This window comes from Pistacia vera, unplaced genomic scaffold (assembly GCF_008641045.1).
Source record: "Pistacia vera cultivar Batoury unplaced genomic scaffold, PisVer_v2 Contig587, whole genome shotgun sequence".
Taxonomy (NCBI): Eukaryota; Viridiplantae; Streptophyta; class Magnoliopsida; order Sapindales; family Anacardiaceae; genus Pistacia; species Pistacia vera.
In genome coordinates, this window is record NW_022196431.1 from 5038 (window position 1) to 149216 (window position 144179).

The following is a 144179-nucleotide window of genomic DNA, read 5'->3' on the forward strand; positions in this document are numbered from 1 at the left end:
CTTGTTAAAAGCTGGTCAATGCGATGTCGATTGCGCAACACTCCAAAATTAAGGTCCTTTTAACAATGATTTGGCATTCAAAATTCATTTAAAGCTCAGATTTATCTTAATGTATTTGTATTAAAAAGCATAAGTTTTTGTTGGGAGAATTTAATTGAATACTAGCAAATTTTAAATCCCAAAAAGTGAAAAATAATGCGAATAAATGACAAACAAATAACCAAACACACAAACACAAGATTTATAATAGTTCACTCTCCGTATAAGAGCTACGTCCACTTTGTCACTGCGGAATTTCACTATGAAGAAGAAGAAAAAAAAATTACAAGAATCTCTTACAAACCTCACAAATTAACTCACTCACTCACTAGACCTTGTTTGGTGGCTTTCACTCTCTAGTTGTGGTTTTGTCTTTAATTTTTTTGTGAAATCTAACTCTAGCACTTAACCCCTTTTTATAGGTAATACATGAGACACTATTCCTAATAAGATTCAAATCTCATATCCTAATAGGAATTATGTTTTAATTCCTAATACAATTATGATTCTATTCCCAATTGTATTCCTAAAATAAAACAGTTCTATTTAAACACAAATTAGGAAAACCCATATCCTAATCCAACTCTAATTTGGATTGAATTTGGCTCCACAATCTCCCACTTTGAGACTAATTCAACATGTCTTAAATTCTTCACTTCCATCAGCAGTGGCATCAACTTTTCTTTCTTCAAACGAGAAGTCCAACTAAAATTGTACACAACTTCAGTTTCTCAATGGTAACTATCTTTGTAAATATATCAAATGGATTTTCTATAACTCCTTCCAAAACTGAGCGTATGAAATGGTAATGAACTTTTATGTGTTTTGTCCTAGCATGGTAGACTGGGTTCTTTGTCAGGTGAATTGCACTTTGGCTATCACAATACAAAGTGTTCCTCTCATAATTCTGATCCAATTCTTCTAGAAACCATTGTAACCATATTAGTTCCTTACTAGCTTCTCTCATAGCAACATACTCTGCTTTTATAATGGAAAGAGCAACAATCTTCTATAACTTTGAAACCCAACTAACTGTTGTACCACCTAACGTAAGGACATAACCTATGGTACTCTTGCGGTTATCAATATCACCAACCATATCAGCATCCACATAACCTTGTAGCTCTAAGTCTGACTTCCTAAAGCATAATGTTGAATCTTTAGTACCTTTCAAATATCTGATAATCTACTTTACTGCTTCTCAATGTTGCTTTCCTGGATTACTCATGTACCTACTCACAACTCCCACTGCATGTGCTATGTCTGGCCTTGTACACACCATGACATACATCAGACTACCAATCGCTGGTGCATAAGGTAACTTGGCCATGTAGTCTCGTTGATGCTCTGTTGTAGGTGACTGATCTTTGGATAGTTTAAAGTGACTAGACAAATGAGTACTTATTGGTTTTGCTCTATCCATGTTGAACCTATTGAGTACTTTCTTCACATACTCTTCTTGTGACAGCTTCAAGAAACCTTTAGCTCTATTTGGTAACCCTCATACCAAGGATTTATTTTGTAGCTCCCAAATCCTTCATAGCAAACTCCTTTGACAATTGCCTTTTCAGCTTGTCTATTTTATATTTACAAGCCCCTGCAATCAACATGTCATCTACATATAGTATTAGGATAATATAGGAATTACCAAGTTTCTTGAAATAACAACAATGGTTTGCTTGGCATCTGAGGAAACCGTTACTACACATAAACCCATCAAACTTCTTGTACCACTGTCTAGGCACTTGTTTTAGCCCGTATAGGCTCTTTTGAAGTTTGCACACCATTCTCTCCTTTCCTTGTACTTTAAAACCTTGTGGCTGTTGCATATAAATTTCTTCATCCAGTTTTCCATGAAGAAACGTTGTTTTTATATCTAACTACTCAAGATGAAGGTCTTCTTTTGCCACTAACCCAAAAAATGTTCTTATTGTAGTCAACTTGACAACTGGAGAGAAAATTTTAGTGTAGTTAATGCCTTCTTTCTGCTGAAATCCTTTCACGGCCAGTCTTGTTTTACATCGTTTGCTGCCATCATGTTCATCTTTCAGTTGATAAACCTATTTGTTTTGCAATGCCTTCTTCCCTTATGGTAGGTTTGTCAACTATCAGGTTTGATTTGTTAATAATGAGTCTATCTCATCCTTCATAGCTAACTCCCACTTGATTGAGTCGTCAACTTGCATTACTTCCTTGTAACACCCTGGTTCACCACCATGAGTTAGTAAAATATAATACAACGAAGGGGAGTACCTATGTAGTGGTCTTATAGTCCTTGAAGATCTTCTAGGTCCAAACACGGGTGTTTGTGGTTCAACTTCTGGAGCTATATTATCTTGATCTTTCTGGTCATTGTCTTGCATGTTATTCCTTGGGAAGTCTTTCAAAGGAACTACCTCTTGCTTCTTCACTTCCATGTTTAGATTTTTTAACTTCATATTGTGTCTATCCTTGTACATCACTTCTTCATTGAATATGACATCTCTGCTCCTTATAATCTTGCGATTTTGGTCATCCCAGAAACGATAACCAAACTCAGCATCATCATAACCAGTGAAAAAATATTTGTTAAATTTAGCATTAAACTTACTTCTAAGAGTAGAGTCAATGTGAACATATGCTAAACAACCAAACACTCTTCAATTTAGCTCTTTGCCGCTCCAAACTTCTTATGGAATCTTGCAATTTAGCGGAAACAGAGGTTCCTCTGTTGAGCAAGTAGCTGTAGTATTAATTGCATCAGCCCAAAATGTCTGTGGTAGTCTAGCATGCAATCTCATGTTTCTTGAGGAGTTGCAGGAATGATCTTCTCCATCTTGATCCTATTATTGTCACAATATTCTTTGAACCCTTAATCAATGTACTCTCTCCCATTATCGGATTGCAAGCACTTCACCCTTAGGTTTGTTTCATTTTCAACCATGGCTCTCCACTTTTTTAAAGTATCAAAAACATCATATTTATTTTTCAAAAAATAAACCTATACCTTTCTGCTCGTGTCATTAATAAACGACACATAATACTTTAAGCCTCCAAGGGATGACACAGGAGCAGGTCCCCACACGTCTGTATGAACCAACTCCAACTTATTAACCTTTGGTTCTCTTGCTCTTTTGAAAGAACTTACTCTTCTCTATTTGCCAAAGCTACAACTTTCACACAAACTATGATGAATTGACTTTAACTCTGGTAGTTTCCCCTTTGATTAAAGCTCCTCCATTCCTTTCATGCTCATATGTCCAAGTCTACAATGTCACAAACTCGAGGTAACACTATCATCTGCGACTGCAATTGAATCTCTGCAACTAGAAGTCATGTAAAGAGTTCCAGTTTTATTTCTATGAGTAACCACCATGGCTCCTATAGTAACTTTCCATACACCACCTAGAAAAGACACATTGTGCCCTTCATCGCCAAGTTGCCCAACTGATATTAGATTGTGCATCAATTTTGGTACATGCCTTACCTTTCGAATTTTCATCTTCAACCTAACATCACCCATACCTATGATATCCAAGGTTCTCCATCTACTAGGTATACCTTTCCATGATTTCCAGCCATATAATTTTCTAGAATTACACGGTGTGTAGTGGTATGGAATGAAGCTCCTAAATCTAAAACCCAAGAGTTAATAAAACTATCAACAAATAAAAGTAAAGCATATGGTACTTCCTCAGTTACAACATTGGTGGCGTTGTTATTGTTGTTCTCCTCTTTCTTTGGTGTTTTGCAATTCCTCTGTATGTGACATTTATTGCCACAATTCTAGCACTCTATTTTTTCCCAAACCTGGACTTGCTTCTTCCGTTCCTTGATTTTGATCTTCCTCTGCCTTGGTTTGAATTTCTATTGTAGCCCCTGCCTCTTGTTTCAACATTCAAAGCATTTAATGTTATCTCACCCGAATCTTTCCTACGAACCTCCTCAGCAAGAATTTTGTCTCTGACATCAGTGAGTTTTAATTTCGCACTACCTATTGAATTACTAATTGTTGCGTTCATAGGCTCCTAACTATTTGGTAGGGAGGCCATAAGAATTAGGGCATGAACTTCTTCATCAAAATCAATTTTTACAGACGACGGTTGATTAATAATTGTATTAAAATCATTCATATGCTCTGTCATGGAAGCACCTTCTCTCATCTTAAGATTAAATAATCTTTTCATAAGATGTACCTTGTTATTAGCAAGAGGCTTCTCATACATATCAGACAAGATCTTCATCAACCCTATTATGGTTGTCTCCTTCGGCACGTTACTTGTCTCATTCTTGGTCAATATCAACCGAATGACTCCTAAAACTTTCTATTTTTTAATTATCTTTATAATTACTTCTCCTTACTTTCTATCTTTTGTACTTCTCCTTGTATAGAATTCCACAACTCATTACAGCAACTATAAACTTATAAATGATTTGAATCTTTAGTTGACTGTAAAAAAAATATATATATTCTTATTAGTGCTTATATGTTGCATATATCTCCAGCACATTTGAAATTGTGAGGTGGAGATGTCACTTAAAATATAATTAGTTATTAAAGTTAAATTATTTAAAAAAAAAAAAAACTTTTAAAACTTTGATTACAATTTACTTCTTAATCTTCTGTCATTCTCAGTTAGTTTGTTTTCTTCCCATTACTTCATATACTCTATACAATTTTTAAAATTTCCAAATTTGTTTTGCATCAAATATTAAAATAGAGTTGATGCTTGAAAAGAAAATTAATGTTTATAATATGATTTTTTTTTTTTTTCTCAAAGTAACTAAACATGGTTTTATGTAATTTTAGTTAAGGATAAAATTATAATTTATGAAACATTTTATAATTGAGGTTTTATTGGATAAAAAGGGGGAAAACAGCATTACTCTTAAAAATAATAAAGATTGTCCTAAAATATAAAATAATATATGTTATGCCTAAATAATATGCTAACATCATCTCCATCAATCAAGACTCAGCAGACTTCTCCACCAATCAGATCTCAGCATGCATATTCACCAATCAGAATTCACCAAGCATTTGAAGACCAAAACATAATAGTTGTTTGATCCTTAAACCGACTCAGAAAGATATTTTGTGCAGACAACTACCGCAATTTCATTAAATTTAAGGATATGCATGAAAGCTCACAACGAATCAGAATGGAGGAAGATCTTCATCAATTCAAGGCAACTTGCAAAAATACTCATCACATTGAGCTGAAAATAGTATAAATAGGCAGCTTTACTCCTCAAAACCACTTATTCTACAGAAAAAATAGCAAAATCACTCTACTAGAAAGAGACTGGCTTGTCATTCTCTTCGAACAATTCAATCTTGTAACCTTGAGAGATCGCTTTCTTTGTATTCTTCAGTAACGATCATAGAGGAAATCATAAATACAATCATAATAGACGTAAGACTTGCGTATATCATCTGAACCACTCTAAAAATCTCTCTTATCAAGTTGTTATTTACATGTTAACAAACAAACATCATCACTACACCATAAACACTCCTTATAATCACCTCACGTGTAACTTCATAGCACTTTTTCTATAAAATACTTACCTTTTCAAAAAAACTTCATAGCATTTTGCACGTGCGTAGTCGTGAGTGTCAAAATCATGTATCAATAATATACAATTTCAAAAGACATGAATTATAGTATTTTAAATTTATTAATAAATATACATAAAATTAACTTTAAATAGGAAGAGTATCAATCAATTGGTGTATGCCATATATGTTTATAATATTATTTCTTGGTTCTTTGAGGCTCAGGCTTAGGCCGCAAGCATGAAATGTAGAATAATAATAATAATAATAGGGGTTTTTAATAAATAACCAAAATTCCAAACCTTATACCTATTTAACCACTTGGTCATTTTCTTGAAATTACTCTCATATATAAATAAATTTTCCTCAACTATTCTCCCCTTAAAGAAAAAAAGGGGTTTGGAGCCGATTTTTATTTTCGAATTTTCACTTCCTTATTGCATTAATCACGGTATAAATTGATTAAAGTGGGTATTTTGGTTACACTTTGATTGATTTTTGGGCGATATTGGTGGTGAGAGCGAAGTCAACCACTGCACTTTGAAGGAAGTTGTTAGATTTTGAGTTTATCTAAGATTTGTATGTTTAAGTTAAGGTTTTTGGATTTTAAATTTCTACGGTTTTTAGGTTAATGAGATTATTGTTGTGAAAGTTTGTATTTTTATGGAGGTTGTGAGTGTTCGTGGTGTGAATGTTGTTGTGTTTGATGCGAATAAAAGTGTGTTGGTTCTGTTTGTGTCGAATTTAAGGAATTGTAGTTGGTTCGACACTTGGTGTTATTTTTCTAATTAGCGATGGAAAATACGCCAAGTGGGGAATCTCTTGTAAAGTTTACTAGTTGGCGTAAAAAATTACTCCAATTGTTTTAAAAATATGTCAATTGGTGTTTTTAAAGTACAAATTTTGTCTTTCTCTGTTGGCTTAATTTTCTACGCTATTATCATAAAACATTTTGTTCATTGACATATTTTTTAGCCAATTGGTTTATTAAGTTACACCAATCGTGAAAGAGTGAATAACAAGACACAATCATTTTAAGTTAACATCAAAAATGAAAATTTGAAAGGGTATAACGATTTTAAGTTAAAGATTAATCTTGTTACTTGGATTTAGTGATTTTACTTGCTTGATATTATGTTTTTGGTGTGAGAGATTGTAGATGAAAGTTTGACAATCATAGGGTTTTGCTTAAGTGTTGGGAGGTTGGGGATGAAGGTATAATAGTATTTAAATAAAGAAGTTTGTTATATTGGTATAGGGTTTGAAATTTTGGTTAATTACTATAAACCCTGGAAATTTTGGTTATTTTATTAAAACTCACAATAATACTAAGAGTGTGCAAAAAACCTGATATCCGATTCGGATCTGCTATCTGATCTGATCCAAAAAAACCAGATATCTGAAAATCCGAATCGGATATCGTATTGCAATATTGGGGTATCCGAATTTTCGAATCATAAACCAATTTAGGGTTTTAGGGTTTGGAAAAAATCGAATATTTGATCCGATCCGGTGTTTTAGCACCCCAACCCAAATATTATTTCCCAAAATACTATTACACCCTAAAACACAAATCCCTAATACTTTTTCCCCCAAATTAATAACAGAGAACAACTCTAAAACAAACAACAATTGTGAAGTTTTGATTTTGGCTTTGCCTTTATCGTCTTCCCCTTTATAGTAGTCATCACCCCAGCCCAAAAGGGAGGCACTAGAGTAATCGCAAGAGGATTGCCAGAAGATGGCGTCGGTCCAACTCTCCCAAGCACCTTCGGTCAATTGTTGGAGGGTTTCTTGATTGAAGGGTTGTGAAGACAAAGGAAGGTGAGTTTTGGAAGGGTTAGGTGTGGATGTAGAGGATTGAGAAGGAGCCCAAAGTAGACAATTTCTACTTGGTTGAGTTCAAGGTATGACAGACCACACGACCCCTTTAGCCGCCACGATTTTGGCCAAGATAACCATGTCCATTCTACCTCAACCACATCAATTTTTTAAATTTATTTTTCTTTGACTTCATTTTTTTCAATTTTTGGTTAAATATTGTGCATCATGAGTTTTGGGTTCATAATTCGTAGAGTTTGACTGGATAATTAGTCTTTATTTAGTGTTGTACGAGAATGTGTGAACAGCTCAGAGCGGGCAATAGCTCGGAGCGAGTTGTAGCTTGGATCGAGTTGTAGCTCGGAGTAACTTGTGAGACGACGATTAGACAGAAGCGGGCTATAATAAGAAGTAAAGCAAGTTGCTAGGTAATTATGTTCCAAACCATTGATGAGTCTTATCTCTTTGGACAAGCATTATCCCCTAAAATCAAGGTGAAGATCACAAGATTAACCCTCTACAATCTTGATAGGATCATTACACCAAATATCATGGGATTAACTTCCCAAAACGCAAGCCATTATCCCCAAAAACACTCTGGTAACAGTTATTAACCTAGCAATATTTAAACCCCCTCAATATCATTGTAAGGGGGTTAGCAATTTTAGAGTTGGAAATTATTCTTGTAATCACAATTATATTAATAAGATAACAGAAGACATAGACTTGAGAGTTAACTTGTCGAAAAAATCATTTTGCATATTTATTCTCAATTTACTTGCTGATTATTTATAATCACGCGGTCATCTTATCCGATTCTGTCAAGATCAATTGGATATCTTTGGTCATTGCGAGATTTCGTAACAACATTTTAGCGTTAGAAGGAGGGGCTTCCCTTGACAATCTCAATCATTGCAACCGCCACATAGAGATGGCAACAGGTCCGGGTGGGATCGAGGACCACTATCCTCATGCTTGTCCCCATCCCTAAAAAAAAGAGGGAATCCTCGACCCGTATGGGGCGGGTCCTCGAAAACCCAGGTCCATTTGTCATCTCTACCACCACGCCATCACTTGACAACAATGGTACGCAACATTCTACATAATAACAAGAGCAAACGACATGTTCCCACCCAAGGTTTAGCCAATTCCCAAGTTCATACCCCTGGTTCTATTTATTTCATATTCCCACCCTTAAACTAACACTGTAAGTTAATTTTAAATTTTGATTTTTGCAATTACCATTCTGCCCTTGGTTCTTATTTCACCCCACCCAACCACCATCACCCTCACCATCCAGCCACCACCACCACCACCCACCAAACCCGATCGCCGTTTAGGCCCAATTTGGTCTGATTCCGACACCGATTGACCAACCCAACACCACCATCAGGATCCTCTCATCTCCCTCTCGAAAACCCCTCTCATCTCTAGCTGTTTGCTGCCACCGTTCGTCGACCACCGCGCCCAATTTGTTCGCGTGCTGCAAGCAAAATTCTGGTCTCTCCCGGTGCTGGAAATCAACCCTGTTACCACCAATAGCTTCACCAACATCCCACCTCAAAAAGCCCCAAACAGATCCAACATGGTTGCTCGTCATTCGCCGTTCGTCACTCCCCTTACGGTTTTGCGATTTTGGTGAAAATTAGATTTAATTAGAGGTTGATTCAGGATTTTACACGGAGTTTGTGGGTGTGTGATCGATTTAGAGGTTGATTATGTTTGTTTTCGAAGTTTTTTTGTTGTTTTTTGGGTTGGATTGATTTTGGGTTGGCTTGTTGGTTTAGTCATGAATTGCAACGGGTGGTGGCCGGTGATTGGGAAGCAACGGTGGTCAATGTTGGTAGGGGTTTTATTCAGGAGGAAGTGAAGAGGCTAATGGTGGTGAGTGGTGGGATTTTGGAGTCGAAAAACCACCGGAATTTTGCTTGCAGCACACGAACAAATTAAGCGCGGTGGTCGACGAACGGTGGCAGCAAACAGTTAGAGATGAGAGGGGTTTTCGAGAGGGAGATGAGAGGATCCTGATGGTGGTGTTGGGTTGGTCAATCGGTGTCGGAATCAGGCCAAATTGGGCCTGAACGACGATCGGGTTTGGTGCGTGGTGGTGGTGGTGGTGGCTGGATGGTGAGGGTGATGGTGATGGTGATGGTGGTTGGGTGGGGTGAAATAAGAACCAACGGTAGAATGGTAATTGCACAAATCAAAATTTAAAATTAACTTACAGTGTTAGTTTAAAGGTGGAAATATAGAATAAATAGAACCAGGGGTATGAACTTGGGAATTGGCTAAAGCTTGGGTGGGAACATGTCGTTTGCTCTAACAACAATTTAGTACTTAACATATTTTTATTAATAGATTTTAATGGTAGAAGGGTTAAAGTTTTACTTTTAATACTGTAGGAAATACAACTAAAAGTACATAAAACATCGAGCATTTCTGTAGCATAAATAAATTATTTAACAAAAAAGAATTATTTTTTATTTTACATTCTACATAATAACAATTTCCTAAGGACTAATTTAAGGTAGTTCTTCTTAAATCCCTAATATGTTGTTTGAATTTAGAGTGACACACAGTTTCTTTATTTTTTTTCAAATGATTTTTTGTTAAGAAATAATAATTTCTTGAAATACTAAAAAGGAAAAACTCTAACAATTTTAACGAAAATTCTTTAGAATAAGAAAGTTTAGAAGTAATTTTGAAATGTTTGGAGATATTTTTACCTAAATAGAAACAAATAAATTTGAATAAAATAATACTTGGATTACAAAGATTCTATACAAAGTTTTTTCTACAAAGTGACATGTCAGATTATGATAGGATGAATTAATATAAAAATATTAATATAATAAATTCATATAAAATGATAATGAATATAAGAATAACGTCACATCAATTTATATGAATAATTTTATATAAGTCTTTATAAGTGTAATATATTAATAAGAAAATGAATGATTATATATAAGTTTTTATAAGTGTAATATATTAATAAGAATGAATAAATACGAGAAAAATAATAAATAATATTATACTCACAAACATTTCTTATTAATTTTTTCTTATAAACATGATGTATTAACTCACAATTGATGTATTAACTCAATTCAATTCATATAGGTTTTATTTGTTCAACGATATATCTCGTCTGATTAAATCAATTATAAACTGTCGTGTGCATTAAAGAGTTCAATAAAAAGTGTTTGTTTTAAAATAAAATAAAAATTAAAAAAAATCACCTAGTCCCAAGTCGTGAGTCGAAAATTGACAGATGGCAGAAGAAGAGATCTTAAGAGTAGCCTTAGTACATCTCCCATCCGTGTGATCCAATAGCAACCTTACATCAATATTCCACTTCACAACTCCTTATCTTAAACAGCGGACGGACGTAGTCCGAGTGTGGTTTTCCTTAGCCAAAGAGACACGTGTAAGCAATCCGATGAATGTAAAAATAGATTAAATAAATAAAGAGAAAGAAATAAAGAAAATAAGAGAGAGAAAGAAGCTTCTGGAAAGGACCTTAGACCTCGCACTTCTGGCGCCTTCCTATCCTGAGTTGGGACCATCTTTTTTGCCCTTTTCTTCCTTTTTCTTTTTTTCTATTCCGCTTTTTATTTCCCTTTCCTTCTCGAACCCACGATTTCTCTCTCTTCCCCCGCCTTATCATTTACTCCACCCCGAACTTTCTAGAAACAACACAACCTAACACACACGCTCATCTCTCTCCCCTCTTTCTCCGAGATCAATCAACGTCTTTCTTTCCATCACGCTGTTTCGGTGTAAGGTCTTTGATTTCAACTGTTTATGATTCAGGTGAACGTACTTCTTTATAGATTAATGGAAGTTCTGCCTATACCAGGTAAAAAAACAAAAAAGCTCATCATTTGTTTATTTTTTTCTAATTAGGAAAACTGTTACAGTTGAATTTCCTTCACTTAAATTGTATCTGATGAAAGTTTGTGATAATCAGATTAAGTTAAGAGCAAAGTAGAGGGCAATAGATAGAGTTGGGTAATTTAGTTTGAAGGGTTGGGATCTGAGACCTAACCCGATGGCACCGGGTGAGCAAACGAGCGAATCTCCAACTGCCACAGCTGCAGACTCGCAGAGATCTCTTCCGACGCCGTTTTTAACTAAAACTTATCAACTAGTTGATGATCCATCTGTGGATGAACTCATATCATGGAACGACGACGGATCGACCTTCATAGTTTGGCGACCAGCTGAATTTGCCAGAGATTTGTTGCCTAAATATTTTAAGCACAACAACTTCTCTAGCTTCGTCCGCCAGCTCAACACTTACGTAAATCACTAACTAATTATTATTAATCAGTTTTGTAATTAGTTATAAATAAAAACAAACTTAACATTCAATTAATGCAGGGATTCAGGAAAGTAGTTCCAGATCGATGGGAATTTGCGAATGATTGTTTCCGACGAGGCGAGAAAAGTCTTCTACGAGACATTCAGCGACGTAAAATCTCAGCGACAGTCGCTGCATCCACTGTTACCGTGGCTGCGGTGGCACGTGCCGTTTCGCCGGCGAACTCGGGTGAGGAGCAGGTAATATCAGCGAATTCATCACCCGCGGCGGCGCCTGAGACCACTGTGATCCGTACAACGAGTTGCACGACGATGCCAGAGCTTCTGGAGGAGAACGAAAGGTTAAGAAAAGAGAATATGCTGCTGAATCACGAGTTGACTCAGTTGAGAGGATTGTGTGATAGTATACTTTCTTTAATGACGAACTACGCCGCTGGTCAGTTAGACACTGTGAATTTACCGGAAGGGAAGGCTGTGGAGTTTTTACCGGCGAGGAAGGCGGAGGACAGTGGTGCGAAGGCGGAGGAAGTGGACGTGACGCCGAGGTTGTTTGGCGTCTCAATCGGAGCAAAGCGTGCAAGGAGAGAAGAAGAAGAGGAGAATAATCAGGTGCAGCAACAGGAGGGTGAAGGTGGATCGGATGTGAAATCAGAGCCGTTGGATGGTAAATCTCATAATCATCAGGATCCTCCGTGGCTGGAACTAGGTAGTAAATGAAGAAAAATGACGGGAGGAGACTAGAGATTGGATTAATATGAAGTGACACGTGTCGGATGGAGGGATGGAAATTTGCTAAATATGGAGTATCAGATGTGTGACACGTGATGGTTATGGTTAATGTCTGGGAAAGTAGAGTCCTTGACTTGACTAGTTGTGTGCTGCTAGAAAAAGCAGCACTTTGGATCCAAGGAAGGAGTACAAAAAATGGTGCAAAAGTGAAAAGAAACTGGAACAAAAAAGGCAACTTCTTCGAGATTAATTTTATGGGTAGTGAGCAAATAGTTAATTAATTGGTAGGTTTAAGCTTGATAATTGGAGCTGAAACCTGTAATTTATGTTACAATTACAAATGTATCCCAAGCTAAGCTTTGAGTTTTCAATTTCCGAATTTAATTTATCCTTTAATGGTGGCATAAATGGAATGCTGTTGATAATGATGAATACCAACATTCCTTTTCCTTCTATTTCAGTTGTGTCTGACTACACAATCCAAAGATGTGGGAGTGTAGATAGGCTTTGGGTTTGGCAAAGTCAACTCTAAAAATATGGACTTTTGTGAAGTACAATTTGGCTTTGGTCTTCATCGCTGTATTGCATATATTCTTTCTGGCCAAAAGCTACAAAATTTGGTAATAAAATTCAAGATGCGATTGTTCTCTGCTGACTGAATGTTTTGACGTGCACATTTTACATCCATTTTCTTACATAATTTGTAAATAAATTTTGTCAACCCTAATAATATACCTAATATTATCCCAATGTTAACTAGTGAAAAGCAATACTCCAAGCTTATGTCCTGCTAAGTAGAAGTGAAACCAGATGTCAGGAGTGGATTCTTTGACGCTAAAGTCAGCCAAGGAGTGACAATGATACTCGTAGGTAAGGTTTTAAAACCCGATTCGGGGAGTGACCCGGTCAAGTTACTGGGTCATCGAGTTGGCCAGTCGAATCGTGATATCATCATGCTGATATCAATGTAATGACGTTATTTTGACATTAACATGACATATAAAAAAATAATAAAAAAGCGATTCAACTGTTGGGTCGAACTGGTTGGACCGACGGTTCGTAATAAAAAATTCGGTCCAATCGCGGTTCAAACTGGGTTATTTGAAAATTTTGATTTTTTAGTTGAACCGATCGGACCGGGCTAAGTTTTAAAAGCACGCTCGTAGGTGAGCTTTGAGGGCCAAGGAAACATTTCAGTGGGTATTTTTGGAGTGAGTAGTCCCATTTGCTTCATATACTACTAGGGTTCTTCCACATGTCCCTTGTAACCGTTTTATAAGGCATGTGGACCTTTTTTTTGCCTGGGTTATATGGATCCCTTTCTTAACCTCGCAAATGTAGCGAGAGGGATAGGATCGCCTAAAGGCGAGCGAGGACTGTCTCCCTAATGAATTGGAGGAGGCAAAGTTATACCAAGTAAAACTAAAATTAATTAACCTAACCCAACTCACATATAATGGGATGAACTTAGATCTCAACTAAAACACCTCCACCATTAACCGAAAATCAAAAGGAAACATTCAGTGCAACAATGGCCAAGTAATTGGAGTTTATATTATATTTATTCCCAAAGAAGAATTCTTCACGTTCACTGAAGAGGATTAAGTATGTCTGTATTAATTGAACAGAAAAAGGAAAATAAATCAAACAAGATCTTGTCATATAACACAACAAAGTAGTTATTAAAAAATTAATTACGTGAAACACGCTGTGGAAAAATAATTGGCATTTTGGACTTTTTCCCACAACAACCAGACACCTGCAAAATGAGATTGCCATAATATTAACATTAATCAACTCTTCCACTTCCTAGAATCTCCTCAAGTCAACAAGAGAATGAATAGAGGAAAGATGATTATTCAAGTGGATGATCATGTTTGGTTTATTTCCCATTTTTTTCTCAGAAAGCGATAATGTTGTATTTTAATATGACTTCTTCCTTGTTTTGTTTTATTTGACTTTTCTTCTTTTCATTACTAATTACAATAATAAATACGATTTCTTTCCTACTTATTCATCTCATTAACTATCAATTAAATTATGTATTTAATTCATATCACATCTCCCCGTTTCTTAAGATATATTTTAAACATTTTAAACATTTTAAAACCATGTTTAAATAATACAAATTATCTGTTTATTTATTTGTATGGTTAAAATTAATGTATTTCCTCATTTTCTATTTGAAATATATTCTGCCTTTTCGAAAGAAGTATTAAATATGGATTTTTTCCCTTAAAAAAATGATTAGTTTGATTTATATTCTCTATCACAAATTATTCTAATGATTCTCAAAGATGAATAGTTTAATTCATACTTCATAATTAGAAAAGAAAATTAACTCTTTTTTTTTTTTGGTGGTTGTTTGATTTTTTCAACTATGTAAATCTTGGGAAGGTCACAAATGTTTTAAGTGACAATAGTAATGATAATGGTAGGAAAAAAAATAATAATGGACCATAAAATATGTGGTACATAAAGCAATAGCAGAAGGCAAAACTAAGGTGTGACAAAGAATAGTACAAAAAAACGACTTCAACGTCAGCCTTATATTGACTGCCTAACCTAATTTTAATTTAAATTATATCATCACAAGCAAAATCCAAGAAACGACAGGCCACGCCAGTTGCCCACATGCCCACCGCATTTCTTCTTCAAATTCAGACTAAACAACTTTTCCCACTAAGGTATGTTAATCATTTTCAAATACCACTTTCCCACCCGACATTTATATTTTATTAATATTCAAAATATACTTTACTTTCTCAACTTACGTTCAATGAGTTACAAGAGTCAAGATAAGAGATTTTTTTCCAGTGGAGGCCGATGTATGAATATTGGTGACCGATTAAATATTCACCACTGAAATCATTCATAAATCAACTAAGAATAAGAAACTCTAACTTTGCAATGGTCAGTAATCGACGAGAAATCAAGTTCCTAAGTGAGAAGGACTTTGTAAAAAGGAGGCTAGAGATTCAAATGGTATGATAGAGAGAATTTTATAATCGAAATCAGTTTTGAGTAGTAACAGAATATTAACTTTTGATGAAAAAGATTATTTAAAACTTTTTGGACGGAAAAGCGTTAAGGCTAACCTTGGGTGGGAAAATTTGTTACTCAAATTTCACACTGTTATGTACGTCACATATTTACTCCTTTCATTAATTAACTCTTCATCAAACAAAAGTTACCTTACCTGATATTGTACAACAATCAAGCTCAATACAAACTACAAACCATCATCACGTATTTCATTTTTCCCGTCGTTTAGGATAATTTCTTCAAAAAGATTTAAAATGTTTTTTTAATTATATAAAAAAGAAACTCCTTAAAAATTAATAAAACCTTGATATTAAATAATTTTAATACTTTCTAAACCTACATATAAGTTAATGCTTAACCAAACTTATAGCAAACAAAAATTGAAATGAGCTCATATTTCAGTTACAATATATAAATTAATAGATTCACAGATTAGAGTATTTCTAATAGTATTCTTATTTTAAATAGCATATTTCACAAAAATAAAGAACATCTTAGATAATTTTAAATATAAGAACAAAATTTGTATTCAAATCCAAAAGACTCTTTAAATGACTTAATAAATATGAGAGAGACTTAATAGAAGAAAAATTAATAATAAAAGCATAAAAACTTGTAATTTATTAAATAAAATTGTGATAAAGAGATATTGACTATTTAGATATAGAGAGTCAAACTCATTCTTTAATTTATTTTAAAGAATAAAGAGCTATTGAGCTCTTGTTTTTATAGTGAGTCATATAAATTTTTTAGAGATGCTGTTAGTTGATTAAAAATTTATTTCATTAAGAGTATTTCCAATGATGCTCTTTATTTGGAAAACATCTTTGCATAAATAAAGAGTATTTTATTAATTTTTAAATATAAAAAATATAACTTATATAAAAAATACTCTTCAAAATAGAGAGTATCTTCATTAATTTTAATTAATTAAAAAATTAATTTTTTTTTTATATTAAAAATTAATAAAAACTCTAAAAATAAAACAAATTGGAGATGAGTAAAAAAAACATAACTTTTCAAAGTATCAAATATAAAGAAATGGTCAACATGAATAGCGACTCAATTCTATAGCAATGGATTTCTTCAACGGGGAAACTGCAACGAGTAAACCGTGAAACCCCAAGAACGCTCTTCCCTCTTCATTTAGTCTAAACTAATTTTCTACACGTCCGTGTTTTTACTTCAATATATATATATATATATATATATATATATCTTAACCCAATCTATCGTTCTCAACTCCATTTTTTCTTCTCAATCCGTTTCATGAATAACTTATTCTTAAACATACTCATCATCCACCACTTAATACAATGGAGATTACAGTTTTATCAGCTCAAGGCTTGAAGAATACTTCTTCTACTCTCTTCTCAAACCGTATCAGACCCTTCATCACCATCACCACTTACTCTCCAAACACCGCCACCTCCGGCGATAAACAGTGCCACGTGTACAAAACAAGAGTTGATGATGAAGGAGTAAACCCAACATGGGGTGACAAGTTTCATTTACCTACAGACAACGCCTTCTTTGCCAACAGATATTCTTGCATATATCTACAACTATACACCAAAAGGCTCATTGTGGGTCAAACTCTACTGGGTTGGTGTCAGATTCCGGTTAACGATATCGGGTTTCCTCCGGTTGGCTCCGTCCGCTATCTCAGTTACAGGTTACGGGATAAAGATGGCTCCAGAGGTCAAGGAGTTGTCAACCTCGCTATAAAGTTGGAAAATATAGTGCCGGTAGCCGGTGAGAACTTCAGCCAGCCGCTAGAGATAGACACATGTCCTGTAATTGGTATACCAGTGACCGTATGTCCACGTGTCAAGGATAGCATGAGTTGAAATCTCGGAGGAGATATGAACAGTGCGACACAAGAGAAGTCAGCCTCAGTCATCATGTGCTTAAGCCAAAGCAAATGGTTCTAGATCCCCTTATGTTAAATGTGTCGTGTGTCACTAAAGTCTTTTCAATTTAGTTAACTCTGTATGAATGGAATCATGGACAGATAGTGTGTTCCTTCTAAATGTATTATATGAAAATTTTTGACAAATAAAGGCCGGATTTTAATACTATAAATTGGGTTTCCTAGTAATCGTTAATCAAAAAAGGAATAATCTGCATCACACAATTTGATATGCACCCAATAAACACTACCCGATTATTCAGGATTATTACCACGTCTACTCAAAACCCATTATATGCAGAGTCAAGAGAGCAATGATTTTTGAAGCTTTTTAGCTCACAATAGTGCTATGTAAATGTAATGACTATTATTAGCTTGCAAATTGCGCATCTAATCACGGATTAATACAACACAGCGAAGATGCGATTGGAAAACATTAGCTCAGTGACCCAATTCTATCATAAAAAATTTCTTACATGTCCCACTCCTTTACAATAATTGCTATAAGTCCTGATGTGAGAGGCCTGCACTTGCAGTTTTCCAAAAAATAATTTTAAGTAGGGACAGAATTTTGGTGATGTACATCCATAAAAAAACTGCGGCTGATAAGCTTCAGACTTGAGGATCATAATATACTATTTCCATGTCTAATTGTCAATACAACTAGTCTTTTGCCTTCTGCTTTTGGCGAACGTAAATTCCAATCATCTTAGAGTACAAACAAACATCTTTTTTTTTTCTTTTTTTTTTTTTTTGGGTTAGACGACAGCCTTTCATGAACTATAAGGCCAAAACGTGATAAGAATGTTCCTCAATAACTCAATTGACCCGTCATGATTATGAATTCGATCTGAAAAAAAGACAGACAAAAAAGGGCCGTTTGGATGCAGTGGGAAAAAATCAAGATATCTTCACAAACAATTGCTGTTACCAGGCTACATTCCTGATATCAGATGTTGCTTTTTGAAGTCTACTCTTAATTGATCTGAAACTACTTGAGCCGTTATTGGTCCACTGCAATGAGCTGCTTCGCTTAAGAAGATCAAATACCATGGGGGATATCAAAGTCGGATTGTCTGATGGAATATCATCATACTCTGCAGAAATAAATCAACATCAAATTCACTATAAGGATGCAAGCTTCATATGGTTTTGTGTTATATAAGTAAAAATATCTTAAGACTTCTAGAATATATATGGAGCAAAAATCTAGAAGATTTATAGCGCTCTTTAAGTATTTCAGTAATTTAGAAATAAAATTAGCCTTCAATGGTTATGGCTACATTTAGCAACATCTGAGAGAACCACTAGATGAGGATAACTAGAGCTTAGGGAATGTTATGGTAGTCATATACTAGGGTGGCTCCCCACATTCCTTGTTGTCCAACTTGTGGAAATAATGCATGTAGTACCAAATTCTTTTTAACAGTAACAAGTTTGCAATAGTCAACTATGTACCCAACCCGAAGGGGTTTACACAGTCAATTCCTATCCTAAAAGCACAAATATGGACAGGGCTGACCATCTGGGTCAAATTGCCATCCCTAGATCCAATAAATCTGGTGAATTTTCAAATTGTTACTTTTGTCTCTCTCAGTAGTGAGAAAATGCATTTGAAAAAGCCGTTCTATCCACAGATGTGGAAAACAGTAGCAAGAAGCATTAGGTTAAAGTAGACAGGTCACTTGTAAGAAGCATAACCACAAAATTTGGCCTTATAAAATTCTTTTACAGGTACTTGCAAGAATGTCGTCTTTGTTCACAGGTATACTGCATTTGCCAAATTTTGTAGTTTATATGTTAGTAGCAAACATTAAGTTCATTAGAATGGAATATCACCTGAAGATTTGGGAAGCTGATATTGCCTTTTCAAGAACTTGGAGGCCACTCTATCTTTCTTGTGGCATAAGACTCGCACTAAAGTATTGGCATCTTCCAAGTTCCTATGACCATGTTTTGGCGGATCTAACTCCAGCGAAATGTGCTCACTTGCATTCATCAACATCCGGATGAGAGTTTCACTCTGCAAGAGAGATTAATCATCAAGCTAACTGTTCCACCATTTATTTATAGCAATAATGGTTCAGTATGAGCAACCAAACCTGAACGGAAAATAAGCTAAGTATTTCTTCAGCAAATTTTGCTTCTTGCTCAACTACTGAACGGGGTAGGCCTTCTCCACTAGCTACAAAGAAGTCCTAAAAAGTAGAGTTGCATAGATATTAAATAAGCATTTGATAACACATAGCAAGTACATTCATATCTAGCAAGTTATTTCTTTCCATGCATTTTGTAAAAATGCAAACAACATGGTTAAGATTTCCACTTAGTTTTATGAGTGGCATCAATCATTGACACCTTATGTGCTGAATTCATACAGTACAGAGCCAATACCACATTTCACTTGAAGAAAAATGTCTTTCCAACCACAAAAGGCCAATGATTGCAGCTTATGTTCAGTCCATTTATTGATCACGTATGTCAAAAACTAGTCTCAAGACAACTGTAATATAAAATTGCTTTATTCACAATATGGATCATTCTAAAGAAATTAAATTACTAGTATGCAAGTCCCCTACCCCTTTGTCTCTACTACAACAGTAACATCAACTCTTTCTTGGTCAAAAATAAAATTATTGAATTTATAAAAATAAAGAAGCCCTAGCTCAACCTGGCAGGGAAGAGAATCGACATTGAGCAAAGTATTTTTTCAGCAAGAAACTTCCTAACTTGACATAATTGTAGCTCAGATCAGAGAGAATTTAGCATTAGGGTATATAAAAATATAGATGCTCTGGAATTAATAGGTTTGACAAAGAATACAAATACATGTTAAGATAGTAAAAATGGAGTACATAAGAGTATTTAAGACAGATATATTATTTTTATTTGAGTCATTTATGAATTGTAACCTTAGGTTCTCTACTCTAATTGCTTATCTCTTTGATCTGAAGAAATATTTACCATCAGCTTCTGTAATACAGATATTAAGCAAATACGCATCAAAATATTTCTTTGTGTGATGTTCATGCATTCAAGCACATGATATGAAAAGACAAGAACATCTAGCCTTCTGAAGGGAGGAAGTCTGATCTTAGTAAGAAGACATCATGCATATATTCCCATGTTTATGTTCTTGCAAGATACCTTCAATACATTAAAGTCCTCTTCCATCATCATGATATCTGAATCTGAAAATGCACGAGAAGGACCTCCATCCAACAATATCCAAACATAGCCTTCCTGAACAATAGAAGCATACACAACATGAGCCACGCCGAAGAGCACCTTAACATATTACACAATGGGTGAGAGAAACACACCAATGATGCTCGGCAGATGCTCAAAACGACAAGGTCCCTTAGAGAGTCGTCAATCAAACCACAAATTTGGTCAAGGACCTACATGATTCCTTTAGGTTAAGAGAATATTCTTGATAGAAAAAAGATACTCTACAATTTAAAAAGAAAGTTTAGCAGAAAAGTACATGATGTACACACACAGACACAGAAGGAGAGAGAGACTGTATGCTTAAGTATCTTACAGTATCAACATGGGGGAGAATACTGTCCAATCGAGCATTTTCCACATTACTCCGATATAAAGGAAACAGAAACGAGTCTCTCAGATCCCAAAAAACAACTCTTGCTCCTGCAAATTATAATTTAGGAATAAAATTAAGGTTAAGTCATAAAATTAAACAATAATATTTATGTGCTTATGCCGTCCTTTACAAACAAGGCTAGACTCAGGGTGCATACTGTCTTGTGGATCACACATCCACAAATGTATAAATAAAAAACTTGTTATAGTTTGATTAATAAAATATTACAGAAGCTTCAAACAGTTTTTACCCTTTTGTTAAACTTACGATGATATCCATGTTGAGTTACTATCCCAAAAGCTTCAGGCAATAGAGAACCATAATATTTAACTTCTAACAGATTAAACCATCTTTTGTCCTATCATTTTAGGTCTAACTCTGCCAGTCACAATTTTTTGGTAGATAGACAGGAACTCTGTTACAAATGACAAATCTTGATGCATACAACTTTATTTTGTGACAGGCTAATGCTGAGTTATATTAATGCGAGCTTGACAATGGATAAACTCCTATCAGCTGTTTTTTTCAACACATTCACAAGCTATAAATAAATAGGCCATCAAATCAACATGTGACTAACAAAACCACACGGCTAAGATGATTACAGAAAAAAAAAAACATAAAATTAAATTAATCAAAGTGGATGTCTTTCTATTTGCAGTGAGAGGAAACCAATAATCACAGATAGATAGTACAAATACAAATTAAGTTTTATTAACTCACCAATAAAATCACAAATCATGCTGATAGCGACCTTTGCAGTATCTCTGATGCAGTTTAAGGTGGTTGAAAACAGTTCATCCACTGCTTCACTGCATGCTAGAAAATCTCTCTCCGAAGTTTCAGGAAGCTCTTCTTTGGCTGGATGAAAATAAAAATACTGCTAAGACTGTAGCATATCAAGCACTGTAGCCAATGGATTTTCATCTCAGAGAAGAAAAAGAATCTGAAAAAACCTAAAAGGTTTCATATAACATCTTTCAAAGTCTACAGTACCACTAGCAGAAATACTGTAGTTCCTTGCTCCTTCCAAAAAGGAAACGGTATTTTGCTTTACTTCTCATTGTTCTTGTTAATGCTATTCATAGAAATCTCATGTCTCCACATGATAGTCCATTTCAAACATATGCAGAGTTCTGATTGGTGGCCAGTGCAAGCATGCACACACAATTATAGATTGCAATCCCAACCAGAGTCAGCCTATTGGTCGGTCTTAACACTCATGTTCTTGAATAAAGTATTGATTGAGGTAAGGTAAGTGTCATGAATGAAACGCCCAATCAAATTTCAGAATAACTAGCAAGTAAATTGGCGTCCTCAAGGAGATCTTCAATTATATACTATTGCACCTGTTTAGCTGTTATCCAGAGGAAAGCTCATCCTCCAAACCCTAATTGTACACTCAATGAAACATCATTAAGAGTTAGAGATCTAATAACCTAAACAGTGACAATGCAGCATTTGTGCAATTAAGGAAATTATTAAAGGTCAGTTTCTTGTTGAGAATTACATACAAACACTTACCCCATAATTGATCAATAGGTGGTCTGACAAGCCCCCAAGATTTTCTAATGCCATCTTCTAATATGCCGATTTGTTTTTGAATATACTGCACAAAGAAACAGAAGATGACAAAAAGAAATAAATTCTAGAGACGAAAAAGAGAGAGATATACTAAATTGCTATTGCCGTTAAAGGGTTAGTTCAAAAAAAGGAACCTTTAAGTGGTCTCTTCAGATATCATTTTAGGTTACATTTTAGACAAAATTAGAAATAATATTCTTTTTTTTCTTCCCCTTTCTGAACACGATAGTATGCGACTTAGGGGTGTAATCAAGTCGAATCAAGTCGAGTATTTGCCAAATCGAACTTGACTTGATCGCTACAGTACCGAGTTGAGTTCGAGCTTAATCAAGCCTAAGAAATCAAGTTTGAACTCGAACTTGGTACTTGAAATCGGAAATCGCGTTCCAATTCGAGTTCGTATAATCAAGTTTTAATCAAGTTCGAACTCGAACTCAATTTTGAGCTCATCTAAAAAAATTGAAAAAAACAGTAGTGTTTGATGACAAATTTCCCCACTACAATTTGCTGTGTATTTGCAAACTAACTATCTCCACTCATGCAAACACCATTTCCAATACACACATGACAAATCACCACCAATATTTTTCAATTTACCTCAGCCGAATTGTAAATATAACAGCTTCTCAATGTACCCAACACTTCTCAATGCATCATGCTTAAATCGGAAATTCTAGCAACTAATCACACCAAACACTTCTCAATGCATTCAGCCGAAACAATCATTTAGCTGAAACAATCATTTACACATAAACCCCAGTACCCCATTGATGCATCAGTTTACACATAACCTCGAAACCCATAAACCACACTGATTAAAATTCCAAAACCCAGAAACCCCACTAATAACATTCCAAGACCAACAAAATTTGACTGAAAGTGGACTCTAGTTTCACTTAAGGATTTCAGTTTCACAGTACCTAAGAGTCTGAGAGGAGATGAAGCAAGATGGCGACCGGAGACAGCGAAGAAGAGGGAAGAAAACAGCGACGGTGACGGCAATGGCTATTTGTGAAGGAGAGAGAGATAAAATGATTTATGGATTTTTGTATACAATCGTGTTTTACATTATTTCAACAGGAGTGGATTTGCAACTTTTAAATTACTTATAAATTATATATGACCCCTAATACTTTAAAAACTATCAATTTAACCCTCGAGCTTGGAAATACTCGCAAACATATCGAGTTGAGTTCCGTTGTGATCAAACTTGACTCGATTAACTAATCGAACTACTCGAACTCAAACTCGCCTAGTGTCGAGTCGAGTTCGAGCCTATACCGAGTCGAGTTTGAGTAGCTCGCGAGCTACTTGACTCGATTTTCACACCTAATGCGATCAGGACCAGATAAATACCTAATAGTCTGCAACAACAAATAAAATTTAAAACAGTTGAAAAACAAATAAAAACATTATTGACAGCAACTTGGGGAGATTACCCAGATATCAAGCCTACACTGATCACTATGCAAATTTGTGTTTGGATTTCCAATCTAGGTTGGGAGAGGTTCAGAATTCTTTACTAGTCTGAACTTAACTTGGCAGGGGCTAAGTTTTAGGTCTCTATAACCTCAGGGAACCTGAGCTAAACATATCAATTTATAAATTTTTATTTTGTAGTACATGTGAAAAATTTTAAATACATTTCAAAATAAATTCATTTAAGAAATTTTTGCATGGGGTTAGATATCTAATCACATTAAGCCGTGAAACTTAAAGAAAACTTTGATTATTCTATTAATATGATACAACACAGCCAATCCAATGCTATCTTAACCAAGCCACATAATCCTAAATCAAGTTCAAAAGACAAGCACATGATGGGATTAGAATAAGCAGCCTCATGTTTAATCTTGCAGTGGTTTGAGTTAAACTGCTAAAGTCAAGTATTGAGCACCTGGAATGGAGCCTCGATAGTACTCCAACCTAACCCAGCATGCTGCATTAACAATCCTGATCCTCGAACTAAATTTCATTTCAGCATAACTTGAAGATATAACATCTCAAGTTGTGCCTGGTTTGACCTCTATTCTAGCCTAGCCTACCCTGGCTACATTAAATACTGTATTTTGAACTGATATTTTAATTCAGCACAAAGCAAGAAAATAGACCGTGCAACAAAGCATACAGTCATCCATAACATAATCTGTTTAATTACATGTTAAAATTTTGAATGTGTTCACATAATATTATAAAAATAAATATCTTAATTTATGGTGATCTCATTGCCAGTGGTACAATTAATTTATGGTGATCTCACTGCCAGTAGTACAATTGTTGCTTTCTCATTCAATCTCAATTTGTAGTATTAAATGGACAATGTCATTATAAAATATTTTTTTGCTTGTGGAAATTATATTCTGAATTGCAATCTATTGGCCCATTACCCTGACAGCAACAATAATTACTACAGAGATAACATCCTTAAAATTATGTTAAAACCACTGGCATGATCATTTGGTTCCATCTTAAATAGAGAAAAAGTCAGCAAAAAATTTGTATGATTTACTAGGATCAATAGATATATACACAGACTTACTTGAAGAGTGTTCAACCTGATACAGAGTTTCGGTGTTGTCAATCCTTTTAACTTCATACTCACACTTTCATCCAGAAATGTAAACTCCAGCAGCTTTTTCTTAACTATAGGAAGAACTGCATCCTTGTAACGAGTCAAAGGAGGAGCTGATGGATACAGATGACTTTTTTCAACTGCAAGATTAAAGTATTATGATCAACTATATTGAATTCCAACGGCATCTGAAATACTAGTTATTAAGTCTCTTAATCAATTGCATGGGAAACAAGTCTGGTCATCAATTGTAAGGGAAATAAAAACAGTAGAAGAAAACAAACAAAATATTAAAGAAATAAACAAAACTATACAGGAATTTCCTAAAAGAATATATCATATCCCCAAGATAGTACCAAAATGGGATATATGGCGAGAAAATTGAATAAACCTTATAAGAAATGTCAAGGATGTCAAAGTAAACGTGAGAATACTCAAGGACCATAAGAATTTCTCTTCTGCTACCTAATAACACTTAAGACATCACAATCCATAATGATCTTGGATTTTGCCACTCTATACATCATGATTACCTTCTGTCCTAAAAAGGCAGGAATCCCTGAAACTCCATGATGGATGAAGCCTAAAGAACTAATTATTGATAGAAATTCAACCTAATTATCCCCTTGGTTCTTCTGATGAGTCAAATACACCATAATCCAAGAAATATATATTTCATCTGATTACAAGCACCAGCATTCAGAGTGAAAAATAAAAAGATTCCAGTCACATATCCAACAAGCAATAACAAAAAAGATGATGATTTAACAAGTTGTCCAGCTTTGTGATGGGCAACAGATGCTTATTGACATACTTTGTAAATAAAAGACGGGAAACCAAATATATATACATTAATTTATCCATCATCAGTGATCTAAGAGATTCTATAAGAACTTGGCCTTATATCTTACTATAGAGCAGAACAATTATTATACCTTGTAAATCCACATATATACCAAGGGAACTACCAGCAAGAAATCATGACAAATGTTATCTTGTAACAGTCACTGTCCTCCAACAAACCAAAGAAACATGAAAATCATTATCCTAACTTCTTTTTTTTTGGGGGGGGGGTGGGGTGGTAAAGATACATGAACTGATCATAATAATAACAAGAACAGATAAATAAGGCGAACCAGTGATCCACCTCAAAATAGCCAACCAATAGTGGACAAAACATTCAGAAACAAACACAACAATTAAACCAAAACAGCAATTCAATCTCTATGAATTAGAAAAACAATATATCCATAAACTGCTTAGGAACTGAAGCCTACAAAGAGGCTAAAAAGCCGAATTTGGTCCCACAATAAACCAGCCCCCTCAATGAAAACCCCTTCAAAACTTATTCTCTCTCTAACCATACACCTAAAACATTCAATTCGAAATAGGGACAGGGACCCTAGCAGAAACAATTTTTCCTCCAGGTACACACTAAACTGTCACCTAGCTGGCCAACCCCATAAACCAAAAGCTAAAGGCATGCATGGTGAAGCCTCTTTAGACTTTCATTAAGCTGTACATTGAATTTTTTCAAGCAAAACATAAAACTTCAAATACAATTAGAAAAATGTCCCATCATAAATATGCTAGTAGATAACATGTATGATACCTAACTGGCTCAGCAATCTCTGCAAATAGGCATCCAAGCTGTGGAAAATTATGGATAGCAGAGCTTGTAAATGTGTAACATCCAAAGGGAGGTTCAAGCCAAAGAATTGATCCACAGTCTGCAGGTTAAATAAAATATAGCAGGAGTGCAACAAAACAAGACTACAAGTTACTCAAAATAATTATTTAAATAAATAATAAAAAATGCTGAAGAAAATATAAAAGATAGAATTGCAACAGCGTAAATTCTGCAATATCCACAACTATAATTGTGGAGCAATGACTATTTTTATATTAGCATGCTGTTTACAGTTCCCATAATCAGAACAAAAAAAAAAAAAAATAGATATCTTGAGCAAGAACAGAGAAATTTCCAGTAGAAAAGACACACAGAGCAAAGAGCAACTTCTTTGCAAGGCAGTATCTTGATAATCTTTCTTACTAAATGAATAGAATATATATTGTATAACCAGTCTGAAACCACAAATGCCAAATAACTGTTTTAGAGATATTACATACCTCCTCTATAATCCTAAATACTTCAATTACTGATGCTGATTGTCTTTGCTGAAAGGACAAAGGTTCCCAATCCTACACATACCCATAATCATTTAATTTCAATCAATTCAGAAGACCAAATGCATACTATAAAATTAAGCAAATCTATCCCTCCAGGCACGCTTACACACGTCGTATTTGTCATTATGCTGCATTGATGCTTTAGTTTGATAGATCATGGCTAGACAAATACAATATTACACACCATCCCAGCAGAAAATAGAGATTGAATTTTGTATGTCCCACCTCCCATACAAATATTGATCGGAAAGGATGGTGGGTATGCCAATAAATACCCAATTTATAACACCATCGTTCACACAGTTTTATGTTAAACGTTCTCGTCCTCACCTCTCTTCTCATCTACTTTCTAGTTTCATGTATATGACTAGATGGTAAGAGATATTTAACCAAAGGAACAACATCCCACTTGGTATGGAACCAACCTCAAGATCAAATGCACGTCCAGTCCATTCCAGTACATGAGCATGCTGAGTAATCACCCAATCAAGAATGATTGGTTTGCAAACTTCCCCAATCTGCATAAAAGGAACTTGTCATCCTCCAGATCATACCAAAGCACAGATAGCATCTCATTACAACCCAAACATATATAATTATACTTATCCGAAACACAAGTATGTTGGACAAAAGTTGGAACAGCCCATGCTGTTTGTTATATAGGCATTGGGACCAAATATAATCCACGATAAAATTCCTGTTCAATTATATCAATTAAAGCTGATGCTTATTTTTCATCTATCAGAATGTTGTCATCACTAATAACCAATAACAAGTGAGCTCCAACATTTGCACGTAAAACATGCCTTGAGCACCAGCATCTATGTAAATGACAAGTGTAAGATTCTAAGAAAGAACCAGGACAATGCTAAATGCAACAAGAAAACTATGTTGTCTGATAGAAATTCCTGAGATTTAATTTAATTGAATGATCACTCATCATCTGTGTAAAACAAAACAAATGCAAGCAAGCAACATATCATGACAAGATGGACAAAGCAAACAAAACAGCAAAAAGAACTGAAATTTGATTGTACAAATGTGTCGAAACATGGTAAATACCGAACAAGGCTTGTAGACTCATTTTCATACACCATCAAGAAATGCAACACCAAAACCATTAATACAATATTGTTTCTATGACTTCAGAAATTGTACAGATCTTAACCTGATAATGGTCCAATTCTTTCCTGATAGGGTGATGGGACCTATTTTCTTCAAAAGCAGAAGTATATAGCTGAGTTAGGTAATGATCCAACACATCAGCTGCAGGCAGCACCAATTTAACATCTTCGGACAGAGATGACACTCCATTGAGGAACGGTTTCTACATAGTTGGGAAAAACAAACGATTACCAAAAATATCTACAGTATATTGGTATATATATACCAACTGCAAATATACCCTTCAATTAAGAAGTTACGGAAACAAACCAGTCTTTCCCCATAAAACTGGTGCAATAGCATGGCTGAGATCATCAATGCTTCAGAGCATAAATGGCATAATACCGGCCAAAACACTATGAACTGTCTCTCCGCAATTAATTTAAGTTCATTTGCAAGCAAAGCTAAAGGATGAGTCTTTTCTACTTTCGATTCAAGATCTATGGTATTTGCAACCTGAGAAGAAACAAATCAACCTCATATGAATTATGAATAAGGCAGAAAAGTAATATAGAAGTGGATTCAATTCTGTCCAACACTATGGTATTTGCCAGTTAACAATAATATGACATCAACCCATCAACTTAAGCGAAATCAATTTTTGAAGATAAAATACTCACCTGCGTGCAAGCGGCTTCAATAGACTTCTTGACATATCTTTTAAGTTTTCTAGCAGCCTTATCATTTGAAGCATTCAATTTTGCCAACTGCATGCATAAAATAATGTTTTTGCATGAGACAATAGCAAATATTAGCTCCAATGGTAGTCTCCGCATATTATAATAATACTTTAAAGAAGGCCTTCCATCAGAATGCAACGGGAACAATTCCTTAATAAAAACTATAGAACATGTTTTTAAACACCACATATAATTTCAATAATGTATTGTTGGTTTTAAAATTCAGCACAACCTTCTTGGTCCACGAATCAACGCTATTTGCTTTTTCCAAAAAATATTCATTCAAGATCAACGAAAGCCTAGTAATAAAAATAAACTACTATTTTTGAAGTTGCAATTAGCATAAATAGTAACTTAATGAAATTAATATAAAAAATAAACAGTGCAAGAAAATAAATTTTTGCAATAAATTTCTTGTACAAATAAGCTATTTTTAAACAAAGCAATTTAAGAACATATCTAACCATGGTAACTCATGTCAACCACCAAATATATATTTAATCAGCTTACTGCACCAAACCTAACCTTAGCTCCAGAACAATTGCCAGAAGTAAGTAATCCAACTGCTGATGCCAAGGAAATCACCCTCTTGAAGTTAGCAGGTTGCTGAAGAAAAATGATTTCAGTCAATAAGAAAATGCCAGGAAATAGAGGTTCATTTTACAAGGTATGAAAAGAACTTTATAACATATAACAAAAGTCATTTAAGTTCAATTAATAACCCAAATTTATGCAGTAGTCAAATAAAATAAAAATCCTAGAAAGATTTAAAAGATCTTGGTCACTCATATTGGAACAATTAAAATATATTTAATAGGAGAAATAAAGAGTAGCAATTGACCTGATTAAAATGCAGGTGGTAGTCCTGCAGTTTATTGTCACACCAAATACTTATCGAGAGAAAAATAGCCTGCACCAGACTTAATTTAACTTCTCTGTCATTGCATTGCCTTGAACATACAAGACTATTCATATATTGTCCTTCCTTATCATATTCTTCTGCAGTTGAAACTTTCTGCAACTGAATAACAGCATGTTCCACTAGCATCCCCTCACCAGTAGCTACAAACTTCAATCGGGAAAATTAAGTTTAAAATCATATTAAAGCACGCTCCTAAAATTTGGCATGTCATATATGTCAAGTGAACTTTACATGGAGGAGACACTAAAGACTAGGGATGACATTTCCCCAATTTGAAGTGAGGACTGTTAAGCCCGCACTTCTGAAAGGGAAGTTTCAGGGTATTGTTTTTGGAGGTCGGGTGGAGTAGTGGTGACAGAGACTGACATTAAACACTTCCCCACGCAGGTTAGACTAATGATTAACCAAATGGACCTTGCACATAGACCCAAAACCAAACTAACAAGGGTTAACCAAACACAGATTGAGTTATATGACTGCATAAGCAAATTCTGAAGAAAATATAAAAGATAGAATTGCAACAGTGTAAATTCTGCAATATCCACAACTATAATTGTGGAGCAATGACTATTTTTATATTAGCATGCTGTTTACAGTTCCCATAATCAGAACAAAAAAAAAAAAAAATAGATATCTTGAGCAAGAACAGAGAAATTTCCAGTAGAAAAGACACACAGAGTGTTAGACCACCTGTACACAAGGTCTACAAAGCCAAGGGCAGGAAGAGGAATAGAAATTAGTGTGATGAGGTGTGAGTTGTTAGGAGAGTTGCGAGTTGGTTAGGAGAATGGTGAGGTGTGCAATGGGTGTGAGTTTGTTAGAACAAGAGAGAGATTTGTTGTTATGAGGTGGACACGCAGCTGGCAATTAGTTACAGAATAAGAACTGAATCAGTATATAAAGGAGATAGTTGAATGGGGGAGGATAGAGAAATATTTCCATAGGCTATTTGGGAGGTCCCCCAGCTCCTCGAACTGCTGGGAAACTGTCCATTGTTCCTTTATTCCTATCAGATATTACTTAGCACCACCTACTGTTATTTGTTGATTGTGCACTCTATTGGTTGTTGTGTTGTGTGTGTTGCTGTGATTTGTCTGTTTTGCAGGGGAGTTCCATCACAGAGCAAAGAGCAACTTCTTTGCAAGGCAGTATCTTGATAATCTTTCTTACTAAATAAATAGAATATATATTATATAACCAGTCTGAAACCACAAATGCCAAATAACTGTTTTAGAGATATTACATACCTCCTCTATAATCCTAAATACTTCAATTACTGATGCTGCTTGTCTTTGCTGAAAGGACAAAGGTTCCCAATCCTACACATACCCATAATCATTTAATTTCAATCAATTCAGAAGACCAAATGCATACTATAAAATTAAGCAAATCTATCCCTCCAGGCACGCTCACACTTCGTATTTGTCATTATGCTGCATTGATGCTTTAGTTTGATAGATCATGGCTAGACAAATACAATATTACACACCATCCCAGCAGAAAATAGAGATTGAATTTTGTATGTCCCACCTCCCATACAAATATTGATCGGAAAGGATGGTGGGTATGCCAATAAATACCCAATTTATAACACCATCGTTCACACAGTTTTATGTTAAACGTTCTCGTCCTCACCTCTCTTCTCATCTACTTTCTAGTTTCATGTATATGACTAGATGGTAAGAGATATTTAACCAAAGGAACAACATCCCACTTGGTATGGAACCAACCTCAAGATCAAATGCACGTCCAGTCCATTCCAGTACATGAGCATGCTGAGTAATCACCCAATCAAGAATGATTGGTTTGCAAACTTCCCCAATCTGCATAAAAGGAACTTGTCATCCTCCAGATCATACCAAAGCACAGATAGCATCTCATTACAACCCAAACATATATAATTATACTTATCCGAAACACAAGTATGTTGGACAAAAGTTGGAACAGCCCATGCTGTTTGTTATATAGGCATTGGGACCAAATATAATCCACGATAAAATTCCTGTTCAATTATATCAATTAAAGCTGATGCTTATTTTTCATCGATCAGAATGTTGTCATCACTAATAACCAATAACAAGTGAGCTCCAACATTTGCACGTAAAACATGCCTTGAGCACCAGCATCTATGTAAATGACAAGTGTAAGATTCTAAGAAAGAACCAGGACAATGCAAAATGCAACAAGAAAACTATGTTGTCTGATAGAAATTCCTGAGATTTAATTTAATTGAATGATCACTCATCATCTGTGTAAAACAAAACAAATGCAAGCAAGCAACATATCATGACAAGATGGACAAAGCAAACAAAACAGCAAAAAGAACTGAAATTTGATTGTACAAATGTGTCGAAACATGGTAAATACCGAACAAGGCTTGTAGACTCATTTTCATACACCATCAAGAAATGCAACACCAAAACCATTAATACAATATTGTTTCTATGACTTCAGAAATTGTACAGATCTTAACCTGATAATGGTCCAATTCTTTCCTGATAGGGTGATGGGACCTATTTTCTTCAAAAGCAAAAGTATATAGCTGAGTTAGGTAATGATCCAACACATCAGCTGCAGGCAGCACCAATTTAACATCTTCGGACAGAGATGACACTCCATTGAGGAATGGTTTCTACATATTTGGGAAAAACAAACGATTACCAAAAATATCTACAGTATATTGGTATATATATACCAACTGCAAATATACCCTTCAATTAAGAAGTTACGGAAACAAACCAGTCTTTCCCCATAAAACTGGTGCAATAGCATGGCTGAGATCATCAATGCTTCAGAGCATAAATGGCATAATACCGGCCAAAACACTATGAACTGTCTCTCCGCAATTAATTTAAGTTCATTTGCAAGCAAAGCTAAAGGATGAGTCTTTTCTACTTTCGATTCAAGATCTATGGTATTTGCAACCTGAGAAGAAACAAATCAACCTCATATGAATTATGAATAAGGCAGAAAAGTAATATAGAAGTGGATTCAATTCTGTCCAACACTATGGTATTTGCCAGTTAACAATAATATGACATCAACCCATCAACTTAAGCGAAATCAATTTTTGAAGATAAAATACTCACCTGCGTGCAAGCGGCTTCAATAGACTTCTTGACATATCTTTTAAGTTTTCTAGCAGCCTTATCATTTGAAGCATTCAATTTTGCCAACTGCATGCATAAAATAATGTTTTTGCATGAGACAATAGCAAATATTAGCTCCAATGGTAGTCTCCGCATATTATAATAATACTTTAAAGAAGGCCTTCCATCAGAATGCAACGGGAACAATTCCTTAATAAAAACTATAGAACATGTTTTTAAACACCACATATAATTTCAATAATGTATTGTTGGTTTTAAAATTCAGCACAACCTTCTTGGTCCACGAATCAACGCTATTTGCTTTTTCCAAAAAATATTCATTCAAGATCAACGAAAGCCTAGTAATAAAAATAAACTACTATTTTTGAAGTTGCAATTAGCATAAATAGTAACTTAATGAAATTAATATAAAAAATAAACAGTGCAAGAAAATAAATTTTTGCAATAAATTTCTTGTACAAATAAGCTATTTTTAAACAAAGCAATTTAAGAACATATCTAACCATGGTAACTCATGTCAACCACCAAATATATATTTAATCAGCTTACTGCACCAAACCTAACCTTAGCTCCAGAACAATTGCCAGAAGTAAGTAATCCAACTGCTGATGCCAAGGAAATCACCCTCTTGAAGTTAGCAGGTTGCTGAAGAAAAATGATTTCAGTCAATAAGAAAATGCCAGGAAATAGAGGTTCATTTTACAAGGTATGAAAAGAACTTTATAACATATAACAAAAGTCATTTAAGTTCAATTAATAACCCAAATTTATGCAGTAGTCAAATAAAATAAAAATCCTAGAAAGATTTAAAAGATCTTGGTCACTCATATTGGAACAATTAAAATATATTTAATAGGAGAAATAAAGAGTAGCAATTGACCTGATTAAAATGCAGGTGGTAGTCCTGCAGTTTATTGTCACACCAAATACTTATCGAGAGAAAAATAGCCTGCACCAGACTTAATTTAACTTCTCTGTCATTGCATTGCCTTGAACATACAAGACTATTCATATATTGTCCTTCCTTATCATATTCTTCTGCAGTTGAAACTTTCTGCAACTGAATAACAGCATGTTCCACTAGCATCCCCTCACCAGTAGCTACAAACTTCAATCGGGAAAATTAAGTTTAAAATCATATTAAAGCACGCTCCTAAAATTTGGCATGTCATATATGTCAAGTGAACTTTACATGGAGGAGACACTAAAGACTAGGGATGACATTTCCCCAATTTGAAGTGAGGACTGTTAAGCCCGCACTTCTGAAAGGGAAGTTTCAGGGTATTGTTTTTGGAGGTCGGGTGGAGTAGTGGTGACAGAGACTGACATTAAACACTTCCCCACGCAGGTTAGACTAATGATTAACCAAATGGACCTTGCACATAGACCCAAAACCAAACTAACAAGGGTTAACCAAACACAGATTGAGTTATATGACTGCATAAGCAAACACCATATAAATGTAATGATTTTGGGATGAAAAATGTACCTGCTGAAAAAGAACCCACCCAAATAAAGCATAGTGCATTTTCTGAGTGATCCCCAAAGTTGACCAGGTCATATTGATAAGTGACTGCAAAGTGTCAAATTCCTAATACAAATCCGAAGCAGCAAAAATGAGAATAATTCAAAGTAAAACCAAAAGCAAAAACAAGATACGAAAGCTTCTACCTCTATGAACTGGCATTCATCAAGAATGTCAAACATGCCAAAAAGTAATTTTTCATAAAGTCTAATGTTCAAATGATAGTCAGCAGTCCAATAGTAGGTTTCACTCTGGAGACCAAATTTTCCAGGTAGAGATGATATCTTTAACGCCAACTGTCGAACAGATGATAGAACCTCAACACGTTCAGAAGCAGACATTTTTAAGTCCCATTCCTACAACAAAGAATAAACATAGTAGTAGTAATTCGGAAAGAAGTCAATCAAACCATTTCATGATCATGCAAGCATCAAAAATCCACATAGAGGGCATACCTTTGTATCTCTTATCTTTTCAAGGCAACTTCTAATGGTTAGATGTTCAGTTTTTGCAACATTAGCAGAAAAATAAAGAAGCTCTTCTAAAATATTAGCCTACAAAAATAGTTACGCAGCGTATGATAAGTTCAGTGCTTTAATAAAGGATTTCCAATAAACATATTTGAAAATCAAAAATTAATCTTCACCTGTCTACTTTTCCATTGCATATAGGACTTTTCATTAAGAAAATCAGACTTGAAAGTGCCAAGCAAAAGCCCCAATGAGATTTGGGGAAGATCAACTTGTCCACATGATCTCCTTGCAGCCAACTGAATCAAATTTCTCTTAGTGCACGCACCCATTGCTTCTGAAATCTAGTAAGCAAACAATATTTACAACAGAGATCAACCAAATAATAATAATAATAATAATAATAATAATAAATAAATAAATAAAAACCAAGATGAGAAAAGGGAGACTCGTACTCCTAAAATGACAGAGATCAACTGAAACAAATTTCTCTTAAGGACAAATATTAAGCTAAACCCCTCTTTCTCCTCCATCCTGCCACCCCCTCTCTTCCCTCCCCACCACCCATTCCACCCCACCCCACACCCAAACAAGCAAAAAGGATTTTTCATGAGACAGAAAATGAAAACTATTAGCCCCACACAAAGTTTGTAAGTAGTGATTGTCTCCCCGCCCACCAAAATAATAATTCTAGTTTACTAGCCCAAAATTAGCGTGGAGCAAAACCATTTGAGTCATCTAGTATTCACCATTAATGCAGAAATTTTAGTTAAGCAAGTTATCTGAATACCAGTGATCCATTTAACCATCCACAAGGTTACATATCTTTGCCTAAGAAGATGTCATCCAAGGTTCACACATCTGAAGTACAATAAATAATTTACCATATCAAGCTCTATAGCTGCTAGTGAGAAGTTTGGCACATTTAACAGACATATTAAATGCAAACGACATCTATGTTACATGCACCAAAGCCAATCAAATGATCAGACTTTAAAAAACCTTTCTTTGTAATTAATCAAAGTCCCATGTTCTTTATCAAACACACAAGAATTACAGCTGAAATTAAATTCCAAAAAAAAGGAATATAGCTTACCTGCATCTGCACCCGTACAATATCGAAGAGCTTTGAATGTTTCTCTGAAGATTGAGATTGTAAATGTAATTTATCCTTTTTACTCTTCAACCCTGACAAAAATTTGGAACTCTTTTCCTTCTTCCTATCCTCAACTGGATTAACTTCAACCCTAGTCATGGGAAAGAAAGTGTAAGAAATGAAAAGGCAAGGAAGAAAAACTTAGATCTAGAGGTGTAGAAATTATTGTATATACACTAAAGAGGACATGGTACAATATGAAAACCCAGGCTGGCTCCATGGTACATGATAGATGTGAAAACACTCACGTGTACAAGAATATAGAGATAGAAAGAGTGATTACCAGGAAAATAACATAGATGCAACCAATAATTCATAAGCTGACTCCCGCAAATCGTCATCCGACAATCCTTCAATAGTCCTGAAGTTATGTATCAGTTTACTCAAGATGAAAGAACACAACTTCATTATACAAATATAAATAAACATGTAAAACAAAGAACCAGATTATGGAAAAACAGAGAACATAAAGATATGCATAATCTTTCCATCAAATTTTAATATGCATAGTCTTTCCATCAAATCTTAATATGCATAGTCTTTCCATCAAATCTTAATATGCATAATCTTTCATCACATTTTGTTAAACTATATTAATGCATCAGATTTTTCAAGTCCAGAAGAAACATAAGTAAACCAATCAATACCTGTCTTCAGACTGGGCAAACCTAATGGAGGAATTCCAGAAACAACTGTAGGCATCATAGGAGCAGCCGGAGTTGCTTTATTAAGACCATAGTCATTCCTAGGTGTTGCAACATTCTCAGCAATTGTTGGATCCTTCAGACTAGATAAGCGCGACACAGAGTTTCCACCTCGTTTGACACTAATTGGAGGCGGCACACGTCGAGGAGGAGATCCAGCCGAATCTGGATCAGAAATAAGAAAATACGAATCCCCTAGTTGGGAATTAATCTGCATTAGAAAATAAATAATACATAAGAANTCTCTTCCCTCCCCACCACCCATTCCACCCCACCCCACACCCAAACAAGCAAAAAGGATTTTTCATGAGACAGAAAATGAAAACTATTAGCCCCACACAAAGTTTGTAAGTAGTGATTGTCTCCCCGCCCACCAAAATAATAATTCTAGTTTACTAGCCCAAAATTAGCGTGGAGCAAAACCATTTGAGTCATCTAGTATTCACCATTAATGCAGAAATTTTAGTTAAGCAAGTTATCTGAATACCAGTGATCCATTTAACCATCCACAAGGTTACATATCTTTGCCTAAGAAGATGTCATCCAAGGTTCACACATCTGAAGTACAATAAATAATTTACCATATCAAGCTCTATAGCTGCTAGTGAGAAGTTTGGCACATTTAACAGACATATTAAATGCAAACGACATCTATGTTACATGCACCAAAGCCAATCAAATGATCAGACTTTAAAAAACCTTTCTTTGTAATTAATCAAAGTCCCATGTTCTTTATCAAACACACAAGAATTACAGCTGAAATTAAATTCCAAAAAAAAGGAATATAGCTTACCTGCATCTGCACCCGTACAATATCGAAGAGCTTTGAATGTTTCTCTGAAGATTGAGATTGTAAATGTAATTTATCCTTTTTACTCTTCAACCCTGACAAAAATTTGGAACTCTTTTCCTTCTTCCTATCCTCAACTGGATTAACTTCAACCCTAGTCATGGGAAAGAAAGTGTAAGAAATGAAAAGGCAAGGAAGAAAAACTTAGATCTAGAGGTGTAGAAATTATTGTATATACACTAAAGAGGACATGGTACAATATGAAAACCCAGGCTGGCTCCATGGTACATGATAGATGTGAAAACACTCACGTGTACAAGAATATAGAGATAGAAAGAGTGATTACCAGGAAAATAACATAGATGCAACCAATAATTCATAAGCTGACTCCCGCAAATCGTCATCCGACAATCCTTCAATAGTCCTGAAGTTATGTATCAGTTTACTCAAGATGAAAGAACACAACTTCATTATACAAATATAAATAAACATGTAAAACAAAGAACCAGATTATGGAAAAACAGAGAACATAAAGATATGCATAATCTTTCCATCAAATTTTAATATGCATAGTCTTTCCATCAAATCTTAATATGCATAGTCTTTCCATCAAATCTTAATATGCATAATCTTTCATCACATTTTGTTAAACTATATTAATGCATCAGATTTTTCAAGTCCAGAAGAAACATAAGTAAACCAATCAATACCTGTCTTCAGACTGGGCAAACCTAATGGAGAAATTCCAGAAACAACTGTAGGCATCATAGGAGCAGTCGGAGTTGCTTTATTAAGACCATAGTCATTCCTAGGTGTTGCAACATTCTCAGCAATTGTCGGATCGTTCAGACTAGATAAGAGCGACACAGAGTTTCCACCTCGTTTGACACTAATTGGAGGCGGCACACGTCGAGGAGGAGATCCAGCCGAATCTGGATCAGAAATAAGAAAATACGAATCCCCTAGTTGGGAATTAATCTGCATTAGAAAATAAATAATACATAAGAAAGAACTTATTGATGTTGACATGGAGACATACATTCGAAAACTTAAGCACTGTCCAGACATCACATTTTTTTTCTTTGTTTGATGGGAAACCAGACATCGCATAACACCTTATGAACTTTCTTCAACAAATCCACTAAAAATGATGCATGTCACTCTTATATGTTTACTTGCATCTACATTACAATAAACCTGTAGGCCAGAACCAAAAACAACACTCCAAACCTTGCTAATGATAATGCTTAATATGTTAATTAACTAATAAACCTCCCCCAAGAAAACTTATCAGAATTCAAAAGTGGCAATATTTTCCAAAGCAGAAGGGTCTACCTACACTTAAAGCCACCTCTAGTAAGGTGAAGGAAACTAACCGAAAATAAATATCATATATCTCAATATGATAAAATAAAACCTTTAAATGCTCTTCCACTACATGAAAAGATAATATAAATAAATGCATAAATTCGCAGTTTATATTCACATACGAAGCAAGGTAAAAAGACTCAACACTCAAAATCTAGAACAGGTAAGGTGTTAATTACCAAAACTGGATAAGCCGATTCGTCGACGTACTTCTTAGTCGCTTCAGAAACATTAACCACTCCACCTGATGACAACAAAAACTTACAACTCACGCAACCAGGACCAAATTCCCTTACAAAAAACAAAAAAAAACAAGTACACAACGCAAAATTCTAAGCTCAGCTAGGCTTCTGAGAAACCTAGGGTGAGTTTTCTTAAAGTCTTAAAACGAAGCGATTAAGACTTTTTTCGGCCAAAAATTAAAGCGAAAACCAAACAGAGCACAAGAAACGAAAATAGAGTAACCTGATTTAACGCAGTGGAGGATGTAATCGGCACTAAGAGAGTCGAAATCGATGTTGGAGAGAGAAGTGGCGGAACCGGAAGACGTACGGAGCTCCTTGATCAAACCTGATGAGAGTAGGAACTCTATGAGCTGCCGACGATCTCGACGGTACCGTTCTAGCAGAGAAAGCTGCCGTTCCATCTGAATAATTTAGATATCTGAAGCATACAACAGCTGAAGAGAAAGAGAGAGTCGCGTGTTGGGTTCATACATACAGTGAAAGGGAAAAGGTCCACTTCGGGGAGCGCGAAAAGCCGAGACCAAAAGGACAAGGTTGATGGTTTATGAGATGCTTCTTCGCTAGCGTTGCCCCGTTGGCTCCCATTCGTTTGATTGTTTCTTTTGTCCTCGAGGCTCGTATAATTACATTTTTTTTTTTTATTTACCTCACCATTTGTTCTTACTATTGTTGTTCAAATTTTACTTAAAAAAAAAAAAACTTAATTAATTAATTATTAAGTGACGACAACTGAATGCAAATTTTTATATTTTTCTTCTTTTAAATAAGAAAATCATAATATAAAATAAAAAGTTATGTCCCATTTATAATGTATTTTTTCCTATATTCAATTTAATTCCTCTAGTTATCCTCGGTAAAAACATCATAAATATATTCTCTTGGTAGTGTCATTGTCATGTTTTGCTTCAAAAAAGTTTAAAATTGTACTGAAACTAAAAGCATAATATGTTCCCAACCTTTGCGCGGTTTCAGCAAGAGAGATTTATTAACATTATATACGTAGTGAAAAAATAAAACTCCTACATCCCGTTTTAAGGAGGGTTATGAAAAGGGTCATCAAACACATTTTACAAGTGAAACTAGGACACACACAAGTAATTAAATAACAGCAAAACATCAGTCAATAACCGTTACCTAACTAAGAACAAAACAAATAAAAACTGAAAAAAAAGGCAAATCAGAACTTTGAATAGTGCTGAGAGGCCCTGGCTGATGTTAATATACACAAGACTCAGGAAAGCCAGCGCAAAAACAAGCACAACACTACTACCACAACAACAATAATAAAGCTTGTATTGAGAATACTGCGACGCTGCACATTAAAATGCTCACAAGCTAGACAGGTATGCCGTCTAGGTACATGATCATGCACAATTATTTGAATTTCTTTTATATCTCCTCTGTATCTTGGTTACTACTCTTCAAAATATTGTACTTGCAGAGAGGACAGGTAGCATTTATATATAACCACTTATCCACGCAGGCACAGTGAAAATGGTGACCACAAGGGAGTTCCCGCAGCTCAACTCCATCTTCATATGCTGAAAGGCAGATGCAACACTCCTACCCATTACCATAAGCACAATATTAGTTGCATAACTATCTGAAATGCAGCCCTTTTCTAACCTATTGAATTATAATAATAAGTCACAATGTCACATTAAAAAGTGGAAATAGAATGCAAGTTTATGATGCCATGTATATTCAAGCAAATATAAAATTAAATCCCTGGATATAAACCATATTAAAAGATGAAACTTACTGCATCCTCCTGTGAAAGAACATGCTCACTGGGTGTATCAGAACCACATTCAGTCATTATTCCTCCATGAGAACCTTGTGCATCACTAGTAAGTTTCTCATTATCAACAACTCTACGGAATTTGTATTTTGACAGCCGCTCAATATCTTCTCTGGTAGCTCCTTCCTGATTTAACAGATCAATGAGGTCAAATTAAGAAAACAAAGCAACATATTCACGCATAAGATAATTGAGGTAACCCCAGTAAATCCTATACAACAACCTAAGAGTAAACTGCAGAAGACAAAATATCAATAAAGACAAAAGTACCTGGAGTAGTCACAAAACATATTACATGGACACTTTAATTTTCCAATGTAAATACCTTTTTCCAGTCAAAAGCATTTGCTGTTAACTCAAATCTTAACTCTTACAACAAATGAAATTTTATTTGAAAGAAATCTAAAAGCAGCATATGATGATTACCAAAAGAAAAGATGACTCATAACTCCAAGAAACTGAAAAAGTTTAGCAACAAGCAAAGCGAATGGATAAAACATGCCTATCATTTCTTTCTAAGTGATAATGTAATTAAATAACACCAAAAGGACAGATTTATTCATCTAATAGCGTTCAACAAGGTGATCTGCACTCTCCTTTTCCAGTACAATCTTAAGCAGGGAAAAACCAAAAGAGCACCCAATATAAATAGGTTCCAAATAAGTATTGCACTAATCTAGTTAAGACACAAAGATAAGTCTTCAACACATCAATCCCTCCAGCCTAAAAGCAACCCACTATATATCTTATTCATTTTCAGAATCCATTCCACACACATCCCCTTAAAACAAACAGGGGGAATGAAGGTCACCCCACCTCCATCCCCTTCCCCCAACAAAAAGAGAGAGATGCTGAAGAATATAATGCTAAGTGGATACAAATGCCATAAAAACAAATGGTAGTATACGAAAGCTACCTGGTCTGCAACTGCATATAAGATAGCAATAATACATGGAAGACAACAGCAAACAGCAATGCCAATGATACACGCCAGAGCAACACAGAAAACGACAAAGAACACATCAAAACCCAGGAAAATTATACAAAGCCTGCAAACAAAATCACATTACAGACGTTAGAATACAGTACATTAAATCTAATTTTAAACTGCATTGGAGAAAAAAAGGAGGACAAACCAGTAAAGCTGAGAAGAGTCATGAGCCAATGCTTGACCACCTGCAGATACCCAATAGAATCCGATGATCCACCAGATGAATGAAAACATTGTATTTGCAGATTCCAGATGCTTTGCAACACTGCTGAAATAATAAAAGTAAAATAGATGACCATGTTATTAGTGTTTGATTGTCTCAAATAACTATCACCTGAATATTTTCTGCTCAAGATGATATCAATTAACAAGTTGAATTTTGTCAGACTAGTAGTTAAATAAGTACAACTATGTCAACTTGCCAAAAAATACTGAGAAAATAAACTAAAATAAACCAGAAGTTCAATTTATGTTACATATCACTTTATAATAAAGAAACAAAACCCAATGCCAGAGACTATTTCTCTAAATTTCTGGGAATTTTTATCTCTGTAACATAACCAACATTTAAAAAATTATCAAGCATTCAACCATAGATATGCAAACAAAGCAAACTTTTATCAAAGTGTTCAAACTCGCTTAATAAGAAGCTCATTACTCATTTGTTCAGAAACGAACCAACTCAGGCTTAATTTGATAAACTGGTGTTTGATCTGAAAGACCGCAGTAGCAATATAAATTTACATACAACTTCATGTATTATTATCACGAGATTAATTTGGCACATCAAACAATCATTTCCGTAACAAAACCAAATTATTATATAATCGATCAACATAAGAATAAAACCTCAATCAAAACAACCAATTAACTAATAAACAAAAGAATTCGAAGGCATCAATGCGATAAAAACATAAAATACCTGGTCCCTTCCTCCTCAATTTGGGTTGATAAGCTAACATACTCCCCTGACTCTCCTCCTCTAGCTGAACCTGGACTCAAATTCCCTTCCTCGATCGCACTAAAAGACGAACTTCTCCGTCTTCTCCTCCTTTTATACTCAACGCATACACAAACCATATGCAAAATGCACTGTAACGCGTAGCCGACGATCCACAGCCTCAGCGGCATGTTCGGATTCTCGTCTCTGCTCAAGACTAAAACCGTTACGGCAACGGCGACAAAAGCAAGGTTCCAGATTATGTCCAGGACCACCACCGGCTTCGAATAGGCCCAGTCGCTCTGGCGCTCCTCCAACTGCTCCGCCGCCGTCTCCCGCACCACCATTGAGGGCTCCCGCATCATCCGGCGGCTGCTCGCCCTCCGCAAGAATCGCGCGGCCTCGCGTAAGCTCTGCCTCCTGACGGATCGACGGCTCTGATTGTGGCTGTTGTCATCATTAGAGGCGTTGGGGGAGAGAAACGGCGTCGTGTCGACGATGTCGTCGGCGGATCGGGTAGAAGTTGTGTTCGTGGCGGACATGTTTAAAATATTCGAAATTTGTGGGGACTAAATTAAGCGTTTGACGGAATGGAATTAGTCCATAGAAAGGTGGAGAAGAAATGGATTAATTTGATTAGGGTTTTTTATTTTATTTATTTACTCGTTTGTGTGTCTCTCCGTGTGTGTAAGCTTACAGATATGATGATGACGATGAAAACTTGGGGGCTTTCTTTGTCTTTTGTCGGGTGTAAATGTAACAGTGCGTGCGGTTAGTAAGGTCGTTTTTACTTGAGTCGTTAATAAATGTGATTAACTGGTAAAAGATTAATTAATTAATTACTTTATAGTGATGGGTAATTATTTCATAGAGATGTGACCATTTTAATTAATTATTGACATCACATAACAGATCCCTGAGAAATCGTGGACTGATGAAGTAGAAACGCGTGTCGTTGAAAATGCGGGTTGAAGGTGGGGTGGATGGTAATGATTATGATGAATGTGAACGGAGGAGAAAAGTTACCTTCGTAAATGGTTGGTTTGATCTGAGAGTGGGAGTGGGAGTTTTCCCAAGTGTCCATTTAACATTCCACTCTGCCGCAGCCGCACTCATTTGACACTTGACACTTGTTGTGCAGTTAATATAAACTCACAAAAACAGTATTAATATATATTTCGATGCAAAATAAAAATAATTTTACAACTAAGTTTTTAATCAAAATGATTTTTTTTCAAAATCTACAATGAATAGTACTTTTCTTTTATCCTAGCGTAATTTGTTTTTACTAAAATTATGTGTTTTAAAACAAAAACCGAATTTGCCGAGTCCTATGTTTAAAATTGTTGAATGTGTGTCTCAAGATGTTGCAAAAGAATTGCTAACTTTGTGACTAGATTGATGAGATGGAAGCTAGAGGATAGATACTAGTTGTTGCTAGAAATTAGACATTAAATTTGTTAGCTTCTGTTCATGTAAACGTGCAGCACTTGTTTAGGCTTTTTTTCATGTTTTTTCTGTTGCATATACTTGTATAAATTGCACTTTTCATTCAATGAAAAAATAAGACAATTAGAAGTCTAAATTCATTTTTCTTTCTTATTTTTTGCTGTCATTCTGTTGTTGTTCTTGTGCAAAACAACAACAAATTTGTATCAAAGCTGATTTCTTTTGAGATCTGTAAGAGTTTGTCTTGTGAGTTGACCTTAAACACAAATCAAACAACTCATCATGGCCGCAAAAGCTTATCTTCAACAGCACCACCTTTTGTTTTCTAGAGAGAATTATGAGACTTGGGCTGCCAAGATGATAACTCATCTGTAAGCTCATGATCTATGGGAGGTCGTGGAAGAAGACTACGATATTGCACCATTGCCAAACAATCCTACAGTGGCTCAGTTGAGGGATCACAAGAAGAAGAAGACAAGGAAGTACAAGGCAAAGGCTTGCTTACATGCTGCTCTGTCAGATACATTATTCACCCAAATTATCAAGTTAGTCAGCAAAGATATTGGGACTCTTAAAGAAGAATATAAAGGAAATGAAAGGACCAAAAAATGCAGGTGTGAATCTGAGGAGGAATTAGATGCAGAGAATGAAAGAATCAGAAAATCAAGGAGTACTCGGACAGCTTCTCAGCATGTCAACAAAGTAAGAATCTTGGGGAAGAAATTCGGATGGAGAATCTAGAAAAGATTTGGGTGACTCTTCCTAAGATGAACCAAAATATCTCTCTAAAAGTCTAAGATCTGTCAAGTATTTCCTTGGCAAACTCTTGAATGCATTGCAGCACAAGAGCAAAGAGTGTATCAGAGAAGGGTCTGTGGAAGGTGCTTTACAAGCTATTGCAATTCAGATGATGGCAAAGGAAAGAAAAAGAAGGGAAAATACAATGCCAAACAAGAAATGTTGGAACAAATAGCAATGGAGGAAAACACTCCATGTCAGCATTGGGAGAACTAATCATCCTAATATAAGTGTTGAGGAGGTGATGTGAGGTGGAAAGTGCTCAATTGCCATATGGAAGAGATTTGCAAGAACAAAGGCAACAACAAGAATGAGGCTCAGGTTGCAGACCACAGTGGGGAGAAGTTGTTTGTTGCACCTTTTTCAAGCAGAGCTCGAGTGATTGTTGGTTGATAGATAGTGGTTGACAAACCACATGACAAATGATGAGGAGCTCTTTAGAGAGTTGATAATCTGCAATTTCAAAATGAGATGGAAATGGTACACATTGGTGTAAGGGAGAGGATGGCCATTGAAGCTTGTCAGGTACTAACTCATTACCATGTTTTCTTATGTGCCTGATATTGACCAAAATTTGTTAAGTGTTGGTTAGTTGTGGAAAAGGGTTTCAGAGTGTCTTTTAGGATAAAAATGCAGATAGAAGCAAATGGCCAGGAGGTGTTCACAATCAAAATGAGAGAGAAAAGCTTCTCTTTGATCTAATGAAGAGGAGTTAGCTTTTCCAAGTTTTATGAGCAATGCAGATATGGCACAAAAGCTAGGTCATTTTCATCATGAGCACTTTTGTTCATGCAAGAATGAGTGGCACAAGCTTACCAACTTTGGAGGAGGACTTACGTGATTGCAAGGCCTGCCAATATGGCAAGCAAGTCAGTTGCCATTAAGACTCTTGGAAGCATCACAAAAGCTTCACTCATTCACACTGATCTGGAGGGACCTGAGAAACACCATCATTGAAGGGAAGTAAATATTATAGACATTTATTGATGATTTAACTAGAAGGTGTGGATTTTTTTCCAAGGTTCAAATTGAGGTTGTTTGTGTTCTAGAATTCAAGCATGGATTGAAAATCAAAGTGGTGTAGAATGCAAGTGTTAAGATCAGACAATGGCAAAGAATACACTTCAGATAGTTCAACAGTTTTGTGAGGAACAATAGAGCATCATTTTCAGTTCCACACTCCACAACAGAATGGAGTGATTGAAAGAAAAACAAACAATTATGGAAATGACCAGATGCATCTACATAGAAGGGCTTGCCTAAAGATTTGGGCAGAGGCTGCAAATACTGTTTTTTCTGACTGAATGCTTCCACAAGAACTTTGCAACAAAAACACCTTTCGAAGCCTGCAGGGGTATAAACCACTTTGGAATTTTAAAATATTTGGTAGTTTATGTTTCTCACATGTACGTCAGGTGAGAAGAGACAGCTAGACAAGAAGGCAGAACCTGGGATTTTTATTGCTACAGCACCTCAAAGGCCTACAAATTTCCAACCTCAAACAGAAGATTTGGTAAGCAGAGATGTCACATTCATGGAAGATAGCATGGAGTTGGGAAAGGCAAGGAGACTCAAACTTTGAGTTTTTGAAGTATTTTGAAGATATGTTGATGATGTGCCATCGAGGAACAAGGTTGTGTGAGTTTACCAAAAGGTTGTATTGCTGTCCTTGAGCCGTAGGATTTAAAGAAGCTGAGAAAGAGCAAAGTGGTGAAGCTATGGAGGAAACTAAGAATGAATAGGAAGAATAACACTTGGGAGCTAGTGGAGGCCTCAAAACAGAAAGACTATTGGCGTTAAATGGGTGAACAAAACCAATGAATGCAGATGGTTTGTCAACAAGCACAAGGCAAGGCTTGTGGTAAAGCTATGCTCAGATATTTGGGTGGATTTTCTGAAACCTTTTCACTGTTGCAAGGTTAGATACAATCAAATGTTACTAGCAATTGCAGCTAAAATTGCAAGTGTACCATTGGAGTTAAATCAGCCTTCCTAATGGATTTTAGGAGGAGATATATGTGGACAGCCAAAAGGATTTGCTGTAAAGGAACATGAAGACAAGTGTACTTGCTGAAAAAGGCTCTATACGGTCTTAAACAGCACCAAGGGCTGATACAGTAGGAGAGATGATCTGCGAGTCTAGAATTTGTGAAAAGTCCTAATGAAGCTACCTTGTATGTAAAAAAATTGTGTGACTTGATTATAGTATCGTGTTATTTGATGATTTCTTGTGACAGAAGCAATGAAGAACTTATTAAGGAGTTTAAGGCATATGATAGAGTTTTTTGAGATGACTGACCTTGGCATGATTTCTTACTTTCTTGGAAGGGAAGTGAAGCAAAGTCGAAGAATTTTTTATCTTCAACACAAATATGCAAAGGAGATCCTCAAAAATTTCATATGGAGGACTGCAAAGCCACAATTACTCCTATGAATCAAAAAGAGATTCAGCAAAGAAGATGGAGCTGACAAGGTTGATGAAGGCTTTATAGAAGTCTGTTTGGTGCCTAATGTATCTCAAGCAACTAGGCCTGAATAATCATGTTGTGAGCTTATTGTCTAGTTTATGCATGTGCCATGAGACACACTTTCAGGCTGCAAAAAGGATTGTTAGATATATCAACAGCAAGTCAACTATGGTATTAGATTCTCTCACTATCAAAATTTTAAATTATGGATTTTCTGACAGTGATTGGGCAGGTTCAGTTGATGATATAGAAGTACATTGGATTCTTTTCAGCTTTGGTTCGTGATGTTTTCTTGGTGCTCAAAGAAGCAGATTAGTGGCACAAAGTACTGCAGAAGCGATATGTAGCTGAAATCAGCTTTATGGTTCAGGAAGGTGTCGATAGATTTGCATATGGAGCAGAAGAAGCACCGAAAATTGTAGTATAACCACGCTGCTATAACTATATCTAACAATCCAATGTTTCATGGTAGGACCAAGCATTCAAAAATTAATTATTATTTCTGAGGGATGTCAGAAAGAGGAGAAGTACAATTTTTATTGCAAGTCAGAAGATCAGTTGCTATGTTTTGACTAGGCACTGCCGAAAGCCAGATTTGAGTTTCTAGAGGAAAGTGGGAATTTGCAGCATCTGATACAAGGAGGAGTGTAAAAGTGTGTCTCAAGATCTCAGAGAGTTGCTAACTGGTGACTAGATTGATGAGTGGAAGTGGAGGATAGGTGTTTTAGTTGCTGTTGAGAATAAGTCAAGTTTTGAAGCTATCAATGCTGTTGCTAGAATTAGCATTAAGTTCGTTAGCTGCTCTCATGTAAACGTGCAGCATTTGTTTAGGCTTTTTCATGTTTTTCGGTTGCATTACTTGTATAAATTGCACTTTTCATTCAATGATAAATACAAAAGAAATAGCAGTCTTTTTTCTTCCATTTTTGCTATCATTCTGCATTGCTCTTGTGTAAATCAACACTTCAACATTATTTTGCTGCTAATAGATAAAAACAAACATAAGTCCAGAGGCTGTGTGCATTGCTACACCTATCAGCAGAAACTTTCTGGTGAAGATTTAACATAGTAGGAATCAATATTTTTGTTGGCGAAATTTGATTCTCCATGGCAAATCAGAACCTGATTTAAATAGGCTAATTGACACAGAATTTTGTTAGGCAGATTCTAGCATCATGGCCCGAACATGTTGGTGTTTGTCACGTACGATTGCAGTCCAAAGTGATTACTTCTAGGAAATTTCATCTTCTTGTGTCCTGATCAATTAATCAAACATATTCAAGTGGTCGAAACTGTTTCTGGTGATTTTGAGCTGTCACAAAGTATAGACCTACTTCAAAGAAAGAAAGCAATATGTGCCTGCAGTGGTCCACCTTGTTTTAACCATAATCTATCTTGCCAACCACCTAAATTTCATTCTCCATATATCACATGGTTTTGTATCACATAAGTCCCTGCACTGGGGTAGCAATATTAATGGGACTGTCTATAGCCTTGCAACTATATAACAATCCATTTCATAGACCTTTCATCCAGCAATCACAGAATTTCGTGTTTCAATATCCAACACTCCTTCTCACATTCATTTGAAAAATTTTTATCTAAACAAGACAACATGATCAGTCCAAAGAAGCTAATCAAAATGGCAAAGATCAGAAGTTGCTGCAATTAAGCCGAGAAACTCATTACCAAAAGCACAGGGGTGGTTGATTCAGAAAGTTGCAGCACATCATCATTGGTTGAGAAGGGTCATTTTGTTGTGCACCGCTGATCAAGGCGCTTCGTGATTCCCTTAAAATATCTTAAAACGACATTATTAGAGGCTCTTTACAATGGCAGAAGATGATTTGGACTGCCAAGTGGCGGACCTACACATTGCCTTGTGATGCAATTTCATGGAGTATCAGTCTCTTGATCCAAAGGCATGCAACAAAGAGTTGAGAAGGCGTTGCTCATGTCTTTAGCTACTGGTCGCTGTTTACCATCTCACATCCTCCATCAAACAAAGTAACCAGCCATCACTAATTTGCAGTCTAAAGCCACCATAGTTGGTATTTGTAAACAGTTAACAACACTGGACAAGATAGTGATACATTAATATAACTTGATTAAAATTCCTCCAGTTTGAGATACACCTGAGATTTACTGACTTTCAATTTTTTATTTTTTATGAGCAATATTTCCAATGGAACCTGCCTTGCCCTATACAAATCCCTATTGTGTTTTCGGAGGGTTAATCAATTGAATTCATGGAAAAATATAGAAAATATAGTTTGAACTGCATTTTCTACTTGTTAAGCAGATCGTGGACATCTTTATAATGCTCAAAAACTAAACTATGTTCTCCTAATTTACGTCAGAAAACAACTCTAATTTAACAATGGCATTAACTGCAATGGATATTCAATGATACTATTCTCAATCCTGTGGTTCAAAATGCTTCTCATATATGAACGCATCAGTTTCAGATGTAGCCTACTATAAGTTGCTGAACCACTTGGCAGTGAAAAGAAAAGGTATTTATTCTTGCTCTAGCTTGGTAAAAGCCAAGCATATAGCTAAACTTGTACATGCCAACCACCGCAATAGCTATTTCCATCCTACAATCACATGGGTTTTTTCTTCTGAGCCCCTGCAAACTAGAAGCTGCATTTAAGTACCTTGTCTTTTGCTTTGTGAATCATATATGACTAACCCTCTTCCATTGCCTTCAATCCATCATAATTTTCAATTTTAACATATTATAGTTTAATGTCAAGTATGAATTTAAATTTGTAATTTTTATTAACAAAAAGAAGTCCAAACATCATGCCTTTAACGCCCAGAAAGTTGAGAGTTATTTAAGAGATATTCAAAGAGTTTCGTTCATAGTAAATTACTCATTTAAGAGAAAAGGACGAGTTAATTTATCATTAAGGAATTAATTAAAGATTTGTGATGAATTATAGTTAGTGGAAGAGTTTTAAAATTAGGTTGACACTTTAATATTGTCTTTGAATTTTCAACTTCTCTAAGAGTCCAATTGAGAGTTTTTTTTCCATTGGTTTTAAGAGGTTTTTAATTAGACTGGTTTTGAAGTGTTTTAAAACTATTATTTGCCAAATTTTTTATGCACTGGTTTTAATTGGCTCAAAAACTCTTCAGAACCAATGTAGTGTATTTTTTAAGGGTTTATAAAAAACCCCAAATTTGGGTATTTTTGTTGGTTTTAAAATTTTATTCTACAAATACCATATCCACTATAAAACTATACCAATTATATCCAAAAAAAAAAAAAAAATTTAACTATATTATGCGCATCTCCAACCATATTAAATATAAAATAATTTTAAGTAATCATAAAAGAAAAATTTATTAAAATCTCATTTCTAGATGCTTTCTTAGAGAAGTAGAGCTACAATATTTTTAATCATTCCAGATGCTAGATGCTGTAAAGAATGGCAAAGAAGGATAAAGAGACTTTATAACATTTGAAATTATAAAATACTAAATAAGTAAAAAACAAATAAAGATCTCTTACCTTATAATTGAAGAAAAAAACTCCCAAGTACTAGTTGAAGTTGGGGTATTTTTATGGACATATATATAAATTTATCATTTTAAAAAACTGTCAGAACCGCTGAAAAATAAACTCCCAAGCACATGTTGGGTGTTTTAAAAACCAGTACATAAAACCGCTATAGAAGTTTACTCTCAAAACCGCTATGGTGGTTTACCCTCATAGCCACTAGCACGAAACTTCTAAGCTGACCCTAAAGTGCAAGACTCGATTACACCTTTTCAATTTTATTCCTTATGTTTAAAAAGACTGGAAGGTAACCATTGAATTTTACCCCAATCTTCTACAGAGTATTCCTTGGCATTTGATAAAAGTTGTGCTAGTCTTGGTGTGCCTGACTTAAGAAGAGCAGGTACTGAGCCATTGCTGATAGCGAACTGGTATGATTTGGATCCAAAAAGAAAGGTGGCAAGTAACAGATGTTCAGTATAAATAGGAACGAGGAGGTAAAAAGATTCTGTATACATTCCAGAAGCTATGTAGTCTTGTTCTGAAAAGTTTTCTCAGATTCCATGTGTCTAAATTTGTTCCTGAAGTGATGTACAAAGATAGGGATGATGCATATCATCTGAGAAACAAGGAAAATGCAACTGAAATAGATTGGAAGATAATAAAAAATTAGGCAGTCTGAGCTACACGATTCTTCTGTTTAGGCAGCTCACACATGGTTTGTTCCCCTGCCTCTTGCAACTATATCACCAGGGTAAATTTGGTTGCATGCTGTAACAATGTTATTGTTGGAAACAAGTCACGTGCATTTTCTTGTTACCAGATTGACCATTATATCTGCACTCTCTGGTTGATAATGACTCTGATTTTGAGCCACTAACACCAGCAGATTTGGATCAACATGCCATCAAACCGCGCAGTAGGAAGAACATGAAATTGTTGGGCGTAAGGCTCCACCTGATGTGTCAAATTATTAAAACAACTAGCTGAATTGACCAACTATCTAAATTGCTATGCTTATCTTCATATCAGATGGCTTTGTCTCCCTTAAGTCCCTACATAAGGGTAGCAACATTAAATGGACTATTTCCAGCCATGTGACTATATAAAAAACCCATTTCAGTAGCCTTCAATCCATAGCAAACACAGTATTTCAGTGTTGTTTAGATCCAATACAATTTTCTCACACAACATAAGATCTTTCTCTCTAGTTAACCAGAAACAACATGATTAGTCCAAAGAAGCTAATCAGATTAGCAAAGAAGTGGCAGAAACTGGCGGCAAGCAAGCGAAAAAGAATCTCATTGCCGAGAACCACTGGGGTTGTTGAAGCAGAGAGTTGCAGCACATCTTCAATGGCTGAGAAGGGTCATTTTGTTGTATACACTGCTGATCAAAGGCGCTTTGTGATTCCCTTAAAATACCTTAAAGACAACATCATCAGAGAGCTCTTTACAATGGCAGAAAATGAGTTTGGACTTCCAAGAGGCGGGCCTATCACATTGCCTTGCGATGCAGTTTTCATGGAGTATGTAATCTCTTTGATCCAAAGGCATGCGGCAAAAGATTTAGAGAAGGCACTGCTCATGTCTTTGGCTACTGGTCGCTGTTTGCCAACTTCAAATCTCCACGAAGAGCAAAGTAACCAACAATCACTACTCTGCGGCTTCTAAAGCCAACCATATATAGTTGGATATTTGTAAATAGTTCACAACATCGTTGAAAGATAACTGATATATTGATATAAATTAAGTTACTAAAATTTCTTCAATTTTTAGTTGTTTTTGAGATGAATTGACTTCCATTCTTTCTTCTGAGCCAATATTTCATTCAGATGCATAGAAATCGGAGGAGTAAAAAATAAAATATAGACTTGAAAAATGAACACTTATGAACCGAAGAAAGAAAACTTTTATTTCAACATAAACTTCATACAATCTCCAAACTAAAATACAACTCTAATTCCGCTTTTATAGACTTGTAAAGGGATAACACTGAAACAACATATATAACTAAACAAGATAAAATAAAATAACTTGAATCGTCAGTTTTGACAGTTGTAATTTAAACTAAAAACAAACTGCTGTCTCAAATCTAGACATAACTAAATTTCTTAAAACGTGCCTAGGCATTGAGCATTCTGGAATTTTTAAGTTCAGCTTCTTTTCTACCAAAACGTGTTCAACATTTAACAAAATGTGTTCTCTGTCCACACAAGAATATTCTTGTGGGAAAAGCAAGGAAAAATAAACTACGATTTAATTTCACACTTCAATTCCCACTTTAAAACTTTCAGTTGAAGGATAAGATAGTCCCTCAGGAGCAACATCTTCATTTTTTTTTTACCTCTGTGCAAAATTTCTCCATAGTAAAGTGCCATTTTGTTGTTTTCTTTCTACGTTACTATGGAAAAAAATAGTAACTATTTTTTTCCATAGTAACGTAGAAAGAAAACAACAAAATGGCACTTTACTATGGACTATTTTTTTCCATAGTAACGTAGAAAGAAAACAACAAAATGGCACTTTACTATGGAGAAATTTTGCACAGAGGTAAAAAAAAATGAAGATGTTGCTCCCACAAGATTAAAAGAAGACAAGCTAGAAAGCTAGAAAATCGTCCTCTAATAATCATCTCTATATGGTCAAATGGTTCGATAGGAACTCTTGAATGTATTATTCAAGAGATTCTGAGTTCGAGTTTCTCCTTAATTGCTATTACAGGGGTGGTTACAAAAGCTCTTACTTGGTTGATAGTTCTAGGGTCAAGATTTTTTATATCTAGACACCCGATCATTTAAAAAAAAAAAAAAAAAGAATTGTCCTCCAATGAATTTGGCAATACTCTAGTCTTAGTCTTAGGCTTAATAGACTGTTACACAGACTTTATAGGCTTAATCGTTTTTAGTGTATGTTTTTATTATTCATTCCGGTTAGGGATATGCTAAACTTGTGAATACCCTGGTGCCTAAATAAGTCTATAAATAAAAGTCAAATGGATAAGGATATTTAGGTAATTATGCATACTTGAAGTACAAAGTCAAATAAGTGAAGGGTGTTTAAGTAATAACACCAACTGAATTAAAATTTTCTTTTTTGGTTATTTTATTTTTCTCCCCTACTTCTTCTTCCCCGTCTTCCTTTTCTTTTTTATTAGGAATTATTTGTTTTTTCAACTTAAGTCTGAATATGACTTAATTTACATTTTCCAGATATTTCATNGACATGTTTATTTACAGTATTTGTGATTTGTTTGTTGTTTTTTAGGTCGCCAAGACCCTTCAATGCCGACGACAATTGCCGACAATGGAAGAGGTTAAAAAGAGTAGAAAAAAGAAGGGTTTTTTTTTTTCTTCATAAATCATTGTATTTCCCACCCAAACCAGAGGAAACATAATATTTTGATAGTGAAATGATATTTTAAATGTGGGCAAGTATGAATTTGTCACAAGACTACTTTTTGGGTGGGAACATGTTGTTAACTCTTTCTAAGTCTTTATTAATCGATTGGAGAAATGAGCAGAACTGGATGATATTTGGCCATGGTGCCAAACATTTAGGCTCCGTTTGGTTCATTATTGGGTAGTTTTTAGAGTAATATTTCGAAAAAAAGTTAAATTGGGTAGGTATTACAATGTAGAATTTTAAAAATTAACAAAAATACCCCCTATGTTTATTTATTTACTAAAAACCCCCATAATAAAATATCAAAGTTAACAAAAACACCCCCAACCCACTCATTAAATACGGACAACCGGCCACCACCATCGGAGGGTGGCTGGAGTAGCCGTATCGATGCATGACCAGCTGGATCTTGCCGGTCGTGCGCCGATATGGCCTTTTCCGATCAGATCCACCATGGATCTGGCTGGAAAATGCCAGATCTACGGCTAGATCTAGCCATTGACAGCTAGATTTGGCCGCATTTGGTCATCAATGACGATCAAAGATACGACCGTCGTTGATGACTGTCAATGGCCAAAGAACGGCCAGATCTTTGGTCGTAAATCTGGCATTTTCTGGCCAGATCCATGCTAGATCGGCGCACTACCGGCCAGATTCAGTCGGTAGTGCGCCATTACACCAGATTCCAGCCAGCTTCCGACAGTAGTGGCCGAAATCTGGTAATTTTGGGTTGCTGGGGTGTTTTTGTCAGTTTTTTAAAAAAATTGGGGGTTGTTTAGTTAAATTAATAAATTTAGGGGATTTAAAAGAAATTGAATAATTTGAAATTGTATTTTTAAAACAGGTGAACTAAACACAAATTTTGTGTTAACTTTATTGGGAAAACATGTGTACCAAACGGAGCCTTAGCTTTTGAACCACTCTTTTTTCTTCTTAAAACTTTATTTGAAATTTCTTTAGTTTTTCTTCTTGGCATGAAATTGAGTTTTGTTTTTAATTTTACTGCACTCTCCTTTCTACTTTATTTATTTATTAAGTTTGAAACTATTCATAACTTCGATTTTTTTTTTTTTTAATGGATTGATTTTATCTTCTTTTTTTTTTCCATTGTTTGTAATGCAATTGTTAATTCTAAGTTGCTTAATTTTAAAGGGACGGCGCACGTTAGTAGTGTCAAAGCTGACAGTTTTGCCCTTTTTTGGCCGATCCCGAAGTTAAAAATCACTCTAGACCAGCCACAAAATCATCATCACCTCCTTTACAAAGCTCAAGCCTCCTTTGCCGTCATCACTCACCATTTCCCACCACCGCCTCCATTCACACGGCTGACTCTTCAAGCTAGATTTTCAGTTGATTTTTTTTTGCCAAATTTTTTCCAAACCACCACCTTACACTCCTTACAACCCACTCTAAAAAACCCTTACCTCCATCACCATCCCTGGCTCGCCAATTGTTGGCCGTGGACCATGCGACCTTTCACTGCCAAGCCGATTTGTGGTTGTTTACGGTATCGAAAATCATCCCTACCACCACCAATCAACTCCTGGATCTTCCTCTCCAAAAGCCCTAACATTCTCGATCCTGTTTGCTCACCAATCGCCAATGATTGAAACTTCCCCACCATGGTTTTTGGAGTTTTGATCGATTAATTGGGTTTGATTCGTTCAGTCTTTGGTTCGTTGGTTGAAGACGATTGCGACATTCTTTGGTTCTGGGATGTTTTCTTGGTGCTCAAAGAAGCAAGAATTAGTGGCACAAAGTACTACAAAAGCCAAGTATGTAGCTACTACAATAGTTGTTAATCAGGCTTTATGGGAAGGTGTTGATAGATTTGCATATGGAGCAGAAAGAAGAATAATGCTAGCCTTACTCACTCTCCCTACTCACTTCTCTTACTCACCTTTGTTAAAAAAGTGAAAAAGTGGATAAGGCTAACATTTTAACAAAGTTGAGTAAGAGAAGTGAGTAGGGAGAGTGAGTAAGGCTAGCATTACTCGCAGAAAGAAAGCTCATAAATATTTGTAGATAACCAAGCTGTTATATCTATATCCAACAATCCAATGTTTCATGGTAGGACCAAGCATTTCAAAATTAAATTTTATTTTCTGAGGGATGTGTAGAAAAAAAGAGAAGTACAATTGTTTATTGCAAGTCAGAAGATCAGGTTGCTGATGTTTTGACTAAGGCACTACCTAAAGCCAGATTTGAGTTTCTAAGAGGAAAGTTGGGAATTTGCAGCATCTATTACAAGGAGGAGTGTTGAATGTGTGTCTCAAGATGCTACAAAAGAGTTGCTGACTTGGTGACTAGATTGATGAGGTGGAAGTTGGAGGATAGGTGTTTTAGTTGCCATTGAATAAGTCAAGTTGAAGTTGTCAAATTAGCTGTTGCTAGAAATTAGGCATTAAGTTCGTTAGCTTCTGTTCTTGTAAACATGAAGCACTTGTTTAGGCTTTTTTCATGTTTTTTCTGTTGCATTTACTTGTATAAATTGCACTTTTCATTCAATGAAAAAATAAGACAATTAGAAGTCTGAATTCAATTTTTCTTTCTTATTTTTTGTTGTCATTATGCTGTTGTTCTTGTGTAAAACAACAACAAAAATTTTCTTTTGAGTACATTGATACAAACTAAAACTAAAATGTAGAAAAAAACAAATGCGTAACCATTAACCAAAAGAAAAACTAAAGATTTTAAGCCATTATCAACCGTAGACTAGTCTTCCAGCCACCTAACATCTTCATTTTCCACCGTTAATGATGGGGTATTTGTCCAACAATTCGGCTTCCGATAGGTGGTTAAGTATTTTTTATTTCTAAATGAGTTAACTACATGTTCCCACCCAAAAAAATTGCCCTTTGACAAATTCGTACCCCCCCACTTTTAAAATACTTTTTTACTACCCAAAGCATAATTTTGTTAGTAATTTTCATTGTGAGAAAGGGCAAAATGGTCAAAAGTCTGTTATTAGTGCAGGAAAAATTTTCAACAAACATTTGGCCGCTAGAGAAGAAGAAAAGAAAAAGGGCGCGCACGTTAGTATTGTCAAAGCGACAGTTTTTGCCCTTTTTTTTGGCCGATCCCGAAGTTAAAAATCACTTCTAAGACCGCCACAAAATCATCATCACCTCCTTTCAAAGCTCAAGCCTCCATTGCCGTCATCACTCACCATTTCCACCACCGCCTCCATTCACACGCTACTCTTCAGCTAGATTTTCAGTTGATTTTTTTTTTGCCAAATTTTTTTCCAAACACCACCATTACACTCCTTACAACCCACTCTACAAAACCCTTACCCCATCACCATCCCTGGCTCGCCAATTGTTGGCCGTGGACCATGCGACCTTTCAACTGCCAACCGATTTGTGGTTGTTTACGGTATCGAAAATCATCCCTACCACCACCAATCAACTCCTGGATCTTCCTCTCCAAAAGCCCTAAATTCTCGATCCTGTTTGCTCACCAATCGCCAATGATTGAAACTTCCCCACCATTGGGTTTTTGGAGTTTTGATCGATTAATTGGGTTTGATTCGTTCAGTCTTTGGTTCGTTGGGTTGAAACGATTGAGACATGTTTATTTACATATTTGTGATTTGTTTGTTGTTTTTTAGGTCGCCAAGACCCTTCAATGCCGACGACAATGCCGACAATGGAAGAGGTTAAAAAGAGTAGAAAAAAGAAGGGTTTTTTTTTTTCTTCATATCATTGTATTTCCCACCCAAACCAGAGGAACTAATATTTTGATAGTGAAATGATATTTTAAATGTGGGCAGTATGAATTTGTCACAAGACCCCTTTTTGGGTGGGAACATGTTTGTAACTCTTTCTAAGTCTTTATAATCGATTGGAGAAATGAGCAGAACTGGATGATATTTGGCCATGGTGCCAAACATTTAGGCTCCGTTTGGTTCATTATTGGTAGTTTTTAGAGTAATATTTCGAAAAAAGTTAAATTGGGTAGGTATTCAATGTAGAATTTTAAAAATTACAAAATACCCCTGTTTATTTATTTACTAAAACCCCATAATAAAATATCAAGTTAACAAAAACACCCCAACCCACTCATTAAATACGGACAACCGGCCACCACCACATCGGAGGGTGGCTGGAGTAGCCGTATCGATGCATGACCAGCTGGATCTTGCCGGTCGTGCGCCGATATGGCCTTTTCCGATCAGATCCACCATGGATCTGGCTGAAAATGCCAGATCTACGGCTAGATCTAGCCATTGACGCTAGATTTGGCCGCATTTGGTCATCAATGACGATCAAGATACGACCGTCGTTGATGACTGTCAATGGCCAAAGAACGGCCAGATCTTTGGTCGTAAATCTGGCATTTTCTGGCCAGATCCATGCTAGATCGGCGCACTACCGCCAGATTCAGTCGGTATGCGCCATTACACCAGATTCCAGCCATTCCGACAGTATTGGCCAAATCTGGTAATTTGGGGTTGCTGGGGTGTTTTTGTCAGTTTTTTAAAAAAATTGGGGGTTGTTTAGTTAAATTAATAAATTTAGGGGATTTAAAAGAAATTGAATAATTTGAAATTGTATTTTTAAAACAGGTGAACTAAACACATTTGTGGTTAACTTTTTGGAAAACATGTGTACCAAACGGAGCCTTAGCTTTTGAACCACTCTTTTTTCTTCTTAAAACTTTATTTGAAATTTCTTTAGTTTTCTTCTTGGCATGAAATTGAGTTTTGTTTTTAATTTTACTGCACTCGCCTTTTACTTTATTTATTTATTAAGTTTGAAACTATTCATAACTTCGATTTTTTTTTTTTAATGGATTGATTTTATCTTCTTCTTTTTTTCCATTGTTTGTAATGCAATTGTTAATTCTAAGTTGCTTAATTTCAATTATCGAATCCTCAAAACCAACCCGAACTGATTCTATTTTAGTGTTTGATCAGTTTATTTGGGTTTAAAAATAACAAACCGAATTAAAATTGGTTTGGTTTGGTTCAAGACCCGACTTAAAATGTATTTTCATTTTGGAAAAAGTAAAACATTGGGAGTAGTGCATGAATCTGTGTATGAATGATGTGATAATCTTGACCGTTAATTAATTATAACTTAATATTAATTAACGATCAGGATTTTTCATGTTTTCGATGTATAAATTCGTGCACCAGCACTGCTGATTAAAGATTTTATGCCTTTTCATTTAAAATACTAGGGCTCCGTTTGGTTCACAATTTGTGTTTTTGGGAAAAGTTTTTTGAAAAGTTAAAAAAAAATTGAATTGGGCGGTATTACATGTAGGATTTACAAATTAAAATACCCCCTATGTTTTTTTTTTACAAAACACCCCTTATAATAAAACATTAAAAGTTAACAAAAATACCCCACTCCACCCTCAATACGGACAGCCGGCCACCACCGCCGAGGGTGGCCGGAGTCGCCGAAACAAAAACATTAAAATATTTAGGGGTATTTAATTGAATTAACAAATTTAGGGGGTTTAAAAAATGTTGAATAAAGTTGAATAATATTGTGAGTTTTTGGATATTTTACTGTTTAACTTTTTGGGAATACTAAAAGTAGTATTCCCAAAATCCAACCAAACAAGCCTAGGTATGTGGAAATTCCCTCTTTTACTCACTACTTTCCTCTAAATTGAAAAGGGTTTGGATTGCGAGGATCTCCAATCTCCATCTATTTTTCTCTGATAAGGCGCGTCGTCTTCTTCGTCATCGAGTAGCAACCTCTACGACATCCCATGGGTAGAGAAGTATCGGCCAAACAAAGTCTCTGACATCGTCGGCAATGAAGACGCTGTGTCTAGGCTCCAAGTCATCGCTCGCGATGGCAACATGCCCAATCTAATCTTATCCGTACATTTCCTCTTCTTTTCTTCTTTTTTGTTTTGTACTTCCAATTCTATTGACTTCAATCAATTCCTTGTAGCTGTAATGTGGAATTTCGAATTGTTGAAGTGATATAATTTAGTGTAGTATTTGGGTGAAATGGTGACTAAAAAATTTTCAAACGCTATTATAGTTTAGACTGTTAAATGAAGTATGGTGAAGCAGAAAACTCTCCGTGTAGTGATTGTTGTGTTTCTCTTTATTTACAAGTATCTGAAACAGAAGGAAGTTCAGCTGTAAGTTTGTAACTGACTGAGCTTAATAGATTCATACGAGTATTTTATTCCTTCAGTGCACATTTCTCTTTGATACCCAACCACCGAAAACATGTTTTCCCATTTTTGGTATGCTTAAGTTTTTATTTTTTATTCCTCGGTTAACAACTTAGAAATCGGCAAATGGCTAGTGATTTTTTTATCATTTTCATTCTTGGATAAATGTTCAGGGTCCTCCTGGAACTGGTAAAACTACAAGTATTTTGGCTCTTGCACATGAACTGCTGGGGCCAAACTATAAGGAGGCTGTTTTGGAGCTTAATGCATCAGATGATAGGTTAGTAAAATAGAGGGTTTTTTTTTTTTTTTTTTTTAATGGAATTTAAGCTTTCTCTTTTATTTGTTGTTGCCTCTATGCGTATATATAATTAATTTCATTTTCTTGTGCAGGGGTATAGATGTTGTGAGAAACAAAATTAAAATGTTTGCCCAAAAGAAAGTGACGTTGCCTCCAGGGAAGCACAAAATAGTGATTCTCGATGAAGCCGATAGGTAAGAGCTGATGATTATATCATATGGTGTGGACGAGCTAACTTGTTTTTCCAAATTTTGTTTGCTCTAGCTTGTTGGCCAGGTTTCATTATCTGGATGTTGTCATAAAAGTTAAACTATACTATTCCATTCCACTAGGAGAGAATTTGAATTTTGGGCTTCTTGAGTTTCTTTTAGGTTAAAATGTATTTATCTAATACTCTGTTAGTTCTATTTGTTTTTTTTTTTTTTTTTTTTTTGGCTTTGCATTGGCTTAAATATAGTATGACATCTGGTGCTCAACAAGCCTTGCGGCGGACAATGGAAATCTATTCAAATTCTACTCGGTTTGCTCTCGCCTGTAATACTTCTTCTAAGATTATTGAGCCAATTCAGAGTAGATGCGCTATTGTTCGATTTTCAAGATTATCTGATCAAGAGATACTTGGCCGCCTCATGGTGGTGGTTCAAGCAGAACAGGTATTGTTTTTTAACCATTTTCTAATTGTGTCAAACTCTGTATGTTAGCTCGAATCTGTATCTTGTTAAAGAGCAACATACTTCATATGTTATTCCTATATAGGTTCATTGTTATTGACCAAGGTTTATGTTTTTGACCTAACTGCTGAGTATTAATCTTTTTCAACTGCTTGTTTGTTAGAAACTAAATTTTCTTTAATGAGGCTCTGTGAAATTGTGTGTATCTATATATATATATATATATATATATAAGATTTGTTTTGCTGAAAAAGCATTGCAAATCTAGGTACTCATGGGCTTCTCGGTAAAGCTTGTTTATAACAAAGACAAATGATGTTTTAACTCGACAAGTTGCTCTTTGTCATGGTTTCTTCTTCCTCTTCACTGTATACTGTCAAACTGATTATTTATATGATTAGAAATCTCATTGCCTCTTAGACTGCATAGTGCTTATATTGAATGTATAATTAATGTGTATTCTTAATTGAAGGTTCCTTATGTGCCTGAAGGCCTTGAAGCAATTATTTTCACAGCTGATGGTGATATGAGGCAGGCATTGAATAACTTGCAAGCTACATACAGTGGATTTCGGTTTGTTAACCAAGAAAATGTTTTCAAGGTAACAACTTAGAAATATATTTTGTTTTGTTAGATATATTTACTCAACAACTTAACAATAAGGTAATTGGTTTATAGGTCTGTGACCAGCCTCACCCATTGCATGTCAAGAATATGGTCCACAATGTGCTTGAGGGGAAATATGATGATGCTTGTTCTGGTCTGAAGCAGCTATATGATTTGGGTTATTCCCCTACTGACATTATCACCACACTTTTCCGTATCATAAAGAGCTATGACATGGTTGAGTATCTAAAATTAGAATTCATGAAGGTACATGTATCCTGCTAGGCCCTAGATTTTCCTAGTACTCTCTGATCACCTATTTTCATATAAAATTCTGATATTTTTCTTTACTGTGAGGTTTCAGGAAACTGGGTTTGCCCATATGAGAATATGTGATGGAGTCGGTTCATATCTTCAGCTATGTGGTCTTCTGGCCAAGCTTTCTCTAGTTCGCAAAACAGCTAAAGCTGCATAATTGGTTGTAATAGCAGTTAGAATTTACTATTATATGTCTTCTGTTATGCGAGAATGGAGAACATACCTATTAGCTTGATCTTCGAAAGTTTGTTTTGTTAGGATAAACCTGAACCCTTTTAAGGTAGCAGAGCATTTGCCAGTGATAATGTAATATCCAAAAATGGTGGTGCTTTATTTGTGTATAATTCATGATGCAAAGGTTAAGAAGAAAATTCATGAGACAAGGTAATTAAGGTCTGGGTGTGGATGATGTTAGTGTTGATAACTTGTCTTTCACCAAGTTATAAATGGGGCTCCCATGGTTAAAACCGGCAGAAGAATTGAACTCGTGTTTCAACAATGTTTTGAAACCTGACCCGGGGTGCCACCCGGCTAAGGGATTGGCTCTTTGGTTGACTAGTTCAATCAATCGGTTAAATCTTCGGTATTACCCGTGATAAAAGGTTTGAAATATTGCATAAACACCTTTAAAAAATACGAATCAGTCTATGTGGGTTTGAAATCTTGCAAAAACATCTCTACAACAATTAAGGTTTTGATTTTTTTGGCTTCAATCTGACATCATCACCTGAACTATCGGCATTCACTTTACAAAACCCTTTTAACCTTGACACTTAGTAGCCTTCCATTTGTTGGTTGTGACTTGCGTATTGGGTTGATTTTTTCAGTCAAATTCCAGCTGATTTCGATGTTCAAAATTATACCTGATAAACTGACACCATCCTTTGAACCATTAGCCTTCACTCTACAAAATCTCTCTAATTCTGCCACTTGATAGCCTCTCGTTCATTGATGGTCAAATCTCTGTTTTAAAAGTCGGATCGGACCAGTTCGATCGGGACCCAGCAGCTTCTTCGGTCCGGTTTAGGTCTTAGGGGGGTTTTGTAATATTTCAAATTTATAAGGGCTGAGTAATTTTTAGGGGTGTTATGGAGATATGTCAAAATTTTAGGGATGAATTGAAGTTTTTGGGAGCATTTTAAAATCAATAAAAATTTTAGGGATTAATTTGAAATTTTTTAGGAGTATTTTGTAATATACTAAAATTTAAGGGACTAATATGTAATCTTTTAAAAATAAAATTATTGTTGACGTCATTGACCCGTGACCTGGGCAATAAAACGGGTTGCCCTCTAATCCGGGTTTTAAAACAATGGGTCAAATTAGAGATTTGGTGAACAGTTGAAAATAGTAAACTAGACCATAGAGAGCGCCAATCATCGGTTGGACATGTCGTTTCAGTCTGGTTTTTAGAAATTTTGTTTCAACCAACTTTTCCCATATTATCATTTTGTGCAATTTTTTTATTTTTTATTTTTAATGTTATTGAGATGATGTGGTAAAGTGATTTATGCACTAATATTATCTAGGATTTTATATCATTACACATCAGTTGAATAAAAAAATATGTAGCATTATTTTGTTAGTAAAGTATATTGTTAATTAATTATGACTTTATCAATTTGCTGATCGGGCTTGTAAATGCTTGTAGTTTATACCAAGTAGGATGTTATTTGATTGATTTTAGGTTGAGAATGATGCTATTTACCCTATCATCATTTTTTTTTCTTATAAACCGATTGCCCTCAAGACTTGCGTTGGCAATTTGAAGTAAACCAAATAATGAATATTCTTGTCGTGTTAGGCGACAGAAATGTAAACTAGTTGATACCAAAAGAGTTTAAGAAAGAACTAGTTAGTGTAATATTTAAGGGCTTCTGATTTCTGAAATTGGGGATTAGGGTTGTGTATGTACGTGGGTGTTAGAAAAAAAAAACTATAGCTTTTATCTAATGAAAAGAAAAATCGTATTTATTTGGAAATTATTATAATTTTTTTTAAACAAAACTCTCACTTTATGGATAACTTCTGCCCAAATCTCTATTTTATGGCTACAAAATTACAATAGCAGCCGATGTTTTACAGTGTATTTTATTCAACATTTAAATTAACAAGAAAACTTCATAATTGCTGTAGAAAAGCACAATCAATCTACATTTATTTATAGATGACTTACGTAATTAGTTTGTAAATTCAGATTTACTAAATAACAATAAACTATATAAAATATCAAAAAGTGGAATAATTGGATAGATCCATTCTTATGCACATCTCATGTCAGGCCCAAAACCAATCTTTACACCAATGTTCCGAAAACCGGACCGGAATATGACCAGTTCAATGGTCCGATTTCTGGTTTGACCGGTTTGGATCGATCAGTTAGATCGTATCTTGTAAAATAATTTTAGTCCCTAAATGTTTGAAATTAACCACTAACACCCCTATAATACTCCCTTAAGGTTTGAAATCTATCCAAAACATACTTGTCGCGCGAAGAGACTGGTGAGTGGTGGTGGTATCGACGATCGATGGCCAATCAAAGTTTGGAATCATGGGGCTTTTGATGTATAGGTGTCGGCGAATCTTGTGGTGGTGTTAGGGAGTTCTACCGGCATCAGAATTTTTCGGAATCAAGAAGGAAATCTGACGGTCTCGTGAACTATAGGTGGACAGCTACCGACGAAAGGCTGGACAACGGCCACTGAGATGGGTTTTGTCGTGGAGATTCCGTCAAATCTAATAATGGTGTTTTCTCCCTCGAACGATGTCGGAATTCGGCGGGATTGAGTTGCGATTGGACCACGATTCGATACTATTTCGACCGTCCAACCGCAGCTTAATTCGTTTTGATTAAAAATACTGATTTTTAGAGGACATTGGACCGGAGATGCCATCGGCTCCCAGTCGAACCGGTTCGACTGGACGGTTTGGTTTTCAGAACACTACTTTACATCCGTTCTTATACACGACTTTAAAAGTAGTTATGGCGTCGTTTACCACCATTCACTAAGACTAAGACCTTCACGTATTTGTAACCACCTACGTAGGGTAATTGACATCTAGGGCTTTTGATATTTTTTATACAATAATTCTCATTTAACATGATGTGATAAAAGATAATTGATTGATTTTAAATATAAAATATATTTTTATCTAATTATCTTTTAACATAATAATCATATTGTATTTATAATATTACTCTTTAATGATAGGTGAGCTGCGCCAACAACATCAGCAATCATGGTTCTCAAGTACGTCTCTTTCCCTCTTTTGTGGCTTTTCTGGTTCTTTACAATTTGCCAATGTCTCGTAATTTTTTTAAGCCATCATTTGCAGATTGTTTATTCGTCACTTTCTCTTCGCATTTGCCTGTCAACTATCATACACTTTTGCCGGCAAATTTTTATAATTTTATTTAATAGGTGATTCATTCATACACCTATAAGCTATAACTCGATAGCACTGTTGATCTAAGTCCACGGTATATGCAGAAAGTATGTAGATAAGGAAAAAATGAAACTATTATTAAAAACGTGGAATGAGAATATAAATTTAGCCCAATATTATGTGGTTGTTGCCTATGTTGTAATTTTTTTAACTCAAATTTACATTTTTTTTTTTAATTAAGACTGAGCTTTGCCGATTCAGTGGAGCCAAGATTTACCTTGTTAAGGGTATCAGATTTGTTCGCTCTAATTCTCAGGTATTTTTGTTTTCGGTCTCTTATGTTTATTTGTGATTTGTTTACTATTGGCGCAAATTTCTTTAAGGCATATGTCTGGTGGTTCTTTTTCCATGTTTTTATTATGTTGTGGAATTTTATTAAGTATACAAACAGTTGATTAATTGTATATGTTAATTAGAAAATTTGTCACATCTATAGTATATGTCAGAGTAGACCTTGTTTTAGTGAAAAATTTTAATTTATGAGTATTTGTCACCACAGATAGACTACGGTAATTGATGGATTCAGACAATTGACGCCCTCTTTGTTATTGGTATAGGTTTTCCTTTTCTCCAATTCGAAATGCAAGAGGTACTTCCACAACCGCTTGAAGCCTTCAAGGCTTACATGGACAGCCATGTATAGGAAATAACATAAGAAGGTACTTTCTTGTGTGGAAATGCCCTTTAGTCAGAAAGGAAATTCTCCTAAAACCTTTGTCTCCTTGAGTTCCTTATTCAGTCACTAGTTACATTTGGTTTTAGTTGTTGATCATAGGACATTGCTGCTGAAGCTGTAAAGAAGAAGCGCCGATCCACCAAGAAACCATATTCAAGGTCTATTGTTGGTGCCACCTTGGAAGTCGATTCAGAAGAGGAGCACTGAGAAGCCTGAAGTCCGAGACGCTGCCAGGGAAGCTGCACTTCGATATGTACTTATATTGTTCATTTGTTATGTTTTACTCGTATGGGTATTCAGAATAAAGTTGTGTGTTTTGCTAACTTTGTGAACTCTGAATATCTGTTATGGTGATCAGTGAAATTAATGAGAGGATCAAGAAGACTACGGATGAAAAGAAGGCAAAGAAAGCAGGGTTGATGGCTAAGACACAGAATGTTGCGTGCCCGGAGGAATCAAACTCTCGCTCGGCCTCTGCCCCGTCGTGGAATGCTTGCAGACGGTGAGAAGCTCTCAAGGAGATGTGAATAGCTTATAAAATATTGTAGAGTAAAATCAAAAGTCTGCTTCTTTCATTCATCCTTCTGTTTATATACATTGTAACAACTCTATATGGTGCCTAGAATAGGGGAAACGTGTTAACAAATTCAGAGAAATATTCAAAAGTAAAATAGGGGAAACGTGTTAAGAAATTTAGAGAAATAATCAAAAGTGCAACCATGCATGGGAAACTAACTCACTACACCACTAACTCCTAAAGAGAAGGTAACAAACCACTATCTCCTAAAGAACAGGCCTTCCCGTTGGTAAGGCACGTAACATTCCTCCCTTCTCGAAATCGGCCTTGTCCTCAAGGCTACTAAGGACATTTGCTTCGCTATATTCATTGTTTAATTCCAGCAACTCATCTTCGACTACAGAATTGTTTTTGAGCTGCTTCTTAAGTAACAAAACATGTATGACGGGGTGGATCTTACTTCCTTCAGGTAAGAGTAACTTGTAAGCCATTGAACCTATGCATTCAGTAATTTGATACGGCCCATAATATTTGGCAGAAAGTTTGTGCCGTCGTTTTCCCATTAAAGAAATCTGCTCGTATGATTGCAACTTGAGAAAATCCCAGTTGCCAACCTCAAACTGACGATCTGTTCTACCCTTGTCATAGGTAACCTTCATCCTTTCTTGAGTCTTGGAAATATATTGCTAAAGTTAGACAATGATTTAATCCCTCTGCCGTAATTCCTTGTCCACGCTTGCATCTTTTGTTGTCCCAAACTCATAGAACGTTAAGACTGGCGGTGGTTGTCCATAAACTGCTTCACAAGGAGTGGATTTTGTGGACGAATGCTAGCCAGTGTTATAACAAAACTCTGCCCATGGTAACTATCGCGTCCATTGTTTTGGGTTATCCCCGGTAAATCATCGTAAATACATTTCAAGAGTATGATTAGTTACCTCAGTTTGTCCATCTGTCTGTGGATGGTAAGAGGAAGAAAAGCAGAACTTAGTGCCTTGCAGCCGAAATAACTCTTTCCAAAATGCACTTGTGAACAGGGGATCACGGTCGCTTACGATTGACTTTGGTACTCCATACAACTTGAGAACATTCTCACAATAAGCTTAAGCGACACTATTGGCAGTAATGGGTTGTGACATTGCGATGAAGTGCACCATTTTGGATAGGTGGTCCATTATCACCATAAAAGCAGTCTTTCCTTTCGAGGGCGGAAGTCCAATAATGAAATCCATTGATACCTCAGTCCATATGATCTTGGGAATGGGTAGCGGTTGAAGAAGTCCAACTGGTGCTCCTTGTTCCTGTTTATTTATTTGACAGATATCACAAGCTTTGATGGCATGCAGTACTTGCTTCTTCATTCCTTACTAGTAAAATTGTGATCGAATGCGTCGAAGGGTTTTATGTAACCCCTCATGAGTGGCAGAATGGAATCCTTGTATAATTTCAGTCGTCAATGGGGAAGATGAGAGTAAAAAAATGCGGTCTTTGAAGAAAAGTACCCTGTTTTTGCAAGTCCAAGGGCCTAATATTTCCCCTTCTCAAAACAACTTATGTGTTTTTGCATATCTACATGGGCTCCATTTTCTTCCCGAATGGTCTCGATCCAACCTGGTTTTCATGCTGATATTGCCATTACGTGCACGGTTTCCATCTTCCGAGAAAGTGCATCTGCTACTGAATTATCTTTACCCTATTTGTACTCGATGATGAAGTCATATCCCATCAACTTACAAAGCCACCGTTGTTGTGCTATGGTGATGATGCGTTGGTTCCATAAATACTTGAGGCTTTTATGATCAGTGCGTACCACAAATGTCTTGCCAAGGAGGTAGGGTGGTCGCCATTTCTGTATTTGCTAAGACCAATGCCAATATTTTCTTAACATATGTGGACAGGGATACCGATTTTCCTTTAATAGCTTGGCTAAAGAAGGCTATTGGCTTTTTCTCTTGCATGAGGACTGCATCGACTCCAGAGTTGGACGCATCGCATTCGATAATAAATTGTTTTGCAAAGTCTGGTAAGGTCAATATAGGCCCTTTAACAATCGCCTGTTTCAACTCCTCGAATGCATGATCAACTTCTTGGGTCTAGGCAAAGTTATTCTTTTTCAGCATATTGGTCCATGGTGCTGCAATTTTTCCATAATCCTTTATGAATTTTCGATAGTATCCCGAGAGTTTTAAGAAGGCACGCATGGCCGTCACTGTGGTTGGCCATTCTTTTATTGCTGCAATTTTGTCTAGATCCATCTCTACTTCTCCTTCAGGAATGATGTGTCCCAAGTAATGAATTTTTGCATCCCCAAAGCAACACTTTTCTTTTTTTACATAAAGCTGGTGAGTGGCTAGAATGGAAAATACAATTTTCAAATGCTTTAAATGTGATTCCCAATTTGAACTATAGACAAGAATGTCATCAAAAAATTATATGATAAACTTGCACAGATATGGACAAAAAATATCATTCATTAATGCTTGAAATATAGATGGAGCATTGGAGAGACCGAAAAGCATTACCAGAAATTCGTAGTGTCCTTCGTGGTGCGAAATGCAGTCTTCTCAATATCTTCAGGATGCATGGGTATTTGGTGATATCCTGCTCGCAAGTCTAATTTTGAGAAAAATTTTGGCCATGTAATTCGTCTAAAAATTCATCAACCACTGGTGTTAGAAATTTATCCTTGATGATGGCTAAATTTAGAGCCCAGTAGTCCACGCAAAATCTCCAAGAGCCATCTTTTTCTTAACTAATAGCACTGGTGAAGAGTATGGGCTCATGCTTGGCCTAATTATTTCGTCTTTCGTTATTTGCACCACCAATTTCTCTGTTTCTCACTTTTGCTAATATGGGCAGCAATAGGGTCTGACAGAAATTGGGCCCACACCTTGTTTGAGAATGATCTTATAGTTATGGGTTCGGTCTGGTGGAAGCCCCTTGGGTTTTTGAAACAAGCCCTTGTATAGTTGTCCATTTGCTGCTGTTGGGTCCCACTGCAAGGTTTTGGCCTTGCCTTTTTTGTTTGGTCAAGGGCATTAAGAGTTATTATCTGCATCAGCGTTCCTTGTCCTCCATTTGCTCGAAGTTCCTTGTCCATTCTTTGCCTATTGACCATATGATTTTGTGGGGATTGAGCGCTGGTGAGAGTCACGGTTTTTCCTTGCCATTGAAATGTCATTTTGAGCTGGGAAAAATCCCACATAATTTGTCTTAATGTCTCAGCCACTGTGCGCCAAGGACGACATCGCAGCTTTCCAACTCAATGACTAAAAAATCCACCCGAAATAGTCTTCCTTGGATGGTAATTGGAGTTTCGGGAAACCGTCCCATGCACTGTAACTTTTCGCCATTAGCCACCATAACATTCATCTTCTCTTCTTCCTTAGTCTTAAATCCAAATCGGGATGCCTATGCATGATTAAGGAAATTATGGTTGCTCCCTGTGTCTATCAACACCATTAAAAGACGGCCATAGATCTTGCCTGAAACTCTCATGATTTATGGTTTCGTTGTGTCAGTGATGACATTAAGGGATATCTTGGCCACTTCGTGATCCTCCTCGATTTCTTTCGTCTCCTCCACCACATCGTCATGTGCACAGTCAATAAGAAATATTCGCTTGCAACGGTGTCCGGGAGTGTATGTCTTGTTGCAATTATAACATAAGTTGCAGCATCGTCGGTCTTGGATTTCATTTGGGGTGAGTCTTTTAATTGGCGGAAAGGTTGGTTTTTGGTTTTGAGATTGTGTTGGTGGGGTGTTTGGCAAGAATGGTGGAATTGAGTTGAAAATGGGTCGTTCTGTTTCTGGGTTCATGGGATTTCTTCGTTGAGTTTGGATCTTGGTCTCATAGAGGCGAGCAAGGCCGACAACATGAGGAAGAGTCTAGGGGTTAGTCGCCCTTACATCTGCGCGGATTGTCTCCTTAAGGTTGCTGACAAAACAACTAATCTGTTGTTGCTCTGTGAGAGATTCGGCTTGTGCTAGGAGATGATCGAATCAGGCTTGATAATCTCGAACTGTTCCAGTTTTTGTGAGTTTGGTGAGTTCTCCGTAAAAATCCTCCAATAAGGTTAGTCCGTAACGGTCATTCAACGCCCGTCTGAACTCCTCCCAAGTAATCCTCACACGGGTCTGTCTGAAGGATTGAAACCAGAGGTGTACTCCCCTTTCCAGATGATAGGCTGCTAAGGCCACCTTCTCATCGATTGGTGTTTTGTGGAACTCAAAGAACTGCTCTGCCCGGTCTATCCTTGTGATTAGGTCATCAGAACCGTCATACCGTGTAAATTCCAAGTGGACTACCCTGGGTACGATCGTACCTTGTGTTTGCAGAACATTGGAATGTTGTTGGGAGGTACCAGCTTCATGTCTCTATGAACTTAATTCATCCATCTGGGTGTGGAGTTGTATAAACATTTCGTGCATTTCCCATTGTATTTGTAGCATCTGTTGTTGTGTGGCCTGAATGGATTCTTCTATTGGTTGTTTTGTTGGAATGCGTTGGGTAACCCCATTATCAGAACCCTGCTTTGATACCATTTTGTTGTGTGCCCGAAGTAGTCGAGCTCTCGCCGGCCTCTGCCCCGTCGTGGAATGCTTGCAGATGGTGAGAAGCTCTCAAGGAGATGTGGATAGCTTATGAAATATTGTAGAGTAAAATCAAAAGTCTGCTTCTTTCATTCATCCTTCTATTTATGTACATCCTAACAACTCTATATGGTGCCTAGAATAGGGGAAACGTGCTAACAAATTCAGAGAAATAATCAAAAGTGCAAACGTGCATGGTAAACTAACTCGCTACACCACTAACTCCTAAAGAAAAGGTAACAAACCACTATCTCCTAAAGAACAAGTCTTCCCATTGGTAAGGCACGTAACACAGAAGATCAAGGGTAGCATGTAGGGCCCCAAGCTTGGTAGAGGTGGTGGTCGAAAGCGATAAACTATTTTATCTCGACTTCTGCCTTGAGTAGTATAAAACAAAAAAGATTTTGTTTGTGTATTTCATGTATGGATTCATTAGTCTTTATGATCTTATCTTTATTGTTTTGTTGGGAGTTATAGCTGTCTACTATTTACTTGAATCAAAGTTTACCAATGCATCGTTTGTTAACACCATTTTGAGTAATAGCATGACTGTTGGTGTTTGATGTTTTGTTTTCTGTTTCAATGCATCGTATTTTCAACTCTTTTTGTCTTCTATAAAGCATGTCATGTAATGACAATTTGGTAGCTTGATCGAGCTTTCACTTGAGGAGCTCATGGGGGCAATTTCATGATGAGCTTCAAAACCAAATCCATCCCTTTGTAAATACCTGAATGACTCTGTTAATATATTTGATCGTTTATTGTCCTCTTATCTTTCATGTTCTTCCTAATTGCAATTGCTTTCTTGCGTGTTGAATACATAAGAATGGTTCCAGTTCACGAGAGTGTCAGCTTATTTGTCAAAAAATACGTATGGCTATGAACCGTTATGCAAACATACAAACATAATGTCGACCATCGGAACCAAATGATATAGATTACCTGATGTTATTTGTCTTTGTGAAATATAAGAACGAATCCATAACCATTCACCTTGATCCAATTTGTTGTCTCGGTGAAATGTAAGAATGAATCCATAATCATTCACCTTGATCGAAAGCAACCAAATGACAAGAAGCTGTGAGTACACTCACAATGGCAAATCCATGTGACTTTATCTTCAATTCTTGCATATGTGGAAATAATTCCAACACATCTGTATCCAACCGCTCTTGCAGATCAATCACTCATCAAATTCAAAGTTATGAAATCCTTCATTTCGATTAACGTAAACACAGTCCTAATATTTCAAGATATCAAACTTTTCCCTTCCACCTGATCAAATAATCCTCTTGCTTCCTCTAATAATCGCCCCTTCCAATACCTATCAATCAAACAATTCCGAAGTAAAAACACTATTCTTTAACATTCCATCAAACAACCACCTTCCTTACTCCAAAAAAAGGGTCACCAATCAATCCACAAGATGAATAAGAACCAATCCTATTATTTTGTATGAAAACATCAACACTCAACCCCGAGTTTTAGAACCGGACCATGAGCCTATTTATCCACTTTGCTTATTTTTAACTTTTGTCATGGGTTACAACATTCCATATGTGTCATAATAATCCAGTTACTTTTGAATCATGATGAGGGTCTAAAAAGATATTGTCATCCTTGAATCATGATTTTTTTTTTCCCAATTTAACCCAATAAGAAGTGTCCAACAAGTAATTTTCACATATTTTCAATTATCAATTACAAATATTGTTGATACAAGATTTTGCACCAACTAGAGCGATCTGATTGATCTTGACAGAATCGGAACTAATGTGTGCTTGATTACAGGTAATCAGCAATGTAATGAATCAAGAGCAATTAAGTAAATGACACAGAGAATTTTTAAAGTGGTTCGACGAATTAAACTCTTGACCCTACGTCCACTATTTTTTGTATTTGCTGTGAGAGCTTACAATAATGATCCTGGAATAATTTGCAAACCCCTTCTCATTGCTGGAGAGGGTTTATATACAAATTTTGTATAAAGGAAAGAGCGAAAATAAAGGGATTACAATTAAGATTGAAATGTAACTCCGATATCTTGTAGTTGAGCGTTGAGATTGCACCAAGATTACTATCGATCTGATCTCTTCCGAGATATTCGGGTTCTGAAGTTATTTGTGAGCTGGTTGAACAACTGTAGGGATTGGTCGCGACTAGCTTGTGCTAGGTCGAGCTACATCTCGACAAGCTTATGCTGGGTCGGACAATCGATTGAGTTGAATTGATTCTAGATCGAGATATAACCTCGCAATTCTCTAAGCTTAATGGAAAAATCACACACACCATATGTCCTCTAGTGTTCGGTGCTTGTTTCAAGCTTCGAAGACTATTGCTCGATTTGATATCAAGCTCGGACTTCATCGGTTGTGTGCTGAATGTAGGTCTGGTTGAGCTTCATGAGTCGGACTCATCTCCGATCGACGTACTCAATACTTGGCTTTTCCTCTGCTGTGATACTCTTGACAAACTCGGAATTTGAAATGAAGGGCATATGTGTAACTTCCACGCGGTCATGTCCCATTAAATACAATAGCCTTTGGCAGTTACTTTTCGTCATGCGTGGATGACTACAGCTGTCCACGCGCGAAGTTGAGGCAACATGTGGTGATGGTTATGATTGTGGCAGTCTGATGGTTGATCGACCCTCACAAATGATTGACACATGGCCATGTCCTATGGCTAGGATTGCTAGACGAATCAAGGGTTGAGATTCACTGTAAACGGTCGAATCCCACCTCTTCGTCTCCCATGCAAACCATTATAAAAATGAGCAACTTTGTCAAATATCCTACACACTTTGCAAAAATTTCCAAATTTCTTTGCTTACTCTGTTGCTACTCTTTCAATTTCACGGCAAGTTTCTTCCACCTTCAAACTTTGGTAAGGCTTTTTTCTCGTCCTTTACTTATTTTTGTGCCTTTTGCGATTGAGGGTGGTCATTTTTGTGGCCACATTGAGTTTTTTAGGGATTTTCTAGGGTTTTTTTTAGTGTTTCCGCTAGTTTTTGGGTTTACGGAGGGTTTACAGTGGCGGCTGTCGGAATCCTAGTAGCTCGCTTGTGTTAGCTGTCCGACGCGAGCTACCCTGGGTGCCTGAACTGAAGGCAAAGTGTGGATAGGTCACCAAATTTTTGAGCTTTGACACTTGTTCATTTCTGCTTCAGGTACCCAAAGGCGAGCATTCACCATGTCTTCGTCAAGTAGCCATAGCATTGATTGCATGTTCGACTCTACAGCAGGCTTAGTGGTTCTTGGCGATGTAATTCTTGAGATTTTTGAGATGTTGTTGCTTGAAGCTCAGACCCCGATGCAGCGGGCTCTTCTGACCACACTTATGTGGAGATTTCTCAATCGAAGAAATCTCCAGCCCATAGGTTCCAGAAGGAACTACATTCCTCGATTGGGACCGAGGATATTAGATGCATAACTGAAGTTTATGCGCCTCAACTTTCCTTAAGGGCTCCAAGAGGCTTCTCTTGGAAAAATCCCCCCGCCTGTTATGTGGTGGTCTCTGATACCCTCTTGAGGTGCTGGATGTCCATTCCTCTTCACTACTTCATCGCCAACATTTTGGAATGATTTGGTATTATCTTTCTTCAATTGTCGGTAAACTCGTACAAAATTATCATAGGCATGTATATAGCGTGGGAAAAAAATCTATTCCCACGATTGAGGCTGTCATTCTCGTGGGAAGTAAATCGAGCTCGCCTCAGTAGGGAAGCAAAAAAGTAGACAAGGTCGCTCAGGTTATGCTCGATGCAATGATTAATGAGCTCCTGGCGTTGGGGCCTTAGTGGTTAGGGATGCCATCACCCCACAAAATTTCGCGAGTATTAAAGATTTGTCTCCTCACCAGTAGCTTGCTTGGGCATGCAGCTGCGTGACCAAGGTATTAACAGTTCTCCCCCTTTCATTTTTTATATGCTTCTTCTTCTTCTCCATTAACTCCCATTTCTTTTTAGGCTTGTGTGGCGACCAAGCTTTTCTTCGATGAGAGTTACCCCATGTTGAAGGGTACTAACTTGGGGTGGCAAGAGGTGGAGAAGCTAAAGGAAGATGTCTTGGCTAGGGTTGAGGTAACAAAGAAAGAGAAAGACTTAAAACAGGTCGAGCTTGAACGGCTTAAGGAGGAGGTTGAGGCCTTTGGGGTCAAGGAAATGGAGTTCATTTGCAAAATCAAGGCGAGTGAGACTACTCGAGCAAAGGCTGAAGCAAAGACGGTCGAGGCTGAGAAGAGATTGGCACAACAGTGGGGTGCCAACAACAAGTTGCCTTCCGGGCTTAGTTTGGCTCAGAAGACTATATTGAACTAGGAGGCCAAGTATGAGAATGCCTCACTTGAGCTTACTAAGGAGGTGGAAGGTTGCAAATGGGCTAAGGCTGAGGTTGAACAGCTCAGGCTTGATATTAGAAAGCTGAACTTGGACATCACGAGTTGTGCTTGCGAAATGTCAGTCTTCCTCATGCAGAAGCTGTGAGAAGCTCACCCTTCACTTGACTTTTCCTTCCTTTTATGAGCTTATCAGAAGAAGGTCAACAGGATGAAAACTAAGGCCCAGGGCATGGAGTACGTCTACTCAGCGACTTCGAGCCCGACGGTGAGGGTGAAAAAGAGGTCAAGGATAGAGAGGAGGATGCTAGTGTTAAGCAAGAGGTCGAAGATCCACCTCCTCTAACTACTCTCCCGCTTATTGCTGTCGACCTTCCCCTGGTTGAGCCTCTAAAGGATATACCAGCTCCTACCCTTGCAGAGGTTGCCAAGACTCTCACTGTCGACAATCCTTCTACCCCCATTGGCGATGATCTCCCACATCCTGTTGCTTATATATTCTCTCTCTCTCTCTCTCTCTCTCTCTTATCTTCAGTTTAGCTTGTAACTAAACTAAATACAATTAATGAAAAATTTATTTTGCCCATTCTTGTCGAGCAATGTTTTTATTTCTATAGAGTCGTTTCAGTCGTCCTAATCGGATTGAACATAGGAAATTTGAATTTGCACCAAGTTATGCGTAGCTTGCTACTTGAGGAACTTTTCAAACATATGAGAAAATCTTATGTGTGACAACTCCGAGTTTAGACTAGTTCTCCGTCTCGAGTTTTAGTCGCTAGTTTATGACTGATTTTCCCTCGACGTGTTTTATTCGAGTTTTTTCCAAGTTTAACTTCGTCGATTTGGGGAATTCCTCCCTTCATGAATTGAATTTTAGCGAGGCTTATGAAGTTAAGCTGCCATTTTCGAACTCTCGACTATGAGCTTTGGATGCGATCGCGTAGGTTGTGATTTTGAAACCATGAATGACGAACAAAATAACAATAAATAAAATTTAACAGACAAAATAGAGTTTATGAATGATACATTTTTATCATTGAAGGAAATTTGGCCATACAAAACCTTAATATGAATGAAAAACAAAACATGGTTGAAACCCGAGTTGCTTATTGGTAATACTTTTATAAATGCTTAGCGTTCTATGCTCGTAGTATAGCTTCACCATTGAGGTGTTCTAGGTGGAAAGTTCCTTGTATGAGCTTTTTAGAGATCCTAAAAGGACCTTCCTATTTGGGCCCAAGTGCCATCGAGTTCAGGTTTTGTGTACCCTAGACCACCTTTCAGAGGACTAGGTCACCCACTCCGAAGTCTCAGCTGAAGCTCGCCTCTTGTCAGAAGTGAGTCAGACGATACTTCAAGCTTCTGGTTGTGGTTCTGTAAGACCATAAGGCCTCGGGCAATTCCTAAGCCCACCTTCCTTTAAGGGCATCGAACTTCTTTTTTATGGTGTACTTTGTTTACAACCTCTATTTGGCCATTGGCTTGAGGCCGATAAATAGCAACGAAGCTTTTCCTGATACAGAACCTTTCACAAAAAGATTTGAGGCCCTCACAATCGAATTGTTTCCCATTATTAGTTATTATAGTATAGGAATTCTGAATCTACAAATTATGTTTTTGTAGACGAAATCCTTCAATTTGTTCACCGTGATGGTAGCCAAAGGCTCGACTTCTGCCCACTTGGTGAAGTAATCCACTACGACCACTATGAACTTAACACCTCCTCTTCCTTGGGACAAAAGGCATATCAGATCAATTCCCAGATCACAAACAACCAAGGGCTTTTTAGAGTAGTTAACTCTTGGGGTAGAGCTCACGGAACATCTACAAACCTCTAGCATTTGTCGCACCTACATACATAGTCTACTGCATCATCAAAGACTGTTGGCCAACAATAACCCTGGCGAAGTACCTTGTATGCTAAAGATCTGCCCGCTGCATGATTCCTACAAATGCCTTTATGGATCTCCCTTAAGACATATTTTGCATCTTCATGATCAACACACCGCAAGAGTGGCGAATTGTACCCACGGTTATATAGTTTGTCATTGATGAGCCTATCTCAAGCTAACTTTGCTCGGAGTGTCTTGGTTTCACTTTTTCCTTCAGGCATTGTTCCATCTCTTAGGTAAGCAATTATTACATCCATCTAGTTATATCTCTACCCTGTTACTAAGACTGATTCTTGTGAAGCAAGAATGTTGGGACTTAGAAGGAATTTGATAGGTATTGAATCAGTCTTTTCTTGACTCATTGCCAAAGTTAGGTGAGCCAGAGCGTCAACCATTGAATTCTTTTCTCTTGGGATCTGAAGAATAGTGAAAGTTTGAACTGCTCGAGCTCAAATTTCACTTGCCGGAGAGAGGATGTCATTCTGTTCTCTTTTTCTTGATATTCCCAGAAAAATCTGATGGACCACGAGCTAAGAGTCGTTGTAGATCTTTATAGACTCTGTCTTCATTTCTTTGGCGAGATGGATCCCTGCGAACATTGCTTCATACTTTGCCTCATTGTTTGAGGCATCAAACCCAAATCTGACTACAACTCAGATTGGGTCCCTTCAAGACTTTCGAGCAAAAGCCCAACTCCTGCCCCCTTTTCATTTAAGGTCTCGTCTACATACAGAGTCCACTGCTATAGACTATCAAGCCTTGGTTTCCCTGGTTCACTTGCTTCTGAGGTGCTCACTTTTAGTGGGCTAATTTCTCCCTTGGGTTAATAGGAAAACTCCGAGATAAAGTTTGCCAAAGCTTGCTCCTTTATTGCTATTCTTTGGATGTACTTGATAACATGTTGACTTATCTTCATGGTCCACTGAATCAATCTACTCGATGCCTCAGGCTTCCGCGTTATTTTTCTCAGTGGAAAGTTTGCGAGCGGCGATGATTAGTGCATAGGTGAGCTTCTCCATCTCAGGGTATCTTGTCTCAGCATTGAGCAACCTCTTGCTTACATAGTACACCAACCATTGCACTCCTCCCTTTTTGCGTACCAAAGCCGTGTTGATTGCAGACTTAGATACTGATAAATACAGAAGTGAAGGTTCGCCCTAGATGAACTTTGACAGCAAAGGAGGCTACCCTAAGTGCTTCTTCAGTTCTTGGAAGCTTTCTCACACTCTTCTATCGATTAGAAACCCTTGTTTTTCTTCAGGGTTTCGAAGAAAGGTAGGCACCCATTTGTAGCTCGGGAGGCGAACTTGCTAAGTGCGGCTACATGCCTTATGAAGCTCTAAACCTGCTTTATGCTGGTCGGGCTCTTCATGTTCAAGAGAGCTTGAATCTTGTCTGGGTTGGCTTTGACACCTCGCTAATTAACAAGGAAACCCAAAAACTTTCCCGAGCTTACTCCAAAAGCACACTTCAGTGGGTTGAGTCTCATTCTATATTTTCTGAGGACGTGGAATATTTCCCCCAAGTACTCAATGTGGCTCTCGACGACTTTTGATTTGACAAGCACGTCGTCGATATACACCTTTATTATGTTGCCAATTTGCTCGGCGAACATTTTGTTCACCAGAAGCTAATAGGTCTCTCCAACATTCTTCAAGCCAAATAGCATTACCCTATAACAGTAAATATCCCAGTTAGTAATGAATGAGGTGTGTTCTTCATCAGGCTGATACGTTGGGATTTGGTTATGTCATGAGTATGCATCCATGACGCTGAGTGGTGCGTTCCCGACTATAGCATCTACTAATTTGTCGAACCAGGGTAGCAGAAAACTATCTTTCGGAAAGGCTTTGTTCAGATATGTGAAGCTGACATAAGTCATTCCCTTGCCATTAGACTTTTTCACCAAGACTAGATTGGTGAGCCAGTTCGGGTATTTCACTTCCTTGATGAAGTTGATGTTCAAAAGCTTGTCAACTTCATCTTTGAGCGCTTTGGACCGCTCTATATCCAAGATCTTCTTTTCTGTCTAATTGGTCAAGTCGTTGGGTGGACGTTTAATCTGTGACACATTACCTCGGGGCTGATTTGTATTATGTCTGTGTGTACCCAAGTGAACACATTGAGGTTTTTCTTTAGGAACCCCACTAGATTGTTTGCCAGTTCATCGCTCAAACTGCTACCAATTTTCAACACATGAGTCGAGTCTTCCTCGCTAACAGATACTTCTCGTAGCTCTTATGTTGGCTCTGTTGTGGGCTTTTCTTTGTGGGTATGAGGATCTATGGTGTCTTCCAAGGGTTTGGGATTTGGCTCGGACTCAAGGTTGAACATGGTTCTCGAGAGCGACCATTTCAATACAGCATAAATAGCCTGGTTGTAGTATTCCTGAGATTCTTTCTTGTAGCTCCTGATCGTTGTGACCTCGCTTGGAATCAGAAACCTTATTGCTTGGCAACATACCGAGGTGACTACACTCAGATCATCCAAGATCGGTCTTTCAAGAATGACGTTGTAAGTGGTTAGATAGTCCACTACTAAGAATTCTACCATCACCGTCCTAATCCTGGGGTTTGCCCCCAAGGTGATGGGCAGGTCGATTGTTCTCTTGGGGACTAGGTTGTCCCCAGTGAATCCATAGAGCAGTAATGGACACACTTTTAGGTCTTGTTCTGTGAACCCCATTTCTCGGAAGGCTTCCAAGAAGATGATGTTTGCTGCACTACCATTATCGACCATTACCCTGAGTACTCGGGCATTGTTGATCGCTTTATCCTTGCTGTAATCACGATCGCATCATGATTATGGCGAAGAGATTCTTCACACTCATCCACGATGAATCCTATCACCTCGCCTTCTTCTCTAGGCCGTTTTGGTGGCTTCTGTTCACAGCTCATTACTTAGGGGACCGAGTCTGTCTTGGCCTCTCGTGCATATTACTTGCAAGAGCACCTTGAGCTTCCCACAATGTCGGGACCCCCATAGATCATGCCTACCAAGGCTTCGTTGTTGGCCGGGGCTTGTTGGATCTGGTTATTTTGCTTGCTTATACTTTTGTGAGCTGGTGCCTCCTTGACAAATTCTTTTAGGTGGCCCATTCGGATCAAATCTTCGATGGCATCCTTTAGAGCTTGACACTTATTGGTGTTGTGCCTGATGTCCTAGTAATATTGGCAATATTTTTGTCAATCTCTTCTACCCGGAGCCCTCTCATCCTTTCTAGAGTGGGCAGTCTTTTAGCCTCACGAGAGACTTCATACATATGAGCTATGTCTTGAGTGAGGGGATGAACTTTGCATATTGCGAAAAATGTTGTCTTTCCCCGCGATTTTCTGTTTTTTGCCTTTTTTAGAACTTGTTCTGGTCCCTATCATTGCAGTCTTGACCCTTTCGTTTATCTACTAGGTGATCTTGTCACCTGTCCGGGGCTCTTTATGGAAAGCTTTTAGCTAGAGCTGCTAGCGAGCTTTCCACTGTTGATGTTTAGTAGCCGTTTGGTAGAATTTTGCCAGACTTACATGGTCTTCACTTTGGAGCTCTTTTCAGCTCTGTCTATGGCTTGATACCCACGATTAGCAAAGTCTGGATTGACTCTTCAGGTGCATCTGCGACTTTTGCCTACTCGTCTTGGAACCTCATTAAGTACGAGGTCAGTGTTTCATCTCTTTCCTGATGAATATTGCTCAAATAGCTGAGCGGCATTGTGAATTGTCTCCTCGCTTGGAATTGCTATAGGTACAGTGAGGAGAACTGTTGCCAAGAACTAATTGAGTTTTCCTTGAGCCTTTTGTACCATTTCTTGGCTTCCCCTACCAATGTGACCATGAAGCAGCGACACTTTGCCAAGTCATAGACTTGGTGTAGCTCTATCAGGTCGTTGAAAGAGTCAAGGTGGTCTCTGGGATCTCATTTCCTATCGAACTTGCTTTCTGGCGCCTTGAATCCTTTGGGAAGCGGGGCCTGACAAATGTCCTTTGTGAATAGAGAGCTCACTATCTCTTTTGCCGCATTGTTCTGGCAGGCTCTTAGATCGTCGAGCATTTTTTGCACCCGATCTAAGTCTTCGTCATGGGGATTGCCCTGACTGGCCCTATTCAGCCTTACCTCGAGTAAGTGAGTCTGCAAATCTATTGCTTGTGAGCCCCTTCTATTGTGCATATTGATGCGCGCGGTTGAGTCATGATGGCTAGGCTAGTAGGCCTAGTTAGTAAATTCATGTTTTATACGTGAATTATACAACTTGCCTTTTAATTCGCGTATAAAACTCAAAATTACGTATTTTATCAAGGCTGTCATATAATACGTGAATTATATGCCCAATCTATATAATTCATGAATTATACACGTATTATTGCCGAATTATTGCACGCAAAAAAAAAAAAAAAAAAAAATTAAGTGGAAAGCCAAAACAACATCATTTTGGGTGGGGTATGACTAAAAAATTGTAATATACTATCTAACTATAATTCTTTATGAAATATATGACAAAATCCACTAAATAACTTTTGTAAACATATATACATATAGGTATATAATGTAAAACCCGAAAGTTCTAATTTTAATTCATATAAGTATATACACAAAATAACTGATATACTTTAATAAGTACAAGATAGTCTTGGACAGTGCCACCAAACTCCTTTGCTTCTTGACGTCCCACCCAACCGTAAATCATTTAGTACCTGCAAAACAGTAAAATAATGGAGTGAGCACTAATTGCTCAGTAATTAAACCAAACTGCAAAACTGTTTTTCCTTCGTTACTAATATTCTGACTTTCCTTTTCTCACTTTTTTTTTTTTTTTTCTGATATGCTGCATTCTTTTCTAATATTTTGCATTCTTTTCTGGTATTCTGATTTATTACTTACCAATGTGCAAAAACAATTAATAAAACTGTACATCGTCGAGCACATAAGAAATGCTAAATCATGCAAGTAGCATAATACATATGTAGAATAATAAACTTTTCTGAGAAAAGAATTTTCTTTTCTTTTCTGTTTTTTGTCTCTTATGCTGTATCTCTTTTTTTTCTTTTCCGTATCTCTTTCTTTTCTTTTTTGTTTTTTTTTTTTTTTCTGTTCTAGTTTGCCGATCGGACTAGGTTGAGGCATGGATTTGGAACCTTGGCCATGTGAGTGTATATTGGGTACAGTCCTCATCTACATGCACTACTGACGGACTGTACTAATTCTGTTATGCTATGCTGAGGCCGCTCACTGATGGTGGCGTGCATGTAGGTATTTTCTGCTAGGTACAGTCCTCATCCACATACACTGCTGACAGACTATACAAATTCTGTTCTGCTATGCTGAGGCTGCTCATTGATGGCGGCCTGTATGTGGGAATTTTCTGCATCTCTGTCACTCACGGGTTCCCCATCGCAACAATCTTATAACATAACATGCTGTAGAAAGAGAATAGAAAGAGATACTATACACATTTCTAAATGAATTTGCAAGCTATGGAAATTCTACACTTGCATTCTTTAGTAAATGAGAAAATATACATATTTGCATGTTAACTTTAAAAGAATCTATAAGCCATTTTCTTTCTTTCTTTTCTTATTCTTTACTAACATTTTCTTTAATATTCTCATTTACCAAATCAAGGCTATATATAAATAAATCATATGCATAATATATGCATGATCAAGCCCATTCTGTGATATTCTTTCCAAGTTCACATCCACAAACTTGAAAACTCATTATGACATAATGATATGTCATGACATATTCTACCATTCTCTACTATCACAAATGTCATATCAAAGTGACACTTTAACATGCAATTCTTTTCTAACACTTTCATGTACTATTTAAGAAGTAATAAAGGTTCAAGTAACTAGAACCAAGCACTAAGGGCCATTTATCTCATGGAACTAACATGACCAAGCGATATTCTAAATTTTGGCATAACAATATGCACTCTTGAATATTAACATTTATAATTGTTTAAGCCCAACATAATCTTTCTACTTCAATTCTTGCCTTCTCTAACCATTTCTTCAATAGGGTTTAGCCAGCTCATGCATGCATTTTCTTTTTGGATTTTTATCAAACAATTCATATACACATGCAGCTACTAAGTTGGCTACACTTCCACATCTCTCTAAATCCACCAAAATTTGAGCAAAAACTCATTAATTATAGCCATAAACCTAGCCAATTTCAACACTAATTCTTCCATAATTCCACCAATTCATCACAAACTCAAGCACTACTTCTCATGGCTGGAAATTATACATCATTCAACATAAAAAACAGACAATTCTCACATACAAACATGCAAGAATCATTCTACACAAGTCTTGCTCAAATCAAGGCTAAAATTGGGTTTACTTACCTTGAATGTGTGATATAATCTCCCTTTTGCTAAAAGTCTCTCCCTCTTGGATCTAGATCATATAAAAACCATAAGAATTTAAAACTTTAAAGTTTAATCACACTCTCTTGTGTTAGAATCTTACCTTTGTATACTTTAGGATTGAAAATCTATAAAAATCCAAGCCAAATCCTATGATTTCCCCTTGAAATTTAGTAAAGAAAATTGAGAGAAAATTGGGTGAATATTATAACCATGTATTCCCATTTTGCCCTTGCACTTTATATGAAATTTCATCTATATCCTTTAGTCAATTACCATAATACCCTCATTTTATTATCTTCTTCACATTATTTTGTTTCCTTTCACTTCCCACTTTTTCATCTAATTATGAGTGAAAAGACCATTTCACCCCTAATGAAGTTTTAAGGATTTTTCTTCACATTTGTCTAAAGTAACTTCAAAGAAATCCAACTAAGGGTATTAGGGCATAAATAAAATTACGTACCTTGCTGTGGGTGTTACAAGAATTAAAAGATTTTCTTTTCTCCTTCTCCTCTTCGGTTCTTCCTTAGTTCTCTTCCACAGTTCTTCAAATCATATTTTCTTCAAATCTTCAACAATTCTTCATCTCTTTAACTCTCTTTTCTTCATCTCTTGACTCTTGACTCTTGATCTCTTCTTCTCTTCTCTTTTTAACTCTCTTCTCCAAGGTCCAAGACTTCAACTCTTCAAGCCTCATGGTCACGATACACATTTCTTCTCTTCTCTTTTTAACTCTCTTTGAATCTTGTATGTTGGTGATTTGCTTGTGTTTGTGCTGGTGTGTGAGTAGTAGTAAGGGCTGGTGGATTGATGGATTTGTTATGTTGGTGGATTGATGGATTTGTTTGAAACATGTTCGATGAAATGCTTGTGAGAGTTATATTTGCTATTTGGCATATGTTTTAGCATAATATTCCATTTAGTTTTGTTGTTTTGTATTGTATGGTTTGAAATGAAATGGTTATAACAATTTTTGTTTATACAAGTTTTAAACTTTTAATTTATAAAACTTAAGTATTAGCTTTTTAGAACTGGTTAGGCTATGTATACGATATACCCACTACCCAATAATGTGTAACAAGAAACAATGAAGACAATGAAATGCTATATTGATTTTAACCAAGTGGTCCATGAAAAGTGCTATAACTAGGATTGATATTACCGTATTTTCAAAATGTATTATTGACAATGTGTCGTATTAAACCCGTATATACCCATACTGTATTCTTCTCGTATTTGAATTTCATAGCCGAATTTTTACAAACGTATTTTTCACCATTTGTTGTATCATACCTATAAAATTTTCATACCATTTTTCTGTTGTACCCATATTTACTAACTAAGCTAGTAGGTGCTATCATACTCATCAATGCGTCGCTTGCAACGTTGGTTAAAACCAGAACGTCGATCATTGCCAGATTGGTACACATGACACATCTCGCGGGCTTGTGAGGTCTTAGTCTGCCTTTGGCATGGGTTAAAACTAGCATGCTGATGTTGGGGATATCGTTGAGCATGGCGAATATCCTTCTGGCGACCATTATCTTCATCCTCTCCTATGGGCTGTTTGTTGGGTCGCCTCTTAGGGTTCGTTTGCCTACGGGACTCTCGTTCATGGGCAGAACGTGCCCGATGGTGCTGGGATTGTCGATCGTTCCTTAGTGCTGACGAACCAGATTAGTCACCTGTTAAATTTTGACCTGTTAGGGTAACATCGATAAAGTGCAGTTAGTCAAGGTCTTAAGGGGTTAGCTACTAGTTTCTCAATTTAGCCACATTTTTTGCATTGCCTATGCAACTATTTTTCTGATCATCTCCACCAGTTGGCCATTTTCAGGATTCAACATCCCTGCCCTTTGCTAGTTCGTGGCCTGCTACACTGGCCCGACAATGTCTTGATGCACCTCTTAGTGGCTGGTTTCCATGTTGTCGTGGTTTCTGGTGGTGGTTTTTGATCTTGTACGAACCATTGCAAGCCTTGAGTGATCAGATCACTGGATTGTTTATCGGAAATTCTAAAATTTTGGCAGGAGGCCTCCTTCTAGCGCTAAAATGTTGATACAAGATTTTGCACCAACTAGAGCAATCCGATGGACCTTGACGGAATCGAAACTTATGTGTGCATGATTATAGGTAACCACATGTAATGAATCAAGAACAATTAAGTAAATGGCACAAAGAATTTTTAAAGTGGTTCGACGAGTTAAACTCTTGAGCCTACGTCCACTGTTTTTTGTATTTGCTATGAAAGCTTACAATAATGATCCTGGAATAATTTGCTAACCCCTTTCTCATTGTTGGAGGGGGTTTATATACAGATTTTGTATAAAGGAAAGAGTGAAAATAAAGGGATTACAATTAAGATTGAAATGCAACTCTGATATTCTAGCGGTTGAGCACTGAGATTGCGCCAAAGTTACTGTCGATCTGATCCCTTCCGAGATATCTGGGATCTAAAGTTATCTGTGAGCTGGTTGAACAACTGTAGGTATTGGTCGCGACTAGCTTGTTTTAGGTCGAGCTACATCTCGACGAGCTTATGTTGGGTCAAACAACCGATTGAGTCAAATTGATTCTCTTCGAGCTTGATGGGAAAATCACATACAATACATATAATTCGTAAAGCATGTGACATATTGACATGAAAACCTCAAATCATCCTCTAATGCCAATGTAAGATATAATTCAATATGAGCAATGCTAGTTTTACAAAGACACATACAAAGGGGGCATACAAAGACAAACCCTTGATTTTCATGATTTCTCTCTCTCTCTCTCTCTCTCTCTCTTTCCGTTTTTTCTTTGTTTTTTCTTCTTGATGATGTCACTTTGTAGCCCTTTTTGTATGGGTCTTTGTAAGGATAACATTTTTCATTCAATATAATACAAAATTGTAAAATCATAAATACCTCGTGAAAAGACTTTTCTTTCAAGAATCATAAAGGAAGAGAAACAAAGAAAAAAAATTGTGTAAACTTTGATCAATTTGTTGCTCTGTTTAACCGCATGTAAGATCATACTGAGCAGTGGATATGGAAGTTAATTAACTATTAAGCTGTTACTAAATAATTGTATGTATCATTATTTAATATAACTCTCTTTTATGGGCTCCCTGGGCTGTAAACTCATGAATGTTCTGTCGTTTAACAATAAATATATATATATATATATATATATATTCATTGCCATTTGAAGAGGTAAAATTCTTTCATTTTGCCACCTAATCAAATTGTTTGACATTTGGTTATATTTGATTAGTGTTGATTTAGATTCTTGATATTTGGTTAGATGTTATTAGTCATGATGTGATATAAATTAATGAATTGGATTTGATAGTGTACGTAATTTATTGTAATTGGTGTTTGATGTTGTTTGTTATTAATGATAACGTTATTGATTGTTATGTGAATTTAAAGGGTTGGTGAATACGAAAAGGTTTGATAAGTTTTATTTCGTTACATTGTATTAAATTACTAATAGCACGTATTTGACATCCAATAGTCTAACTAAAACTTCATTAATTTCTGTAAAGACAGACCATTCACATAAATTGTTTTTTTTTTTTTTTTTGACCTTTCCATCTCCGCATCTTAACTAAATGAGAGAGAGACTGAACAAAAAAAAAAAAAAAAAAAAAAAGCCGCTCAGATCTCCGATGAAGATGACGACGACGAAGAGCAATCAGATCCATCTCTGACACTCAATCTCACAATCACAATACTTGCTAGAAATGCAGAAGACGGCACAAGCATGGTTCATTGGAGGTCCGAGCACCGCCAACTCCAACGGCCATTGACAAAAGCCTTCGTCTCTACTGGCCCTCCCATCCCAAGAATAATTGAAGAGAGTTATCTCCAGTCACCAACATTGGCATAAAAAAAGTAAGAATGGATAAATAACACATAAATCGAGGGCTTGCGGATCCTCATACATATATGAAATCAGAAAAATCAAAGTTCACAAAACATGAACAGAGGTCAAAGAAATTCAGATCAGGCTCACGGAACAAGAAAGGTAACAAATCGCAAGCTTTTAATCCAATATAAATATTTTGTTTTTCTACCCCTCATGAGTTTATGTTTTCTTTTTTTCTTAAACTACGGCATATGCAGCCAAGAAGGAGAAGAAAGTTGAGTTTGATAATTCTTCAAACCCCGTTGGTTCCGCTGTTAAGTTTGAAAGCAAGCAGCTACCGCCAAAATAAAAAATATCTACATCAAAATCGGAGAAAACATCTCAATTAAATGTGGTTGGAGAATATATATCAATCGAGGGTTTTCTGGTTCTCTTCCTATTTGTATATTTCTTATCTTTTGGTTTATTAAATATAATAAATAACATGGGTTTGACTTCGGTTTTATGGGAGATTTTTAACAAATCCACCATGGGTGATGTTTTAAGAGAGTTGATAATGTTTATCGCACCTTTGTGGATTGTTGTGATTGTTGGGATATTGGTTGGCTGGGCGTGGAAGCCCAAATGGATCAATCTGGGTTGTAGAGATTTGGTGGATGCTTCACTTTCCAAGGTTTCGAATTCATCTTCTATTGGCTTGGCTTCTATTCCCAGCCTCAACTTTTTGAAGTTTCAGTTCCCCACTTGCATATCCGGGGTTTCTGATGATGGGCTTCAAACGAACAATTTCAACAACCAATCTACCATCAGTTCTGATTCGGGTTCTGGTAATTTAATAATCAATGCTTTTTTTTTTTCTTTAATTCTGATTGCAAGTTTTGGTAATTTAATAATCAATGTTTTTTTTTTCTTTTTTTGGGTAAAAATCTTTGGTCAAGGACGAAGAACAGGCAGGGAGGTTTGTGAAGAAGGAAACAACAATAAGGAAGTGGAAGAGATGAAGATTGAGCCTATTGAAGAGAAGAGCAAACTGAAATTTGATTTTGAAAAGCCAAATCACGATGATGGAATAGATAATGCCTGTAAACCACCAAAACCTGGAGTTCCTAAAGTGGAAAAAACTGGTACTTTGACTATTTTGGTCTTGCCTATTAATATGAGTTGACTTGAATTATGATTCAATAGATTCATTGATGCTATCTTGACATTGTCCAACTGTCAGCTCCCTTTTCATCGAATTCGTTTTCTTCTCTATTCAGTTCTACAAATTCATCATGAGGTTCGCCTTCTCCGCCTCGGTTGTTTTTGGTGTTCTCCTAAGAAAATTATCTAGCCAAAGAGCAAGGAAGATTGATCAATGATTAGTAAAAACGATGAGTTCTTATCGGATTTGGGTATTTTCTCAGTGAAAGAGCAAAAGATGCTAAAGAAGGCAGTGAAGGAGGAAGAAAAGGTTAGTCGAGAGGCAGAAAAGTTCGTGAAATGGGCAAGACAAGCGTCAATGAGAATGAGCGCGCATGACATTGAAGATTGGCTCAGCGATGATTAGAGTGCAAACTAATGAGTATAGTTTAAGGGTTTTGATTTTTGTTTAAATTCATCTTTAATACTGTAAGCTTTTCTGTTTTCTCTTTGATGCTATAAATATATAGTTGCGTTGTAAGGGTGATAATCTTTTCAATATGCTTATATACATTTTGAGAAATATACGGAATTTTTTGTTAATAGAAGTTCCAAAATGGTATAATTTGCTGTATTCGTCTGTTGAAATTGTTTGATGTTTGCTGTTTCCAATTCATTTGTTTGTCTGAATTGGAAAGGATGCAGAATTTTGACAATTGTTATTGAAAGTTATTGTTGTGGTGTGGTTTGGCACTTTGTTTTCAATGAGATTCTTTGTTATAGCTTAAAATTTTGATGACTCAATAAAGAGAATGATCAGTTGATTTTCACTACAACTGACAGAGATGATACTTGTAAAGATGATGCTGAAGAAGCTGGTTGGTGTGAATCTGTGACTATAAAATTTGGACTACTTACCTGCTTAAGAACAAACTGAAATACATGACAGGAGAATTATAAGGATTATGTGAAACCAAAATTTGGAGTAAAGCAATTTTTGTAGTCTTGCCCTGTTTTGATCATTGCAAATTTGCAATCTATTATGGTTTGATCTTTTTATTATATAAACATATTAAATGGGATTCTCCTGAATAATATTTTGTTGTGGAGTTGTCTACGAATTTAAGCTTAATGATGAGACTTAAATTCTATTGTTTTGTATTCTTTTATGTGAAAATTGTAGCATGATGGTTTTGCAAATGCAATGCAAAAGTCAAGAATATTTTGCTGGGATATGTTTAATTTTGGTTTTGGCTTGAATGAATCTTGACCTGCAGTTAAAGTTCATAATATCTTATCTGGGTGAAATGCTTCCCAAATTGTTCTATGAAAAGTGTTGCAACTCCTCTTCTTTGCTTTGAAAATTGAATATATTCCTATCACTAAAATGTTCTTTCTCTAATTAATTTATTTATTTATTTTCTGTCAAAACCACTTTCATAAACAACCCGCACAATGTGCGGGCCTTTCAACTTGTGAGTATATATAAATGTGAAAAAAAAAAATTACTATTATTAATTATTCAATTCAAAATATCAAAAAAAAAAAATCACAATAAAATATTGCTTTTTTAGATAAAATTTAAATATAATTAAAATAAAGTATTACTTATTAATTGAACATTTCCTTAAGCATTACAACAAATATTTGATAATATATAATTTGAAACATAATGTCAAAATCAAATTCATAAGCAAATCCAACGTAGAAATGCACGATCGGTATCCACACAAAGACAAGACGTAATTAGGTTAAAAAAAAATTAATATTATCGAAATCAATATCCACCATAATTAATATTAGCAAATTCGATTCAATGAGTACATATAAATGTGTAATAATGAAAAAAATTACTATTATTAATTCTTTTATTCACTGTATCTACAACAAATATGTCATAATATATTATATCAATCAAAACTATTACCAAGACAATGTATAAAATAAAATACAAATAGCAATAAATCAAAATATCGAAATTTCAAAAAAAAAAAAAAATAGCAAAATCAAATTCATAACCAAATAAACATGATCCAAAAAGATAAACAACATGTCAAAAACCAATTTCAAAAGCAACCATTTAACCATATCCAATATCTCTCTTTTTTGGAAAGATTTTGGTTTTATTATTGAATTGAGTTGCAACTACCGATCATAGTGCATATTATTGGCTTTTACCATATGGATTTATAGTGCCACTGCCATCTGCTTAATCCATATTTTGAAGGTTTCAAAATTTGAAGATATAACACAATGACCATTTTAAGATCAAGGTTAATTATGGAATAAATTATTTGATATTTATAAAATTAAAATTTTTAATGATTTTAATTTAAATAATTTTATTAGTACTTAAATAATAACACTCATGTAAAATATATATTTATTTAAAAAAATTAATAATAAGGATTAAAAGGAGTTTTTTTTTTGGGTCAAAATAAAATATCTATTCCACAACAAACAAGCATGCATAAAATATGACTAATGTTAGAAAGTGCGATCATTGGATGAATTGTGGGCCAAATAGATCCATTCTTATGCAGATTTCTCATAGGGCCCAAGAACCCATCTTTACACCCACCGGAACAATAGCACTTCTATATACGACGTCGTTACCTCAGTAAGACCTTAACCTCTTTGAAGCCACGGTCATATTGGGTGCTTGGCAGCTTGTCGGCTAGGGTTTCTGAGATTTTAGAGAGGAAGTTAAGCCGCGCGACCAACATCAGCAACCATGGTTCTCAAGTACGTCTCTCTCTTTCTTTCATCTATCATTTCTTGTGCTCATTCTGCTTCTCTGCAATTTTCCATTGTAACTTTTATGTAATTTTATTTATATCTGATTCAAGTCATTTACATCCATAACACGATAGAACTGGGATCTCAAAATACTACGTTAAAATCCGCAAAGTATTTTGTTCAGGAAAAAAGAAACTGTTATTTAACTATTTGGAATATCACTAATGTGCCGAGATAATAACATAAAATTTAATTATATGTTATGTGGTTGTTGCTTCTCTTGCAAATTCTAAAATTCTGTTTTACTTATTTGCTGTATCAGGACTGAGCTCTGCCGATTCAGTGGTGCCAAGATATACCCTGGTAAGGGTATCAGATTTGTTCGCTCTGATTCTCAGGTATTTTTGCTATCGGGCTGTTATATTTTATTGTGATTTGTTGACTAATCTTGGAGCAAATTTTTGTAGGCATCCCTCTGGTGATTCTTTTTGCATGTTTCTGTCATGTTGTAGAATTTGATTAAGTGTGCAAATAGCTGATTAATAGATTATGTTAATGGGAAATTTTGTCATATTTATGTTATATGTATAGACCACAAATAGATTATTCAGACAAGTGATGCCCTCTTTGTTATTGATGTAGGTTTTCCTCTTTGCCAACTCAAAATGCAAGAGGTACTTCCACAACCGTTTGAAGCCGTCAAAGCTTACATGGACGGCCATGTACAGGAAACAACATAAGAAGGTACTTTCTTTTCTGGAAATGCCCTTTGTCATATGTACAGGAAAATAAAATTCTCGTAAAATCTTGATCTCCTAATTTATCACTAGTTACACTAGAGTTCAGTTGTTTATATTTTTTATTTGCTATTCATAGGACATTGCTGCTGAGGCCGTGAAGAAGAAGCGCCGATCCACCAAGAAACCGTATTCTAGGTCTATTGTTGGTGCCACCTTGGAAGTTATACAGAAGAAGAGGACTGAGAAGCCAGAAGTCCGAGATGCTGCAAGGGAGGCTGCACTTCGGTATGTGCTTAATGTCCATTTGTGATGTTTTCCCTGGTATGGGTATTGAGAATAAAATTCTTTGTTTTGCTAGCTTTGCAAACTCTGAATATGTTTTATGATTATTAGTGAAATTAAGGAGAGGATCAAGAAGACTAAGGATGAAAAGAAGGCGAAGAAAGCAGAGTTGATGGCTAAGACACAGAAGAGTAAGAGTAGCATGCCTAAGGGGGCTATGCCTAAGGGCCCCAAGCTTGGTGGTGGTGGTGGAAAGCGATGATTTACTTCCTCTCTTCTCTTCTTCCTTAGTAGTATAAACAGTTAAGATTTTGTTTCCTTATTTCATTTATGGATCCATTAATCATTATGGCCAGATCTTTTTATTCTTTTTGTTATGATTTTTGTTGGGAGTTATATTGGTTTACTATTTACTTAAATTGAAGTTTTCTAATGCATCATTTGTTACTTTTTGAGTATATCTTGATGGATGGTGTTTGATATGTTTTGGTCTTCTGATTTATCACATCTGCTAGCTTATAGTTTGACAGTATACAATTTTCCCAGAAATCACTGAATAACGGTTTCTCCCTCAGGTCACCATTTGTTATTTGATTAGCACATTTTACTCTGTTAAATTTAATTGTGAAGCCTTGATGGAAAGGTTACATTAAGTGATAAGAATCAAGTTGTAGAACCGTATGGTTCATGGGGAGGAATGGTATTTTATTAGTGAATTGATTGCATAAGATGATGTATTTAATTTTAATTTTGTGGCATGCGCAATGAGAATTGAGAAGCTTGATTGAGCTTTCACTCAAGGACTTTAGCAACTAAATCAGATTCGTCTGTAAATTCCTGATCTACGACTCCATTGATTCAATTGAACTTCAATAACCACTTCTTTTGCACATCCATTACCCATCAATTTGAAAATTATAAATCCAAATCAACAAACCCACCAATCCTAGTATTTCAAGACATCCTCTTAGCTTCCTCTAATAACAATCAAACAATTCTAAGTAACAACACTATTCTTTAAACAAGAACTTGTTTTTTTGCGTAAAAGGAAGTGTTATTTTTCTGTTTAGCAAGAAGAGATTTTTATTTGAGTAATACTACACATACATCATTTTCATACAACATTTCTCATACAACATTATGTGGCAAGATATGATTAATTAATTTAAAGTTAAAATTAAACTTTCACCCAATCACATCTTGCCACATAATGTTGTATGAGAAATATTGTATGAGAATGATGTATGTATAGTACTATTCTTTTTATTTCTTCTGTAGTCTCAATAAATAGGGTTGTGTAAAAGGAGGAGAATATTATTTGGTGAACTTTTCTTATCAACGGAATTCTTTCTACTCTTATATTACCAACTCCTAATTTTATGAATAAAAATAAAAGAGATATTAAATTGGTGCCAGATGGCAGTAAAAGAGAGAGTAGCTTAGAAGTAAGCAATTTAAACAACAAACTACAACTGCCAACTCATACAATTTGACACCTCCACCTACTACGCGTTTTTATTTAAATTATTTTGATTATGAAATTACCAAAGTAACCCCTCACCTTGAATGGATGCCCTTATTGGGAAATGCCTCTTTCAAGTTTCATCCTCCTCCTCAGAATGTATTTTATTTCCGTGTGGACCAAACTCCTTTTTTTAGATAGATTAACAGAAACACGATTGTTAAGTTTGATCCTCAGTAATACATTAAAAAATTACAAAAAACTAATTAATTAATACAGAGGGGTAAATAAATAATAACACAAGGAGTCTCCTCCCCTTCCATTCCACCGCAAAACCAATAATAATAGTAAAAGAGAAACAAAGTACCAGTTTCAACGGTTAAATCTAGCCTGCACTAGAGAGCAATCTTCCTCTCTCTTTCTGACACAAAACAAACGAAAACTATAAGACAAGAACGTGTTGTTCGGCCATTGAAAACTCCCTTACAAGACACTTCACAATCTCTCTTTCTGCAATCTTTGTACAAATATAAACAACAACCACACCACCGAAGCAAAACCAGAGCTCTTTTGTAACAGCAATGGCAAACGAAGATCTTGAACGGGGAAAACATAGAACCAACGCCTATAATTCTGCTTCTTATTATGTTGACTCCAATGATCATCAATGGACTTCTTGGTTGATCCCCATGTTTGTGTTGGCTAATGTTGCTGTGTTCATTGTAACCATGTATGTCAACAATTGTCCCAAGCATGCGGATGGTTCTTGTGTTGCTAAGTTTCTCCGCAGGCTATCCTTTGAGCCCCTTAAAGAAAATCCTCTCTTTGGTCCTTCTTCTACTACGTGAGTTCTCCTTCTTTCACTAAGTTCTTGATTCTTGGTCTTAGTTTTGCTTTTTTATGTGAATTAATTGGTGTTTTAGATGTGGGTTTGGTTCGGTTTCTTGATAGTTTGGATTTATACATTAATTATGAGTTTCAGATTGCGAGTAAAGTTTATACATGCATATTTTTTTTCTTTGAAAGTAGTCTGAGATTCTAAATTTTGAATATTAGTGTTTTTGGTCTAATTGGTTTATTGTTTTGATTTTGTTTTATGACTGTGATACTGTTTTTTCTTTAGCTTTTGGATTCTTTAGTTTTCCGGTGTTGATCCTAGCGCGAGGTAAGATGTTTAAGTTAAGATCTTGGTTGAAATAGTCCTTTTTCATTTGATTTATTTTCTCTTACAAAATGTTGTTTTTAAGTTTCATGTTCTTATTATCTTTTGATTGGAAAAATATTTTTGTGGAGATTTGGTGGGAGACAAAATAGCTTCATGAGGCGTATTTTTAGGTGCTCTTTTATTTTCATATTGCCAGGCAATTAAAATCTTCTAGTATTAGGAAAATTTTCTTGCCTGAGCTCCTCTAAATCCCTATCTAAATGAAGTAAGGTGGGCTGACATTTTTGGATGATTTATCTTACCCATCAATTATCCATGTGAAGATTGAGCTCTACTATCAAAGATAATGAATTGTTTATATTGCTTCCTGAATACAAGATGATGATTTTCACCAAACTGCTAGCTTTCCCTCTTAGTTTTATGGATTTTCTGGTGAGGCATGAGAGGTTTGTAGACTAGGAGGTCATCCTGTTATCCTGTTATTTATGTGTTTGGTGCATCATTAACTGAGTAGATCAGAGATGTAACTGTATCTAGGTTGCTATATCTCACTAGATGTATCGTTCAGACTTGACATAATATAAATGTAGATTCCTTTGTAGTAATTAGTAATAACCATGCTGCTCTTTGTACTGGAGGGAAATGTTGGGAGACCTTCAACATGGTTCTTTCAATTTGTCGTTTCAATTAATGCAAAATAGTTTCATTTGTCTATTTGAATTGAGTGGCTCAAATGTGGAAGCTTAAGTTACTCTTTCATGCTTTTCAATCTCCCCCACTTCCCTTCCTCACTCAACCATGTTACTTATTCACAACCAAATTCTTAACCAGGAACTATAGTCTCAATTAATTTAATTTGCTTTCTCTCCTTATTTATGCAGATTATTAAAAATGGGAGGCCTGGAGTGGACTAAGGTAGTGCATGGACATCAAGGATGGCGACTAATCACCTGTATCTGGTTACATGCCGGTGTTATTCATTTGCTGGCAAATATGTTGAGCTTGGTCTTCATTGGGATTCGCCTTGAACAGCAGTTTGGATTCTGTATGTCACCTTCTTTCTTGTGGATGAAATTCTAAATTTAGTTGTAAAACTGAAATAAGTAATAATGTGGCTAAGAGGTTGACTTACCTGCCGGCTTACTTGTTCAAGAATGGCTTGACTTGTCCTTGCGTCTTCACTCTTTGCATGGCATTCAGTTTGCATTTGTTGTAAAATTTAAAATTGCATATGTTAGGTCAACTTTCCAGGATAATAAACACAGAAGCTATGACACTGTTTTTTCATTTTTTGCTGGGACTACTATCTCATAACCATTTCTTTGCATTCAAATGCTATAATAACAAAGTGGAAGTATTAATAGCTAAGCTAATAATTATGTTGGTACCTCCTAAATCATGGTGGCTTGGCCCGCCGTGAAAATTTTTGTTCATGGCCTTTTTTTTTTTTTTTTAAATTTATTTTAATATAAAAATGCTTTTTGCAATATTCCTATATTCTAACATTATTTTGGAAATATGACGGCAGTGCGGGTTGGTCTCATCTACTTATTATCAGGATTTGGTGGGAGCATTCTGTCGTCGCTTTTTATTCAACACAATATCTCTGTTGGTGCTTCTGGTGCTTTGTTTGGACTTCTTGGAGCCATGTTATCTGAGCTTCTTACTAATTGGTCAATTTATACTAATAAGGTATGTTAAAACCCTTGGTTTTAGTGGTTAAGTTCTTGAATGTTTTCATTGCGAAGAGAGTTTCCAATTTGTTTACCCTTTAATGAAAAAGCATCAAGCACAAAACGTTTTCTTTTCCTTGTTCATTTTCATATACTGGCACTTAATTAGTTTGAGTCCAAAAGATTTCCGACTAGATATATCTAGGTCTTAACAAAGTAAGGAATTGAAATGAAAATTCCAAATTGGGGAGAAAACAAAATACTTTGCCAATTTGGTATAGTGTTGATTGTTTGGGTGTTGAATACATAACCAACAACTGGGACTCTGGACAGAAAAGTAAACTAAAAAAGTTGTGAGGGTTATTATGACTAATATATCTTGCTTTTCATTTCTTGTAGGCTGCAGCTCTATTGACTCTTGTGGTCATTATCGCCATCAACTTAGCCGTCGGAATTCTTCCTCACGTTGACAATTTTGCACATATTGGAGGTTTCTTATCTGGGTTCCTCCTGGGGTTTGTTTTGTTACTTCGTCCTCAGTTTGGTTGGGCAGAGCGCCAGCATCTTCCTGCTCATGCTCGTGTGAAATCTAGGCATAAGGTTTACCAATATGTTTTCTGGATTGTCGCCTTGGTTTTACTAATTATCGGGTAAGTTCAAACCTTCATTCTTTTTGTACACATACTAGTTAAAGCAAAGATAGTCATTCGGAAAGAAGCTAAGATAAGTTTTATGTCATAAAAATTGCAGATTCACGGTGGGATTGGTGATGCTATTTCGTGGAGAGAATGGAAACGATCGCTGCAGATGGTGCCATTACCTAAGTTGTGTACCTACCTCAAAATGGAACTGTGGGAACTAATGACAGTTTTCCACCTTTCTGTACTTGCATGTTGTTTATCTTTATATTACACTCTGGTTCTTTTGTTCTTTACCTTTTTAATTACATATTCATTTGTTTATTGTTTGGGATGGATGCTCTAACTTGTGTACATGCATAGTTTGTCTCCTTGGACATGAAGTTTAGTTGTATCTGGTTTACACGGGATGTCTTCCCATTGTATGAATGCAAAGAAATTAGAAATTTAAAAATTGATCTATTACATGATATATTTATCTTTTAATCTAACTTTTCTCTTGTTATTTGATATACATATTCTGGTTCTTCTCTATATTGCAAATTTCCAACCCTTTTCTTACGCTTCTTTTGACATTTTAAAAGAAAAAAAAAAAAAACCTTTTTATTGTGGCGTCGCCCGGACTCGAACCGGAGACCTTCAGTGTGTTAGACTGACGTGATAACCAACTACACCACGACACCTGCTTATTTGAAGTTATAATTCTTAGTATAACTATTAAAAACGAGTTATTGAAATGTGGCCCCACCGTCTTCAGAGATTAGAAATCGCAAACGGCACCCATTTTTGAGAAAGTTGCCATATTTTATGACGGGGTGTTTTTTAGCTTTCTAAAAGGGATGTGTCCCTTTTAATTACCAGTCTCTCAGGAGGGTCAATTTCAGCATGATAAAAAGTATGGGGTACTATTTCAGTCTCACATAAACTGTTTTTAAGTGTTAATATTTTAAAAAAAATTATATATCAGAAATTACTAAAAAGAACAATTTATAGAAGAAAACTTTTACAGTGTTTTTAGCGTTTAAAAATTGAAACATAAAATTCTAGTTAGTATATTAAAATAATCCAATGTAGCTTTTCATATTCCTTTCGAATGCCTTAGTTTGGTTTTACGAGTTTTCATACCTTCCAAAATCATAAATTTGTTTAACTTTATTTTTTTTAAAAGTAATTACTTTCTAATTGTTTGATATGTCGTGAGAATTAGGAGAAGGGTAATTTTAAATTAAATTAGATTTTTTCTAATAAATGTTGGAGCTTAGAAAGAGGTCATTCCTTATATCTCTAATTAATCCTACTTTGATAAAATGTTTTTGGAACAAAAAAATCATAATTTTTTTTTCTTTGTTAATACGTGATTTTGACACCAACGACTTGCACATGTAAAATGCTAAGGTATTCTTAAAAATTACACGTGAACTATTATAATCAGATACAACCACTGAATAATAAATGAAAGATATGATTTTTAAACTGGTTCGGATGCTTAAAGCAAATCCTACGTCCACTGTTTCTTTTATATATTAGAGATTACAAGAGGTCGCATATAGCGAACAACGAACAAAGGTACAATAACTAAGTATTCAGAGAGACTATCAAGTCAATCTCTTTCCCATAGGTTATCTTTACTCTGAAAATAAAGATTACAATCAGAATGAGGGTTCAGTATCAGAATCCCGAAAATGAGAGGGGGAGTCCTCTATTTATAGTTGAGGAATTCAAGGTAATGATTACAAATATACAAGTGGGTAGATGTCGTGCAAGTCCTTCATTACCTCTCATTGGCTAATAACTTAGGAAATATCCTCAAAATATCTGGGGCTTGGACATGTGTGCAGTCCTTAGTCACTCATGGACAAAACCTTAATCTGCTAAGTTGGTGATACAAATATTTTTTCTGTCATGGAGCAACGTGGCAACTCCTAGACGGTGCAAAGCCTTCCTGAACTCTGATTACTGCTCTCTGACATAGGCTAACGTTAGGCCTGATTTTTTAAGCATAATAGAAGCTCCCCAGTTCTTAAGGTTCAAAGATTGAATCTTGAGAACTTTATGATTATGCCGCGACCCAACTTGTCTCAAGGAGTGTTTGCCCAAACTAGCAGTTGAGAACAACCACATTGTTACAAATGACATGACTAACTCGATCAATGAACTGAGTTGTAACGCCCCACTTGAGGTACGTAGCTAATGTTTCTTCTTTTGCTCTTATTTGAGTCGGTTTATTAGTATTATTGTTTGGTTGGCCTTTGATTGAGTGGTATGTTGAATACTTGCCTTGAATTGGTTGAAAATAGAAGAAGTTTAGTGTTCCAGGCTTCGCCAGGGCGAAGAAGAATCTTCGCCGCGGCGAAGAGGTGTTGAAGCCCACGGGGAAGCTGCTGGACAGTTTCGCCGTGGCGACGGGCCGACCAAAATGTTTGTTAAGTTTTAGATATTTTCTTCCCTAAGGGCAATTTGACCATTCTACCCCGAATTAGTAGGAAAAGTGGGGAGTAAAATGTAAGGAATTTGCTTGGAGAATATGTTAATATGGGGATGTGTTTGTAATGAATCAAAGGGTATAGATGGAATTCCCAAGGAAGAGTAAGGGCAAAATGGGAATGCTTGTGCATAAATTGTATTAAAAGGAATTAAGTCATTGCAAACCCTTCATTCTTCTTCTCCACCGCCACTCTCCTTTTTACTTCCTCTCAATTTCTCTTTCAATTGTTTAAGGATTTTTAGAGGGCTTTTGGAGTGATTTGGGGTAGAAAATCAATCTAAGGCATCCTAAGGGTAGAGAAAAATCAAGCAAACCAAGAGAAAGGAAGAGCTAGTGAGATCTCTCCATCACAAGGTAAGTAAACCCCAACCCAAGTAGAGATTTGAGAACTTTCTTGAATAGAGAGTTAATAGCAATTATGTGTGTATGTATATACATGTGATATGCTATGTTATTAAGATTTAAATGGAGATAATTATTGCTTTATGGTTGTTCATACACTTCAATTATAAGAAGTGAGATATGGGTTGGGAATGTAGTTTGAGATGGAATTGAAGGATATTGAGAAATCCTTTTTGGCAGCGTTATTCTATGGCAGGATTTATGGCTATGTGAGGGAGTTTTCTCCCATTTTGGATGGTTAGAGAAAGACATAGAATTATTGTTATAGTAGGGTCTTGTTATGCACTTGAGTTGTTTGATGAAATGTCTAATAGAGGTTTGAGTATGAGTAGTGAACCTTAATTCTTGCAACATTGCATGTTGGCATTTCATAAGTGCATTAGTGGAGATGAACCATCCATATGCATTATTTGTGCATTGAGAAGTGACTTAAGAAGAGTAGAAAACTTTCTGTATGCACTTACTTTATGAGTAGAGAACTTTGTGAATGCAACTACTCTACGAATAGAGAGAATGAGAAGTGCTAGAGTAGAGAAAGTTATTAGAAACGGGTTGATGCTTTGTGATCGTCACCCGATAGTTATCAGAAACGGGTTGATGCTTTGTGATCATCACCCGGTAGTCATTAGAAACGGGTTGATGCTTTGTGATCGTCACCCGATAGTTATTAGAAACGGGTTGATGCTTTGTGATCATCACCCAAAAGTCATGAGAAACAGGTAGGTGCTTTGTGGTCTCCACCTGATAGTTATGAAAACCGGGTAGATACTTTGTGATCCCCACTCGGTAGTCACTAAGAGCGGGTTGGTGCTGTGTGAACTCCACCCGACAGTCATGAAGAGTGAGATGGTGTTGTGTGAACGCCATCCGACCGTACCCCCGGTAAGATGAGGCCATAACGTTAGTAGAAAACAATAGAAAGAAAGTGTGAGGAAGGAATTAAGAAAAATAGTTACGGGGATAGACAAATAGAGGGTTTACTTACTGAGCATTATTTTTGTGCTCACCCCGTCATTTTCCTTTGTGGATGCAGGATCTAGGTGATGATGCAGTCGGAGGGGCGTCGGCAAGCGAGGAGCAATAGCTACACTATTTCCCCTGTTTTTGTTTTTTGTAAACGGCATTTTGTAAAATAATACTCTTTGTGTAAAAAAGACTTATTACATATAATAGAAAGAAAAGTTTTGGGCCCATTTTCTATTATTATTATGCAAGCATTTTACTAGTTCACAGCAGTTGTTACATGAGTGTAGATCGTGACATGGGTCTCGAGAACTACACAAGAGCAATAGACATCCCTAAGGCGAGAACAGCCAATGAGGGAAGCTCACAACTACTGGGCACCTCGACGGGTCCCGGAAAGGTGATACATTCAACAGTTTCGAAGGACAAAATCCAAAGAGCAATTGACCAATACGCGATCAACGTAAACGTGTTCCAACATAGGTCGCACATTGCTCAGGATCCTCTTGAGGTATTGGTTACGATCTTGAAAGCGATCTTTAAATGTGAAGTGAGGATACCCCTTCACCTCAACATCAGGTCGATCCTTGACCACTTTTAGATCGCGCTGTTCTAGCTAACACCAAATGCATGTATGATAGCGGTTGCTATGTATATCGCATTTGGCGAACACAACCTTGGTGAACCAATAGCAGAGGAACTCGGCTACACCTACTACTTAAAGAAGAGTAAAGACAAAGATTCCTACTACCTCTCCAAGCGATCAATGATCGCGGGAGGTCACCCCAACAACACTGGGGCTTATGAAACCAAGTATTTTTTCTTCGAGTACGATGGAGTTTGTAAATTTAAGGAGCTAAGTAGGTTTTCCTTCTAATTTCCAAATTGCTCATCTTTTAACTTTAACCTTTCCTTAATATATTAGGCTAACGAATCTTTTGCTTTCTTGCAGGAAATAAAACAACCAGATTGTCGACGCTAGTTGATCGTAGCTGTATCGAAGTATTCGGTCGATTGCTCAACTAGAGCATGACGCAATATTGCTCGTGACTACTGTCAACCTTTGGAAGTACAGGTTTTTCAGTCCCGACGCATCTTTGGATGGTCCAGCTCGTAAGTATTTCTTACACAGAAAAAATTTAAGTCTTTATTAACAAAGAAGACTTTCTTTACTGACACATCTTTATGCCATTGAAGGTCGCAAAGACGACGAAGAAGCATGGGGGGTTCGCATTCCCTAGGATTAATCCAACTAAACTAGCTAGAGCGACCTCCAACGATATCCCTGTAAGGGGGATACAAATTGGTGCTGAAAGACAGCAAACCATTGAGCGACGCGAGAAAGTTTCTCGGCCTGCTACTACTCATCCGGCAAAGAAGAAAACCATAGGCCAGAAGTCAAAGAAGAGAAAGACAATATCCACCGAAGAGAAACCGAATCTGAGCCAGGAGGTTTCGAGATATTGCTAGATAGGCTATAACCCTATCAACTCTTCTCTACGAGGATGACCTCGAGGGACGCTCTCAAGCCCTCGACTGCCCTTAGGAGCTCGTATGGGAAAGAGGGAGCAACTACGACTGTTCAAGGGGAAGTAGGCAAGCAATAGGCAAGCGAGCAATAGGTCGAAAGGGCCTTTGTCACAACAAGGCTTGACCCGTCTATGTTGGATCTTTTAGGAAAACTACCAGACCATTTGCGGTCGGTGGTTTGCACCCTTTTAGAATGCCAACTCGCCAAAACCTTTGATTGGTACATGGCCTGTCGACCTACCGACTTGGTGGCCACCGCACTTTAGATGCAAAGTCAGGTAAAATGACTTGTTCTCTTCGAGAACTCTTTCATATAAGTCGATCTTTTAGCTTTTTAAGAAAAAAACTAAATCTTTATTCCTTTCCATGCAGTCTTTGCTTGCCCTGAATGTGGCCCACAATAAGATGAAGATCAACTTTGCTAGCAAACTCCACGAGATGAAGGAGGAAATTGCCAAACTGAAGCAAGACCTTGCTGCTTCAGATGCAGAGGCAAAGATTGCCTACATTTAGGCAAATGTGTACATGACTGAAATGAATTCTGCTCTGCGAGTAGCAGACTTCCAGAATATCAAGCTTGAGAAGAAAGATAGTGACAATAAGGAGCTCCAAGGAACAATAGCGAGGCTCACTAGAGAGTTGAGCTAAAGAGAAAATGAGCTACAAGCGAGCTCAGACTGCGAAAAAGCAGCAGAAAAGACTTGAGCTAAGTTATGGGAAAACTCAGAGAAACAGAAGAGGGCACTGCAAACAGATCTTGAGCTGGCTCGTGGGCGAATCACTTCGTTGACTGAGCAAATGAAGCAACATAACCTCAAAATGGAGAGAAAGGTTGCTCACTGGGCGCTGCAAGATATTTATAACTGCGATCGAACAATCCTAACATTGATATCTCCAACCTCCTCGAGGAATACCAAGTTGCTCTTGCTTCTATGGTCAAGGTCGATGAGCAAGAAGAACAAGAACCTACCCCAGAGGACGATTAGCAAGAAATAGAAGTCGCTGAAGATCAAGCGGATGACCCAGAGGTCGACTATCAGTTGGATGACCTAGAGGTCGAGGTGGCTGAAGTCAGGGATCTTGGTGATCAAGACCAGTGATCGTTCTCTCCTCTGTTCGAATAGAGTATTTTGTGCTTATTCTTTTTTCTGATGTAGCTCTTAATCATACCTTGTAAATAATTTTTAAATATATAAAAGGAACTTTTGACCACTTGTGATAGCACTTTTATAACTCAAGTATTTCGCAAAACGAATATAGCATATCTGATCATAAAACTTATAAAACGTTATAAATAACAAGATTATTAAAAACTTGAGATTACGACACAAGTAATTCTTTGAGAAGAATTGGAATAATCTTATTCATAATATTTATAACAATGAAAATTTTGCAAGTAAAAAAATGATCAAGCTATGAACGAGTTCAAAATTACTGATAATAAGAGCGAAGACGCTCAGCATTCCAAGTTCGCAATACTTCAGAACCATTAAGCCTTTTGAGGTAATACATTCTAGGTCGTATCACCTTAGCGACATGATATGGGCCTTCTCAGTTAAGTCCTAACACCCCCGCACTTGGTTCTCTTGTACTGAGAATGACTTTTTTTAACACTAGGTTGCCAACCTGAAAGTCTCTTCCCTTGACTTTAGAGTCGAATAATCTTTTTGTCAACTGCTAGTAGGAAGTTATCCTTAACCAAGCCTTGTTGCGGTGTTCTTCAACTAAGTTCAGACTTACACGTAAGCATGCTTCATTGTCTGTTTCATTGTAAGAATCTCTCTAAAGTGAACCAACTCCTACTTCCAGTAGGACCATTGCCTCACAGTCATATGCTAGCGAGAATGGTGTTTCCGAAGTAGAGGTTCTCAGAGTCATTCTATATACACATAGAACTTCTAGGAGATCATCAGCACAATTGCCCTTGGCTGCGCCGAGCTTTGCTTTCAATGTGTGCTTGATAGTCTTGTTGACAGCTTGAACTTACCATTAGCTTGCGATCATGCTACTGCGGCGAATTTCTTAAGAATCTTTAGCTCTTCGCAAAACTGCTTGAATTCCTCATTATCAAACTGTTTCCCGTTATCAGAGATGATTGTGTGAGGAATCCCATAGCAGCACACTATGTTCTTGAAGACGAAGTCTTTAAGCTTCTTTGTAGTGATCACGACCAAAAGGCTTTGCTTTGATCCACTTAGTGAAATAATTTACTGTGACCATTGCATATTTAACGCCACCTTTATCGGTTGGCATAGGTCCGATGAGATCAATTCCCCATATAGAGAATGGTCAAAGACTAGTCATCATTGTTAACTGGTGGGAAGGAGCTCGCGGGATGTTCATAAATTTTTGGCACTTATCACACTTCTTCAGAAAGTTAAAGGCATCTTCATAAAGTAGGGGCCAATAATATCACTGGCTGATAATTTTATTGGCGAGAGATCGTGCGGCAGCGTGATTACCACATATCCCTTCATGTATCTCTCTTATGAAATAGTATGTTTCATCATCTGTTACACATCGGAGGAGGGGAGTGTTAAACCCTCATTTATACAACTGATCTCCAATAAGAGTTTAATGAGTGGCTCTAGTTCGCAGGAGTCTTGCCTCAGTCTTGCTGTTAGGAAGAACCCCATCTCTAAGATACTGAATAATCGGAGTCATCGAGGAAATGAATTCAGTTGCGGCTACGACCTAATTAGGTGAGTTGATGCTGGAAACTTCGATGTACTTGATTGGAATGCTTTCCGAAGCATCAGAGTCCAATGATGAGGCTATCTTTGTCAAAGCATACGCGATAGAATTACTATATCTCGGGATTTGTCTGATCTTATAGTCCTTGAAGGGCTCAAGTACAGCCTTGGCTTTCTTCAAGTAACTGATCATATTCTCTTCTTTGGTTTGATACTCTCCTAGAACCTGACTGACAACTAGTTGGGAGTTGCTATTAATGTTGACCATATCTGATCCCATTTCTCTTGCTAGTCGTAGACTAGCATTTAACGTCTCATATTCGGCCTCATTATTCATAGCTTTGAATCCAAACCTTAGGGCTCCGTAAATGCGAGTTCACTTAGGGCTAATGAACAGAAGACCAGCTCTGACTCTTTTTCTGTTCGAAGACCCATCAACGTAAAGACTCTAGGTTGACAAGTTTCGAACAGTTTTCTGGACAATTTCACTGGCTGGCTATTTAGATTCCCGATCTGGCTGATGAGTGAACTCCGAAATAAAGTCAGCAACAACCTGCCCTTTAATTGTTGTTTTTGGTCTGTAATGCAGATCTAATTGACTTAGTTCCATAGGCCACTTAAGCAACTTACCCAAAGCCTCTGGCTTCTGAAGGTTTTTCTTGAGTGGGTTATTAGTTAATACATGGATGGTGTGGGCATAGAAGTAAGGTCGTAGCTTCCTAGAAGCGATCAGTAGGGCATAAGCTAATCGTTCCATTTCTAGATATCGAGTCTCGACATCTAGCAGTCGTTTACTCATGTAATACACTGGCCACTGAATTCTGCCCTTTGCCCGAATAAGAGTTATGCTGACTGCATACTGAGAGACGGATAGATAAAGAAACAAGATTTCCTTGGGAAGAGGCTTGGACAAAAAATGTGGCTTTTCGAGATGCTCTTTTATGCTTTGGAAGACTCGCTAACACTCTGGAGTCCATTCAAATCTCTTGTTGGCCTTGAGTATATTGAAAAATGGCAAACAACGATATGTTACTCTCGATATGAAGTGACTGAGAGCCGCTATTCTCTCATTCAAGTTATGAACTTGCTTTCGATTGACGGGACTTTTCATATCTAGGAGAGCTTGATCTTCTCAGGGTTGATTTTAATTCCCCGATGGTTAACCATATACCCAAGGAATTTTCCTAAGGATACTCTGAATGAACACTTAAGAGGATTAAGTTTCATTCTATACCTTTGGAGTATATCAAACATTTCTGCGAGGTTAGCTATGTGATTTGAAGTGACATGTGGCTTGACTAGCATGTCATCAACATATATCTCCATTGACTTTCCGATTTGCTCGGAAAACATATGATTAACCAAACGCTGGTAGGTCGCCCCAGCGTTTTTTTAGACCGAAGAGCATGACTTTATAGCAATATAGTCCCCGATCTGTAATAAACGAGGTATGCTACTCATTGGATGTGTACATTGGGATTTGATTATACCCCGAGTAGGCATTCATGAAGCTTAACAGCTCATGCCCAGAAGTGGCATCGACAAGCTGATCAATTCTAGGAAAAGAGAAACTATTATTCAGATAAGCTTTCTTGAGATCCATGAAATCAACATATGTTCGTCATTATTCGTTGTGTTTCTTCACCAAAACATGATTGACTACCTAACTCGGGAAATAACCCTCTCGAATGAACCTGATTGAGAAGAGCTTTTTTACTTCAACCTTAAGAGCAACATAACGATCTGGGTGTTAGGAAACGACCCAGTTACGCAGTGAAAAATAAAACATAAACTCTATGGATCGTTCCTTAGAACCAAGATCCGGGTACAAAAATCACAGTTTATATAAAATAATCAAATCTGCAAAAATTCAGTTCAAGGTTTGAGAAACCATACCCACGTTTGGAGGCTCCACCAATATTGTCTCTGAACGTGTTTGCTACCGATCCAAGTGTAGGATCGAACCGTAGAGGTCCACACGAAGACAATCAACAAGAACCAAGGAGGGATTTGCTAGATCCTCCTTGGCCTTAAGAAATCAAGAAGAAAAACAAAAGTGTTTGTTTTCAATGGAACAGTAAAAGTGGCGTGGGAGAGTTTTTGGCTAGAGGTTTTTCTTTTCAAAATTTTAAGGAATGAATAAAATAACACACACTTCTTTTTTCAACTAAAACCTTTTTCCTTTTATAGTCTTATTTTAGTTGCCCTATTCCCATATGGAATGGGCTTGGGCTCCAACCCAAACACCCCCAAATTTGCCAAACACTCCAAATTAGATATTTTAATTTAATTCATCATTATTTCAATTAAAATCAATTAATATTTAATTAACATTTAACAATAATGATGATTTAATTAAATATGTGCGAACACACATTTAATCGTAATTTCACTTATTTAATTTTTCTAACAAATTAAATAAAAGGCTACGACCTCAGCAAATTTAATTGCAATGTGAAATTACCAAAATACCCTTTCGCCCAAAAAGACGAAAACGCCATTCTTTCTTCTTGGATCTTAAATTGTCTTCTATGTGTGTGACCCATAGGCTCCTCATCATATCGGTAGTGTATAATATTGCGATTAACACCAATTAATCGTCTCACTAATACACAGACCAAGATTGGCCCCTAGCAAGGCATCATGGCCACCCGATAGATTCGGATTCAGCAAAGTAGCTACCTGTCAACGATATGGTTACCGTACAATTCGATCCTTTCGTCATACGTTATCTCTATGAGACGAAGGCATAGAAATAGTGTCAACGTTCGATTACTCTCGATATTTTATATTCGGTTTCTGGACCAATGACCCATATTATAATATGGATAGAGCAACAACTCAATCCCACTGTGGCTACAGTTTTAGTGTCATTGCCATATACTGAATTACGCCGTGAGATAACTTCTCCCGTACCTGGGAGTGATGAATCCTCTGTCAATCCACCATAGTCTTGATACACTTCTTGATATAGTCAATCACCACCGTACTGATAGCTCTGAATAGAACTGCGTTAGGCTAGTGTCAAACTGTACCAATCGGTGCACAAGTACTCCGGTGATCTCAAGTCTAAGGATCACATGCACCACCATTCGTTAGAAGATTTTTTCCATAGACACTGGGGTTACCATCCATATGGAATCCTCTGGTGGGTCAGTCCAGTGAACTTGTTGTGGTATATCCGCCTACAACAAACACCCATGTGTTGCACCAGGTTGTCACTAAACAACCTTGACAAGTGAGATCAGTCATTGCCTTTCGATAGGGTCGTTCAACACTATGATAGCCTTACCGTATTATCTGTGCTCTTACTTCAGAATAATACTGTGGCTACGGACGTTTCTAGAATGGTCACCATATGTGCTCATAGGGTTCTCACTATCAAGATTTGAAACACTTGATACCCTCGTCACGGTTCTACCATTCTAAGGACATATATCAATACATATTGCAATAATAATGATCTACGCGATATAGAATAAAATGTCTTTTATTATTGATTAATGAACATTATTACAAAGAGTCAATTCTACAATAATTGATTGGCTCTAGGGCATCTACTCTAACACTGGGTCCACGGCTCTTCTCTTATGATGAACTAGCTTGACCTCACCATCGATGTTGAGTGCATGACATATTACATTCGGGATGATCTTGATCATGTCAGCATGAATCTATGCAAAAACATCTATATTCTGTCTGGGGAAGCTCATTAGGTCGATAGCAAGCTAAGTGTCGAGATTGCTTCCGATTCTCAATACACGAGTCAGATCATTCTGGTTGACTGACACTTCAGATAGAGTCTCAACAAGCCTACTGTGGGAATACTCCTCTTGAACACAAGGATCTATGTTGTCTTCCACTAGAATTGACTGTGGTTCGATCTTCCTGATCGCCATAACCTACTCAGGAATGCCCATTGGCTTCCTTTTCCCTTTACATGTCATATGCACTGCACTTACATAGCAGTCGCGAGATTCACACTGAGACCCTTTGACCTTCCCGCACCCTATTGGAATGAGAAATTTCATCTTCAGATGATAGATTGAGGTGACAGCTTTGAAGTTTCGGAGTAGAGGTCGTCCCACTGCTCTGTTGGAAAGGGGTTAGGACTGGCTTCCACTGCGGCTATCAAAACACAAAGAGGATAAGGCCCTCTTTCTATCTTTCTTTTTAGAGTGATTTTCCTGCCTGTTGAATGGTCAGGGAATTGATTGATTGTACTTATCGCGATTTAGTAAGTTGCGTTGCGGTCGAGTACATCATTGATTTGACTTCATAGTTCAAGGAATATGACATTGAAAGCGGACAGACAGTCTACCACTAGAAATTCTATCATCTTGATCCCTTCGTGGGTCTCACCCAAAGTGACAGGAAGTGCAATCGTTCCCTTGAGAATTAGATGATCCCCTGAAAGCCATAGAGGGGGATAGAGGCAGGCTTTAGATCTACCTCTTCCAATTGCATTTCCTCGAATACTTGTTGAAATAGGATGTTCACGACACTCTCATTATTCACCAACATTCTGTGGACTTCACACCGACTTATTTCAGTCGCGATGACGAGTGCATCCTCATGAGGGTAATGCAATCGTACCGCGTCTTTCTATGAGAAGGTAATCTCCTCCTCGCTGTGCACTTTAGCAGGTTGCTGTGCCGTGTTTAACACATTCATGGGGTTAAGGCGAGCTTCCCGAGCATACTTCTCCTGAGCACCTTGAGAATTCCCCATGTATGGCCCTTAAGTATAATTCTGACGAAATGGAGGCCCTTGCAACCATGGCGCTTCTTCCCATCGTCCTCTTGATCCTTCTCCCAAATAGGAGTCGGACCATCAACATACTCTTTGAAGTGCCCTCTTTTAATGAGGTCTTCAATAGACTGCTTAAGAGCTCGGTATTCATCGGTATGGTACCCATTGTCTCAATGATAACGGCAATATTTTTTACTGTTTCTTATTTAAGGGGAATTTTTCATGGGCTCGGGCTCTCCAAGCAGATTAGCTTCTTTTGATTTATTTGGAATAGTTAATACCGATGCGTTCAATGGAATGTATTGATTCTTATCGCGATGAGTTACTTAGCATAAGATTTCTTGGGCCAAACCATTGTTTCTTTCATTTTCTCTGATCGTCATTAGCCCATTTATGATCAAGCCTTCTACTACTCTCTCCCCTGTTTTCCTTCCTCCGACTAGGAGAGCTGGTCGAAGGAACAGGGTCGTGGCAATTTTAAGATATTTCTCCGTGAGGTTGTAAAAGCGAGTGAGGGAAATGTCATTTTCGGATTGCAGTTTTTCCACAAGTCGGTTTGCACACAAGTCGGTTTGCAGGCAAACTTCTGCAATAATAAGAGTTCAAACTGAATCTTCAAATTCATTCCTTTCCTGTTGTATGTTGTTCAGATAGCTCAACAACATTGAGAACTTCCTATTAGCCCAGAAGTGTCTAAAAAACAACGAACTCATCTGCTGCCATGAGTTGATAGATCCTGGCGGAAGCGATCTAAACCAGCACTTAGCATGGGCAGTCTATGTTATAGCTAAGTAGCGACATTTCGCCAAGCTGGAAACTTGGTGAAGCTCCATGAGGTCGTTAAACTCATAGAGATGATCTTGCGGATTAGAATTCGCATCGAATGCTCGCATATTAGGCATTCTAAATCTTGATGGGAGAGGAGTAGTCAAAACTGCTGGAGAAAAGGGAGATGCCTCAATGACATGCCCTCGCTCATTGTGTTGAGCTCTAAGCTGATCTAGAGCTCACTGTAACTCCTTAATCTGAGGAAGCGGAGCCACCTGAGGATCACTTTCAGCAATGTGGGTTCGTTCCCCATGATTGCGATTGAGGAAAGACCACATATCGAACTCTTCCTTGCCTCGGCTGGAGCCTTCAACATACCTTGACACATGCTGGCTAAAGCCATGTGAATGCACTGAATGGCTTGGGGAGTTATCTCGACCTCCACGGTGGTCAAAACTGACCCATATTCGGTGGGCATTTCCCTCGCGGTGATAGTCGAAACCATCATTCCAGAGATAGTGGGAATCTCCATGCTGTGCACTCTTGTGGGGGTACCCATGAGATGTGACGTGAGACAGCTCGTGATGTGACATATCGCCAAGTCACAAAGCCATAAGTATTCTACCTACCTCACGACCGGTATTCACTAGCCCCTTCGAGCCTTTTGGCCCATTGTCAACCACATGTTTTCCCTTATTTTTACACGCTATAGTGCGCGTGGTATGAGCTTTGGCTCGTTTCCACGTTTTAACGCGACCTATATGCATTTTTAGAGGTGGTACCACCTTGTTAGAATTGGGTGGTACGACCTGATTCAAACGATCTAACCTTGGGTTAACCGTTTGGAGAGTATTATTGAACCTCTCCATGTAATTCATCACAGTTGGATCGAGTTGAGAGGTCGAGGGAATGTCCGCTGCGATACCTTGAGGAATTGGAGGCACTTTGGGAGAAGTAACATCCTATACCCAGGGAATTTCCTCATTGTTGGTGCTAGTTCGCTCGGTTTCAAGACCACGAGCCATTTGTTCACCAGTAGAACTGATTGATCAGAGATTCTAAATGAAAAGCATATATAAAATCAGGGTCTTCCTTCTAGCGCCAAAATATTGATGCGTGATTTTGACACCAACGACTTGCACGTGCAAAGTGCTAAGGTGTTCTTAGAAATTACACGTGAACTATTATAATCAGATACAACGACTGAATAATAAATGAGAGATATGATTTTTAAAGTGGTTCAGATGCTTAAAGCGAATCCTATGTCCACTGTTTCTTTTATAAATGAGAGATTATTACAAGAGGTCGTACATAGCAAACAGCGAATAGAGGTACAATAACTGAGTATTCAGAGAGAATATCAAGTCAGTCTCTTTCCCGTAGGTTATCTTTGCTCTGAAAATAAAGATTACAATCAGAATGAAGGTTCAGTATCAGAATCCCGAATATGAGAGGGGGAGTCCTCTATTTATAGTAGAAAAATTCAAGGTAATGATTACAAATCTGCAAGTGGGTAGGTGCCGTGCAAGTCATTCCTTGCCTCCCATTGACTGATAACTTAGGAAATATCCTCAAATTATCTGGGGCTTGGACAGGTGTGCGGTCCTTAGTCACTTATGGACAAAACCTGAATCTGCTAAGTTGGTGACAATCATTTTTTTTCTAGCTGCTCACTGGCAAGAAGAAAACCATGGCAGAGGTCAAGAAGAGAAAGACATATCCACCACCGAAGAGAAACCGAATCTGAGCCAGGAGGTTTCGAGATATTGCTAGATAGGCTAAACCCTATCAACTCTCTCTACGAGGAAACCTCGAGGACGCTCTCAAGCCCTCGCTGCCCTTAGGAGCTCGATGGGAAAGAGGGAGCAACTACGTTGTTCAAGGGGAAGTAGGTCGCAACAGGTCGAAAGGGCCCTTGTCACAACAGGCTTGACCTTTATGTTATCTTTTAGGAAACTACCAGACCATTTGCGGCCGGTGGTTTGCACCCTTTTAGAATGCCAACTCGCCAAAACCTTTGATGGTACATGGCCTTCGACCTACCGACTTGGTGGCCACCGCACTTTAGATGCAAAGTCAGGTAAAATGACTTGTTCTTTCGAGAACTCTTTCATATAGTCGATCTTTTAGCTTTTTAAGAAAAAAACTAAATCTTTATTCCTTTCCTGCAGTTTGCTGCCCTGAATGTGGCCCACAATAAGATAAGATCAACTTTGCTACAAACTCCACGAGATGAAGGAGGAATTGCCAAACTGAAGCAAGACCTTGCGGCTTCAGATGCAGAGCAAAGATTGCCTACATTTAGGCAAATTTGTACATGACTGAAATGAATTCTGCTCTGCGAGTAGCAGACTTCCAGAAATCAAGCTTGAGAAGAAAGATAGGACAATAGGAGCTCCAAGAACAATAGCAGGCTCACTAGAGAGTTAGCTAGAAAAATGAGCTACAGCGAGCTCGAGTGCGAAAAAGCAGCAGAAAAGACTTGAGCTAGTTATAGGAAAAAAAACTCAGAGAAACAAAAGAGGGGGCTCTGGGCGAATCACTTCGTTGACGAGCAAATGAAGCAACATAACCTCAAAGGAGAGAAGGTTGCTCACTGGGCGCTGCAACTGTTTTAGCTACTATCGAAACATCCTAACATTGATATCTCCAACCTCCTGAGGAATACCAAGTTGCTCTTGCTTCTATGTCGGGTCATGAGCAAGAAACAGGAACCTCCCAGAGGAGATTAGCAAGAAAGAAGTCGCTGAGATCAAGGGATGACCAGAGGTCGCTATCAGTTGGATGACCTAGAGGTCGAGGTGGCTGAAGTCAGGGATCTGGTGATCAAGACCATGATCGTTCTCTCCTCTGTTCGAATAGATATTTTTGTGCTTTCTTTCTTTTTCTGATTACTCTTAATCTCCTTGTAAATAATTTTTAATATATAAAGGAACTTTTGACCACTTGTGATAGCACTTTTAAACTCAAGTATTTCGCAAAACAAGATATAATTCTGACTCATAAACTATAAAACGTTATAAATAACAAGATTATTAAAAACTTAGATTACGACACAAGAATTCTTTGAGAAGAATTGGAATAATCTTATTCATAATATTTAAAACAATGAAATTTTCAAGTAAAAATGATCAAGCTATAAGAGTTAATTACTGATAATAAGAGCAAAGCCGCTCAGCATTCCAAGTTCGCAATACTTCAGAACCATTAAGCCTTTTGAGGTAATACTTCAGGTCGTTCACCTTAGCGACATGATATGGGCCTTCCTAGTTAGGTCTAACCCCCGCACTTGGTTCTCTTGTACTAGAGATTACTTTTTTAAACATTAGGTTGCCACCTGAAGTCTTTTCCCTGACTTTAGAGTCGAATAATCTTTTTGCTAACTGCTGGTAAAGTTTCCTAACCAGCCTGTTCGGTGTTCTTCAACTAGTCGACTTACAGTAAGCATGCTTCATTGTCTGTTTCATTGTAAGAATCTCTCAAAGTGAACCAACTCTTACTTCCATGGGACCATTGCCTCACAGTCATATGCTAGCGAAATGTGTTTCCGAAGTAGAGGTTCTGAGTCTTCTATATACCCATAGAACTTCTAGGGATCATCGGCACATTTCCCTCTGCGCCAAGCTGGCTTTCAATGTGTGCTTGATATTCTGTTGATGGCTTAAACTTACCATTAGCTTGCGATCTGCTACCGGCGAATTTCTTAAGATCTTAGCTCTTCGCAAAACTGCTTGAATTCCTCATTATCAAACGTTTCCCGTTATCAGAGATGATTGTGTGAGGAATCCTATGCGGCACACTATGTTCTTGAAGACGAAGTCTTTAGCTTCTTTGTAGTGATCACGACCAAAGGCTTTGCTGATCCACTTAGTGAAATAATTACTGTGACCATTGCATATTTAACGCCACCTTTACCGGTTGGCATAGGTCCGATGAGATCATTCCCATATAGAGAATGGCCAAAGACTAGTCATCATAACTGGTGGAAGGAGCTCCGGGATGTTCATAAATTTGGCACTTATCACACTTCTTCAGAAAGTTAAAGGCATCTTCATAAAGTAGGGGCCAATAATATCACTGGATAATTTTATTGGCGAGAATCGTGCGCAGTTGATTACCACATATCCCTTCATGTATCTCTCTTATGATATATTGTTCACATCTGTTACACATCGGAGGAGGGGAGTGTTAACCCTCTTTATACAACTGATCTCCAATAAGAGTTTAATGAGTCTCTAGTTCGCAGGAGTCTTGCCTCAGTCTTGCTGTTAGGAGAACCCCATCTCTAAGATACTGAATAATCGGAGTCATCGAGGAATGTGATTCAGTTGCGGCTACGACCTAATAGGTGAGTGATCTGGACTTCGATGTACTTGATTGGAATGCTTTCCGAAGCATCGAGGTCCAATGATAGTCAATCTTTGCAAAGCATCCGCGATAGAATTACTATATCTCGATTTGTCTGATCTTAGTACTTGAAGGCTCAGTACGGCCTTGGCTTTCTTAAAGTAAATCATATCTTTTCTTTGGTTTGATACTCTCCTAACTGATTGACAACTATTGGAGTTTTGTTAATGTTGACCCATACTGATCCATTTCTCTTGCTAGTCGAGACTAGCATTTACCGTCTCATATTCGCCTCATTATTCAAGCTTTGAATCCAAACCTTAGGGTTCCGTAAATGCGAGTTCCTAAGGCTAATGCAGAAGACAGCTCTGACTCTTTTCTTGTTCGAAACGTAAAACTCTAGGTTGACAAGTTTCGAACAGTTTTCTGGACAATTTCACTGTGGCTATTTAGATTCCCGATCTGGCTGATGAGACTCCGAAATAAAGTCGCAACAACCTGCCCTTTAATTGTTGTTTTTGGTCTGTTGCAAATCTAATTGACTTAGTTCCATAGCCCACTTAAGCAACTTACCAAAGCCTCTGGCTTTTGAAGGTTTTTCTGAGTGGTTTTATTGGTTAATACATGGATGGTGTGGGCATAGAAGTAAGGTCAAGCTTCCTAGAAGCGATCAGTAGGGCATAAGCTAATGTTCCATTTCTAGATCGAGTCTCGACACGCAGTCGTTTACTCATGTAATACCTGGCCACTAAATTCTGCCCTTTGCCGAAAGAGTTATGTTGACTGCATACTGAAGACGGATAGATAAAGAAACAAGATTTCCTTGGGAAGAGGCTTGGACAAAAAATGTGGCTTTTCGAGATGCTCTTTTATGCTTTGAAGACTCGCTACACTCTGGAGTCCATTCAAATCTCTTGTTGGCCTTGAGTATATTGAAAAAGGCAAACAACGATATGTTCTCTCGTATATAGTGACTAGAGCCGCTATTCTCTCATTCAAGTTTGAACTTGCTTTCGATTGACGGACTTTTCATATCTAGGAGAGCTTGATCTTCTCAGGGTTGATTTAATTCCCGATGGTTAACCATATACCCAGGAATTTTCCTAAGGATACTCTGAATGAACACTTAAAAGGATTAAGTTTCATTCTATACCTTGGGTATTCAAACATTTCTGCGAGGTTAGCTATGTGATTTGAAGGACATGTGGCTTGACTAGCATTTCATCAACATATACCTCCATTGACTTTCGATTGCTCGAAAACATATGATTAACCAAGCTGGTAGGTCCCCCAGCGTTTTTTAGACCGAGAGCATGACTTTATAGCAATATAGTCCCATCTGTAATAAACGAGGTATGCTCTCATTGGATGTGTAATGTGGTTTGATTATACCCCGTAGGCATTCATGAAGCTTAAAGCTCATGCCCGAAGTGCATCGAAAGCTGATCAATTCTAGAAAAGGGAACTATCATTCGATAAGTTTTGAGATCCATGAAATCAACATATGTTCTCATTTTTCGTTGGGTTTCTTCACCAAAACATGATTGACTACCTAACTCGGGAAATAACCCTCTCGAATGAACCTGATTAGAGAGCTTTTTTACTTCAACCTTAAAGCACATAACGCTCTGGGTCCCGGCTCTTCTCTTTTGATGAACTAGCTTGACCTCACCATCGATGTTGAGTGCATGACATATTACATTCGGGCTGACTTGATCATGTCAGCATGAGTCTATGCAAAAACATCTATATTCTGCCTGGGGAAGCTCGTTAGGTCGGTAGCAAGCTAAGTGTCGAGATTGCTTCCGATTCTTAATACACGAGCAGATCATTCTGGTTGACTGACACTTCATATGAGTCTCAACAAGCCCACTGTGGGAATACTCTCTTGAACACGAGGATCTATGTTGTCTTCCACTGGACCTGACTGTGGTTCAATCTTCCTGATCGCCATAACCTACTCAGGAAGCCCATGGGCTTCCCTTTCCTTCCATGTCATATGCACTGCACTTACATAGCAGTCGTGAGATTCACACTGAAACCCTTTGACCTTCCCCCCATATTGGAATGAGAAATTTCATCTTAGATGATAAATGGAGGTGACAGCTTTGAAGTTCCGGAGTAGAGTGTCGTCCTAATTGCCATTGAAAGCGGACATACATTTACCACTAGAAATTCTATCATCTTGATCACTTCGTGGGTCTCACCAAAGTGACAGGAAGTGCAATCGTTCCCTTGAGAATCAGATGATCCCCTGAAAGCCATAGAGGGGGATAGAGGCAGGCTTTAGATCTACCTCTTCCAATTGCATTCCTCGAATACTTTTTGAAATAGGATGTTCACGACACTCCCATTATCCACTAACATTCTGTGGACTTCACACCGACCTATTTCAATCGTGATGACAGTGCATCCTCATGAGGGGGATGCAATCGTACCACGTCTTTCTATGAGAAGGTAATCTCCTCCTCTTTGCACACTTTAGTAGGTCGATGTGCCGTGTTAAACACATTCATAGGGTCATGGCGAGCTTCTCGAGCAGACTTCTTCAGAGATTAGAAATCGCAAACGGCACCCATTTTTGAGAAAGTTGCCATATTTTATGACGGGGTATTTTATAGCTTTCTAAAAGGGGTGTGTCCCTTTTAATTACCAGTCTCTCAGGAGGGTCAATTTCAGCATGATCAAAAGTATGGGGTACTATTTCAGTCTCACATAAACTGTTTTTAACTGTTAATATTTAAAAAAAAATTATATATCAGAAATTACTAAAAAGAACAATTTATAGAAGAAAACTTTTATAGTGTTTTTAGTGTTTAAAAATTGAAACATATAATTCTAGTTAGTATATTAAAATAATCCAATGTAGCTTTTCATATTCCTTTCGAATGCCTTAGTTTGGTTTTACGAGTTTTCATACCTTCCAAAATCATAAATTTGTTTAATCTTTATTTTTTTTTTTAAAGTAATTACTTTCTAATTTTTTGATATGTCGTGATAATTAGGAGAAGGGTAATTTTAAATTAAATTAGACTTTTTCTAATAAATGTTGGAGCTTAGAAAGAGGTCATTCCTTATATCTCTAATTAATCCTACTTTGATAAAATGTTTTTGGAACAAAAAAATCATAATTTTTTTTTCTTTGTTGATGCGTGATTTTGACACCAACGACTTGCACATGCAAAATGATAAGATATTCTTAAAAATTACACGTGAACTATTATAATCAGATACAACCACTGAATAATAAATGAAAGATATGATTTTTAAAGTGGTTCGGATGCTTAAAACGAATCCTACGTCCACTGTTTCTTTTATATATTAGAGATTACAAGAGGTCGCATATAGCGAACAACAAACAAATATACAATAACTAAGTATTCAGAGAGAATATCAAGTCAGTCTCTTTCCCATAGGTTATCTTTACTCTGAAAATAAAGATTATAATCAGAATGAGGGTTCAGTATTGGAATCCCGAAAATGAGAGGGGGAGTCCTCTATTTATAGTTGAGGAATTCAAGGTAATGATTACAAATATACAAGTGGGTAGATGTCATGCAAGTCTTTCATTGCCTCCTATTGGCTAATAACTTAAGAAATATCCTCAAAATATCTGGGGCTTGGACATGTGTGGAGTCCTTAGTCACTCATGGACAAAACCTGAATCTGCTAAGTTGGTGATAGCCATATTTTTTCTGTCATGGAGCAACATGGCAACTCCTAGACGATGCAAAGCTTTCCTGAACTCTGATTGGTGCTCTCTAATATAGGCTAACGTCAAGCCTGATTTTTTAGGCATAATAGAAGCTCCCCAGTTCTTAAGGTTCAAAGATTGAATCTTGAGGACTTTATGATTATGCCACGACCTAACTTGTCTCAAGGAGTGTTTGCCCAAACTAGCAGTTGAGAACAACCATATTGTTACGAACGACATGAGGCTAATAGTCTAACTCGATCAGTGAACTGAGTGTAGATCGTGACATGGGTCTTGAGAACTACACAAGAGCAATAGACATTCCTAAGGTAAGAACAGCCGAGGAGGGAAGCTCACAACTACTAGGCACCTCGACGGGTCCCGAAAAGGTGATACATTCAACAGTTTCGAAGGACAAAATCCAAAGAGCAATTGACCAGTACGCAATCAACGTAAACGTGTTCCAACATAGGTAGCACATTGCTCAAGATCCTCTTGAGGGATTGGTTGCGATCTTTAAATGTGGAGTGAGGATACCCCTTCACCTCTACATCAGGTCGATCCTTGACCACTTTTAGATCGCGCTATTCTAGCTGACACCAAATGCATGTATGATAGCGGTTGCTATATATATCGCATTTGGCGAACACAACCTTGGTGAGCCAACAGCAGAGGAACTCGACTACGCCTACTACTTAAAGAAGAGTAAAGACAAAGATTCCTACTACCTCTCCAAGCGATCAATGATCGCGGAAGGTCACCCCAGCAACACTGGGGCTTATGAAACCAAGTATTTTTTCTTCGAGTATGATGGAGTTTGTAAATTTAAAGAGCTAAGTAGGTTTTCCTTCTAATTTCCAAATTGCTCATCTTTTAACTTTAACCTTTCATTAATATATTAGGCAAACGAATCTTTTGCTTTCTTGTAGGAAACAAAACGACCAGATTGTCGACGCTAGTTGATCGTAGCTGTATCGAAGTATTTGGTCGATTGCTCAACCAGTGTCATGACGCAAGACTGCTCATGACTACTGTCAACCTTTGGAAGTACAGGTTTTTTAGTCCCAACGCATCTTTGGACGGTCCAGCTCATAAGTATTTCTTACACAAAAAAAATTGAAGTCTTTATTAACAAAAGAAGACTTTCTTTACTGACACATCTGTATGCCATGCAACAACTAAGCCACCGAAGGTCGCAAAGACGACGAAGAAGCTTGGGGGGTTTGCATTCCCTAGGATTAATCCAACTAAACCAGCTAGAGCGACCTCCAACGATATCCCTGTAAGGGGGATACAAATTGGTGCCAAAAGGCAGCAAACCGTTGAGCGACACGAGAAAGCTCCTTGGCCTGCTACTGCTCATCTGGCAAAGAAGAAAACCATAGGCTAGAGGTCAAAGAAGAGAAAGACAATATCCACCGAAGAAGAAACCGAATCTGAGCCAGGAGGTTTCGGGATATTGCTAGATAGGCTACAACCCTATCAACTCTTCTCTACGAGGACAACCTCGAAGGACACTCTCAAGCCCTCGACTGCCCTTAGGAGCTCGCATGGGAAAGAGGGAGCAACTACGGTTGTTCAAGGGGAAGTAGGTAAGCAACAGGTCGAAAGGGCCCTTGTCACAACGAGGCTTGACCTGTTTATGTTGGATCTTTTAGGACAACTACCAGACCATTTGCGGCCGGTGGTTTGCACCCTTTTAGAATGCCAACTCGCCACAACCTTTGATAGGTACATGGCCTCTCGACCTACCGACTTGGTGGCCACCGCACTTTAGATGCAAAGTCAGGTAAAATGACTTGTTCTCTTCGAGAACTCTTTCATATGAGTCAATCTTTTAGCTTTTTAAGAAAAAAACTAAATCTTTATTCCTTTCCGTGCAGTTTTTGCTCGCCCTGAATGTGGCCCACAATAAGATAAAGATCAACTTTGCTAGCAAACTCCACGAGATGAAGGAGGAAATTGCCAAACTGAAGCAAGACCTTGCGGCTTCAGATGCAGAGTCAAAGATTGCCTACATTTAGGCAAATGTGTACATGACTGAAATGAATTCTGCTCTGCGAGTAGCAGACTTCCAGAAGATCAAGCTTGAGAAGAAAGATAGCGACAATAAGGAGCTCCAACGAACAATAGCGAGGCTCACTAGAGAGTTAAGCTAAAGAGAAAATGAGCTACAAGCGAGCTCAGAGTGCGAAAAAGCAGCAGAAAAGACTTGAGCTGAGTTATAGGAAAACTCAGAGAAACAAAAGAGGGCTCATGGGCGAATCACTTCGTTGACCGAGCAAATGAAGCAACATAACTCGAAATGGAGAGGAAGGTTGCTCACTGGGCGCTGCAAGCTGTTTATAGCTACGATCGAACAATCCTAACATTGATATCTCCAACCTCCTTGAGGAATACCAAGTTGCTCTTGCTTCTATGGTCGAGGTCGATGAGCAAGAAGAACAGGAACCTGCCCTAGAGGATGATTAGCAAGAAACAGAAGTCGCTGAAGATCAAGTGGATGACCTAGAGGTCGGCTATCAGTTGGATGACCTAGAGGTCGAGGTGGCTGAAGTCAGGGATCCTGGTGATCAAGACCAATGATCGTTCTCTCCTCTGTTCGAATAGAGTATTTTGTGCTTATTCTTTTTTCTGATGTAGCTCTTAATCTTGCCTTGTAAATAATTTTTAAATATATAAAAGGAACTTTTGACCACTTGTGATAGCACTTTTATAACTCAAGTATTTCGCAAAACAAATATAACATATCTGATCATAAAACTTATAAAACGTTATAAATAACAAGATTATTAAAAACTTGAGATTACGACACAAGTAATTCTTTGAGAAGAATTGGAATAATCTTATTCATAATATTTAAAACAATGAAATTTTTACAAGTAAAAAAATGATCAAGCTATAAATGAGTTTGGAATTACTGATAATAAGAGCAAAGACGCTCAGCATTCCAAGTTCGCAATACTTCAGAACCATTAAGCCTTTTGAGGTAATACGTTCCAGGTCGTATCACCTTAGCGACATGATATGGGCCTTCCTAGTTAGGTCATAATACCCCCGTACTTGGTTCTCTTGTACTAAGAATGACTTTTTTTAACATTAGGTTGCCAACCTGGAAGTCTTTTCTCCTGACTTTAGAGTCGAATAATCTTTTTGCTAACTGCTGGTAGGAAGTTATCCTTAACCGAGCCATGTTACGGTGTTCTTCAACTAAGTCCAGACTTACATGTAAGCATGCTTCATTGTCTGTTTCATTGTAGGAATCTCTCCAAAGTGAACCAACTCTTACTTCCACTGGGACCATTGCCTCACAGTCATATGCTAGCGAGAATAGTGTTTCCGAAGTAGAGGTTCTTGGAGTCGTTCTATATACCCATAGAACTTCTAGGAGATCATCGGCACAATTTCCCTTAACTGCGCCAAGCTTGGCTTTCAATGTGTGCTTGATAGTCATGTTGATGGTTTCAACTTACCATTAGCTTGCTGTCGTGCTACTACGGCGAATTTCTTAAGAATCCTTAGCTCTTCGCAAAACTGCTTGAATTCCTCATTATCAAACTGTTTCCCGTTATCAGAGATGATTGTGTGAGGAATCCTATAGCGGCACGCTATGTTCTTGAAGACGAAGTCTTTGAGCTTCTTTGTAGTGATCACGACCAAAGGCTTTGCTTCGATCCACTTAGTGAAATAATTTACTGTGACCATTGCATATTTGACGCCACCTTTACCGGTTGGCATAGGTCCGATGAGATCAATTCCCTATATAGAGAATGGCCAAAGACTGGTCATCATTGTTAACTGGTAGGAAGGAGCTCACGGGATGTTCATAAATCTTTGGCACTTATCACACTTCTTCAGAAAGTTAAAGGCATCTTCATAAAGTAGGGGCCAATAATATCACTGGATGATAATTTTATTGGCGAGATATCGTGCGGCAGTATGATTACCACATATCCCTTCATGTATCTCTCTTATGATATAGTCTGCTTCATCATCTGTTACACATCGGAGGAGGGGAGTGTTAAACCCTCGTTTATACAACTGATCTCCAATAAGAGTTTAATGAGTAGCTCTAGTTCGCAGGAGTCTTGCCTCAGTCTTGCTGTTAGGAAGAACCCCATCTCTAAGATACTGAATAATCGGAGTCATCGAGGAAATGAATTCAGTTGCGGCTACGACCTAACTAGGTGAGCTGATGCTGGAAGCTTCGATGTACTTGATTGGAATGCTTTCCGAAGCATCAGAGTCCAATGATTAGGCTATCTTTGCCAAAGCATACGCGATAGAATTACTATATCTCGGGATTTGTCTGATCGTATAGTACTTGAAGGGCTCGAGTACGGCCTTGGCTTTCTTAAAGTAACTAATCATATTCTTTTCTTTGGTTTGATACTCTCCTAGAATCTGATTGACAACTAGTTGGGAGTTGTTGTTAATGTTGACCATAGCTGATCCCATTTCTCTTGCTAGTCGCAGACTAGCATTTAACGTCTCATATTCGGCCTCATTATTCATAGCTTTGAATCCAAACCTTAGGGTTCCGTAAATGCGAGTTCACTCAAGGCTAATGAGCAGAAGACAAGCTCTGACTCTTTTTCTGTTCGAAACGTAAAGACTCTAGGTTGACAAGTTTCGAACAGTTTCCTGGACAATTTCACTGGCTGGCTATTTAGATTCCCGATCTGGCTGATTAGAGAACTCCGAAATAAAGTCAGCAACAACCTGCCCTTTAATTGTTGTTTTTGGTCTGTAATGCAAATCTAATTGACTTAGTTCCATAGCCCACTTAAGCAACTTATCCAAAGCCTCTGGCTTTTGAAGGTTTTTCCTGAGTGGGTTATTGGTTAATACATGGATGGTGTGGGCATAGAAGTAAGGTCACAGCTTCCTAGAAGCGATCAGTAGGGCATAAGCTAATTGTTCCATTTCTAGATACCGAGTCTCGACGTCCAGCAGTCGTTTACTCATGTAATACACTGGCCACTAAATTCTGCCCTTTGCCTGAATAAGAGTTATGTTGACTGCATACTGAAAGACGGATAGATAAAGAAACAAGATTTCCTTGGGAAGAGGCTTGGACAAAAAATGTGGCTTTTCGAGGTGCTCTTTTATGCTTTAGAAGACTCGCTCACACTCTGGAGTCCATTCAAATCTCTTGTTGGCCTTGAGTATATTGAAAAACGGCAAACAACGATATGTTGCTCTCGATATGAAGTGACTAAGAGCCGCTATTCTCTCATTCAAGTTCTGAACTTGCTTTCGATTGGCGGGACTTTTCATATCTAGGAGAGCTTGATCTTCTCAGGGTTGACTTTAATTCCCCGATGGTTAACCATATACCCCAGGAATTTTCCTAAGGATACTCTGAATGAACACTTAAAAGGATTAAGTTTCATTCTATACCTTCGGAGTATGTCAAACATTTCTGCGAGGTTAGCTATGTGATTTGAAGCGACATGTGGCTTGACTAGCATTTCATCAACATATACCTCCATTGACTTTTCGATCTGCTCGAAAAACATATGATTAACCAGATGCTGGTAGGTCACCCCAGCGTTTTTTAGACCGAAGGGCATGACTTTATAGCAATATAGTCCTCAATCTGTAATAAACGAGGTATGCTCCTCATTGGATGTGTATATCGGGATTTGATTATACCCCGAGTAGGCATTCATGAAGCTTAACAGCTCATGCCCGGAAGTAGCATCGATAAGCTGATCAATTCTAGGAAAAGGGAAACTATCATTCGGATAAGCGTTGTTGAGATCCATGAAATCAACATATGTTCATCATTTTTCGTTGGGTTTCTTCACCAAAACATGATTGATGACCTAACTCGGGAAATAACCCTCTCGAATGAACCTGATTAAGAAGAGCTTTTTTACTTCAACCTTAAAAGCAGCATAACGCTCTGGGTCCACGGCTCTTCTCTTTTGATGAACTAGCTTGACCTCACCATCGATGTTGAGTGCATGACATATTACATTCGGGCTGATCTTGATCATGTCAGCATGAGTCTATGCAAAAACATCTATATTCTGCCTGGGGAAGCTCGTTAGGTCGGTAGCAAGCTAAGTGTCGAGATTGCTTCCGATTCTTAATACACGAGTCAGATCATTCTGGTTGACTGACACTTCAGATAGAGTCTCAACAAGCCCACTGTGGGAATACTCCTCTTGAACACGAGGATCTATGTTGTCTTCCACTGGACCTGACTGTGGTTCAATCTTCCTGATCGCCATAACCTACTCAGGAATGCCCATTGGCTTCCCTTTCCCTTTCCATGTCATATGCACTGCACTTACATAGCAGTCGTGAGATTCACACTGAAACCCTTTGACCTTCCCGCACCATATTGGAATGAGAAATTTCATCTTTAGATGATAAATGGAGGTGACAGCTTTGAAGTTCCGGAGTAGAGGTCGTCCTAATATGCCATTGAAAGCGGACATACAGTTTACCACTAGAAATTCTATCATCTTGATCACTTCGTGGGTCTCACCCAAAGTGACAGGAAGTGCAATCGTTCCCTTGAGAATCAGATGATCCCCTGAAAGCCATAGAGGGGGATAGAGGCAGGCTTTAGATCTACCTCTTCCAATTGCATTTCCTCGAATACTTGTTGAAATAGGATGTTCACGACACTCCCATTATCCACTAACATTCTGTGGACTTCACACCGACCTATTTCAATCGTGATGACAAGTGCATCCTCATGAGGGTGATGCAATCGTACCACGTCTTTCTATGAGAAGGTAATCTCCTCCTCTTTGCACACTTTAGTAGGTCGATGTGCCGTGTTTAACACATTCATAGGGTCATGGCGAGCTTCTCGAGCATACTTCTCCTGAGCACCTTGAGAATTCCCCATGTGTGGCCCTCTAAGTATAATTCTGACGAAATTGAGGCCCTTGCAACCATGGCGCTTCTTCCCATCGTCCTCTTGATCCTTCTCCTAAATGGGAGTCGGACCATCAACATACTCCTTGAAATGCCCTCTTTTAATGAGGTCTTCAATAGCCTGCTTAAGAGCTCGGCATTCATCGGTATGGTACCCATTGTCTCAATGATAACGGCAATATTTCTTACTGTTTCTTATTTAAGGGGAATTTTTCATGGGCTCGGGCTCTCCAAGCAGATTAGCTTCTTTTGATTTATTCAGAATAGTTGATACCGATGCGTTCAATGGAATGTATTGATTCTTGTCGCAATCGTGACGAGTTACTTGAGCATAAGATTTCTTGGGCTCAAACCATTGTTTCTTTCATTTTCTCTGATCGTCATTAGCTCATTTGCGATCAAGCCTTCTACTACTTTCTCCCCAGTTTTCCTTCCTTCGATTGGGAGAGCTGGTCGAAAGACCGGGGTCGTGGCAATTCAAAACATCCACTGAATTTTCAATTTTAAGATATTTCTCCGTGAGGTTGTAAAAGAGAGTGAGGGAAATATCATTTTCGGATTGCAGTTTTTTCCACAAGTCGGTTTGCAGGCGAACTCCTGCAATAATAAGAGTTCGAACTGAATCTTCGGATTCATTCCTCTCCCGTTGTATGTTGCTCAGATAGTTCAACGACATTGAGAACTTCCTATTAGCCTGGAAGTATCTAAAAAACAACGAACTCATATGCTGCCATGAGTTGATAGATCCTGGCGGAAGCGATCTAAACCAGGACTTAGCATGGGCAGTCAAAGTTATAGCTAAGCAGCGACATTTCACCAAGCTGGAAACTTGGTGAAGCTCCATGAGGTCGTTAAATTCATAGAGATGATCATGCGGATTAGAATTCCCATCGAATGCTCGCATATCGGGCATTCTAAATCTTGATGGGAGAGGAGCAGTCAAAACTGCTGGAGAAAAGGGAGACGCCTCAGTGACCTGCCTTCGCTCATTATGTTGAGCTCTAAGCTGATCTAGAGCTCGCTATAACTCCTTAATCTGAGAAAGCGGAGCCACCTGAGGATCACTTTCTGCAATGTGGGTTCGCTCCCCATGATTGCGATTGAGGAAAGACCACAGATCGAACTCTTCCTTGCCTCGGCTGGAGCCTCCAACATACCTTGATACATGCTGGCTAAAGCCATGTGAATGCACTGAATGGCTTGGGGAGTTATCTCGACCTCCACGGTGGTCAGAACTGACCCATATTTGTGGGCATTTCCCTCGCAGTGATAGTCAGAACCATCATTCTGGCGATAGTGGGAATCTCCATGCTGTGCACTCTTGTGGGGGTACCCATGAGATGTGACGTGAGACGGCTCATGATGTGACATATCACTAAGTCACAAAGCCATAAGTATTCTACCTACCTCATGACCGGTATTCACTGGCCCCTTCGAGCCTTTTAGCCCATTGTCAACCACCTGTTTTCCCTTATTTTTACGCGTTATAGTGCGCGTGGTATGAGTTTTGGCTCGTTTTCACGTTTTAGCGCGACTTATAGGCATTTTTGGAGGTGGTACCACCTTGTCAGAATTGGGTGGTACGACCTGATTCAAACAATCTAACCTTGGGTTAACCGTTTGGAGAGTATTATTGAACATTTCTATGTAATTCATCATAGATGGATCGAGTTGAGAGGTCGAGGGAATGTCCGCTACAGTACCTTGAAGAATTGGAGGCACTTTGGGAGAAGTAACATCCTATACCTTGGGGATTTCCTCACTGTTGGTGCTAGTTCGCTCGGTTTCAAGACCACGAGCCATTTGTTCACCAGTAGAACTGATTGATCAGAGATTCTGAATGAAAAGCATATATAAAATCAGGGTCCTCCTTCTAGCGCCAAACTATTGATGTGTGATTTTGACACCAACGACTCGCACGTGCAAAGTGCTAAGGTGTTCTTAGAAATTACACGTGAACTATTATAATCATATACAACGACTGAATAATAAATGAGAGATATGATTTTTAAAGTGGTTCGGATGCTTAAAGCGAATCCTACGTCCACTGTTTCTTTTATATATGAGAGATTACAAGAGGTCGCATATAGCAAACAGCGAACAGAGGTACAATAACTAAGTATTCAGAGAGAATATCAAGTCAGTCTCTTTCCCGTAGGTTATCTTTGCTCTGAAAATAAATATTACAATCAGAATGAAGGTTCAGTATCAGAATCCCGAAAATGAGAGGGGTAGTCCTCTATTTATAGTAGAAAAATTCAAGGTAATGATTACAAATCTGCAAGTGAGTAGGTGCCGTGCAAATCATTCCTTGCCTCCCATTGACTGATAACTTAGAAAATATCCTTAAATTATCTGGGGGCTTGGACAGGTGTGCGGTCCTTAGTCACTCATGGACAAAACTTGAATCTGCTAAGTTGGTGACAATAATATTTTTTTTTTTGTCATGGAGCAACGTGGCAACTCCTGGACGGCGCAAATCCTTCCTGAACTCTGATTGGTGCTCACTGACATAGGCTAACGTCAACCCTGATTTTTTAGGAATAACATTCTTATTTCCCATTTTTAATCCCACATAAATGATACCCTTTTGATTAGATAAACCAAAACTTAACAATAAACTTATCATTCAATACTTAAACTCTCTACATTCCCCCCCACACTTGTTTTAAACAAAAATGTAATCCATAACTGTGTTATAATCACATTCTTAAACCTTACTCTAGTGGTTGTTATATTTAGTTTTTAGGATTTATATAACTATTTTGCTTCAAATTTTGATGATAAGAGTGTATGATATTATTAAAAATAGGTTGAATGTTGTATGAAAATAGTTTTTAGGGTTCTTCTATTAATTTGTGTGACATCTATGAATTCTGCAATTGCGATATCGCACAAAGAAGACAACATTCACAATTCTTGCACACATTAATGGTGTATGAATAACAAAGGAACAAGGGTTAATGCACAATTCCAATAAGGATAATACTACATATACAAAGATGAGATCTCAACCAATGTGACAGTTTATTTGGTAAATTAATTCCCTAATCTCATCATCCTAAATGTGGGAGAGTTTTGTTTAAAAAAGAAAATGTGGGACTTGAGCTACATAATACAATTTCCCATAAAAGTAAACGACATATTCCCACCCAAAGATTAGTGAAATGGCAAGTTTCTACCCTTGGTTTCATAAATTCCAGATTCTGACCATTAAACCAACTCCGTTAACGATTTTTAGGTTCTAATAAAGATGTAGAGGGTGCTATTACCATTCTGCCTTTGACAAATAAATTAATAAATTACTTTTTAACCCCCAAATTAATAGAATTAGAAAAATAACCATCTTACTTTCAAATTTATTTCAATAACACACTTTTCTTCAACTTCCGCATCATTCTCGTCTCCAACCACCCAGACGCTACCACTGCCACTGCCATTGCCACCACCACCACACCTAGTAACTGTCGCCAAACGACAAACACAAAACACTTTGAAAATCAACCACCGCCTAATGAACTAACCACCTAGCCACCACTTAACAAGTCTACAACAATCAAAAGAAGATGGGCAAGTTGGCTAGGGCAATTCGTCGAGCACCTGGTGTGCACCGACGAAAGATGAGCAAATGGTGGTGAATAGGTGGATTCTCCGACCAAAAACAAGCACACTAAGACTCCAATTAAACAGCCAAACAAACCCAAAACTTCAATTGCATCAAAAACTCTTCAATCAACATTCAATTCCAACAAACACAAAGAAACCCTAATTGGAGTGGTCGACGAAAAACAATGTGTTGTTACGGCCAAAAGCGACACTTGCTAACGTGCACCGCTTAAAAAAACCAGAAATCGACAAAAAAAGTCGTACGACACGGCTGCCATGGCTAGGATTATTTTGAAATTTTCATTTTCATTCCAGATTTAATGCAGTATAGAATGACCACTTTACTCTTTGATCAGTACATTAAATAATTTTTTGTTACTTTAAGGATGAAAATCTAAAATTTATGAAACTATGGTTGAAAACTTTCTATTTCGCTAATATTTGGGTGGAACATGTGGTTTGCTCTTTCCCATAATATTAGAAAGTCGTGTTGGCTCTTTTTCTTGGGCTTGTTTCTCGCATCTAATTCAAATTAACATCAAGTAAACAAAATTATAGGAGATTACTCTTTCAACATTTCTGACTTTTTGTACAGAGTTAGCTTCTACAAGTGACATGACCCACCAAACCAAGAAAATTCTGAAACCCCACATTCATTTTCTAATTCTCCTTTAAAGGCTCCACTCTTGTCAGAATGAAAGTAAAATCCTCTTGAGATAAAATGATACATCAAATACTACTACAACATGACTAAGAGAGAGGATACTAATAATGGAAAATTGATTAAAAAAAAAAATGGTAGTTGGGAGCCACAAGCAGACATAATTTATGCCAAACACATGGGCTCCATACTTATGTTTTGCATATAAAACGTGACATCTACTGCTCATATGCACCACCATTTATTGACTCCCTAACCTCGCTGCCCATTTCACCCATCTCCACACCCGACATTATCTTAACCATATCTCAAGTACCCAATTTTGCTCTTGGATTCATCTTAGTACAACTTCTCCAAATTATTAGCCTTCCCAACAGTGATGTTGATGTCATAAAAAGAAATAAATTATTTTAAGGATTTCATTAGTGTAACACAAATTTATAATATGATTTTTTACATTCAATACGAGTCCACTCATTCAATATAGTACTGGTTGGGCCATCTACATTTTGGTTGCGCAGTTACATCATCCCATAGATACCCTAAAACATACACAACTCAATACATTTTTGGCACAAAAGATTACATAAGAAAACTAACTACAAAAGTTAAGACAGATTAGATGCTAAAAGTGAAAAGCTAGAATCCTGGAAAACTATTTTAGTATCTGTATCCAACAGGCATTCCAAGACTGTCTAAGCGACCGGATCCTGGGTAAGCTTTGTTTGTGAAATTTGCATGCAATGTGGAAAATCTCTGCACATTCAATTTTGATTCACCAAACCCATGAACTGAGTACCTCTTCGCTGAACTAGATCTCTCATATTGAGGCCTTTGTTTAGGAGCACTAAGAGACCTGACCTTCGCCCTTGAAGATTCAGTGTAGGCCATGTAGTTTGGATGGTCTGAGTAACCACTTAGACAGCTTTGCGAGCCATAACTCTTCGTGGGAGTGAAGGGACTTCTCCTGGAACTACCACCCCTTGATGATGCGGAAAAGAATTGTGGGCTATTTTCGGCAGTACAAAAGGAACCTTCCTCAACCTCATGGGAGAATTTCAAAGGGCTTAAAGATTGAACCTCACATGAAGACTGACTTGGTACTGTCTGGTGTGTTGTCGAGTCTTTGGAAGTGGTAAAACTATGGCTATATTGATCTGATGCTACAGCAAGATGTGATGAATGAAAGAGGTTTCTACGTTTGGGTGTAAAGTGGGGTTTCCCAGTATCTATTTCAAGGACTTTGTCACTCTTCTCATCATCAGTAGCACCAACCCTCATTGAAGTTCCCTTTTGATATTTTGATCGATTATCGATCTGGCGATCTGACCAATTCCAACATGTATGAGCTTTGTCATAGTCAGCGAGGGCCCTACCATTTGGTTTTGATCCACTTCTCTGTATTTATTCAAATGTGCACTTATTAGTAATGGAACTAAATTTTAAATTAACTTCAGGAAAGAGAAAAGGGCAAGATAGAGGAGTAAGGAACGTACCTTGAGTACCAATGACACTTCATGTTTTGTATTCTTTGGGCGGACAGAATGTTCAAATTTTTCAGGGGTCGGAGGACCCTGCAAATCAATGAAATAAATCTCTACATAATCAATGCAAGTAAAAGCAAACATATTTTGACACAGGACAGAAGGTCATTGTAGAAATTAGAAAAGTATTATGAAGAAGTGTGTCGATCTCACTATTGATTAATTTTAAACCAAACCTAGCAGAGACTAAATCCTGATATAATTCCTCAAGGAAGCAAATAATTTGTTCTTTGTACCATTCCCTTTTTTCAATATACTCCTATCCCCAAATAAATTACCTTTTTTCAATATACTCCTATCTCCAAATAAATTAAACAAATGAGATCTATCTTACGGAAGAAATACAGAACGTGATTTTTTATATTCAGTGAGAGGTGACTAGTTTAAAAGAACAAAGCAAACACCTTAGAAGTACAAATTTCAACAGACTCTTGTCCACTTTACGTTATAAAATTTATGACCAATGCCAGCACTTTGCTGTAACGTACACCATAAACATGTTTGAAGTAGCAATTTAATACAATGCAACTAGTTTCTGCAACTCTTACTACTGTGCCATAGCCTTCACTAAAAATCATAAATTTATCACGTTCATTGAAAAGTTGTCCACAGACAAAAAGAAAAAGTTCTACAGAGCACAAAAAGAAAAACACTCTGGTCTATAAAAAGAAAGGAGCTCAAAGCTCAGTCTGTGTATATAATGAATTTATCATTTCATGAAAAATTACCCAAAAAACTACCATAAAAATTCAAACATGGGAGGAAAGGATGTGTCTTGCTTACCGGTTGGTGGAAATTCGAAGATTTGCCACTTGATTGTGAACATTCAGATATTTGAGCACGTCCTGCACGAGCACGTGCCTGGGCTCGCAGCAATGCTTGCATTCGTCGAAGCCACTCTGCAGTTCTCTTCCTCTCAATGTGACCTCTCACAAGTGCCTGAAGCCTTACTAATCCTCTTAATGCTCGCAAAGCTCTTCTTGCCTTCAAAATATAAACAATTAAGAATTACCACCCAAATTATAATTACAATTCAATTAAGTGGGATATCATTGCATAACTTATTGAACTGGTAATTCTAAACCTTTAAATTGAAAGACCTTTGCCGCACAGATAAACTTGCAGGTAATAATAAAACTAAACAAGATTAAAATGCAATCAAACACCTGAGTAAAATTATCAGGCAATTATAATGACATATCAATCAAGAGACAAGGTATCAAAGGACCACACTATCCCATTTACTAAAGAACTTCAGATGCAAAACTGAAATATGGCGCCAAGGAAAATCAAATGCCAAACCAATAAATTTAAAAGCTAGCAGGCGCCATGAGTACCTCTCATCCTCTTTTCTCTCTCTTCAATCTAGCCTCTCAGAAATGAAATACTGACAATTGAAATCAAAGAGACAAGGACATGTCACTAGCCGCCTGTCCCGGGAAAAGGGTGATATGTTTCATCACGAGCGTCAGACTATTTTGTGCATAACAATTCTACATTGAAGTGCCCAACAAACCCAACTTTATCTCCAAAAAGTCATACAAATGAATTTAATGGAACACATACTAACAACAAACTTTCTGCTGGTTTGGACCCACCAATAACTAGACTTTCGATTACCCAGATGGCCAAAAGATGTTAGAGCTGGACTCTGGTCTTCCCTTCTCAAAAAATGTGTACGTGCATAGACTCTCAGTGTAGATTTAATCCATAAGCCACCCTAGTTCAATATATGCTTTAGAATTACTCAATCCTAAGCATGTGCATAAGCACCACTTTGAATTTATAACTCACTCATCAGAACATCATTTTAATGAAAGTTACAATTACTTTTGCAATTAATAACCAAGCTACCAAAGTACTTAACCAAGAATCCAAGTGAATACTAATCAATAAGAGCATTTATAAACGACATAATATCATCAACAAAGCCAACCCCACCTCAATTAACTCAAGTAATTTATTGGCAACAATTGACACCATAATCACGTCATTAATTGTTTGAAAAGTCCATAATGAGGAATATAAAAAGGGGAACTGAACAGTGAACAGTCCCAAACGGATTTCGGAGTGGTGCGCAGTGTGCACCCAGGTGCATGCTAGCGACTAGTCCTTGTTGACCTGAATACTATACTGGTTATAAAAAGAAAAAGTAAATGCTGGATTTAGTATGCTGCGTTCTGTAGGTACTGTGGTTTCGAGCAAAACGACATAGCAGAAACAATGAAGAAGGATAGCGATATTTCAACGGGTGCTCTCAGGGCCAAAACGATTAAACGAAGATCGTTTAAAATTTACCATGCAAGTAAAATTTCAGAAAGACGTGTTTTGCCTGATTCATGTAAATTCCAATCTCTTATCTCAGTACCTCCGTCTCAGCGAGACTGATAACAACATAAAACGAGTCTGTTTTTGAAAACATAATTTTTGGAAGGAGAGAAAACATGAAAAACGTTTTCTGAAAAACAAGACAAAAGCCATTATTAATTCAGCGTATTGAGCATGGAAGAAGAAGAATAAAAAGAGGAAAGGACACGCGTCAACTACGCAGCCACGTCAAGTGCAAACCCAAACACTAATCCCGTAGCTTTCACAAAAAATTCAACAGTCCCATTAACAGACAAAGAATTTTGTTTTTAACTTCAACACAAACAAACAAAACATTTAGAATTAAAATTCATAAACAAAAAAAGAAAGAAAAAAAAAACCAACCAAATATCCACGAAACGCCGATTGTATCTTAATCGCGGCCACCTCATCAAGGGCCCCACCACAACTGCCGACGTAAGAGGAAGTGAAGTTCCCGCACCTCCCGCTGTTGCTGGTGAGCCTGACGACGGCCTCGGCCGCCTGAGCCGCCGCGACCGCAGCCTCAGCAACGGCTGCGGTGGCCGCTGCCACAGCGATGGCGTGCTTGTTAGCATCCTGGCCCTCCGAAGACGGAGTAGCGTCGGTAAGCGGAAGCTCCTGAGCGTACAATGAATTGTGTTTGGCGGAAGTGGCGTTGTTGTGATAGTGTTTTTCGCGGTAGGACTTGACGAAGCTCCAGCGGCGTTTGTCTTTGGAGGAGGAGGAGGAGGAGGAGGGGTCGGACTTCTTGAGGGCGAGAATGGTACGGAACCACTTGGAGGCTTTGCCCATGGTGGTGATGAAGGCGTTGGGTTTTAGTTGTGGAAATGCATGGGCGAGTGAGTGAGAGGGAAGAGATGGTTGAGATGAGTGTGAAAGGAAAGGATTATAGGAATTTTAAAGAGAGTATATAAATACGGAAATTATACGGTTCAGATTGTGATTGAGACAAGTAATAATGTGCGTAAGCGATGGGATTCACTCGCTTAGTTTTTGTGTGTAGTTGACGCGCGATTACGGCACTGCATTGCATATATTAATTTGGGTTGAGTTTTTATTTAGAAAAATAAAAATAACCTAAAAACTAGGCATTGGCAATTGGCATGTCGTATGGTGGTTTTGAAAGTGAACGACATTACTCATAAACTGACAAATCACACAAGCAAGGTCGCTGCTTTGGATTTTACCCACCCCTATCTCTTTTTTATTAATATTTAATCCAATTGCCGACATTTTCGATTTAAAATGGTTCCCGTCGTATTAATAAGTAATTAAAAGAAAAATGTGATATTTTCAAATTAGTCCTACATCATGTTGCATTGTCTTTTGTGACCATTAGGATAAGGCCACGTGACAAATGAAATGAAGATGATTTTGGTCAACTATCAGAGTTAAAGTGGTCAAATCATTTCATTTCACGGGTGTGGAAATTTGACAAAATACTCTGCAAACTGAGTCAAAGGTTTGCACTTGGGCTCAAACGTGCGTAGAATTATGGGTACTCGTCAAATAAACATGGAGTTTGACATATTAAGTTGGTAACAGGTAGGATTTGGTATTTATTATCACTATCTGAAAAGTAGTAAAAACATGGGATCGGTTTGCACTTAGCTGAATTTGCCAAGATTGAAATGTTATTCATTTGTCATATAACTCATGTTGGTAATAATGTAAAGTTAGTCCGAACTAAGCTTTACGACGGAGAAAGACAACGGTTTTCAGGAGCAAAAACTTAGTAAGCTAGAGAGAGGGGTTGTAAGTGAATGAATAATGAGAGGTTTGATCCCTATTTATATAGTGAGCTAAGAAAGCTTAGTCCTTGTAAAACTAGTCGTTCTCATAATAGAAGTTTGAGTAAACAAGAAAATCGTATTACTTATCGAAGTAGAATTAAAAGTACTAATTTATGTAAGATTAAGAATCTTGGATGAACTAGAAAGTAAATAAAACCCTGAGTCCTATTGTGGAACGAATATGGGCTATTGGGCTGAAACCCGATTTAGTTTAACTTATAGAAAGACCTAACTGGTGGAGTGGCCCAACTCGTAGGGTGGCCCTGATTGTAGAGTGATCCAACTCGTAAAATAGCCTAGCTCATCGAGAGGACTGACTCATGGTATGGTCTGGCTCGTAGAATGGATCGGCCCATAGAATGGATCTTCCTACAAAGTGGGTCATCTTGTTGGATGGTCTTCTTTACAAGATGGATTTAAATGTGGCCCAACCGAAATTGGTCTAAGGCACTAGGCCGCATATAGTGTTTATTTTGTTGTTGAGTCTGATAAGGTCTAATACGATTTTTTACCCATACATAAAGTTAATATCATTTGACTACTGAAAGGTATGTCTTCACATAATACCTATTATCTTTTCCTTTGTTTTTGTTTAGACTTAAACTTGAATATGTCACATCTCTATTGCTTCATGGTTTTTTCTCTTCTTCTTGATTTGCCTTCAGTAGTTTGTTTATCGGCTTGCTGTGCCTGACAACTTGCCATTTTGTTTTGTAACTTGAAGAGTTTGTGGTCATTGAAAGCAGATCACATTATCACCAATTCACCATGCTCAACGATCTCCCAATCTTGAAGCTCCTGATATATTTTATGAATGAACTCCAAAATATTTTATTAAACAAAATGGCCCAAGGTCTTGAGCATTTCATGATTTTATGAGTGTACTTAGCATTTTGTTGATGAAAGCCCAACCCAGTACCCCCATGAAATGAAATGCATTGCAAATAAAATTTGGTGCTGGAAACTTAGACCTCCTTTTGTGGAACTCATATATAGGAGGAATTAATTTAATATAAATACCATTAATGAAATGATTAAGATTTTAACTACCGAACTGATGATCTAATAATTTTACTTTGAACTGGAATAGGTTTAATCTACTCATCTATTGATACACGTGTAGATTTGCCCTTCCTTCCAAAAATTATTACAAGCTCTGTAACTCTAAACTATTGGTATTGCTGACTACTTCCGTCACCGTGAGCGGCAAGAGACTATTTAACTACTCCACATATCACTGCTCTGTGTACCTTCGAACTGATGCCGCAATATCTCTTTGAAGTAGGCCTGATATTCTCTGAATTATGTCTTCAAACGATGGACGCTTGTCTGGGTCGCTGCGTGTTTAATTAAACAATGATTTAGTTTTAATTAACTTAGCAAGTGACAGCGTTGGGTGATGACATCAAACAATTAGCATCAGTGCAAGTAATGTTGTGTACACGGAGAAAACGGAATTACCTTTGCCAGCAGTCGCCGATAACAGATGCTACCTGAGGATCAAGTCCTTCTGGTAGTTCTAATCTTCTGTCCATGAATCCTACAACTCCAACTACCTAAGCCAATGCAATACAATGATTCTATTGAAGTTGGCAGGTAACTTAAATGCTGTATATAGTTGTGTGCAGGTGCATCAGTGCAAGTAATGTTGTGTACACGGAGAAAAGAAAATGACCTGTAATGAATTTAGGTTGTTCCATGGGATGGAGACAGTCATAAGTTCCCAAAGGATGACACCAAAACTGAACACATCAGACCTGTTTAAGTTGAAGAAATGATGTCAATTAGCAGAAGACTCTGTGTTTGTCACTTTAAGAAAAAGTTCACATGGTCTACCATTATCAGAAGACAGACCAGAAAATATTGATAAAACTATGATCTATTTTGATGATAAAATGAGGGAATTGATTTACATGACAATGTTTTAGGTCCATTGCGACTCTCCGTTTCGCACAAACAAACTCATAAAAGAGTATGAAAATCAAAAAGCTAGAGTACTACTGAAGAAAATTTTAAAAATCAGTCTCCAGAAATTACTTTTCATTTGAAGGTTCATTTCGCAGGACTTCCGGAGCCATCCACTGTGGCTGTTAATACAACAAAGATTATAAGGAAAACGGATCCCATTAGCAAGAACACCTTCAGGAAGAAATAGGGTCTTTAGAGAAGAAACTGAGAAAAAAAATAAATGACAAAGATCTTACTGTTCCTCTACCAGATTTAGCACTTAAGTAGGTTGCATCCTTCCACTTTGATAGGCCAAAGTCTCCTACCTGAAATTTTTTGCATGAGCTGTATTAACAAACAAGAAAGTTGATCAGCATTATTTGAAAGCACTAATACATTTACAATACCTTCACGTTCCAGTTTCTATCAACAAGCAAATTAGAAGATTTTAGGTCTCGATGTACTATTGGTGGATTTCTGCGATGCAAATAGTTCATCCCTCTAGCCTGCAGCAAAAGGGTAAGTGTCACATATTGTTGGATACCTGACAAGCTCAACAACTTTGCCCTTGACTTGTAGAAGAACAAACGCACACACAAACACAGAGAGAGACAGAGCAAGAGAACGCACAACGTCAAGAGCCATTCTAAAACGCCGTCTTATGTCTAAAGCTTGATTGTTCTTGTGAAGTGTTTTGAATAGGCTTCCCCTGATCATGTGAGAAAACAAAAATGAAAAAAAGACACAATCCCCTCATGATAGGAAAAACACAAAGGAAAATACGAATACAAGGGGTTTTAAAATAGACTATTTACATGCACTTAGGTACCATGATATCAGGTGGCAAAAATAATCAAAGCTAACGTATATATACTGCAATGGAGGTCATACAATATAACCTGACATCAGAAGATCAAATGTGGATGCTCTTCACAAAATTTAATAGTATCAATTAATCCCTTCCTAGAAGGCATTACAGTTTTGTTACCTGGGTAACAACTCTGTGACAATAGCAAGCCGTTCTTGCGAATACACTGCTCCCATGAACAGCAGTACATTTGGATGTCTCAGATTCTTCATTATATCAATCTGAAGTGTATGGAAGAGGAAGATTTGGGTTCCGTTATCTCTTTTCATTATATTCATTCACAACAGAATTTGAAGTTTCAAAAGTACCTCTTTTTTGTAGTTCTGTAAGGTGCCTTCACTGTATTCATTCCCAAAGTATACCTTAACAGCAACATCCTAGTAACATGAACAAATATTTTTCAAGTTGAAATATTGGCTTTACACTCTTATAACAAGAATTATAAATACATGAATTAGGAGCTTACTGATCCATTCCAAATTCCACGATAAACAACCGCATACGAACCTGTAAGGCAAAAAGAAATACACTAAATTGATATTAAATCCAAAATCTTAATAGAAATACCTTAGAGCCGGTATACAAACCAGTTTAGTTGGGAGTAAGAGTTAACTGATTTATAAAATAACAAATCATAGTGGATACATATATACATTTCTCTTAGTTCTTGCAGATGATGTTACTATCTATTTCTTAGAAGGCCACGTTTTAGTTTACATGTACACACACAGAAAGTTTTACAAAATAAGTAGAAGAGGTTTACCTTGTCCAATCTCCTCCCCAAGTCTTAGGTCTTCCCAGTGAATTTCACAATCCACTGTACAGTTTGACTCATTATCTCCTTTGCTTGATGAGCTTTCATGACTACCAATGCTCTCTCCTAAACTAGGAAACTGTTTACAATCTGGCTCCAATTCATGGACATCTTGGGAGCCTAATCTTGACATTGATTCTCCTGGTCTAGGTAATGTACACCTATTACACTCACTTGAAGTGGCTAGATCACAGCTCTCTTCAGAAGCATTTGGAACTCTATGCTCATACACATTTGCATATGCACTTTTGGCTGCAAAGGAGAAATTTGTTTTGCTCAGTTTTTCTTCCTTGTCTTCACTACCGACCGTGCACTGGCACCAAATTGGTGCTTTAGTACCTCTAAGAGAATTAGGCCCATTTTTCACTTTATTACTTACTGATTCGTCACCTTCACCTTCACCTTCAGAGTTGCCCGCTTCCCTAATGTGCAGTTTTGCTAAGAACTTTTCTGCCTACAATCATAAAGCAAAAAGGATTTAGCAGATTGTTGACTAAGCAAGCCCTATAAAATGACAGAAGAAATATGGATGTTCATGCAACTGTCATCTTTTGTAGATTAAGAAGGATGCAAACACTAATTCTTTAATATTTAGAGTAATTTTCAAATTCCAATCATACTCCTAAAGGCAATCATGACACCAAACGTTTCAGAGAACTAGTATAGGTTTAGAACTATGGTGACTAAATTCCCAGCAAATGATGAAATACATATGACATGACAAAAGTGCTGACTCTATGACTAAATATAATTATGAAGACTCTAATTCATCATAATAATGAAACATCGATAATGAGAGTAAGATAAAAGGGAGTCCATACAATTTTTGAAGGTTGAGCAAATTCAAATGCAGATTCATCCATCCAAGAGTTCCTTCCCATGGTTGTGCTCTTCCCATTTTGAAAATCAGGATTCAGTTTTTCTTCCTGGAATAATAATTACCTTAGTTCTTGTTCTTCTGTTTGTACAATATAGAGATGAGATCTAATGCAATATAGCTGAAACTTACCATTCTACCAGACTTCTTTAACTTAAAATCTCCGGTGTCTGTTGCATCTTTCCCGTCTCTGCAACTTTCACATGCATTGCAGGTATCATCCCCTTGTATCCTTTGTTGAAGCTTTGATGCCTAATTCGTTCAATGGCACAAATGAACAACACTACATAAAACTAAATGAACATAGAACCAGACAAGAGAAAAAGAAATTATAGAAGTGTGTACATAAGCACCAGATTGGAGACAGATGCTGCTATCTGTGGCACTGGTGCAATTTGTGGTCGCGGTGGGTGCCACTGTATCTTCTTCAAGTTCACTCCACGTACTCTACCATGATCCTGATATGTTCTTAAGTTTTCTGAATTTGCACTATTGAATATTGTAGCATCACTTGTTACAGTGATAATTCCAACAAGTTCCTCATCCTCATATAATGGGCTCTTTGTCACCATTGCCATAAAGATTTGGCCTGACTTCTTCTTAAAAGGGAATTGGCCTGACCATGATTTCCCAGAAACCAACCTTTGCCTGATTTTCCTAAAAGGGGCATTGTATTCTTCAGCTATAAGCAATTCATCAGCTCTTAGTCCAAGGACTTCATAGTCCTTCCACCCATAGACATTTTCGGCAGAATGATTCCTGAAATATAAAATTTTAATTCATCTGAGAGTTTTTATGTAATTAAAATAAATATATAACAGATTATAAGAGGAAGAACAACTTCAATTCTTCTTCTTTGGATATTGAGACATTGCTGACATTAGGATCTAATTGCTGTTGAAATCAGAGAATTGAAGTTAAGATGGAAAGTGCACAAATAAGTAGAGAACTGGGCCTGTCGAGACGCTAACATACTTGCGATTTTCTTTTAACATATCAACTTATGTACAAACAGAGAGTGTTCTCTACTAACAATGTTGAATGTTAATTCACCAAAATGTTTAAAATTTGGGCCAACATATGAAAGTTGCGGTTTATAATGACATTTACTAGTATATGATGCCAATTTGATGGGAATTTACAGAAACCATTTAACACAAAAACTCAATCAGTTCTATTAATTTCAGTCACAACCATTCAATTAATTTATATATAGTTCACAATGCACACATATTCCCAGAAAGCAAAAATTCAAGGTAAGCTTTAAACTGGGCAGAGACTGAAGAAGAAGAAAATGTTTCTAAAAAGACTTAAAAATTAAGAAACATATTATATATTCACTGTGAAATTGTGCCAAACATCTTAATGAGGTTGCACCACTCTACCTACATGATTTCAACTCAAATATTGATGACGGATAGACAAACCACACTAGACCTACTTCATCAAGTTTTGACTTTTAACTTCCTTCACACTCAATCAAATGATTCAAACCACACTAACATTTCCATCATCACACTCACACACCACAATTTGTTTCCATCAAACGCTTATTAGTCTTCCTAAAATTTTCATCACCTGGAGTACTTATTATAATACAAGTTTTTTAAGTTAAATTTATATATCGATCAAGAACTGAGTAAGCTATATATACTTAAAGTTCAAATTTTTCACGAAACAATCACAACCCAAAAGTCAAACAAGAACACAATTAAACATGTTTATTATAAGTAAACAAAGACGTAAATACAATTATATATAACATACCAATACATGATCTCTCCAGAAGAAGCATTACATACATAAACAGCGTGCCCAATGGACTCCAAAACGCTCCTGTACGGACTTCCTTCAACGAAGAAGCCAGGAACGTATCCCCACACGGAATCCAACGTGGCCAAGTCATCAGCTTTTCTCTTCTCTTCCAACAACTCATCAACCTCTTCTTTAAGCTTAGCGTGACTGGCCTCCAAGCTCTGGAAGCGATCCACTATGCCACGGTACAAACTGGGAGCTGAATCGTCCCCCGCCATCGGAGTCGACAGAGAGTGGCCGGTGAGGAGGAGAGGCAATAAGCTAGTTATAATAGTTAATATTTGTCAAAGACAAAGAATGAAAGGTGGTGATGGTGTAAATATAAAAAAAAAAATGGAGATAGTATTTGTCTGTAGTAATGGGAAAGGAGAACACGTGTCAATGAGCGGCAAGAGGGAGGTATCAGGTGTGGACAGGTGTAACATTGGGGAGAGTGAAGAGAATCGGCAGTTGTAGTGAGAAAGGGAGTTTGCTATTGGATAGTAGAAACACAAACTAGCAGGCAATTTCGTCCTCAAGGTTTCAGAAAATAACCAAGGATAGTAATAAATACATTAAAAAAAATCGGTTACTTTATGTTTTATATAATTAAAAATAAAAATTAAAAAACCGGATGCTTTTGGCTTTGGGTTAGGTTGCTTGCACTCAACCATATCCAATTATTTAACAAAATTGGTCAAATTCTAAACAAATTAATGCATCATGCTTTGCAATGGTAAACCAGCTTGGCATGATAAAACAAGCATTTTACTTTGCTTCTATTATTTTCACCCATCTTATAATATTGGGATAAATTAATATGACATTGCTATTTTAAAGTTTCTCTGTAATGGTGATGAAAGAATCAAAGTAATTATGATGCCAACTGTACTTGCACTGGGACTCTGATGAGCACTAACGTCCTCATTGGTCAACGTCCCACTTTACACTCATTTTTTTGTCAACCGCGTTGGCTGACGATATTTACA

General features: G+C 37.1%; 12 protein-coding genes, 1 non-coding gene and 1 pseudogene across 16 annotated transcripts in view; 9 read left to right on the plus strand and 5 right to left on the minus strand.

Annotated features, from left to right (window-relative positions):
• The window catches only part of LOC116109687 (protein phosphatase inhibitor 2-like), a 1717-nt gene extending 1713 nt beyond the window's left edge, over positions 1–4 (plus strand). Inside the window, exon 5 of the mRNA XM_031395915.1 lies at positions 1–4. This exon is cut by the window's left edge and continues 479 nt beyond it. The gene's annotated coding sequence lies outside the window, so the exon portion shown is untranslated.
• Positions 5–11019: 11015 nt separating this feature from the next.
• On the plus strand, positions 11020–12825 carry LOC116109675 (heat stress transcription factor B-2b). The gene is made up of 3 exons (XM_031395899.1): positions 11020–11261; positions 11373–11705; positions 11786–12825. Exons 2-3 carry the CDS (start codon positions 11454–11456, stop codon positions 12440–12442), a joined length of 909 nt encoding a protein of 302 aa, XP_031251759.1. The 5' UTR covers positions 11020–11261; positions 11373–11453; the 3' UTR covers positions 12443–12825.
• Positions 12826–16723: 3898 nt separating this feature from the next.
• Positions 16724–17583, plus strand: LOC116109676 (BON1-associated protein 2-like). The gene has a single exon (XM_031395900.1). The coding sequence runs from the start codon at positions 16816–16818 to the stop codon at positions 17347–17349; it is 534 nt and encodes a 177-aa protein (XP_031251760.1). The 5' UTR covers positions 16724–16815; the 3' UTR covers positions 17350–17583.
• A 583-nt stretch (positions 17584–18166) lies between these two features.
• LOC116109677 (protein unc-13 homolog) lies at positions 18167–40043 on the minus strand. Its single transcript, XM_031395901.1, has 26 exons — positions 39716–40043; positions 39430–39494; positions 37036–37303; positions 36672–36738; positions 36329–36479; positions 35409–35576; positions 35218–35316; positions 34909–35118; positions 34727–34828; positions 34118–34345; positions 33802–33882; positions 33217–33303; positions 32867–33052; positions 32601–32759; positions 31858–31950; positions 31375–31446; positions 26784–26901; positions 25139–25311; positions 22540–22624; positions 21739–21876; positions 20956–21062; positions 20735–20812; positions 20559–20654; positions 19514–19609; positions 19251–19434; positions 18167–18508 (listed from the first exon to the last, which is right to left on the minus strand). The coding sequence occupies exons 1-26, from the start codon at positions 39894–39896 to the stop codon at positions 18339–18341; spliced, it is 3462 nt and encodes a 1153-aa protein (XP_031251761.1). The 5' UTR covers positions 39897–40043; the 3' UTR covers positions 18167–18338.
• Positions 40044–40461: 418 nt separating this feature from the next.
• Positions 40462–43947, minus strand: LOC116109669 (E3 ubiquitin-protein ligase At1g12760-like). Of its 3 annotated transcripts, none has more exons than XM_031395892.1 (5): positions 43210–43947; positions 42433–42552; positions 42213–42345; positions 41258–41422; positions 40462–41058 (listed from the first exon to the last, which is right to left on the minus strand). In XM_031395892.1, exons 1-5 carry the CDS (start codon positions 43767–43769, stop codon positions 40885–40887), a joined length of 1152 nt encoding a protein of 383 aa, XP_031251752.1. In that variant the 5' UTR covers positions 43770–43947; the 3' UTR covers positions 40462–40884. The 3 variants fall into 3 exon arrangements, with proteins under 3 accessions (XP_031251752.1, XP_031251753.1, XP_031251751.1); XM_031395893.1 differs by having other exon boundaries at positions 40462–41036; positions 42433–42555; XM_031395891.1 differs by having other exon boundaries at positions 42433–42555; positions 43210–43946.
• An 8655-nt stretch (positions 43948–52602) lies between these two features.
• Positions 52603–53170, plus strand: LOC116109652 (auxin-responsive protein SAUR67-like). The gene has a single exon (XM_031395879.1). It carries the CDS (start codon positions 52677–52679, stop codon positions 53121–53123), a length of 447 nt encoding a protein of 148 aa, XP_031251739.1. The 5' UTR covers positions 52603–52676; the 3' UTR covers positions 53124–53170.
• A 5156-nt stretch (positions 53171–58326) lies between these two features.
• LOC116109655 (replication factor C subunit 2) lies at positions 58327–63241 on the plus strand. The gene is made up of 9 exons (XM_031395880.1): positions 58327–58351; positions 58468–58539; positions 60539–60699; positions 61178–61284; positions 61398–61499; positions 61763–61958; positions 62449–62577; positions 62655–62849; positions 62947–63241. Exons 1-9 carry the CDS (start codon positions 58327–58329, stop codon positions 63055–63057), a joined length of 1098 nt encoding a protein of 365 aa, XP_031251740.1. The 3' UTR covers positions 63058–63241.
• A 3284-nt stretch (positions 63242–66525) lies between these two features.
• LOC116109656 lies at positions 66526–67529 on the plus strand (annotated as a pseudogene).
• A 20775-nt stretch (positions 67530–88304) lies between these two features.
• Positions 88305–90291, plus strand: LOC116109666. 2 transcript variants are annotated; one of them, XM_031395887.1, is made up of 4 exons: positions 88305–88741; positions 88840–89409; positions 89506–89706; positions 89805–90291. In XM_031395887.1, exons 2-4 carry the CDS (start codon positions 89067–89069, stop codon positions 89858–89860), a joined length of 600 nt encoding a protein of 199 aa, XP_031251747.1. In that variant the 5' UTR covers positions 88305–88741; positions 88840–89066; the 3' UTR covers positions 89861–90291. The 2 variants fall into 2 exon arrangements, with proteins under 2 accessions (XP_031251747.1, XP_031251746.1); XM_031395886.1 differs by having other exon boundaries at positions 88308–88741; positions 89842–90291.
• Positions 90292–92330: 2039 nt separating this feature from the next.
• LOC116109673 (60S ribosomal protein L24) lies at positions 92331–93884 on the plus strand. The gene is made up of 5 exons (XM_031395896.1): positions 92331–92449; positions 92766–92841; positions 93086–93187; positions 93320–93468; positions 93577–93884. Exons 1-5 carry the CDS (start codon positions 92439–92441, stop codon positions 93725–93727), a joined length of 489 nt encoding a protein of 162 aa, XP_031251756.1. The 5' UTR covers positions 92331–92438; the 3' UTR covers positions 93728–93884.
• A 1464-nt stretch (positions 93885–95348) lies between these two features.
• Positions 95349–98857, plus strand: LOC116109686 (RHOMBOID-like protein 2). The gene is made up of 5 exons (XM_031395914.1): positions 95349–95771; positions 96974–97137; positions 97621–97784; positions 98165–98415; positions 98516–98857. The coding sequence occupies exons 1-5, from the start codon at positions 95509–95511 to the stop codon at positions 98625–98627; spliced, it is 954 nt and encodes a 317-aa protein (XP_031251774.1). The 5' UTR covers positions 95349–95508; the 3' UTR covers positions 98628–98857.
• Positions 98858–99012: 155 nt separating this feature from the next.
• TRNAV-AAC lies at positions 99013–99086 on the minus strand. Its single transcript has one exon. It is a non-coding gene; the product is annotated as a tRNA-Val (tRNA).
• Positions 99087–131641: 32555 nt separating this feature from the next.
• On the minus strand, positions 131642–135985 carry LOC116109684 (protein IQ-DOMAIN 14). Its single transcript, XM_031395912.1, has 4 exons — positions 135461–135985; positions 133532–133732; positions 132701–132778; positions 131642–132602 (listed from the first exon to the last, which is right to left on the minus strand). The coding sequence occupies exons 1-4, from the start codon at positions 135887–135889 to the stop codon at positions 131865–131867; spliced, it is 1446 nt and encodes a 481-aa protein (XP_031251772.1). The 5' UTR covers positions 135890–135985; the 3' UTR covers positions 131642–131864.
• Positions 135986–137840: 1855 nt separating this feature from the next.
• On the minus strand, positions 137841–143489 carry LOC116109674 (cAMP-dependent protein kinase catalytic subunit 3). Its single transcript, XM_031395897.1, has 15 exons — positions 143164–143489; positions 141750–142155; positions 141529–141648; positions 141341–141445; positions 140469–140973; positions 140172–140212; positions 140014–140082; positions 139826–139926; positions 139468–139546; positions 139245–139343; positions 139095–139163; positions 138928–138977; positions 138566–138647; positions 138352–138446; positions 137841–138227 (listed from the first exon to the last, which is right to left on the minus strand). Exons 1-15 carry the CDS (start codon positions 143427–143429, stop codon positions 138125–138127), a joined length of 2190 nt encoding a protein of 729 aa, XP_031251757.1. The 5' UTR covers positions 143430–143489; the 3' UTR covers positions 137841–138124.
• Between the last annotated feature and the right edge of the window lie 690 nt (positions 143490–144179).

Coding starts and splice junctions, on each gene's coding strand:
- LOC116109675 (XM_031395899.1), top strand. CDS start 11,454: ATGGCACCGGGTGAGCAAACGAGCGAATCTCCAACTGCCACAGCTGCA. Junction 11,706..11,785: donor TCCGCCAGCTCAACACTTAC/GTAAATCACTAA, acceptor CAATTAATGCAG/GGATTCAGGAAAGTAGTTCC.
- LOC116109676 (XM_031395900.1), top strand. CDS start 16,816: ATGGAGATTACAGTTTTATCAGCTCAAGGCTTGAAGAATACTTCTTCT.
- LOC116109677 (XM_031395901.1), bottom strand. CDS start 39,896: ATGGAACGGCAGCTTTCTCTGCTAGAACGGTACCGTCGAGATCGTCGG. Junction 35,577..36,328: donor TTGTACGGGTGCAGATGCAG/GTAAGCTATATT, acceptor TTTGCTTACTAG/ATTTCAGAAGCAATGGGTGC. Junction 34,829..34,908: donor ATGAATGCCAGTTCATAGAG/GTAGAAGCTTTC, acceptor GATTTGTATTAG/GAATTTGACACTTTGCAGTC.
- LOC116109669 (XM_031395891.1), bottom strand. CDS start 43,769: ATGTCCGCCACGAACACAACTTCTACCCGATCCGCCGACGACATCGTC. Junction 42,556..43,209: donor ATTGAGGAGGAAGGGACCAG/GTATTTTATGTT, acceptor TTATTATTTCAG/CAGTGTTGCAAAGCATCTGG. Junction 42,346..42,432: donor GACTCTTCTCAGCTTTACTG/GTTTGTCCTCCT, acceptor TTTTGTTTGCAG/GCTTTGTATAATTTTCCTGG.
- LOC116109652 (XM_031395879.1), top strand. CDS start 52,677: ATGATTAGTCCAAAGAAGCTAATCAGATTAGCAAAGAAGTGGCAGAAA.
- LOC116109655 (XM_031395880.1), top strand. CDS start 58,327: ATGATTGAAACTTCCCCACCATTGG. Junction 58,540..60,538: donor AAAGAGTAGAAAAAAGAAGG/GTTTTTTTTTTT, acceptor TTCTCTGATAAG/GCGCGTCGTCTTCTTCGTCA. Junction 61,959..62,448: donor TGGTGGTTCAAGCAGAACAG/GTATTGTTTTTT, acceptor TCTTAATTGAAG/GTTCCTTATGTGCCTGAAGG.
- LOC116109666 (XM_031395886.1), top strand. CDS start 89,067: ATGGGTTTGACTTCGGTTTTATGGGAGATTTTTAACAAATCCACCATG. Junction 89,410..89,505: donor CAGTTCTGATTCGGGTTCTG/GTAATTTAATAA, acceptor TTTTTTGGGTAA/AAATCTTTGGTCAAGGACGA. Junction 89,707..89,841: donor TCCTAAAGTGGAAAAAACTG/GTACTTTGACTA, acceptor TTCTCTATTCAG/TTCTACAAATTCATCATGAG.
- LOC116109673 (XM_031395896.1), top strand. Junction 92,842..93,085: donor TTGTTCGCTCTGATTCTCAG/GTATTTTTGCTA, acceptor TTATTGATGTAG/GTTTTCCTCTTTGCCAACTC. Junction 93,469..93,576: donor GCAAGGGAGGCTGCACTTCG/GTATGTGCTTAA, acceptor TATGATTATTAG/TGAAATTAAGGAGAGGATCA.
- LOC116109686 (XM_031395914.1), top strand. CDS start 95,509: ATGGCAAACGAAGATCTTGAACGGGGAAAACATAGAACCAACGCCTAT. Junction 97,785..98,164: donor GGTCAATTTATACTAATAAG/GTATGTTAAAAC, acceptor CATTTCTTGTAG/GCTGCAGCTCTATTGACTCT. Junction 98,416..98,515: donor TTGGTTTTACTAATTATCGG/GTAAGTTCAAAC, acceptor TAAAAATTGCAG/ATTCACGGTGGGATTGGTGA.
- LOC116109684 (XM_031395912.1), bottom strand. CDS start 135,889: ATGGGCAAAGCCTCCAAGTGGTTCCGTACCATTCTCGCCCTCAAGAAG. Junction 132,779..133,531: donor CTTCGAATTTCCACCAACCG/GTAAGCAAGACA, acceptor ATTGATTTGCAG/GGTCCTCCGACCCCTGAAAA. Junction 132,603..132,700: donor AAGTGTCATTGGTACTCAAG/GTACGTTCCTTA, acceptor GAATAAATACAG/AGAAGTGGATCAAAACCAAA.
- LOC116109674 (XM_031395897.1), bottom strand. CDS start 143,429: ATGGCGGGGGACGATTCAGCTCCCAGTTTGTACCGTGGCATAGTGGAT. Junction 139,927..140,013: donor TACAGAACTACAAAAAAGAG/GTACTTTTGAAA, acceptor CATACACTTCAG/ATTGATATAATGAAGAATCT. Junction 138,447..138,565: donor ACAACCTAAATTCATTACAG/GTCATTTTCTTT, acceptor GCATTGGCTTAG/GTAGTTGGAGTTGTAGGATT.